Source organism: Bos grunniens, chromosome 8 (genome assembly GCF_055505025.1).
Source record: "Bos grunniens cultivar Pamir isolate PY7600 chromosome 8, Bosgru_T2T1.0, whole genome shotgun sequence".
NCBI classification, from domain to species: domain Eukaryota; kingdom Metazoa; phylum Chordata; class Mammalia; order Artiodactyla; family Bovidae; genus Bos; species Bos grunniens.
In genome coordinates this window covers 9,604,166-9,748,344 of record NC_141172.1, presented here as the reverse complement: position 1 = coordinate 9,748,344, position 144,179 = coordinate 9,604,166, and the positions used below count along the sequence as shown (strand labels likewise).

The 144,179-nt window shown below is 45.7% G+C and overlaps 2 protein-coding genes and 1 pseudogene across 5 annotated transcripts; 2 read left to right on the top strand and 1 right to left on the bottom strand.

The window, feature by feature from the left end:
- The first annotated feature begins 68,123 nt into the window (after positions 1–68,123).
- On the top strand, positions 68,124–70,651 carry LOC147366655 (pleckstrin homology domain-containing family B member 2 pseudogene; annotated as a pseudogene). The gene has a single exon (XR_015169439.1). The product of XR_015169439.1 is annotated as a pleckstrin homology domain-containing family B member 2 pseudogene (transcript).
- Positions 70,652–71,694: 1,043 nt separating this feature from the next.
- Positions 71,695–89,060, bottom strand: LOC147366654 (clusterin). 2 transcript variants are annotated; one of them, XM_086414879.1, is made up of 9 exons: positions 88,553–89,060; positions 84,833–84,949; positions 83,403–83,551; positions 80,935–81,105; positions 78,498–78,906; positions 76,765–76,866; positions 73,068–73,297; positions 72,183–72,352; positions 71,695–71,950 (listed from the first exon to the last, which is right to left on the bottom strand). In XM_086414879.1, the coding sequence occupies exons 2-9, from the start codon at positions 84,909–84,911 to the stop codon at positions 71,941–71,943; spliced, it is 1,320 nt and encodes a 439-aa protein (XP_086271005.1). In that variant the 5' UTR covers positions 84,912–84,949; positions 88,553–89,060; the 3' UTR covers positions 71,695–71,940. The 2 variants fall into 2 exon arrangements, with proteins under 2 accessions (XP_086271005.1, XP_086271004.1); XM_086414878.1 differs by having other exon boundaries at positions 89,020–89,060.
- Positions 89,061–106,886: 17,826 nt separating this feature from the next.
- On the top strand, positions 106,887–141,802 carry SCARA3 (scavenger receptor class A member 3). Of its 2 annotated transcripts, XM_086414875.1 has the most exons (6): positions 106,887–107,151; positions 122,913–123,011; positions 124,497–124,616; positions 129,596–129,694; positions 130,742–131,785; positions 140,110–141,802. In XM_086414875.1, the coding sequence occupies exons 1-6, from the start codon at positions 107,145–107,147 to the stop codon at positions 140,559–140,561; spliced, it is 1,821 nt and encodes a 606-aa protein (XP_086271001.1). In that variant the 5' UTR covers positions 106,887–107,144; the 3' UTR covers positions 140,562–141,802. The 2 variants fall into 2 exon arrangements, with proteins under 2 accessions (XP_086271001.1, XP_086271003.1); XM_086414877.1 differs by lacking the exon at positions 122,913–123,011.
- Positions 141,803–144,179: the final 2,377 nt, after the last annotated feature.

Below are 144,179 nucleotides of genomic sequence, written 5' to 3'. Positions count from 1 at the left end.
TAAATTAATTGGTAAATTAATTCTTATCAATTATACAAATTATCGTAAGCCCATATGCATGTGTAAATCCCAAAGTGATAGATGCTATGGCTCCACAGCTGTACCTACATGTGCTGCATATGAACATGCTTGCTTTCTCTTCATCATCATATATGTCACTTGGTCATGTTTTATGGCACCAGAATTCTGCAGGAATGCTGGGCTCCCAGCTTGAATTCTGCCCTCTCTCTTCTCTTTCCATGTCTTCTCTCGAGGAGGCTTCATCCCCATCTATGGCTACATTACAGCATAGACAGTGATGATCCCCAAATTCCTATTTCCCTGTAAGCCTGTTTCAGGTTCCTGATATATATTCCAGTTGCCTACTGGGTCATCTCTACCTGGAGGGTAAGTTTGGGAAAGCCAGAAAAATACCAAGAAGTTGTCACTTGAGGCAACAGCCTACTCTTGTTGATATATCTCTTTGCAAGACACAACATGAGCTGGTGCTTAACCAATGTGATGGCTCCAGGGTCAAGTTCCCTTTTCCTCCTCACCCCCACTTCCCTCTGCATACTCTGAGAGGCAAGGACAGAGATTCTTAGGCTTTTCCTTCCTCAAAAGGGATGCACAAGGAATGCCCCACAGAATGAGGCTTCTTTCTGTGGGAGGGGAGGAAAGAAAAGGAGAATAGTAAAAAGCAATTTGGTATTAAAAATTGTCAAAACAGAAGCATGAGGCCTTCCTTGGCAGTCCCGTGGTTAAGAATCCACCTGCCACGCAGGGCACATGCATCCAATCCCTGGTCCAGGAAGATTCCCACACACCTCGGGGCAATTCAGCTCGTGTACCGCAACGAAGAGTAGCATGCCACCCACCCCCCACTGCAACTAGAGAAAGCCCATGAGCAGCAATGAAGACGTAGCACAGCCAAAAACCAGAATCATGTGCCAAACACTCTAGAGCAAAACATAATTCAAAGTTACCCTTGTTTTCTAATTTACTTATTCAAATAATACTTACTCAAATAATATTTACTGAGCACCTACTATGTGCAAACCACATCTTAGGGTACTCATGACACAGGGGGGAGAGGGGGGCAGAGCAGACAAAGGTCCTGCCTGCAAGGAGCTTATAGTCCAGAGGTGGGACATGGCAATCCACCAAACCCAGAAAATCTGCTAGTTTGTGATAAGATGACAGAAGAGAATTTAGGAAAAGGAGTCTATATCAATGATGGACCATGGACTCTAAGGCAAGTATGGAGGAAAAGTAAATTGCAGTCAGGTCAATGGATTGGACATCCCAGCCTGATATATTGGTGGAGTCAGGAAACTAAAGGGAAGTTGCTAGAAAAATCGGAGGTGGACATCAAAGAGAGAGATATTGACATGGACACTGTGGAGGGGATACAGCATGGGGCAATAAAAATATCTCAGGTGTGATATAGAAGTGGGTAGTTGAGGCAGGGGGAGGACAACATCGCAGGAGGAGACAGAGGTCAGAAACTGACAGGTATTGGACACGTCTTCTTCATGGATGTTGAGGTCATGCAGAATTATAAAGGAAGTAGAACCGGAGTGAGAGAGAAAGAGGGCGCCCAGGGCTGACTTGGTGTCATCCCACCAAAGAACTGAATGGGAGTAAGGGAGAGAGCTGGAGCCTTGAACTGCTCTCTCAATCTCTCCAGGTCTCAGCTGTCACAGCTGAAAACAAAATGGCACAAATATTCTATAAGGTAACTTTTACCTAATAGCTCTAGTTTGGGATGCCCCCAAAGGGACAAGCCAAGATGACTGATTCAACCCCTCAGCCTCCCTCTGACAGGTAAAAAGGGGTCAAGTTAGCAGGTACATCAATTTATCTGTTAGCATTTGGAATTATACTGTGCGTTAGGCATGCCTTTATGAGGTCCACTCTACAGCCCTTACTAAGTACTTTAACCACGAAGGAGAGGAAATTCAGTTCTGCCACCAATACCTGTCTCTCTCTCCTTTCCACGAAGCCATTCCCACCATTTAAGCACTGTCAGTCTCCTTTCTGATCAAGCACGACCTTCTCAATCTGGCATTTAAGGATCTCCACCCATTGGCCCCTCGCAGACACCCAGTCATTCCAGTGCTCTGACACCACTGCTCAGGCCCTTTCCTCCCCACTGCCCCCCAAAACCCACACCCTCTGTCTCCCCACCACACACACTCACCCCACTCCTACAGAGGACAGTGATGTCAGCCTAGCCTGCAATTGACAAGATCCATATATGGTTACTGCTCACTACAGAAATGACCTTGCTCATCTGCACTTGTCTGAGAAAGTCTATTTTCAGATACACGACAAATGGTAACTAATATAAGCCAATCCCCACAGAGAGTGTGAGTTCGTTGTTTTGGTTCATTTTAGTCCCTGTGGGATTACACTTAAACCGTGTAGTTGCTGTTGAAAATTAATTTGCTTAATTATATATTAAAGCTGCTGCTGCTAAGTCGCTTCAGTCGTGTCCGACTCTGTGCGACCCCATGTCTATGTAGCCATGTAGCCCACCAGGCTCCCCCATCCCTGGGATTCTCCAGGCAAGAACACTGGAGTGGGTTGCCATTTCCCTCTCCATAACCAGCTAATAGGGCAATAACTAGATAATCAGGAGAAATAGGAATAGTGTATGAACCCAAATAATAGTATAGTTATTAGTATAAAGTAAATTCTCTACTACCATCAATATTTCATGATTCCTTTGCTCTGAATGTCGAGGTAGATTTTCTCATCATATACTATCATCTCTCCTTCTATTCTTCTTTGTGTTTATTTAAAAGTACCAAGATTAGTACTTGTAACATCTCTTGATTTACCTGTTAAATGGCATTCAGGAGCACACAAAACTGTTGGCCAATACACACAGCTCCCAAGGGTATTACATTTAAAATAAAGTTATTATTTCAAAGAACCATGCCCCACCCTCACCAGCCTATTTCTCTTACAGACAATGTCTTTATGACAGTTTTGGTCTCTGCTAAAACTGTGTGATTTTTGTGATTTGTTGGAATTTATAAACCTAGAGGGAAATTGCCTAAAATAAGTAAACAAAACCTAAGGGTAAGAAGAATTTATTTAAGGATCCACATCCTGGGGAACAAAATCCACACTCAACCTCTTCATGATTGGAATGTGGTCAAACAAAACAAATCCCAAAGGATCTCGGCATTCCAGATGCAGGGAGAGTATTTTTAGTCCTGCTCTCCTTTAAGTCAATATGTCTACATTTGGATGGGGTACTCATTCAAATACCCTGAAGACTTTACAATATGGGATTTCTTTTTCAGTGCTTTTTCAAACCAAAAGTATATGTTATTCAAATATAGATAAATAGAGAAACAGAGAGAGAGATGCTGCTGCTGCTGCTGCTAAGTCACTTCAGCTGTGTCTGACTCTGTGCAACCTCATAGACAGCAACCTAACCAGGCTCCCCCGTCCCTGGGATACTCCAGGCAAGAACTCTGGGGTGGTTTGCCATTTCCCTCTCCAATGCATGAAAGTGAAAAGTGAAAGTGAAATCGCTCAGTAGTGTCTGACTCTTCATGACCCCATGGACTGCAGCCTCCCAGGTTCCTCCGCCCATGGGATTTTCCAGGCAAGAGTACTGAAGTGGGGTGCCATTGCCTTCTCCGGAGAGATAGATGATATACATCTTATTCTCTCCCAAGGATATGTGATCAAATCAGACAGGACACTATTCTCCATTAGGGTAGGATACACTGTTCATTGCTTAGCAATGGAGACATGAGACTCTCTGATGGCTGACTTGAAAATATGTCCAGTATGGTAGCTCAGACGGTAAAGCGTCTGCCTGCAATGCAGGAGACCCGGGTTGGATTCCTGAGTTGGGAAGATCCCTTGGAGAAGGAAATGGCAATCCACTCCAGTACTCTTGCCTGGAAAATCCCATGGATGGAGGAGCCTGATAGGCTACAGTCCATGGGGTCACAAGAGTCGGACACAACTGAGCGACTTTACTTTCAACTTTCAATACCCTTATCAAGTCTAGGTCTGTTCATGTGATAGTCTCCAACAAAATGATGGCAAAGCTGCCTAAAGATACACAGGTTATTCTGATGTGAAATCTTTCATCCAGAGCAAATAAAGATCCACACAGTCTTCCTCCATGAAATGTTGAGCCACTGTTTATGGGGAAAGTGGAGACATTGCTTCAGGTAAGTGTAGCTATACCCACATTTGTGGATGCTGTGAGCTCATAATTACCCAGAAAAAAAAATATTTTGTCCAAATAAATCTGACTTATCTATATTTTTATTTCATAACAGTCAATTTAGATGTTCATAATCTTATCTCTAATTACAGACCAGCAGTTACGTGTCATGCTACTTACATTGCTGATACTTGTTAGTCTATGAATATCAACCTGAACTCTTTTGTTAGTTATACTTGTTAAGAGATCATGTTAGAAATACTTTTCCCAGATGCTCACATTCCGGTTACATTTTCACTGTGGAGTTATATAATCATATCTGAGTGTTTCCTTTTGGAGCTTCTAAAAATTTCATTTTTCATATTGAAAATGTAAAGCTGTCCCCAAATTAATTTTGGTTAAAGGTGTGGACTAGGAATCTCATGTTATTTTTTGCCAAATTATCAGTTATCCTGAATCCTTTATTCACAAATCTCTCCTTTCCTCACTTACTTGAAATTCCATTTTTATCCAATATTAAATTATCCCATCCACTTTGGCCCATTTCAGAACTATCTGCTTACTTTTCTGTCTCATTTCTCACCACTCCTAGCTCCCTCTCCACCCTCAACTCTAAACTCTGGTCATGCTTAATTGATTTACCATCCCAGACTGGACCATCTCTTCTGTATCTTCCTCACATTGTCCCCTCTATCTGGAATGACCTCTCTTCATCCCTTCTCCTGGCAAATGTCCACTCTGCCTCAGCTCACCTCCCCTGGGGAACCTCCCATGGCCATTCCCTAAGCCAGGCCTACCTAGATGCTTCCCCCAAGCAGCTGACACTCCTCTAAGACTCCCGTCAGCACTTCTGTAACTCTGCTTATTTGTCTTTCTCACCAAGCCAAGACGTTCTTGAAGGCAGGGAATATTTCTTATTTTTGTAACCTTCACTGTTCAGCACAGTGTTTGTTATATAAATTTATTCAAGCTAGCAAGTACCTACTACTTGTCTGTGGTTCTATTCTTTAGATACTAAACAGGATTTTCTGTCAGCATCTCCAGTCAGATCTCCCCTGGGCACCAGTGGGTAAGCCTGGTTCAAAATCCTGTTCCCTCTAGGCAGTCTTGTCTAGACCATCATTCCCATTCATACCCCCAGATATAACACAAATCTTCTTCCCAGATACTGCATTCAAATGTGAATAGATCTTCGGGAACAACGATGGAAAGAGGGCTTGGTTGTGGGATTTCACTAATTGTGTCTCCCACCACTCAAATGCCTGGCTCTTACCAGAAACCCCAGTTGAGAGGAATGTCACCACTGAGCAGGACATCCATCGAGCCACCCCTGGGGCAGTATTCTGTCACAATAACCACATCTGTCACTTCAACCCGGACTCCAGTGAAACCTGCAAATGTTTGTCTCTAGTGATCTAATTCTCTGGGAAAATCAATAATACAGACCAGAAAGGATCTTTCTGGAACATGATCTCCTAATTTCCACTTTTAAATTTGACCTAGCTTTTCTGACTCATAAAAGAACAAATGTCCTCCTGGACTTAATGTTGGGCACAGATAAAGCTTACAAATCCACCCATTGTGATGCAGAATAAAGTATTTAAAAAAAAAACATACATCATCACAATTTATTCTGGGTCAAGCACTTTATTTCTTTTTTTGTACACCCTTCTCCTCACAATACATCTAGATATAACTTTCCCCAATGTCTGTTCTTTTTTAACTTATTTTATATTAATGTATAGCCGATTAACAATGTTGTGATAGTTTCAGTACGGAAAAGGGACTCAGCCATACACATACACATATCCATTCTCCCCCAGACTCCTCTCCCAACCAGGCTGGGGTGAGACACTTTACATCCCAATATCTCTAATCTGCACAAAATCCCTGCCTGGTAGCCATGAATTTCTTCACTCTGAATGAGGAAAGTGAGGCTCAGAAAGGCAAATTAACTTGGTCAAGGTCCCCCATAGGTAACAGAGCCAGATCCTAAGCTTGATTTTGCCTAATTCCAAAATTCATTCATGGTTTTTAATGTTGCCACATTGTATTCCAATGTAAAATACAAATACAAAAAGAAAAGATTTCACATTGAGAAAAGTTTCCTTTTCCTCAAAAATGTTGCTTTGGAAACAAAAAGCAATTTTCACAAGCCAAGGAGTCACAGATTTTGGAGAGTCTTTCCACACCAGCCTCTCAGATGTCTGTTTCTCTTTAAGTTGGAGTTCCCCCACTGCTGGAGAGGAAGAGGGTTCTCCCCTGATCCCACGCGTGCAGCTGGCTTTTCTGCATGGCTAATTACTGCATCTGCACCATCAGCACAGAGGCACAGGTGCTGTTTTACATAAACCAAAGACTGACTTGCAGATGATCCATGGGGAGTTTCTAGGTATAACATTTGTCTCCAATCAAAATTCCACCATCTTTCCAGCCTCAAGCTTGTTTCCCCAGTCATCAATCCTTGGATTAGATCACAAGCAAGACATCCTCCGAGGCATCCCGCAGAGCACTACTCTTCAAAACTGACGCTGGTGAGGGGAGAAATGTTGATGCTTGCTGATGAAGGACCTTCTGCCCCCTCTCCCTGCTGGTAGGAGGGCTGGGCAAATGCTCTGGTCTCTCCTACCTGTGATCCACCTTGCACTGAAAAGGTGGACCATGGGATGGGTAAGAGTTCACGCTCCCTGTGCTACAATTAATGGTGGACATCATTACTATATTAAAGTCATGATTATATTATAATTATTACTATATTAAAGACGGCCCCTTCTTTTTCTGCTCCACATGGTAGGCACCCCTGGGCTGTCTTTCCTAAGTGGGGCAGACCTGCCATTCTTGTTTGATCAGTGAGTAGGTGGGTATGGCAGGCCTGTAGTCCTGCCATGTGGATGGTTAGGGAAGTGACTCTGCAGGCCCAGTTCCTCACTTGCTCACTCTGTCATGGGCTGAGCATGTGAATCCAATACATTAGACTCGGACTGGGTGGTGGAAGCATGCACGTCAACTTCATGACAGACTCGGGTTCTTTGATTCAGCTTTTACCAAAGTTTACTCTGAGTATCGGGAGCTTGTCTATTCATGAAAAAAGTGATACTTTCCTAACTGACTACTATCCCTTTAGTGAGTTTCCCCATGGTCAGAATCCAAAAGAGAAAGTGAGGTGAATAGCACCCTGAACATTTAACAACTAACAGTCCTTGGAAACCAGATTCTGAAAATACTCTCTATCAACATTAGAGTGGCACCAAGCCGAGGGACATAAGGAAAACCCTCCTGACAGAAGATGAGACATTCAAATACCTGAGGTATGGCATGTTAAAAGAATCATCATTTCTTCCCTATTTCATATCCCATGATATGCTTTTTCTATAAATGTCAAGTCAATGATGCCTTGGTTTGCTGACCCTGGCAAGCCACGGAGCCCCTTGCAAAGGTGAAGAACTGGAAGCTGTGCAGCAAGTGGCTGCCAGGTACTGCAGGCTACCTTGTACCTGAAAGATTCGTTTCAGTATCAGGATTGTTTTGCATATCTTCAAACTTTAACCCAATCCAGAGTCTGCTAACCAATATAAACTGCTGCCAGCCCAGTGGCTCCCCCTTCATTCCCTGCTTTTTTTTATTTGAAGAAGGAAATGAATGCTGACATATTGCCCCCCTTAGTTTCGGGAGTAAGGAAAGAGGGGGAAATGCAGTGTGCATATTCCTCACTCCCCTTTTTCTCCTGAGTCTCAAGTCAACCAAGCAGGGCAGGGAGGAGTGGTGGGAAGTAGAAAGTGGTTGAATCACCGAAGGGAAATGCAATTATGATTTCTGCAAATATTAAGTTTCTAGCATAATCTAAAAGAAGGCCTTAAATGTGTTTTTTTAATGAAGTCTTTTTTAATCATAAAAAACTATTGTGCCTTTGCTGCAAACAACATTCAAGTTCTCTAAACATTTGTGATATTAATTCTATCCAGCTCTATTATACTGGTCATCACCCTAGTCTTCTAGCCCTTAATATACCCTGATTTAGCCTTTGCTATGATGGGTTGAATGTAAAATAAAATATAATATGAGTCAATGAAAAGCGAGAAGGGTCATTAGGATTGTATTCATGTGCCAACTCTGAGAGATGATTGATAATGACTAACTGAAGCACAGTGTTGGGAAGGATTCTGAGGCCTATCTGGGCCCTGTGGGAAAGGTTCTAATAAGAAGTATTGCATGTGAGCAAAGTCTATGGGCATGGGTCTTGCACACATTTCCCATCCTTAATTGAGACAGAATCTCACCCTTGAGTCCAAAAGGCCAATTTGTAAGGACATAGGTAGGAAGGTCTAATGCCACAATAATATATATTATGAAGGTATGGAGTTTGAACTCCCTACGAGCTTAATATGAGCTAGCAACATGAAAGCAGTGACAAGAGGCTGATGCTATCTAGCGTAGCGTGGGTGAAGGCATGCTGCCCAAAGTTAGGGAGGTGTGTTCTGCTCTATTCTTGAAAGATCATGGTGGCAGTGGTGGGTCTCACTCCAGTTGCCAGGAATGTTAGTCAACAGGTTGAAGATCAGTGTACTCCCAGACAACCACGATGGTGTGATCACTCACCTAGAGCCAGACATCCTGGAATGTGAAGTCCAGTGGGCCTTAGGAAGGACCTCTACAAACAAAGCTAGTGGAAGTGATGGAATTCCAGTTGAGCTATTTCAAATCCTAAAAGATGATGCTGTGAAAATGCTGCACTCAATATGCCAGCAAATTTGGAAAACTCAGCAGTGGCCACAGGACTGGAAAAGGTCAGTTTTCATTCCAATCCCAATGAAAGGCAATGCCAAAGAATGTTCAAACTACTGTACAATTGCATTCATCTAACATGCTAAGTCTCCAAGCCACACTTCAACAGTACATAAACTGTGAACTTCCAGATGTTCAAGCTAGATTTAGAAAAGCCAGAATAACCAGATATCAAATTGCCAACATCCATTGGATTATCAAAATTACAGAAAAACTCCTACTTCTGCTTTATTGATTACACCAAAGCCTTTGACTGTATAGATCACAATAAACTGTGGGAAATTCTGAAAGAGATGGGAATACCAGACCACCTTACCTGCCTCCTGAGAAATGTGTATGCAGGTCAAGAAGCAACAGTTAGAACTGGACATGGAACAACAGACTGGTTCCAAATTGGGAAAGGAGTATGTCAAGGCTGTATATTGTCACCCTGCTTATTTAACTTTTATGCAGAGAGCATCATGCAAAATGCCAGGCTGATGAAGCAGCAGCTGGAATCAAGATTGCCGGGAGAAATATCAATAACCTCAGATATGCAGATGACACCACCCTTATGGCAGAAAGTGAAGAGGAACTCAAAAGCCTCTTGATGAAAGTGAAAGAGAAGAGTGAAAAGGCTGGCTTAAAACTCAGCATTCAAAAAATGAAGATCATGGCATCCAGTCCCATCACTTCATGGCAAATAGATGGGGAAACAATGAAAACAGTGACAGACTTGCTTTTTGGGGGCTACAAAATCACTGCAGATAGTGACTGCAGTCATGAAATTGAAAGACGCTTGCTCCTTGGAAGAAAAGCTATGACCAACCTAGACAGCATATTAAAAAGAAGGACATTATTTGTCAACAAAGGTCCATCTAGTCAAAGCTATGGTTTTTCCAGTAGTCATTTATGGATGTGAGAGTTGGACTATAAAGAAAGCTGAGCGCTGAAGAATTGATGCTTTTGAACTGTGGTGTTGGAGAAGACTCTTGAGAATCCCTTGGACTGCAAGGAGGTCCAGCCAGTCCATCCTTAAAGAAATCAGTCCTGAATATTCATTGGAAGGACTGATGCTGAAGCTGAAACTTCAATACTTTTGGCCACCTGATTCAAAAAACTGACTCATCTGAAAAGACCCTGACGCTGGGAAAGATTGAAGGTGGGAGGAGAAGGGGACGACAGAGGATGAGATGGTTGGATGGCATCACCAACTCAATGGACGTGAGTTTGAGTAAGCTCCAGGAGTTAGTGATGGACAGGGAGGCCTGGCATGCTGCAGTCCATGGGGTCACAAAGAGTTGGATACAACTGAGCAAATGAACTGAACTGAACTGCACTCAACAAAAGGCTCTAGAACTTGTGCTTTATGAAGGAAAACAAGAACGCTCCTCTTGGAGCTTCACTGCTGGCTCAGTGGTAACACGTCTGCCTGCCAATGCAGGTAACATGGGTTCGATCCCTGGTCTGTGAAGATCCCACATGTCACTGAGCACCTAAGCCTGTGTGCCACAACTATTGAGTCTGTGCTTTAGAGCCTGGAAGCCACAATTACTGAGCCCATGTGCCGCAGCTACTGAAGCTCGGGGGCCCTAGAGCCCGTGCTCACCAACTAGAGAAGCCATGGCAGTGAGAAGATTGCACAACGCGACTAGAGAGTAGCCCCTGCTTGCTGCAACTAGAGAAAAGCCCAAGCAACAGTGAAGACCCAGTATAGCCAAAAATTTTTTAAAATTCATTATAAATCATTTAATTAAATAATAAAAATAAAATTTAAAAAAATTTTAAATAGAGTGTTCAGACTGGTGAAGAGAAAACTTAAGGAAGCCCTGATACCCATCCTTCCCATAAAACTAGCATGCTGCTGACCCCAAAGTGGACTACCCGAGGTCTTTAGCACCACTAATTTATCTAATTAGGTAATCCATATGAGCTCTCCAGTGTATGTACCTGCCTGCCTCTACCATGGCATGCCTGCTACACCCAGATGTTCAGCTAGTGGGCTGGAATCAATTAGCAATTATAATTAAAGCTGAACATAAGAGTGAGATGTTCTTGTTTAATTTCCTGAAGTTGGAAGACTATGATGTTCCTGACAGAAGATAATAAATAGAAATAAAATTTCCAAGTTCAGATAAGTATTTGAGTCAGCGCTGAATAATTGTTCAGCAAGCCATTGTCCCCAAGAAGGAATTCACTGGCCCACACAAACGTAGATTAATTATCTTAATTAAGGATCTTGTGGCCCCCTACCGATAGACTTGGATATCCCTCCTGCCTTTAAAAACTAGATAGCTGATAATTGCACAACAATTTGAATGTACTTAGTGCTGCTGAACTGCACACTTCAGAAAATTTAAAATGGGGAGTTCCCTGGTGGTCCAGTGGTTGAGACACTGCGCTTCCACGGCGGGCACACAGGTTTGATCCCTGGTCAAGGAATTGGGATCCTGCATGTGGCACAGCCAAAAAAAAGGGGTTAAAATGGTAAATTGTATGCTTTGTATATTTTATCACAATAAAGAAAAAGACTGGTTTTTAAAAATAGCATAATATAAAAGTATAGACTGTTGAGTCAATCAGAGAAGAGCATAAATCCTGACTGGGCCACTTACTGGCTCTGGGACCTTGAGCAAGTTGATAAACCTCTCTGAATCCCCATTTCTTCCTCTGCAAAATCTAGGAATAATGCCTACCCATGGCTGCTGAGGACAGATTAGATTCAGCCTAAGGACCAGCCTAAAGATCCATTGGCTTTCAGGATAAGGAAGATTTGCAGACCTAGAGTTGTCTGACAATACAAGAGGTAACCTCCACAGAAAATCTGCAGCTCTGCAAAACTCCAGCCCTGAAAACCACAGCAGTGGAGAAATGATAACCTAAGAAGCAGAGATTCTAAAACAATGGTTCATTCTCCGAGGTTAAGGCTCCCAATCCATTCCAGAGTATGAAGGGCCACTTGTTAACAGCAGACAGCCACTGTGCAGCTCAGGCTTCCCAACAGGGGTCATTCCTCCAGGTCACCAGCCCCGTGTTTCCGCTTATCTTCCTTACTCTACTTCCCTATGGATCACTTTGGAGAGAGTGAATTTCTTCTTGATCCTTCTATGGCCACAGCCCTACCACCACTATATTAAAAAATGCCACTTAATGAGGCCCTGGCACCTCCATCAAAAAGAAAAAGAAAAAAGGAAAGAAAGGGAGAAATGCCACTTAGACTCTTATTTGTGTGAGGTCAGAACCATATTCCTTCCTCATCCATGGGTAAAGCTGAAGTAGTGTCCTCCCAAGACACACTGGGGAAGATTTGATGGGTGCATCAATTTGCTCAAGAATGTAGAAGACACATTCTTTGATGGGGGCAAGGGGAGGGGTGTTAAGAATTTGGAGCAGCACCAACAACATTAACATGCTGTAGTCTTTCTCGATGAACACCTTACTTTGGGTTTTCATTGTTACTTTCAAGCCTCTAAGAGGAATAAGAGGTGCGGAGGTAGAGGTGAGGATTACCACTTTAGTACAAAATTCTGATAACATTTCCTAAATTGTTTTCCCAGCTTCTTCAAGCACTACCTTCTCAGAGCTCCCAAAGAATTGTATAAGCCTCTCTTAATGCCTTATTTGGGCTTCCCTGGTGGCTCAGTGGTAAAGAATCCACCTGCCAATGCAGGTGACACAGGCTTGATCCCTAGGCTGGAAAGATCCCCTGGAGAAGGAAATGGCAACCCACTCCAGTATTCTTACCTGGGGAATTCCATGGACAGAGGAGCCTGGCAGGGCTATAGTCCATGGGGTCACAAAAGAATCTGACATGACTTAGCAACTAAACAACAACAATAATAATGCCTTATTTTGGTACATAGTTCTTATATCCAGGTCTCCAGATACTGTGAGAAAATGAACCACCTTGACTTTTTCTTGTTTGTAATCCCTGTACCTTCCAGAAGGCAAGTACTGTCCAGAGAAAGCTTTCAGTATAAGGTTGTTGAATAAGAAAATTAGGCTAGGGAGTTAGGGCTGAATGGCTAAAAAATAGTCCAAGAAAGAAAGGCAAGAAAAGAGAAGGGAACTATCACAGGATACTTTATCCACTTCCTTGTGGGTAATAGAAAATCCTAATAACAACCCAACCAGGCTAGGCACAGTTAGTATTTTCTTTGAACAGAACAGAAGTAACTGTCTCAGAGATGTCCATTAGCGACTGAGAAGTCAAGATTCAGCCCAGATTTGCCTATTCCAAGGCCGTGCCATTTTTCCCAAGGAAAACACAATTTACCCCAGTCCTTTTCCCTGGTCCTATGACTCTTCTCTGTCTCCACTTCGAATGACTCCATCCATAACCTTAAAACTTCTCCAAAAACCCAGAGACAGGGACTTCCCAAGTGGTCCAGTGGTTAAGATTCTGCACTTCCAGTGCAATCAGCATGGGTTTGATCCCTCATCCGGAATCTAAGATCACACCTGCTGTGTGATCAAAGGAAAAACAAACCAACCAACCAACCTGGAGACCCTTTAGTTTTACTACTATTCCAAGTCCTGAGAATCTATGCCAAAGCATTTCTGTGTTCCTCAAGTAGCAAATATTTTAAATACTAGATTGGTAGCTCAGTGGTAAAGAATCTGCCTCCCAATGCAAGAGTTCTATTCCTGAATTGGGAAGATCCCCTGGAGAAGGACATGGCAGCTTACTCCAGTATTCTTCCCTGGGAAATCCCATGGATGGAGGAGCCTGGCAGGCTACAGTCCATGGGGTCGCAAAAGAATCAGACCCCACTTAGCAACTGAACAACAAAAACCAGTGACTCCAAGTATTTTTAAATTATCCCACTTTGCAAAGCAAAGCATTTTTAATACTTATTAATCTACCTGGATATTCCTAGAAGTCAAATGAGTAAGATATATTTTCACCTTTTAATGCAGACATATCTATCAATATTTTCAAGTTTATCCACTGCTTTTTTCATTTATACAAGGTTTTCTAAAATTTTCTAAAAATTTATTTCACTTTCATTTTTTAAAATGAATTATTTAAACCATTAGGAAATAGAGTGAATTAAGGATAAAATTTGATTTTTTCCATATACCTAACCTATTGTTCTGGCACTATTTATTAAATAATCTTTCCCTCTCTTGCGGAGGAAGAAATTTTCCTCTATGCTCCTAAATCCTTTTAGCTGGTCTAAGAATTAAATTGACATGAGGCAGATTAACAGGAGAAAATCAAACAAAAGTTTAATAATGTGTATACATGGGAGAGACCAAGGAGAACTGAGTAACTCACCAAAATGGCCCAAACCCTCACCTGAAATACCGTTTTCAGCTAAAGACGAAGGATGTTGAGGATGTGGTTTGGGACTTCAAAGAGAAGGAAAGCACTTTACACAGAGATAGAAGAGCAAATCTTTGGTAAATGAATACTTTCTGGGCCATGTGGAGACAATGGAACACAGAAAAGAATTTCAACAAATGGATTTTGCTAGGCTCTTCCATGTCCACACCCCAATACCTATATAGTCATCAAAATGGTGACAGCTCCCTTCCTGGACAGGTCCTCTATCTACATTCTTTCAGGCAGTTTGGGGGGAAGTTAAAGGTTCTTTCTGAGTCCTTTAGACCTTGATTGTTTTCATCTAAAAATAATCCTCATGCCAAAGTGATATTCTGGGGTGGCAGATTTGCTCCCCTATACTTGCTTCACCAGTATTTTTCTGTCATGTATTTATTTCATATATATCCTTTTGTCCATTTCAAACTACCCATTCTATTCCAAATCTATTTGCCAAATCTTTTTTTTTAGCAACACTCTTTTATATTTAATTTCTTATTATTTTCTAATATCAAAGAGTGAAAATACTCCCCTTTGTTACTATTTTTTTAAGTTCATGAATGTTCTCATTTGTCGATTTTTCCAGTGAAATTGAGAATCATTTTGTTAGCATGGTCCTGAGGCTTCTGAGGTAGGGAAACAGCAAAAGGTCTTCTCCCCTTGTCCCTTCTCCTTCTTAGGCAAGCAGCCCTGAGCTTTTATAGGAGTTGAAGCAAAGGCAGTCCACAAATGGTTTTTGTCAACCCAACTTCCCTGTTCCTACAATTTTTGGAAATCCACACTTTCAGAAGCTGCTTCATGTCAAGCAGGATTTAGCAAAGCCTGTTCTAGCTAAACCCATACTAGACCTGTTAGAACGGACTGGATGGTCCGTTTACGCATGGTAAATACCTGAAGAGTTCATTCCCAGCTAACTCAACAGACAGCACTCATCTACACCAAGCAGTGTAGAAGTGACCAACGGTATATACGGCAATTTTTACTTTTTTTTTTTCAGAAAGAACATCATGAGATGGTTAGAATTTTACCTCCACTACTTGTAAGTTCCCGACCACGTGACAGCTTCTCTGACTCTCAGTTTCTTCATTCTACAAGGGGACAATGATAATCCACAATACCCATCTGACCGGACTGTGCTCTGGGTTGAAACATGTACAGAAAGCCTCTAGCACAGCATCGGGCACAAAGTAACCACCTAAGGAGTGTAGGTTCCCTTTCTTTCCCAGGAGAGTAGCAAGTGAAATAACCTGGGAGAGCTGAATGGCTTTATTTGGTAAGACTTTGTCTGGTTTATTTCCTAGAGCCACTCCAATCACTCACTAATTTGCAGTGAATTGGGGCCAGAAGCCTAGAAGGCTGCAGTCCACGGGGTCGCTGAGGGTCGGACACGACTGAGCGAATTCACTTTCACTTTTCACTTTTCACTTTCATGCACTGGAAAAGGAAATGGCAACCCACTCCAGTGTTCTTGCCTGGAGAATCTCAGGGACGGCAGAGCCTGGTGGGCTGCCGTCTATGGGGTCGCACAGAGTCGAACACGACTGAAATGACTTAGCATAGCATAGCATAGCATTTTTCTTCAAACTTGGCTGCAAGCCTGCTTATCTTTCCAAACCATAACTAGGGGACATGATCATTCTGAAGATCGAGATGGAATTTGTTTTTTGAAGCTTTTATTCATTTATTTGGCTGCATGAGGTCTTAGCTGTAGCACATGGGATCTTTGCTGTGGAATCTTTCGTTACGGCTTCTCTCTAGTTGTGGCACATGGGCTCAGTACTTGCGGCACTCATGCTTAGCTGCTCCACAGCATGTGGAATCTTAGTTCCCCAACCAGGGGTCAAACCTGCGTCCCCTGCGTTAGACAGCAGACCACCGGACCACCAGGCAAGTCCCAAGGCAAGGTTTCTGACTGAAAAAGCAGAGCCATCACTGTTAGTTTTCTAAGTACAGCAGGCTTCTGGGATTCCCAAGGGCTAAGGTAGTCTGCCTTCTGGGGGCCCAGAGGAGGGCAGGTTGGGCTTTAACCTGGGGGACCCCAGGATGCTTGGATGCTTAAGTGGACAGAATTTCAGCAGAAAAGTATCAACCATCACCATCACTGTCAAAAGCACTGGGACCTTTGAACTCAGGCTCCATACTAGAAGAAACAGTAGGAAAAGTTGAGCTGGAAAGCACACAGTCCTAATGAGGTGGACTGGTGGGCAAAGCTTTATTTGCATTCATTTCACTCATTATTATGCGGCATTAAGGAGATTTTCTGCTGAGCAGAGTGACCTTGACATGTGATTTTCTGTGTTCTCTGGGTATATGCAGAGCATTATAAGAAGTAATGATTCCCAAAGAGCCCATCTAATCTGACAATTTTCATCAGCCTCCAAAGGGAGATTTTAACTTTTGTCCATTTCTCCCATTTTTTTTTTTTTAGAGTGTTACTATTTAAAAAAGAGACAGACACTGAGAGAGAACAATATCTATAACCTTCAGCCTTGTCCTTCTGAAAGTCAGAAGTGTGACATAAGAGCTCTCTTTCATGCATCTTTACCACCAGTCAGCATTTCTCAGCAGGTGTATTAAGTATACTCTTATCTTTCTCTAAATCTTTGTTGTACTCTCCAGAAGCCTCCTGTGAGTGTGGCCTAAAACCGCAGGCACCAGACTGTCAGGACCAAATAGCATGAACCTAAGCTGTCAGATCCTGATTCGTTTCAAATGATTTTAACCATGTTAGGAAATATGGGTTGTGAAGGGCTTGGGAATAAAATTCTGATTCTGGTCATTTACAAACCTTTTTTGGTATGAGTGAAATCTACTGTCCAACTTTCATTGTTAAACACCTTTTGTATCTGCTACTGAAACCACTAAAGAAAATAGGAAGAAAGGAAAGAAAACAAAAAATAGAAATAGGATTTAAATATTTTATAGTAAAAAATTAATCAAAACAGTAGCCTTCAGCACAAAATCAATACTTAACTATTCATCACTAGCAACAGTGAGACTACCAATAAGATGGCAGTGCTCATTCTTGTTTATTGTCCCTGGATGTGTTCCAATGTCTCCTAGTTTATAGTCTATGGGAACCTGAACAGGATTTGTATCACTGTGTCACTGTTGTGATAATTGTATACATCTTCAGTTCAGTTCAGTTCAGTCAGTCACTCAGTTGTGTCCAATTGTTTGCGACCCCATGAATCACAGAACACCAGGCCTCCTTGTCCATCACCAACTCCCAGAGTTCACCCAAACTCAAGTCCATCAAATCAGTGGTGCCATCCAGCCATCTCATCCTCTGTCGTCCCCTTCTCCTCCTGCCCCCAATTCCTCCCAGCATCAGGGTCTTTTCCAATGAGTCAACTCTTCGCATGAGGTGGCCAAAGTACTGGAGTTTCAGCCTCAGCATCAGTGCTTCCAATGAACACCCAGGACTGGTCTCCTTTAGGATGGACTGGTTGGATCTCCTTGCAGTCCAAGGGACTCTCAAGAGTCTTCTCCAGCACCACAGTTCAAAAGCATCAATTCTTCAGCACTCAGCTTTCTTCACAGTTCAACTCTCACATCCAATTATGTTAAATTGGTTCATGGTGCTTTTCAGATCTATTACATCTTTTTACTTCTCTGTATATTCATCCTATTATTTTTGAGAGCTTGATACTGAAACTCCAATTAAAAAAATCTTAATTTATCTAGATAAAAAATAATTGTAATATATAGTGGAGCTATATGTAACCTTGTTCTTTATTTTCCAGTCAGCCAGTTCAGTCGCTCAGTCGTGTCCAACTCTTTGCGATCCCATGAATCGCAGCACACCAGGCCTCCCTGTCCATCACCAACTCCCGGAGTTCACTCAAACTCACATCCATCGAGTCGGTGATGCCATCCAGCCATCTCATCCTCTGTTGTCCCCTTCTCCTCCTGCCCCCAATCCCTCCCAGCATCAGAGTCTTTTCCAATGAGTCAACTCTTCGCATGAGGTGGCCAAAGTACTGGAGTTTCAGCTTTAGCATCATTCCTTCCAAAGAAACCCAGGGCTGATCTCCTTTAGAATAGACTGGTTGGATCTCCTTATTTTCCAAGTCTTCTGTAAATGTGTTTTCATACTTTCATAATTTAAAAAAAAGGAAAAAAAATTTTTTTAAAGATGATGGTGCTCATTAGCAAAGTCAACTACAATGGGTTTAATAAGGATTTCAATTAAAAAGATATAAAGGTCATTATAGGACATTGAGAAGAGTTCCCTAACTTAACATTTTAAATCAACTATACACTAATAAAAATTTTAAAAAATAAAAACAAGAAAAATATAAATGAAAGGCCAAAGATTTGAGAATTAAATACAAATTTTAGACTTGTCAAAATCCTGAATTTTGATACACTGAACATTTCACCTTCAAAATAAAAACATACTTAGTTTTCTAGCCCTCCAAAAGCTATTGGTACTTTTCCTCTCCACCCTGTCCCTGCTTCTCTAGAATCATTCTTTAGCAATCTTGTGACCGTCTTTCATTCTCTTACTAAAGATTCCAATGAACTATTTCTCTCTTACACACACACACACCCCACCCACACTTTCCCCCAAAACCACAGTCAATGAGCTGTATTATCTACCCCAGGGAGGAAAACATTAGCATCAACAATCCAAGACAATAGAAAATGCCAACCACTGGCTTTTTATTTCAGAATATACTATATATATTTTGGATATAACTGGGCCTTTATTAATATAGTTTTTAGAATAATGTTTAGATGTTCTTTTTCAATTTTTCTAGATACACATCAAGTGACAGGAGAGGAACCCATATATTAGAGCATAAGGTGGTAAAAATTTGAGATTTTAAATTTAACACAATGGATACACTTAAAGTTGATTTGACAGGGGACCAAAACATGCATGAGTAGCCAAGGTCTTCCCCAGATCACTCCCATCCCTATATAAAGAGGAAGTTAGCTTCCAGATCAGCTCCTAGATCTTTCTGTATTGTGTGGAACCGAGATAATGGGAGAGAAGGAAAATTAAAATCACCAAAACGGCTATCAGTTCAGTTCAGTTCAGTCACTCAGTCGTGTCCGACTCTTTGTGACCCCATGAATCACAGCACGCCAGGCCTCCCCGTCCATCACCAACTCCTGGAGTTCATTGAGTGACCCACATAATGAAGAACTGAGCAAAGAAGAGAGAGTGAAGAGATAACTGAGTACATGTGAGTTCAGTTGAGTAAAGATTTGGGAAGCAGCTTTTATGGGAGAGAAGAAAGACTTTGGAGCACCTACTGTGTTAGGGAGATACTTGGAGATAGAAAAAGATAGAATTTTTAAGATGCTCTGCTATGGCATTTTCAGAAGAGATAGCGAGAATGCTTTAATTTGTTTATAATTGTTATTTGCTCATCTGTTATTCATTGAATGGGACTCCATGGTGGACTGGACGACAAGATGATTATCCCCTCAACTTTTATGATATCAAGTGTCAATAAAAATCCAAGTCACCAGGTTAGCTGTCAATTGTTGATATGCTTGTGTGTGTATGTGTGTGTGTGTGTGTGTGTGTGTGTTGTTCTTTTAACACAGCTCTCCTCTCTCTGTTAGACATTAAGCTGGTTGACATCACAACTCTGTCTTTTGTTAAATAAGAATAAAAAGTGCAGAGTTCTTTACATAGTGTGGGAGGATATGCTTATTAAAGTTTACTGCTTAGCTATAAAAATGGGCTGTTAATGCTGGTCTCAGAGACATATTGTTAGAACTAAACAGAACCTGCTAAAATACATTAAATGTAAAATAATATAAATAGCATATAGTTCATAGAACTATCTGATTGGTTCTATGGAATGGAAAGACATTCTATAATAAATATCATAGAAGTTGAATTGCTGCTGCTAAGTCACTTCAGTCATGTCTGACTCTGTGCAACCCCATGGACTGCAGCCCACCAGGCTCCTCCGTCCATGGGATTTTCCAGGCAAGAGTACTGGAGTGGGGTGCCATTGCCTTCTCTGAGAAGTTGAATTACTTCATATTATTTGTGGAACATGGTGGTGTATAACTTCGTAAGTAAATAAATACTGTTTAAATATAACAAAAAGTTTACTGCTTGATGCAGAGATAGGATTGAGGCCAGTTAGCTCCAATGGCCTCCATGCAGAATGAGCTGTACGCCCTATTCCTGTCAATGAGTTCTGGGAGAGGTCCCAGCTGAAATTCCCAGGTGCACCAGCCCCAGGTTACTTTACCATAAAATCCTGGCACATGAAAACTCATTTCCCCACACAGTACATCTTAATAGCATGGCTGAGAACCACAGATATAAACTATTTGTTTGACAACCAAAGGATCCATTTGAAAATCACAAATATCTATAGAGACAGACTCCACTGATCAAAAAAAAAAAAAAAAATCCCCTAAAAGCAGGGCCAGACAGTGGTGGTCAAGCTCAGTGTGGACCTTTCCAAACTCTGGGATGAGTCTTGCACACCTCTCCTGCCCAAGGGAGCTGGGCCCCAAGACTGTCTTTAAAGTGTAGTGGGAAGAGCACTAGTCTCAGAGCCCAGAGAACTGGATCCAATCAGAGCTCTGTCACCATCTGAAGAGGCAGCCCTGGGTGGAAGGTTGTGGAAAGAAAGAGACTTTGGACCTAGACAGACTGGATTCAAGTCCCAGTTCGTTCACTTAACTCTTCTTGTGACCCTGGGGAAAGCACTTCACGTTTTGATGCCTCATTTCCTCAACTGTAAAAAGGGATAATATTTAGTAATCAAGATTTGTAGTAAGAACAATAAGGACATATGTAGGGGCTCAATAAAGATCATTTGCTGCTGTGTGGCCTTGGGCAAGTAACTTAAGAGCTCTGGACCTCAGTTTCCTTATTTGTAAAGCAATAGAGATGGATAATACATTTCAAGGACTTTTGACAACAGAGAATTCAAGAAAGATGACAGATCTTGACACAGCATAGTAAACATAAGGAACAAACAGCACATCATGAGACAGCATGAGATGTTGATTCAATTTTCCTAGAAGGGTCAAGGTGGAGGAGGCAGTAGAGACCAAGCTGATTGGAAAAGCAGTCATAACCCAGGCATCTAAGCAGACCTTTCCCAGTCAACTGGGCCCGTGCAGCAGCTCTCACTCTCCTCACAAAGGTGAGCCCCACAAACTGAACCAATGAAGAGGAAGAAAAAGAATGCTAAGAACAAAAGAAGTCTTAATCTAGAAGAATGGTACTAACGGACCTATCTGCAGGCCAGTACTAGAGACACGACGTTAAGAACAGACTTGGGGGCGTGGCGGGGGAAGGACAGCATGGAACGAACTGAGATGGCAGCACTGACCTATAACACCAGCGTGTGTAAAATAGCTAGCTAGCAGGAAGCTGCTATACAGCACAGGGAGCTCAGCTCGGTGCTCTGTGACGACTAGAGGACTGGGATGGGATGGGGCAGGGGAGGGAAGCTCACGAGGGAGGGGATACATGTATACTTATACTGAGTCATGTGTTGTATAGCAGAAACCAATACAGCATTGAAGAAATTATCCTTCAATTAAAAATAAAATTTAAGACCAAAAAACTTCAATTTCAATAAAAAGAAATTTTAAAATGGAACAAAAAGCAAACTGACCTAAGACTAGGTTCTGACACTGGTTCTATCACTAGCCCGGTTTCCACTTTTGCTTTGGATGGTCAGGAAGCTCACAGCCAAAGTTATTGTTCATTTTTAATTGACCCTATAAAAGTTATATACTGTCACTGTAACTCCACTCCCCCTTTTACTTGGCCATTATACTTTAACTCATTCCCCATCATACCCTCACTTTTATTTGAGATTTCCCTATTCCATTGTACCTATCCTTACAATCCACTTGAAATCCTTCATGAAGTAAGACAAAGTATAAATAAATAGAAATCATTTTTCCAGTCAATTACATTGCACATCATTTCTCTATGTATAAAATAAGAGCTTAGGACTCAAGGTCCAATCTCTTTCAGCTCTAAATCTGTTCTTCTAATCCTTTATTTCTAAAACTCCAAGTCCATCTTAGGTTGTCTTTTAGAGCTTTGACTCTATGTATATCTACTAGGCATTCCACTAATATCCTAGAATAGGATGACTCTAACAGTTGAATGGGGATTAACATTTGTATAGAACTTATCGTCTTGAGTTTGAAATGATCTCACTCTGGTCTTCAGTAATCCTGTGTGATAAGGGAAGCAGGGACATGTCTCCATTTTATAGATGTGGAAACAGAAATATAAAAATTAAGTGACTAGCTCCCAGTCTCATAAGTAACGACTGACCCTGGGACTCAAGCTCTGATTTTCTGACTCTGAACTCTCTCCAATCTCCCAGCCTCATGAAAGATCCCTCCAGCTCCCACTGGATGCTTCCAGTCATACATCTTCCAGGACAGCCTCTTTGATATGACATTCTGGAGAATTTTCCACTCCAGGACAGTGGCATACCACAGAATTGGTCTTTTTCCTCTTTGACATGACAGACTTTTAATGTTTGAAACAGTAATCCTATAATCTTTAAATCTTTATTCCGGCCAAACATCAGAGTCAAATCATGCAGGGCTGTTTGACCCGTTAGACCCAAAAAGCCCAGTGCTTGAGGCCCACAAGCTTTCCAGGGGGCAATGGGAGAAAAAAATAATTGGCTCCAAGCTACACAAAAGCAAACTGAAATTAACAAACATTTAGTTAACTGCCTGCAAAATGTGACATTATGTCAACTTCATTAATTACTCAATTTATTATTCATAAAAAATTTCATTACATATAAGAATAATTAATGAATTAGATTCTTTTATAAGAATTCTTGAGTAGGCACATGATAAGAAGACAAAAGCAACTGTAAATGCAACACAGTATTCATAAGCAAATCATTTTAAAAGCAAAATTACAAAAATACTTTCAGTGCTTTTACAGAAAATTTTACATTTAATTGATATGTGGGTGCACCGTAGTATGTGTGGTCTAAGTGATGAAGCCTCTGAAAGAATTTGTGGAAAATCTTAAATGGCCCTGAAGTCTCCCCTTCCTAAATTTCTGCGTGCAAATCAGCGCGATATGCCTTCTAGTCACATGGCTCCCTCAGTTTATGCACTTTCTTCCAGTTGCTGGATTTGCCCAGTAAACTGAACCTCACTGGTCTGAAAGGAAATGACGGTGCTGGGGAGCACCTGGGGCCCTGCCACATCACCACCAACACAGCTTCTGGTGTGCCAGAGACAGTAGGTAACCAAGAATTCTGAAGTACCCCGGGACTCCCCTGGGGTCCAGCGTCTAAGACTCCAAGCTCCCAACGCAGGGGGCCTGGGTTTGATCTCTGGCCAGGAAACTAGATCCCACATACCACAGCTATAGATCCCACATGCCAGAGCAAAGATCCTGAACACAGCTGTAGCCAAAAACAAAAGGCCCTCCCCCACCATAGGAAGCTTCTTCTCTGTGCACCCAGTCAAACCTATTCCAAATGTGATGAAACGTTGCACTGAGAGAAATGCAAACTCTGACAAAACAGCATGCGTGTTGCCAAGGGCATGGTTTTAATTGCCTCAAGGAACTTTGGGGTATACTGGCAGGATCCTAAAAACGTAGGTTAAAAATCATCTTGTATCTAAAGATACTGCTGTTAAACTTCTTGCATTCAAGCAGTAAGCTCACACCAAAAATGGGCAGTTCTTTAAAGGCTCAGAAGTTCATGTGCTGCCTTCACAGAGCTTAGGTGAGACCATCTGGCATGAAGTCTTTACTTTCAGGGCCTCCAGAAGCCACCAAGGGGGGAAGCTAAGGGGACCAGCTTGTGAATCCCAAGGGCTGGTAATGATGCCAAACCTGCTTCCTGGAAGGTTGAACCTGTGACCGTTGGCTTTAGTCCCAGGCCCCTGGACGTCCTGAGGAGCTGAATTACTGAAACAACATTTGGAGAGCAACTGCCGAAGTCACAGCCAATTCTAGAACTTGCTACTCTGCCTGGAAAAGAAAAGCTGAAACTTTATTTGGATTCTACAGGCACTTCCTGGGTCCTTCCTGAGGCAGGAAATAAAGCAAGTTCCTGAGAGAGGAAGAAGAGTGGAGAGGGGACCCTGCATCAAGAAGATGTGTAGAAACAGCTTCCACTCAGAGGTACGCTATGTTCTCAGAAGCAGTATTCTGAGGTCTGACCCAGGAGGGTATAACCTTTCTTATTCTCTGTATCAGGATGTATCAGTGTCCTTGTTGTTTAGTCACTCAGTTGTCTCAAATTCTTTGTGACCCCATGGACTGCAGCACGCCAGGCTTCCCTGTCCATCACCAACTTGCAGAGCTGACTCAAACTCATGTCCATCGAGTCGGTGATGCCATCCAATCATCTCATCCTCTGCCACCCCCTTCTCCTCCTGCCTTCAATCTTTCCCAGCATTAGGGTCTTTTTCAATGAGTAAGTTCTTTGCATCAGGTGGCTGAAGTTTTGGAGTTTCAGCTTCAGCATCAGTCTTCCCAATGAATATTCAGGACTGATTTCCTTTAGGATTGACTGGTTGGATCTCCTTGCAGTCCAAGGGACTCTCAAGAGTCTTCTCCAACACCACAGTTCAAAACCATCAATTCTTCAGCGCTCAGCTTTCTTTACAGTCCAACTCTCATATCCAGACATGACTACTGGAAAAACCATAGCCTTGACTAGACAGACCTTTGTTATCAAAGCAATGTCTTTGCTTTTTAATATGCTGTCTAGGTTGGTCATAACTTTCCTTCCAAGTAGGAAGCGTCCCTTTTAATTTCATGGCTGCAGTCACTATCTGCAGTGATTTTGGAGTCCCCCCAAAAATAAAGTCAGCCACTGTTTCCACTATTCCCCCATCTATTTGCCATGAAGTGATGGGACTGGATGCCATGATCTTAGTTTTCTGAATGTTGAGCTTTAAGCCAACTTTTTCATTCTCCTCTTTCACTTTCATCAAGAGGCTCTTTAGTTCTTCTTCACTTTCTGCCATAAGTATGGTGTCATCTGCATATCTGAGATTTTTTATATTTCTCCCTGCAATCCTGATTCCAGCTTGTGCTTCTTCCAGCCCAGCGTTTCTCATGATGTACTCTGCACATAAGGTAAATAAGCAGGGTGATAATATACAGCCTTGACATACTCCTTTTCTTATTTGGAACCAGTCTGTTGTTCCATGTCCAGTTCTAACTGTTGCTTCCTGACCTGCATACAGGTTTCTCAAGAGGCAGGTCAGGTGGTCTGGTATTCCCATCTCTTGAAGAATTTTCCACAGTTTCTTGTGATCCACACAGTCAAAGGCTTTGGCATAGTCAATAAAGTAGAAATAGATGTTATTCTGGAACTCTCTTGCTTTTTCGATGATCCAGCGAATGTTGGCAATTTGATCTCTGGTTCCTCTGCCTTTTCTAAAATTAGCTTGAACATCTGGAAGTTCATGGTTCGTGTATTGGTGGAGCCTGGCTTGGAGAATTTTGAGCATTATTTTACTAGCATGTGAGATGAGTGCAATTGTGTGGTAGTTTGAGCATTTTTTGGCATTGCCTTTCTTTGGGATTGGAATGAAAACTGACCTTTTCCAGTCCTGTGGCCACTGCTGAGTTTTCCAAATTTGCTGGCATATTGAGTGCAGCACTTTCACAGCATCATCTTTTAGGATTTGAAATAGTTCAACTGGAATTCCATCACCTCCACTAGTTTTGTTCATTGTGATGCTTCCTAAGGCCGACTTGACTTCACATTCCAGGATGTCTGGCTCTCGGTGAGTGATCACACCATCGTGATTATCTGGGTCATGAAGATCGTTTTTGTATAGTTCTTCTCTGTATTCTTGCCACCTCTTCTTAATATCTTCTGCTTCTGTTAGGTCCATACCATTTCTGTCCTTTATTGAGCCCATCTTTGCATGAAATGTTCCCTTGGTATCTCTAATTTTCTTGAAGAGATCTCTAGTCTTTTCCATTCTGTTGTTTTCCTCTATTTCGTTACATTGATCGCTGAGGAAGGCTTTCTTATCTCTCCTTGCTATTCTTTGGAACTTTGCATTCAAATGGGTATATCTTTCCTTTTCTCCTTTTGCTCCTCTTCTTTTCTCAGCTATTTGTAAGGCCTCCTCAGACAAACATTTTGCCTTTTTGCATTTGTTTTCCTTGGGGATGGTCTTGATCACTGCCTCCTGTACAATGTCATGAACCTCCTCCCATAGTTCTTCAGGCACTGTCTATCAAATCTAATCTCTTGAATCTCTTTATCACTTCCACTGTATTACTCTAAGGAATTTTATTTAGATCATCCCTGAATGGTAGGAATGATGCTAAAGCTGAAACTCCAGTACTTTGGCCACCTCATGTGAAGAGTTGACTCATTGGAAAAGACTCTGATGCTGAGAGGGATTGGGGGCAGGAGGAATAGGGGACAACAGAGGATGAGATGGCTGGATGGCATCACTGACTCAATGGACGTGAGTTTGAGTGAACTCCGGGAGTTGGTGATGGACAGGGAGGCCTGGTGTGCTGCGATTCATGGGGTCGCAGAGAGTCAGACATGACTGAGCGACTGAACTGAACTGAACTGAACTGAATGGTCTAGTGGTCTTCCATACTTTATTCAATTTAAGTCTGAATTTGGCAATAAGGAGCTCATGTTCTGAGCCACAGTCAGCTTCCAGTCTGGTTTTTGCTGACTGTAAAGAGCTTCTCCATCTTAGGCTGCCAGGAATATAATCAATCTGATTTCGGTATCAACCATCTGGTGATGTCCATGTGTAGAGTCTTCTCTTGTGTTGTTAAAAGAGGGTGTTTGCTATGACCAGTGTGTTCTCTTGGCAAAACTCTATTAGCTTTTGCCCTGCTTCATTTTGTACTCCAAGGTCAAATTTGCCTGTTATTCCATGTATCTCTTGACTTCCTACTTTTTCATTCCCGTCCCCTCTGATGAAAAGAATATCTTTTTTCGGTGTTAGTTCTAGAAGGTCTTGTAGGTCTTCATAAAACCACTCAACTTCAGTTTCTTCAGCATTATTGTTTGGGGCATAGACTTGGATTACTGTGATCTTGAATGGTTTGCCTTGGAAATGAACAGAGATCATTCTGTCATTTTTGAAATTGCACCCAAGAACTGCTGTTGTAACCCTCTTATACTGTTGGTGGGAATGCAAACTAGTACAACCATTATGGAGAACAGTGCAGAGATTCCTTTAAAAACTGGAAATAGAATTGCTGTACAACCCAGCAATCCCACTGAGGGGCATACACACAGAGGAAACCAGAATTGAAAGAAACACATGTACCCCAATGTTCATTGCAGCACTGTTTAGAATAGCTAGGACATGGAAGCAACCTAGATGTCCATCAGCAGATGAATGGATTAGGAAGTTGTGGTACATATACACAATGGAATATTACTCAGCTATAAAAAAGAGAACACATTTGAATCCATTCTCATGAGGTAAATGAAACTGGAGCCTATTATTCAGAGTGAAGTCAGTCAGAAAGAGAAACACAATACAGTATATTAACACATATATGTAGAATTTAGAAAGAAGGTAACGATAACCCTACATGCAAGACAGCAAAAGAGACACAGATGTAAAGAACAGATTTTTAGACTCTGTGGGAGGTGAGGGTGGGGTGATTTGAGAGAATAGCGCTGAAACATGTATATTACTATATGTAAAATAGATGATAATGTAAGTTCAATCCATGAAGCAGGGCACTCAAAGCTGGTGCTCTGGGACAACCTAGAGGAATGGGGTGGGGAGGAATGTGGGAGGGGGCTTCACCCCTGGCTGATTCACGTTGATGTATGGCAAAAACCACCACAGTATTGTAAAGTAATTAGCCTCCAATTAAAATAAATAAATTTTAAAAAAAGAAAGGTTTTACCCTCATGGACCGACACCACCTGGAACAGCAGTAAGCAAGGAATCAGTACAGCCGGTGTTCCTGTCTCCCCGTCTACCTGACTCCCATTCGAGTTCACGCACTGTTGCCCTGGGCTATCTCTTCTTGGGTATCTCGGACATACATTCAACAGTCACATCAAATTGCAGTTCTGCTGCAAAGAAGGAAAATATGATAGACAATAAACACCCTATGGCTATTCATGTAGTGAGTGCTGAGTCTGACCTTTCCACTGGAATTAAGTTGAAGTAATTTAGCTCATTGGGGCATACATGACAGGAAGAAAAATGCAGCTTATGAAACCATATTTATTTTCTACTCATCTGACAACAATATCCCTCATCCAGGTTAAAATACTCAAAACCAAGACTCACAGTCACCTGCAGGCCTATGACTGATTGGAAAGAGGCATTCCTGTTTCATGACATTGATTCTTTAAAGGGTAGACAGGGCTTCCCTTGTAGCTCAGTTGGTGAAAGAATCCAGCTATAATGCAAGGCTGGGAAGATCCCCTGGAGAAGGAAATGGCAACCCACTCCAGTATTCTTGCCTGGAGAATCCCATGGACTGAAGCCTGCCAAGCTCCTCTGTCCACAGGGTTGCAAGAGTTGGTCACGACTTAGCAACTAAACCACCACCACACCAGAAGACAGATTGCCTGCTCTCTTATTAACAGATCTCAGAGTTAGGCTTCTCTTGTCTATGACCACAGACTGGTTTCTCTGAATTTTGCAAAACTGCTAAGGTCTAACTGAAATCCCTCCAAAACATCATCTCATCCTTACTCTTTTATGCTACCTTCAGTGATATTAAATTTTAGAAGTAAAATATACATCATTTAGATAAGACACCATAACAACCAAGATTTTTAGCATTGATTTAGCATTTAACAATGATTTAGCATTTTTAAATTATAAAGTTATTTTTAAAGTGGCTATTTCATGTTCTTCTCTATATTCACTGCAAGATGTATCTCACTTTGTGAAGAAGGTTCACTTTTAGAGTGAATCTTTCCCCTCTGATATTCATATAAAACCGGTTCCAAGACAGAAGAAGATTGCCTTTAATGAGGCAGAAATCTTTTTTAGATTACACATTTAAAAGAGAATTTTTTAAATAAAATAATAAAAATACACATACGAAGTCTAAAGTTTCTTTTGTTTGGCAGAATCACTTCTAGAGTTAAAAAGAAAACAACAATTATAGCTTAAGAACAGAACATCCTAGACTAAAAATTCATTCAGCTTTTATCAAGTCTCCTTGTCATCGTTTTACAAGAGAACAACAGGAAACTCTCCTTGGATGCTCAGACCTTGTTTCCTAGCAATTGACGGGGGCTGTGGGCTCTTAGGAATAAGCTGTTGAGCTTAACCTGAGGAGAGTGGAAACTGAGGTTCCAAATGCGAAAGGGACAGATTGATAGAAAGTTATGAAAAAGTGGTACTCCCTCTTTGTGTTCATAGTATTACCTGTTACACAATTTAAAGTTAGGCTTTAGACACTGTATAATAATTTCTTTAATCAACCAGAATACATACATACATATATATATGTATGTATATAAAGGTTGAGAAGGGGGATGACTCAAAGGATGAGGAAAAAGTAAGTTTAGTAAAAGGAGCCCAAAATGTAGAGTGTTGTAAATCAGGCTGTGGAGTGGCCAGGAGTTCAGTACCTTAGCCAAAGACACTAGTAACAGTGTGTGTATGTAGTTACACCGTGCTGTGCTGAGTTGCTTCAGTCGTGTCTGACCCTGTGCGACCCCATGGACTGTAGCCCACCAGGCTCCTCTGTCCACGGGATTCTCCAGGCAAGAATCCTGGAGGGTTGCCATGCCCTTCTCCAGGGGATCTCCCCAACCCAGGGATCAAACCCACGTCTCTTTTGTCTCTGGCATTGGCAGGCGGGTTCTTTACCACTAGCGCCCCTGGGAAGCCCACTCACACAGACACACATGTAAATAACAACGCAGTGACAGCATCATGACTTTGCTAAGGGTTGGGATGAGAATAGAAAGAATACAGACCTGCATATGCTGCTTATTTGAATCAGGTGAAAACAAAGCAAATTCACCAAACTTTGCCTGTGGTTCTTTCGAGGGTGGTGGATGACAGTGGGTGGTTTGTCTTCACAGTTTTTTGTATTTTTCTAATTTCTATAGTGAGTATACATCTCTGATTTCCACATATGATAAGAGAAAACATTTCGCTTAAAGAAAGAAAAAGTTTGAGATCAAGCAACAGCAGACAAAGGGCAATTTCCCTGAGAAGAGAAAACTACTAAAAGGCATACTCATCCCCATGAACCTGGGGGTGGAGGTAGTGAAGAAGACATGAACACCCGCCTGAGAGGCTGTACCCTGAAGTGAGGTCCAGGTTGGGCTTAAAGGCCACTCTCAGGACAACACAAAGCAGGGGCTATAAAGGCGATGGGCTAGTTAGTGAAGCTCGGTAGTTCTGATGAATACTGGTGCCTCTGAATGTAATAAAATGTGATAAAAAAAAAAAAAAAAAAGGCCTCACAATGTAATAAAATAGACTTTGGACCTAAATTACCAACTGAATGTGCCAACTCAAGACCCATTCCAGAAGAGGGCATCAGAGGAGTGGAAAAGAAAGATAGCCATCCCCAAAGTGCCATCTAGAGGGGACATCCCCTAATGGCAGTGGGAAAGGCCATGGCAAAGGCACCTAGGGAGCTGATTGGTAGGCACCCAGAGCCGGTTACTAGAACATGTGGCCCAGATCAACAGCTTCCAACCCACAATTACACAGCAGGAGCAATAGAATCCCAAAGGCAGACCCAGGTGAGGAGTGGAAGAGACCCTGTAGAGGGCTCAATGTGAAAGCTGCCATCCATTCCTTCTTTTCCCAGTCACTGCAAAAAAACCCAAGACTCAACATCTGAGAGTGAATCTCTAAGGGGTGTACGGGAAGATAAGAGGGATAGGAGGGATGGACTGATAAGAGGGATCTAGTTCATGTATGTTGGTTCCCAGACTTTTTCTTCCTTCTGACACTTAAGAGAATTCCATCTTGATCCTCCTCACTCTATCTCCCTGCTGGGGATGGCCCTGCTTTGCTAAATAAACTCTTTTGAGGCCTTGCAATTCAGAGGAAAGGAGCTGGTGAGGATGAAAAGGGGCATGGGGGCAAGAGCTGGTGGGGTGGTCTGGGGATCTTGTTGGAGGGAAGCTGGCGAGGGAGATGGCAGAGCTGCTTCAGTGTAAGGGAAATAGATGGAAGAGAAAAGGAGATGTTAAAGATACATGACTGTGGTCTCCTTATCCCCCCTTGCAGAGTTCAAGAAAGGCAAGTTAAGGGCTGAGACCTTTAGAAACTACTTTTAAATGCTGGACTGTATTATTTTAACCACAATAGTGCTCTGAGATGGCCCCTTGAGAGCACAGGCTTTAAAAAGATTTCATGTCAATGAGACCTTGCTCCTATAAGGACCTTGGGACTCACGTGTACAGCTAATAAGATCTAATAAAACCACAGCAACCTTTACTTCCTCATGTTCTTGTGTGTATTGGCTAAAATAAGGGTCTTTAGCCCTTACTGTTTCCCCCTGGGTTTTTTTTTTTTTTCCTAACAGAATTGTCCCTGAAGCTCCTGACTCTGAAAGCTGCTCAAATTTCTCTGACAGTACAGCAGGTATAAAAGCACATCGTGTTGGAAATGACAGGGGGAAAAAATGATAATATCTTCCCTAAGCTTGAACTGTACAGAAATGTCTACTCCAGACATGTTTTAAAGGATGAATGACCAAATGTGAAATATTCTTTGCATCTAGAGCTTGATGCTTGACAATTTCATAACCTGGTGCTCTCTAATGAAAATAAGACTCCATTTAAGGCAATCAATTGTATTTAGCATAAGCGGTAGGAGAAAGGAGCCATTTGATTGTATGTACAGCAAGATAGTGCTACTAACCTTATATGCCAGTCATTCATAGGCACATACATAAAAATGCATGCTGGTGTCATGAGAACCCATAGTAAAGAGTCAAAGGCGAAAGAGTGATAAACGACTTTCCTGATGCGGTACAGAAATGTCTCTGCCACAGCACAATCTAGGACAAAGAAATCTATTTGCATTTGGCATTCTTTTTCTGTGGGAGGGTTATGGCGAAAGTGTCAATGCGGGGGGTTGTGCGCAAAGATCCCACCTCGGGGGCACACGGTATTGGAGTTGATGGTACAGAGATAACCAAACAGCAGAGCTGGGCTTTTGCAAAGGGTGAAGACAAAGCACTTACAGGTGGCATGTGGGAGAAAAGGACTCCCTGCTCTAATCTCTCTCAACCTCCAAACCTCTCCTGTTCTTCCCTCCTGGTTTTAGGTACTGAGGGCTGCTCCTCAAGCAATGGTCTTTTGAAGAAAGAATAACCTTCTGAATTATATGGTCTTTTAGAAGCACCTCGGCTCAAATTAATTTTTCACATCAACAAATCAGACACTAGGAAAGAGAAGGATTAAGGTTCAAACTGGATCAGGTTTGAAGAGGTAAATGATCAGGAATTCATCAAAGAAGATGCAAAGAACTGGGTCCAGAACACCCCTTCGCACCCACAGCTCTCAGGAGGATTGGCCCGAAACAATAAATGAGTATCAGAGCCTCAAATAGGGAACAAAATCCTACAGTAAACAGCTTGAGAACATTAGATTAGGGCTTTATCTTGAATAAATGAAATTAAAATTTTAAAAGATATATTTGCTCTTACTTTTTAATTTAGATTCTAATTGGCATGATTACATACTACATTTTTCAACAACTCAAATATTTATATTAGGGGACATATATTTTAAACAAAGAGTATAATCGGTTCAGTTCAGTTGCTCAGTACCGTCCAACTCTTTGCAACCCCATGGACTGCAGCACGCCAGGCTTCCCTGTCCATCACCAGCTCCCGGAGCTTGCTCAAACTCATGTCCATCAAGTCGGTGATGCCATCCAACCATCTCATCCTCTGTTGTCCCCTTCTCCTCCCGCCTTCAATCTTTCCCAGCATCAGGGTCTTTTCCAATGAGTAAGCTCTTCAAATCACGTGGCCTAAGTATTGGAGTTTCAGCGTCAACATCAGTCCTTCCAATGAATATTCAGGACTGATTTCCTTTAGGATTGACTGCTTGGGTCTCCTTGCAATCTAAGGGACTCTCAAGAGTCTTCCCCAACACCACAGTTCAAAAGCATCAGTTCTTCAGTGCTCAGCTTTCTTTACAGTCCAACTCTCACATCCATACATCAGATCAGATCAGTCACTCAGTCCTGTCCGACTCCTTGCGACCCCATGAATCGCAGCACGCCAGGCCTCCCTGTCCATCACCAACTCCCGGAGTTCACCGAGACTCACGTCCATCGAGTCGGTGATGCAATCCAGCCATCTCATCCTCTGTTGTCCCCTTCTCCTCTTGCCCCCAATCCCTCCCAGCATCAGAGTCTTTTCCAATAAGTAAGCTCTTCAAATCAGGTGGCCTAAGTATTGGAGTTTCAGCATCAACATCAGTCCTTGCAATGAATATTCAGGACTGATCTCCTTCAGAATGGACTGGTTGGATCTCCTTGCAGTCCAAGGGACTCTCAAGAGTCTTCCCCAACACCACAGTTCAAAAGCATCAGTTCTTCAGTGCTCAGCTTTCTTTACAGTCCAACTCTCACATCCATACATCAGATCAGATCAGTCACTCAGTCCTGTCCGACTCTTTGCGACCCCATGAATCGCAGCACGCCAGGCCTCCCTGTCCATCACCAACTCCCGGAGTTCACCGAGACTCACGTCCATCGAGTCGGTGATGCAATCCAGCCATCTCATCCTCTGTTGTCCCCTTCTCCTCTTGCCCCCAATCCCTCCCAGCATCAGAGTCTTTTCCAATAAGTAAGCTCTTCAAATCAGGTGGCCTAAGTATTGGAGTTTCAGCGTCAACATCAGTCCTTGCAATGAATATTCAGGACTGATCTCCTTCAGAATGGACTGGTTGGATCTCCTTGCAGTCCAAGGGACTCTCAAGAGTCTTCTCCAACACCACAGTTCAAAAGCATCAATTCTTCGGCACCCAGCCTTCTTCACAGTCCAACTCTCACATCCATACATGACCACAGGAAAAACCATAGCCTTGACTAGATGAACTTTGTTGGCAAAGTAATGTCTCTGCTTTTCAATATGCTATCTAGGTTGGTCATAACTTTCCTTCCAAGGAGTAAGCATCTGTTAATTTCATGGCTGCAGTCACCATCTGCAGTGAGGAGTCCTTACAAATAGCTGTGAAAAGAAGAGAAGTGAAAAGCAAAGGAGAAAAGGAAAGATATAAACATCTGAATGCAGAGTTCCAAAGAATAGCAAGAAGAGATAAGAAAGCCTTCTTCAGCAATCAATGCAAAGAAATAGAGGAAAACAACAGAATGGGAAAGACTAGAGATCTCTTCAAGAAAATTAGAGACACCAAGGGAACATTTCATGCAAAGATGGGCTCGATAAAGGACAGAAATGGTATGGACCTAACAGAAGCAGAAGATATTAAGAAGAGATGGCAAGAATACACAGAAGAACTGTACAAAAAAGAGCTTCACGACCCAGATAATCACAATGGTGTGATCACTCACCTAGAGCCAGACATCCTGGAATGGGAGGTCAAGTGGGCCTTAGAAAGCATCACTACAAACAAAGCTAGTGGAGGTGATAGAATTCCAGTTGAGCTATTCCAAATCCTGAAAGATGATGCTGTGAAAGTGCTGTACTCAATATGCCAGCAAATTTGGAAAACTCAGTAGTGGCCACAAGACTGGAAAAGGTCCATTTTCATTCCAATCCCAAAGAAAGGCAATGCCAAAGAATGCTCAAACTACTGCACAATTGCATTCATCTCACACGCTAGTAAAGTAATGCTCAAAATTCTCCAAGCCAGGCTTCAGCAGTATGTGAACCATGAACTTCCTGATGTTCAAGCTGGTTTTAGAAAAGGCAAAGGAACCAGAGATCAAATTGCCAACATCTGCTGGATCATGGAAAAAGCAAGAGAGTTCCAGAAAAACATCTATTTCTGCTTTATTGACTATGCCAAAGCCTTTGACTGTGTGCATCACAATAAACTGTGGAAAATTCTGAAAGAGATGGAAATACTAGAGCACCTGACCTGCCTCTTGAGAAATTTGTATGCAGGTCAGGAAGCAACAGTTAGAACTGGACATGGAACAACAGACTGGTTCCAAATAGGAAACAGAGTATGTCAAGGCTGTATATTATCACCCTGCTTATTTAACTTTGATGCAGAGTACATCATGAGAAATGCTGGGCTGGATGCAGCACAAGCTGGAATCAAGATTGCCAGGAGAAATATCAATAACCTCAGATATGCAGATGACACCACCCTTATGGCAGAAAGTGAGAAGAACTAAAGAGCCTCTTGATGAAAGTGAAAGAGGAGAGTAAAAAAATTGGCTTAAAGCTCAACATTCAGAAAACTAAGATCATGGCATCTGATCCCATCACTTCATGGCAAATAGATGGGGGAACAGTGGAAACAGTGGCTGACTTTATTTTGGGGGGCTCCAAAATCACTACAGATGATGAATGCAGCCATGAGATTAAAAGAGACTCTTACTCCTTGGAAGGAAAGTTATGACCAACCTAAACAGCATATTAAAAAGCAGAGACATTGCTTTGATAACAGAGGTCTGTCTAGTCAAGGCTATGGTTTTTCCAGTAGTCATGTATGGATGTGAGAGTTGGACTGTAAAGAAAGCTGAGCGCTGAAGAATTGATGGTTTTGAACTGTGGTGTTGGAGAAGACTCTTGAGAGTCCCTTGGACTGCAAGGAGACCCAAGCAGTCAATCCTAAAGGAAATCAGTCCTGAGTGTTCATTGGAGGTTCCTGACGCTGGGAAAGATTGAAGGCAGGAGAAGGGGGTGACAGAGAATGAGATGGTTGGATGGCATCACTGACTCAATGCACATGAGTTTGGGTAAACTCTAGGAGTTGGTGATGGACAGGGAGGCCTGGTGTGCTGCAGTCCATGGGGTCACAAAAAGTTGGACATGACTGAGCGACTGAAATGAACTGAACTGAACTGGAATTCCATCACCTCTACCTGCTTTTTTCATAGTGATGCTTCTTAAGGCCCACTTGACTTCACATTCCTAGATGTCTGGCTCTGGGTGAGTGATCATACCATCGTGATTATCTGGGCCGTGAAGATTGTTTTTGTATAGTTCTCTGTGTTCTTGCCACCTCTTCTTAGTATCTCTGCTTCTGTTACCATTTTGTAAAAGGTCCATACCATTTCTGTCCTTCATTGAGCCCATCTTTGCATGAAATGTTCCCTTGGTATCTCTAATTTTCTTGAAGAGATCTCTAGTCTTTTCCATTCTGTTGTTTTCCTCTCTTTCTTTGCATTGATCACTGAGGAAGGCTTTCTTATGCCTCCTTGCTATTTTTTGGAACTCTGCATTCAAATGGGTACATCTTTCCTTTTCTCCTTTGCTTTTTGCTTCTCTGATTTTCTCAGCTATTTGTAAGGCCTCCTCAGACAACCATTTTGCCTTTTTGCATTTCTTTTTCTTGGGGATGGTCTTGGTCACTGCCTCCTGTACAATGTCATGAACCTCCGCCCACAGTTTTTCAGGCACTGTCTATCAGATCTAATCCCTTGAATCTATTTGTCACTTCCACTGTATAACTCTAAGGGATTTGATTTAGGTCATACCTGAATGGTCTAGTGGTCTTCCCTACTTTCTTCAATTTAAGTCTGAATTTGGCAATAAGGAACACACGATCTGAGCCACAGTCAGCTCCCAGTCTTGTTTTTGGTGACTGTATAGAGCTTCTCCATCTTAGGCTGCAAGGAATATAATCAATCCGATTTCAGTGTTGACCATCTGGTGATGTCCTTGTGTAGGGTTGTTGGAAGAGGGTGTTTTGTATGACCAGTGTGTTCTCTTGACAAAACTCTGTTAGCCTTTGCCCTGCTTCATTTTGTATTCCAAGGCCTAATTTGCCTGTTATTCCAGGTATCTCTTGACTTCCTACTTTTGTATTCCAGTCCCCTATGATGAAAAGGACATCTTTTTTTGGTGTTAGTTCTAGAAGTTCTTGTAGGTCTTCATAGAACCATTCAACTTCAGTTTCTTCAGCATTGTTGTTTGGGGCATAGACTTGGATTACTGTGATCTCATATGGTTTGCCTTGGAAACGAACAAAGATCATTCTGTTGTTTTTGAGATTGCACCCAAGTACTGCATTTCAGACTGTTTTGATGATTATGAGAGCTACGCAGTTTCTTCTAAGGGATTCTTGCCCATAGTAGTAGATATAATGGTCATCTGAATTAAATTCACCCATTCCAGTCCATTTTATTTCACTATTACTAAAATGTCAATGTTCACTCTTGCTATCTCCTGTTTGACCACTTCTTTTTTTTTCTTTTTAATTTAAATTTATTTATTTTAATTGGAAGCTAATTACTTTACAATATTGTATTGGTTTTGCCATACATCAACATGAATCCGCCACGGGTGTACATGTGTTCCCCATCCTGAACCCCCCTCCCTCCTCCTTCCCCTACCATACCTCTGGGTTATCCCAGTGCACCAGCCCCAAGCATGCTCAACATCACTCATTATCAGAGAAATGCAAATCAAAACCACAATGAGGTACCATTTCACACCAGTCAGAATGGCTGCGATCCAAAAGTCTACAAGCAATAAATGCTGGAGAGGGTGTGGAGAAAAGGGAACCCTCTTACACTGTTGGTGGGAATGCACACTACTACAGCTACTATGGAGAACAGTGTGGAGATTCCTTAAAAAACTGGAAATAGAACTGCCTTATGATCCAGCAATCCCACTGCTGGGCATACACACCAAGGAAACCTTAATTGAAAGAGACATGTGTACCCCAATGTTCATTGCAACAGTGTTTGACCACTTCTAACTTACCTTGATTTATGGACCTAACATTCCAGGTTCCTGTGCAATATTGTTCTTTATAGCATCACACTTTACTTCCATCACCAGTCACCTCCACACTTGGGCGTTGTTTTCGCTTTGGCTCCATCTCTTCATTCTTTCTGGAGTTATTTCTCCACTCTTCTCCAGTAGCATATTGGGCACCTACTGACCTGGGGAGTCCCTCTTTCAGTGTCCTATCTTTTTGCCTTTTTGTACTGTTCATGGGGTTCTCAAGGCAATAACACTGAAGTGGTTTGCCATTCCCTTCTCCAATGGACCACATTTTGTCAAGACTGTCCACCATGACCCCTATGCACCACGGCTCATGGTTTTGTTGCGTTAGACAAGGCTGGGGTCCACGTGATCAGTTTGATTAGTTTTCTGTGATTGTGGTTTTCCATCTCTCTGCCTTCTGATGAAAAGGATAAGAGGCTTATGGAAGCTTCCTGATGGGAGAAACTGACTGAGGGGGAAACTGGGTCTTGTTCTGATGGGCAGGCCTATGCTCAGTAAATCCTTAATCCAATTTTCTGTTGATGGGCAGGGCTGTGTTCCCTCCCTGTTGTTTGAGCTGAGGCCAAACTATGGTGGAGGTAATGAAGACAATGGCGACCTTCTTCAAAAGTTCCCACGCAGGCACTGCCACACTCAGTGCCCCCGACCCTGCAGCAGGCCACCGCCGACCCTCGCCTCCACTGGAGACTCCTGGACACTCATGGGCAAGTCTGGGTCAGTCTCTTGTGGGGTCATTGCTCCCATCTTCTGGGTTCTCGTGCACACAAGGTTTTGTTTGTATCCTCCAAGAGTCTGTTTCTGAGTCCTGTGTAAGTTCTGTAGTCAAATCCCACTGGCCTCCAAAGTCAAATTCCCTGGGGCTTCTCAATCCCTTTGCCAGATCCCCAGGTTGGGAAATCTGTTGAGGGTCCTAGAACTTTCTTAACAGTGTGAGAATTTTGGCATAACTGTTCCGCAGTTTGTGGGTCGTCTGCTTGGTGGCTCTATAGTGGGGTTAATGGTGACCTCCTCCAATAGGGCTTATGCCACAGGCGATGTGACCAGGTCTCCTGTACCCAGAGCCCCTGCCCCTGAGGCAGGCCACTGCTGACCTGACTCCACAGGAGATACTCAAACACTCAAACATAGGTCTGGCTCAGTCTCTGTGGGGTCTCTGGGTCCTCGTGTTCACAAGGTTTTGTTTGAGCCCTCTGAGCATCTCTGGCAGGTATGGGGTTTGATTCTAAATGTGATTTCGCCCTTCCTACCATCTTGCTGGGGCTTCTCCTTTGCCCTTAGAGGTGGGGTATCTTTTTATGCTGGGATCCAACATTCTTCTGTCAATGGTTGTTCAGCAGTGAGTTGTAATTTTGGATTTCTCGCAGAAGATGAGCGCACAAGTATAATAGCATTATATAATAACCTTCACTTCATGCCACTTTTTGTAGTGAGATCATAAACAGGCTCATTTCCCCCCTCATGTCTCGTTTGCTGCAGCTGAGGGGATGGAGTAGGGCTAGAGCCTAATTGCCTGGACCCTCACCCCTGCACTCCCTCTTGCAAAAGGCTATTTTTCACCAGAGAGATCCCCCTCTTTGCTCCAGTACACACAGCACATTTCCCAACCAATATATCTCATCCTCTAAATCTCATCACATCTGCTTCCCAGGATTCTGGTGGCTGCATGCCCCATGCCGCTCACATCACTCTCCCTTTGTAGTTTGGTGGTTTTACGCACCCACCCCCTCTTGAGCAGGACCGCTGGCTGCTATTCTGTAAACAAAGTCTAGTGTTGTTTGGATTGTCAGCATTGAATGACACGGCGGGGGTGAGGGGCCGGTCTAAGATGCATTGAGGTATGTGAACACAAGTTGTGGGGTTGTGTTTTGCTATCACAAAAGCTTTTAAAATACAAAAGTGGGATTTACTTGCAAAATAAACAGGGTCATTTCTGCAAAGAAAATACTCCAGGACATATTAACTTACCAGTGTCAATATTATAATCAAGTCTTTTGCTTTGAAAAACTATTTCGTCATAACCCTTATTGGTTTTTTCTTCAATTGTTACCTTATCTAACTTCCCCAAACTTCATTTGTGGGTGATTTGAGCGATACTTAAACATCATTTTCTTCAATTTTATGAAATCCTAAAATGTTTCCAGGAATGACAATTGCACTGCACAACCTATTTACAATGAGTTTGCATGTATAATATCAGAGTTTACAATATTCATCACTGAAGTGGGAAAAATGTATTGAGTGGAGAGGAAGGTACCAGCATGAAGCAGGAGAGATACTTGAGAGGAGGCAAATTTACAAGTAGAAGAATATTTTCACGTGGTGATAAATGTTATTTCACCATGAAATCATGTAATTGTTGTGACTGGAATCAGAACCACTCAGATATTGGGGATATTATGCCACCCTCCTTCCTGGGCCACAGATGACGGATCAGAGATGAAAAACTGCCCCAACTAAAGCAATTATCTTCTCTTTCTTGGGATTCTGGGATTGAGACTCTTGTTATACGTATAAAACAATCATCTCAACTTTTTGATGGTACATCCTTTTTAGTAAAAAGGTTTAACTACACTTTAAATACAGGCATACCTCGGAGATAGTATGGGCTCAGTTCCAGACCACTGCAATAAAGCAAGTATTACAATAAAGCAAGCCACATGAATTTTCTGGTTTTCTTGTTCATATAAAAATTATGTAAAACAATACTACAGTCTATTAAGAGTGTAATATCATTATGTCTTAAAAAAAAAACAGTGTACATATCCTTCAAAGATGACACAAACAGATGAAGAGATACACCATGTTCTTGGATTGGAAGAATCAATATTGTGAAAATGACTATACTACCCAAAGTAATCTACAGATGCAATGCAATCCCTATCTAACTACCAATGGGATTTCTCATAGAACTAGAACAAAAAATTTCACAATTTGTATGGAAACACAAAAGATGCCAAATAGCCAAAGCAATCTTCACAAAGAAAAACCAAGCTGGAGGAATCAAGCTTCCTGACTTCAGACTACATTATGAAGCTAAAGTCATCAAGACAGTATGGTACTGGCACCAAACAGAAACATAGACCAATGGAACAAGGTAGAAAGCCAAGAGATAAACCCATGCACCCATGGGCACCTTTTATTTCACAAAGGAGGCAAGAATATACCATGGAGAAAAGACAGCCTCTTCAACAAGTGGTCCTGGGAAAACTGGACAGCTACATGTAAAAGAATGAAACTAGAACACTTCCTAACACCCTAACAACACAACAAAAATAAACTCAAAATGAATTAAAGACCTAAATATAAGGCCAGAAACTATAAAGCTCTTAGAGGAAAACATAGGCAGTACACTCTTTGACATACATCACAGCAACATGCTCTTTGACCCACCTCCTAGAGAAATGGAAATAAAAGTAAACAAATAGGACCTACTTAAACTTAAAAGCTTTTACAGAGCGAAGGAAACAATAAACAAGATTAAAAGACAACCCTTAGAGTGGGAGAAAATAATTGCAAACAAAACAATTGACAAAGGGTTAATCTCCACAATATATAAGCAGCTTATATAGTTCAATATCAGGAAAACAAATAGCCCAATCAAAAAATGGGCAGAAGACCTAAACAGACATTTCTCCAGAGAAGACATACAGATGACCAACAAACACATGAAAAGATGCTCAACATCAGTACTTATTAGAGAAATGCAAATCAAAACTGCAGTGAGGTATCACCTCATACCAGTCAGGATGGCCATCATCAAAAAATCTACAGACAACAAATACTGGAGAAGATGTGGAGAAAGGGGAACCCTCCTACACTGTTAGTGGAAATGTAAGCTGATACAGCCATTATGGAGAACAATATGGAGATTTCTTCTAAAAACTAGGAATAAATATAAGACCCAGAAAGCCCACTACTGGGCACATATCCTGAGAAAACCACAATTCTAAAGGACTGTACCCCAGGGTTCATTGCAGCACTATTTACAATAGCCAGGATGTGGAAGCAACCTAGATGTCCATCAGCAGATGAACGGATAAAGATGTGGTACATATACACAAGGGAGTATTACTCAGCCATAAAAAGAATGACTTTGAGTCAGTTCTAGTGAGGTGGATGAAACTACAGCCTGTTATACAGAGTGAAGTAAGTCATAAAGAGAAAAACAAATGTAGTATATTAGCACATATATATATGAAATCTAGAAAATGGTATTGATGTACCTCTTTGCAGGGGAGGAATGGAGACACAGATGTAGAGAATGGACGTGTGGCCACAGTGGGTGAGGGAATAAGTGGGATGACATGCACACACTATCATGTGTAAAATGGATAGTTGGTGAGAAGTTGCTGTATATCACAGGGAGTCCAGTCTGGTGCTCTGTGATGACCTAGAGGGCTGGGATGAGGGTAAGAGAGGGAGGCTAAGGAGGAAGTGGATATATGTATAATTATGGCTGATTCACATTGCTGTATGGCATAAATCAACACAACATTGTACACATTTTAAAAATAAAAAGCAATGTACATATCTTAATTTTAAAATATTTTATTGCTGCTGCTGCTGCTAAGTCGCTTCAGTCATGTCCAACTCTGTGCGACCCCATAGACGGCAGACCACCAGGCTCCCTCGTCCCTGGGATTCTCCAGGCAAGAACACTGGAGTGGGTTGCCATTTCCTTCTCCAAATTTTATTGCCAAAAATTGCTGATCATCATCTGAGCCTTCACTGGGTCGTGTCTTTCTCCTGGTGGAGGGTCTTGCCTTGATGTTGATGACTGCTGACTGATCAGGGTGCGCATGTGTGCACTAAGTCGCTTCAGTTGTGCCTGACTTTTTGCAACCCTATGGACTGTAGCCACCAGCCTCCTCTGTCCGTGGGGTTCTCCAGGCAAGAATACTGGAGTGGGTTGCCATGCCCTCCTTTAGGAGGTCTTCCCAACCCAGGGACCGAACCCACATTGCTTATGTCTCCTGCATTGGCAGGTAGGTTCTTTACCACTAGCGCCATCTGGGAAGACTGATTGGTTAGGGTGGTAGTTGTTAATGGTTAGGGTGGCTTTGGCAATTTCTTAAAATAAAATAACAATGAAGCTTGTGGCATTGCTTGACTCTTCCTTTCATAAACGATTTCTCTATAGCATGAATGTTGTTTGATAGCATTTTACCCACAGTAGAACTTCTTTCAAAATTGGAGTCAATCCTCTCGAACCCTGATGCTGCTTTATCACCTACGTTTATGTAATATCCTAAATTCTGTGTTGTCTTTTCAACAATCTTCATAACATCTTCACCAGAAGTAGATTCTATCTCAAGAACCACTCTCTTTGCTCATCCATGGGAAGCAATCTTCATCTGTTGAAGTTTATAGTCATATCTTCAGGCTCCACTTTTTTATATTGTAGTTCTTTTGCTATTTCTACCTCATATGCAAGTACTTCCTGCATTGCAGTCTCAAAGTCATCCATGAGAGTCGGAAACTTTTTTCAAGTTCCTGTTAATGTTGGTATTTTGACCTCTTCCCATGAATCACAATTGTTTTTAATGGCATCTAGAATGATGAATCCTTTCCAGGAAGCTTTCAGTTTACTTTGCCCAGATCCATCAGAGGAATCACTATCTATGGCAGCTAGAGTCTTATGGAATGTTCAGTTCAGTTCAGTCAGTTTAGTCACTCAGTCATGTCCGACTCTTTGCGACCCCATGAATCGCAGCACCCCAGGCCTCCCTGTCCATCACCAACTCCCGGAGTTCACTCAGACTCACGTCCATCGAGTCAGTGATGCCATCCAGCCATCTCATCCTCTGTCGTCCCCTTTTCCTCCTGCCCCAAATCCCTCACAGCATCAGAGTCTTTTCCAATGAGTCAACTCTTTGCATGAGGTGGCCAAAGTACTGGAGTTTCAGCCTCAGCATCATTCCTTCCAAAGAAATCCCAGGGCTGATCTCCTTCAGAATGGACTGGTTGGATCTCCTTGCAGTCCAAGGGACTCTCAAGAGTCTTCTCCAACACCACAGTTCAAAAGCATCAATTCTTCGGCACTCAGCATTCTTCACAGTCCAACTCTCACATCCATACATGACCACAGGAAAAACCATAGCCTTGACTAGACGGACCTTTGTTGGCAAAGTAATGTCTCTGCTTTTGAATATGCTATCCAGGTTGGTCATAACTTTGTACTTCTTAACTAATAAAACTTGACAATCAAAATTACTCCTGATCCATGGGATGATTAATAGATGTTGTGTTAGCAAGCATGAAAACAACATGAATCTCATTGTATTGATACATCTCCATCAGAGCTCTTGGGTCACCAGGTACATTATATGAGCAGTAATATTTTGAAAGAAATCTTTTTTCTGAGTAGTAACAGAACTACTGTTAATTAACAGTAGTATTGAACCCACATCGCTTATAGTACTTAACAGTAGGCCTAAAATATTCAGTCAACCATGTTGTAAACAGATTGCTGGCACCTAGGCTTTGTTTCTTTATTTACAGGGCACCTGCAGAGTAGATTGAGAATAATTCTTAAGGGCCCTAGGATTTGGCGAATAGTAATGAGCACTGGCTTCAATTTAAAGTCATCAGCTGCATTAGCCCGTAACAAGAGAGTCAGCCTGTCCTTGGAAGTTTTGAAGCCAGGCATTGATTTCTCTCTAGCTATGAAAGTCCTAGATGGCATCTTTCCTTCTTCAGGTAGAAGGCTATTTCCTCTACACTGTTCACGAAAGTGTGTTTCTGTTTAGTGTAGCCACCTTCATTAATTATCTTTTCTGTATCTTCTGGATAACTTGCTGCAACTTCTACATCAATACCCGATCCTTCTCCTTATACATTCATATTATGGAGGCAGCTTCTCTCCTTAAATCTCATGAACCAACCTCTGCTAGTTTCCAACACTCTCTCACCTCTTTCAGCTTTAATAGAGCTGAAGAGAGTTAGGACCTTGCTCTGGATTTAACTCTGGCTTCAGAAACTTGTGGCTGGTTGGATCTTCTGTCTAGACCATCAAAACCCTTTCTCCGTATCAGCAAATAAGCTGCTTTACTTTATCTGTTAGGTGTTCACTGGAATAGCACTTTTAATTTCCTTCAGGAATTTTTCCTTTGCCTCTATAACTTGGCTAACCATTTGGTGCAAGAGGCTTAGCTTTCAGTCTACCTTGGCTCTTGGCAACCTTGTTTAGTAAGCATAATCATTTCTAGCTTTTAAAAAAATGTATGATTTATTTATTTTTGGCTGTGCTGTCTCTTCGTTGCTGCATGTGAGCTTTCTCTGGTTTCAGTGAGCAGGGCTACGCTCTAGTTTCAATGCATAGGCTTCTTTTTGTGGTGGCTTCTCTTGTTCTGGAGCACAGGCTCTGGGGCACTTGGCCTCAGTAGTCGTGGTCTCAGACCAGGGATCAGACCAGTGTCCCTGCATTGGCAGGCAGATTCTTAACCATTGGACCACCAGGGAAGCCTTCCTTTCTAGCTTTTGATTAAAGCAAGAGACTTGATTTGAAGTGTGACTTCCTTTCACGTCAACACTTAGATGCCATTGTAGGGTTTTAAATGGCTTAATTTTAATACTGTTTCAGGGAATAGGGAGACGGGAGGAAAAGGAGAGAGACAGAAATGGCCAGTGAGGGGAGCAGTCAGAACATACATGTTTATCGATTAGCTTCATCATCTTACAAGGGTGCAGTGTGTGACATCCCAAAACAACTGCAATAGTAACATCAAAGATCACTGATCATAGATTTCCATAACAATTAATTAAATAATAATAATCATGAAAGGGTTTGAATATTGCGAGAATTACCAAAATGTGACCCAAGAGACACAAAGTGAGCAAATGCTGTTAGAAAAATGGTGCTGATAGACTTGCTCGATGCAAGGTTGCCACTAACTTTCAATCTATAAGAAATACAGTATCTGTGAAGCACAATAAAGCAAAGCACAATGAAATGAGCTATGCTATAGGTATGTCCTTATTTACAAATTGTATTCATAGCCATATTCATAATGTTTATAGTTGTATATAAATTATATAAACATAATTTTTTACTTTTTCAAATATTTAAATGAATTCAGATATTTAAAATATTTTTACATTATAATTAATATAACCTTTGTATTCTCCATAACAAAATTATTAATAAAATATTTGTATTTATTATTATTATTATTCATTGTTTTAATAGATTTCATTCAACTCTATGACACAGAAACTTGGACACCACTTGGGCAAACTCCAGGAGATAGCAAGGGACAGGGAGGCCTGACATGCTGTGGTCCGTGGGGTCACAAAGAGTTGGACATGACTTACTGATTGAACAACAAATGACACAGAAAATCATGTCAGATGATACGTTCATACATAATAGCTGGTTTTAATTTTCCTGCATAGCTGAAAGCCTAAGTTATAATGACAGTAGGTCCAAGTGGGAAAGAAAAAGCCATATCATTGGCAGGATTTTCAACATTATGAATTTTTAATCCCAATTACCATTTATGCAAAGACTTTTGTTGAAATTAGGCTCATAAATTCCTGTGTTCTCTGATATCAAACAGTTCTTACAAAACCAATCAAACCCCCTGAATTTCTCTTCTGGAAATTTCAACTGAAGCACAGTTGATTTACAATGTTATACCAGTTTCAGGTACACAGCACAGAGATTTAGTATTTTCACAGATTGCACGCATGCATGATCAGTCACGCAGTTGTGTCCAGCTCTTTGCGATTCCATGGACTAGAGCCCTCCAGGCTCCTCTGTCCATGTAATTTTTCCAGGCAAGAATACTGGACAGGTTACCATTTCCTACTCCTGGGGATCTCCCTGACCCAGGGGTCAAACCTGAGTCTCCTGCTTTGACAAGGGGATTCTTTACCACTGAGCCACTTGAAAAGCCCATTTTTATAGATTATACTCCATTAAAAGTTGCTGCAAAATAATGCTGATGATTTACTGTGTTGTACCATGTATCCTTGCTGTTCATCTATTTTATACATTATAGTATGTAGCTCTTAAACCCATACCCCTAATCTTGCCCCTCCCCCCTTTCCTTTTCTCACCAGTAACCACTAACTTGTTTTCTATATCTGCGAGTCTGTTTCTGCTTAGTAATATACATTTGTTAATTTTTTAGATTCTACATATAAGTGATATCACATAGTATTTGTCCTTCTCTGACTTACCTCACTAAGCATAATATTCTCTAGGTCTATCCACATTGCTGAAAATGGTAGAATTTCATTCTGTTTATGGCTGAGTAATATATTCCATTAAATGTATATAATAATATTCAATTTTATATATATATATATATCACATCTTGCTTATTCTTTCATTTGCTGATGGATTTTTGGGTTGCTTCCGAATCTTGGTAATTATAAATAGTGCTGTTATGAACACTGGGGTGTATTATCTTTTTGAATTAATGTTTTCTATTTTTCTGGATATATAACCAGGAGTGGAATTGCTGGATCATATGTACTCCTGAATTTATTTTTTTGAGGAATCTCTATACTGCTTTCTATGGTGGCTGCACCGATTTACATCTCAACAGTGTACAACAATGTCCTTTTCTCCACGTTCTTGACAGTATTTGTTATTTATAGAATTTTTGATGATAACCATGTGACAGGTATGAGGTGATACCTCACTGCTGTTTGGATTAGCTTTTCTCTAATAATTAGCAATGTTGAGCATCTTTATCATGCGCCTGTTTGCTATCTGTATGTCTTCTTTAGAAACATGCCTATTCAGGTCTTCAGCCCATTTTTGATTGGGTTGTTTAGAGTTTTGGGGTTTTTTGTTTTTGTTTTTTTTTCCAGACATTGAGTTGTATGAGCTGTTTGTGTAGTTTGGGTATTAACCTCTTGACAGTCATATCATTTGCAAATATTTCCTTCCACTCCAAAAGTTGTCTTTGCATTTTGTCAATGATTGCCTTTCCTGTACAAAAGCTTTTGAATTTAATTAGATACCATTTGTTTGCTTCTGCTTTTTATTTTTTTTGTTTTAGAAGACAGATCCAAAAACCACTGCTAGGATTTATGTATAAGAGTGTTCTGCCTGTGTTCTCTACTAGGAGTTTATAGTTTCAGGTCTTACATTTAGATTTTTAATCCATTTTGAGTGTTTTGTGGGTTTTTTGTATATGGTGTTAGAGAATGTTCTAATTTCATCAGTTTACATGTAACTGTCCAGTGTTTCCAGAACCACTTATCAAAAAGACTCTCTTCTCTCCATTGTATATTCTTGTCTTCTTTGTCATAGATCAGTTGACCATGTGTGCACGGGCTTATTCCTGAGCTCTCTATCCTGCTGATTTATGTGACTGTTTTTATGCCAATGCCATGCTATTTTGATTACTGTAGCTTTGTAGTATAGTATGAAGTCTTGGAAGGTAATATCTCCAGCTTTGTTCTTTTTTCTCAAGCTTGCTTTGGCAATTCAGGGTCTTCTATGGTTTCAAATAAATTTTAAGATTACTTGCTCCAGTTCTGTGAAAAATGTCACAGGTATTTTGATAGGAGTTATATTAAATCTATAGATTGCTTTGGGTGGTATGGCCATGTTAACAATATTGATTCTTCCAGTTTAGAAGCATAGGTAGTCTTTCCATTTCTTTGTATCACCTTCAATTTCCTTCAAAAATGTCTTATAGTTTTCAGAGTATAGGTCTTCCACCTCCCCGGTTAAGTTTATTCCTAGGTATTTTATTCTTTCCAATGTGTTGGAAAGTTTTATGCCAGTTAGAATATCCTGTTCTCTGAAGTACAAAAGTATGAAATTTTTGAGGTTGAGGCACATCATTTTCCACAACAAAATCATATAATGTTTGAAACATTTCCAAACATCCATTTTCAAGATGTTCTCGCCACAGGAAGAATTCTTTTGAAAAGCAGGTATTTTCTCTCATTGATAAAATGTCACCTTTGCTTTGAAGAATAATAAATTTAAAACAAGAGCTGCCAGTGTCACAGAAAAGGTTAGTGAATTTAGAACACTTGTTAAAAAAGAAAAATGTGTAACTCAATTTTAGCCATTTTAAACAAAAGAATATACAAAGGTAGAGATGTCATATATTCAGATGTGCTGAGAAAATGTAGCTCTGCAGCTTTGTCTGTAACTAGCATAGTTTTACTCATAACCCCAACTACTTTGTGGATAAAAACTAACTCAAATTTCAATCTAATTACATATTTAATAAAATTTGGTAATTACTCATCTTTAAAATGGACCATTCTTTGCCTCAAGATGACCAGAAAACTTCTTGTGATATAAAAGATTTTCATGGTCCCTCTCTTTTTCACAAAGTTTGAGACGATTCTACTGTTAAAGTCCATGATTTGTCACAGTAACCACATCAGTGACCTCCTGTGGCACTTTACAACCTGCTGACTTCAATTCTCTCCTATGCTGGGCTGACAGTGAATGAATTTCACATGTGCAGCTAACATTCTAGTCTCACCCCAGAATTATTTTCTCTTCCAATCACAGCAACTGCCCCATCAGTGGTTAGTTATAGGCATAAAATATCGTTCTTAAAGAATGCATTTCCCACGTGACTACAGCTGACAGTCACACGTCCCGCTGTGTGTTCCATAACCTGTTCCATATGCATCACAGAGGCCTCGTAGCTTCAATGTCCAGTTTCACTGGACATTTTGCCAGTGGCAGACGACTTCGCTTTTGTGAGTGAATATTTGTCCATTGTCGGGAATTCAGGGACCACATGCCCCACCTTTCCCCTTCACCAAAAGAAAAAATGCTGTTTTGTTTTTTAAAAAAAATAAATAGAGACGAGAAAGCATCAGTTATAATGATAAGAAAGTACAGAACAAAAAGCAAAAGAGGAAAAAAAATGATCACGAGTAGGGTTATTTAAACCCTTTCTCCTGACCAGGGCTACTCTGCAGCAAATGTAGAGCCTAATCTCTCTGAAGAGCTCTGAAAATGGGTTATTTTAGTTCCCTAGTCAGAATCTAATGCAACTGAATGCAATTCACCTTTTAAAAAAATTTTCTTTTCTGTGTCTTTTGTTCTCAAGGACCCACAGTAATGAACTGGATACCCAAAGTAGAGCTATTATGTTTAAAATGCTCAAATGACTAGGCCTACATATGGTCTTAAAATATTTGAGTCTTTGGAGGAAATTAAAACATACTGGAAGGTTAGAAGGGGTTTCCAAAAGAATGACATTTTCACCCTAAATCAAAGATTCTTGGCCTGCCATAACCACAAACTTTGGGTCTTATTCTCACCATATGTGAAATATTTTGACTGTTTCTCACTATGACAAAAATTGAAATTTAATTTCAAACAATGAAGTAGAAATGACATTTACCAAATTATAAGAAAACACAATCTTCATATACTCTTCATACAGCACTTTTCAATCTTAAAATTGAAGATCCTCTGACTGCAAGTAGAGTTCAAACCAAAACCTAGTGTGACACCTCTGGCAGGTGGGACTTTTTTGACATCACTGAGAACAGTCTTCAGTAAAGTTGATCAATCTATGTATTTACTAGCATGACTGTTTTCTGTCATACGGTAGAGTTTCCATACATCTTTATTTCTCAAGCCTGTTTAAAGGTGAGAATATTCAGTTTAACAGACTTGTGCTGAGCTCCTGCTTTGTGCAAAGACTTGGTTTCAGTTTTGTTAGAGTTTCAAAAATGAAGCGGTCCCTACCTTTAAGAGTTTCTTAGGGGAAGAAGAGATAAATTCATTTTTTTTAATGCTGAAAAAGTCAACGATTTAAGAGATACTAAGTATTTAAAGAACTGTTCCAAAATTCTAAATTATTAAATTGTAACATTTAGTTAGCAGAATAATCCAGGTTGAAAGTTATATCCACTTTTCTCCTTCGGTCAAAATTAAAGTTTCTATAGGTTGAAAATACAGAAGTAAGGTGTATAAGGAAGTAAAAAAGACAAATGGGGTAAGAATACTTAACTGTTAACTAGGCTTGTAACCCATGAATAAATACAGTCTACCTCTTGCCATTTTAAAAGGACAAAAGGGGGAGGAGGGTAGAGCCTAAGAGGGAAAGAATCTTTTTATTTACTGACTCAAATGCATTCTTTTTTATAGCTGAGTAATATTCCATTGTATATATGAACCACAATTTCTGTATCCATTCATCTGGGGTTTTTTTAGTATATATTTATTTTTAATTGATTGATGATTGGTTTAAAATATAGGTTTGATTTCTGTCCTGCATCAGCATGAATTAACCATAGGTGTACATATCTCTTCTACTCTTGAATCTCCCCCCTACCTCCCGCCTATTCTCACCCCTCTAGGTTATTACAGAGCCCCAGTTTGAGTTCCCTGAGCCATACAGCTAATTCCCATCGGCTGTCTGTTTGTTAGTGTATATGCATCCATGCTACTCTCTCCATTCATCCCGCTCTCTCCCTCTTTTCCTCCACCCTTGTCCATAAGTCTGTTCTCTATGTCTGCTTCTCCACTGCTGCTCTGTGAACAGATTCGGCAATACCATCCTTCTAGATTCCATATATGTGTGTTAAAATACGATATTGTTTTTCTTTTTCTGACTTACTTCACTCTGTAAAATAGGCTGTAGGTTCATCAACCTCATTAGAACTGATTCAAATGTGTTCCTCTTTATGGCTGAGTAATATTTCCATTGTATTTATGTACCACATCTTCTTTATGCATTCATCTGTCGATGGACATCTAGGTTGCTTCCATGCCTTGGCTATATTTACAATGAATATTAGGGTACATGTGTCTTTTTCAGTTTTGGTTTCTTCAGGGTATATGCCTACAAGTGGTATTGTTCCCTGGTGGCTCAGACGGTAAATCGTCTGTCTACAATGCGGTAGACCCGGGTTCGATCCCTGGGTTGGGAAGATCCCCTGGAGAAGGAAATGCCAATCCACTCCAGGACTATTGCCTGGAAAATCCCATGGACAGAGGAGCCTGGTAGGCTACAGTCCATGGGGTTGCAAAGAGTCAGACACGACTGAGCAACTTCATTTCACATAATGGTTTTATTCCTAGTTTTTTAAGGAATCCTCATACTGTCTTCCATAGTGGCTGGATCAATTTACATTCCCACCTAGGGGCTGAATTTTTAATGACAGGACCTCAGGACAGCGCTGAGGTTGAACCATCAGGAGCCACTATCTGACTGCGGATCAGTCAGATCCAGACACTGGACCCAAGATGCACAATCTCTCAGTGCCAAGTTCACACTATAGAACCAGACCAATCCCTAAACCAGAAAGCCAATCTCTCCTTCTGCATTCAAACCATGACTCATTCCAAAACAAAGTTAAGGCTACCTAGAAATATGCAAACACTTAATAAGAGAAAATACATCCAAAATAAAAAGATGAGGCAAAGAGCAAATAAAATTAAGAAAGCAAGATGGCTTTGGGAGTAAAGTCAGCCCACAAAGCAGAGCAGGGGGTCCTGTGTTCTTTCTTGAGTAGCCTCCTCGCAGCCAGAATAGAGGCAAACACAGTGAGGTACATGGTGCGCGGCCACCATCCTGGTGTCGAGATACCAAAGAAGCCGAGCAACAGTCAGATGTTTCAGAAAAGTATCAGGCTGGGGAGACACATTCCCCTAACTCTAGGAAAACTTGATAGCTTGTTCCCCAGACAAGACCCAAGACCCAGTGACATGGCTAGAGAGTCCCTTACACAATCTCCTGCTTCACAGTCTCTTGTGTCAACTCCCTGGTCGGTGCAACAGAGCTGCTCCTCTGTGCCCACTTTATGGTGCTCATACTACTCTTTCACTGACATATGAAGTGTTACTGATGATATGAGGTGTCTGAGAACACTTAAACCAACTCCTTGTGTGAGTCTTAGGCCCATTCTGTCCTGTCTCCTTTATTTACTTGTTCTTAAATCTCATCAGACTGGTAAAACTCAGTATGCAACATATTAGGCAAAATGCACCAGCTATGAACTAGGTAGATGATTCCCCAAAAGCAGCAGCAGAGCCTTCAAGCCATCGGGGATCTTAGCACAGGTTAAACGAAGAAGAGTGGCCCAAGATATAAATACTCTACAAGGAGTCTTACCACCAACAGCAAGACAGACTTGCAGCTTCTGCACAAAAAAAAGAGCACACCTCACCCAACAGTAATTCAGCAAATGGGAATGTGTTCTAAGGAAGAAATGTAAAACAAGAAAGAAATAGCAAGTACGTTCAAACATATCCGTTGTCAAAGATGTCTGTGTTGTTTATAGTTATTTATTTTTAAAGAACTTGAAACAGCCTAAATGTCCAAGAATTGGGAAACTGATAAGTAAACTATTGTGTCAACTCAATGCTATATTATATTATCACTCAAATGATGTTTAAGAAAATTTTGTTGCACCATACAAAGGCTCATGATGCAATTTACATCATATAGAAATTTGTGTATATATATATTAAAATCTCCACGTTTGGAGAAAAGTTCCTATGCATAGGATTAAAAGGTTGAAAGGAAAATCAATCGAATGCACACACAAAAAAAATGCCTTAGAATGATAAGACTATGGGTGACTTTTTTTCTTTTATCTATTTCCAAACTTTCTTTTATTGTGGTTATATCAGTCTCATCATAAAATATGTACAAATAAATTAAAACATCCAAGTTAACATAAAAATTATGAAACATATCAAACAACTTTTTCAATTGTTATCTATAGATAGGTAATTAGAGAGACAGTGATAGAGATCATGAGAGGTCTGTGCTCAAAAGGATATAAGAGAATCTTTCCCTGGAAATCAGTTGAAACAAAGAGGAGGAGTAAGAAGATGTAGCAGGGAAAAGGTCCTTCAATAGTGAACGGGGGCAAAAAAAAAACAAAAGCTACATAATGCGTGTCCTATTATTACAACAGTTCTCCCATGATGTTGATAAAAGCAAGGTGCAGCAATCAACTGTGCCACAGCCTAGACCAAACAATAATAGATAGTCATCATTTCTAAACCTCTCTCCAAAGTCATTTTTCAACACAATCTCTCCTAAATCCTTCATGGCATCAGAGTGGTTCGGAAGTCCCACATTCCACCAGAGACTTGCTTCTGGGAGAGTTGAAAGATGTTCAGATGTACAATAAAAGATAATGAAAAGATAATGCCTGATCCTGCCTGATTCAATTCCTAGCCTTTAAATGCCATACCTGCCAGTGAAAGGGAGGGGGGGGGGAAGTTCTGTCCATCTGTTGTATTTTTGCCTGCTCCATTAAATGCATCTATTTTACGTACGGTCTTGAGACTTGATACTATTCATAGAAATTTAAACAGACCTTGTATTTGTTTTCTAGGGCTGTCATAATAAATACTACTGACTAAGTGGCTTAAACAACAGAAATTTATTTCTTCACAGTTGTAGAGGCTAGAAGTTCAAGATCAAAGTGTCAACTGGGTTAGTTTATTTCAAAGTCTCTTTCCTTGGCTTACAGATGGCCGTCTTTTTCTGGTATTTTCACATGATCTTCCCCCGTGCATGTCCGAGTCCGAATCTCTTAAGGACGCTAGTCATATTTAGGTTAGGGCCCACCCACATAACTTCATTTTACCTTAAGTACATCTTTAGAAGGCTCTGTGTCCAAATGCAGTCACATTCTGAGGTACTGGGGGTTATGGTTTCAACATAGGAATTTGGGCGGGTTGTGGGGGAGGTTACAGTTCCATCCATACAGTCCTGAATCCTGCGTTCTGGAAGCTCTTCATCTAAAACATAAACTAACATGAATGAACAAAAACCAAATTAAGTAAGCACTGAGGAAGCCCTGGACTCTGCTGTTTGGGGTGGAATTAGCACTGGTATTATGTGGGGCTTTGTGTGCTGTGATCCATTTTCCCTTAGACCATCTGAATCATGTAACGAGCCATGTCACAGAGGAGTTCGAGTCTTGCTCTTCTGAATCTAACCTCATGACCTGACACCAGGAGCTCTCAGATCCTCCTTGTGGGGCCCTTAACCGGTCATGTAGCTGATCTTTGATTCTCCCAGAGCAGATCTTACAAACTGATAAAGGGAGCGTGATTTAAAGACTCTGTGAAGACCTCCAGCCATCAACTGCATGCACAGTCCTCCTCTCTGCTAGGGGCTAGAGGAAACCAAGGCAAGGCTGCCTGGAGGGTTTGTCCACGCTTGCAAACAGCCCTGAGACTGCTCAGAATCAGCAGAAGGGAGGAGGTTACTCTCACGATACACACATTAGGTGTCTGCTGAATTCACAGTTATTACAGGTGAGACAAAGTGAAAAGGAAAATACCCTCAGCTTCTAACAGGTTAGAGGACTTGACAGCCTGGCCACGAGCACTCCTCCAGAAGAAATTCGCATTGGGCTCATGCTTTTCCCCTCCAGGGAACAAGCCGCAATACATTTTCCCCAAGTCTCATGGCCCTAGCTTTTTATCTTGACTGCAACAGTCTTTCACTGATAGATAGCTATCACATTTAAAGAAAATATTTAAATTATGATTTTAAACAAAAGATATTTTGCCTGCAAACTACTCATTTTCCAAAGCCTCATCAAAAAGACATCTGAATTTGTGACTGTTAGGAGGATCCACATTACGAATTTTCTCAAGGCAAGTTTTCTCCCCCTTCTGCCAATCCAGTATCATGTCTCCCTCCCTATCCTCAAAAAATCAATTTTCAGAAATAAATTTAGGTGTAAATCAAAAGGTATGCCTGTAGCTTGTCATTTCAATCAATAAAGCGACAAGCATTTGTTAAATGCTTCCTATGTGCCTAGCCATGTTCTAAGTGCTTGGAGACACAAAAGCAGCACAACGAATCTCTCCGGATCTTTTTAAAACTATCTGTCACACTGAAAATGTCTCAAAGGTGCCAAAGGAAAAAGAGACACAGAACTTCAGGAAGCTTTTTTCCTTTGTGAGCCTTTGAAACTCATGTAAAATACTACAGAAGAGCTTTTGAAACTTAGATTCTTAAACAGGGGAAAAAACAGTTTGGCCTGAGGTTTGAAAGAGAGGTTGTTACAGCTACTATGAGGCATTCTTCAGGGAAAATAGTTCTTTCGGTGTTTATGAGTTCTTCACTTGAAAGGTAGCATCTAGCTGGCTGACACTGTGGGTGTTTGGGCAACACTTCCATATGTTTCTGGAAGGCAGTTTTAAATCACAAGAACATAGAGAAACACAGAGAGGACAGCAGACATCAGAGACAGAGAAGACCTTGCTGGCTTATACACAGAATAAAACTATGTATGTCAGAGGCAGAGCTGCTCTAAGCCCTCATTAGTGGAGGCAGGAGGCCAGGGTAGCCCTCATTTCGAGATGATAATCCCAGAAACCGTCTTCTCTACCATAATTTTTAAATCCAAAGGTCAGAATGGTACCACCTCAAGAGTCTGACACAAATAAAGCAGTTAGTTCAAAACCCAAGACTATCAAGTAGATGAGGTTTAAAGATGGGTGATTCATTGAAATCGAATTCAGGCATCCCTTGTTTTGTACAGACCCAAGATGGACAAACTGCAGTTACTATGGTTTAGTTAAACAACATCAGTCATTCAATACAACAATTCAAATTTCAGTGACCACCATTTAGTAACTCAAGTCATCACATAAGATACAAACTTTGCTGCTAAACTTCCCTCCACAAATCGCAACGAAACAGATGGCCGTCACACTCAGCCACCACTCACATCACTTCTTTCCAAGTCTGCCAGTGACTGGCCACTGCACATTCGTTGCTTATTTATTTCACAGACAGTAAACAGTAGAGTTGTATGGGCTCCTTGTCTCCCAGAGATAAATTAATGAAGCAGTTTACAAAAAAAGATTAACTGCAGGAAAGAAACAAAAAGTGGTAACACTGAAAGTGAAATTGGCTGCAAGTAGAAGATCTGAAAAATGGCAAAAGAAAGGAGATCCAGGCTTCCATGAGGCTCTGGTCTAAACTATAGTGACAAGATTCAGTGAATATAAAAAACCAAGGTAAAGTTGCTCCCACATATTTTAGTTTAAACTGTATCAGTAGAAGTAACAGAAAGCCAATTATGGTTGAAATGGAGCACTTACTTCTACTATGGATTGAGACTGCAAGAAAAAATCATTCAAATCAGGTCAGCCAGCATTCAGACCAAACGGTAAAGTTAGCTGCCATATGAAAAGAAAACAGTAATTAAAGGGAGACCAGAAAAGAATCTCTCACTGCCAGTAAAAGTTTCCATCATTTCATATGTTGGCATGAACTGACTAATGTTACACTATCTGATGAAGTGTTAACACAAATAAAGATGCTGCTGTGAAATTCGAATCCAGATTGCAAGGGTTAGTTAAAGCAGGTAGTTATGACGCTTTCAGATATGAAAGTGGCTGTGACAAAAGCGTATCAGTAAAAAAAAAAAAAAAAAAAAAAAAACCTAAGGTTAAGAGAACTCTCAGACCTTTCATGACATTAAAAGCACAAAGGATAAAATGTTGAAAGCTGATTCAAACTTAAAAAAAGATTATGACAATTTGCCAAGGCATAAAAAAGTTCCCTGGTAGCTCAGCTGGTAAAGAATCCGCCTGCAATACAGGAGACCTGGGTTCGATCCCTGGGTTGGGAGGATCCCCCGGAGAAGGGAAAGGCTACCCACTCCAGTATTCTGGCCTGGAGAATTCCATGGACTGTATAGTCCCGTGGGGTCACAAAGAGTCGGACATGACTGAGCGACTTTTACTCACTTCAGAGTACTGATAGATGTTACAACGTGGAGGAGCCTTGAGATATCATGCTAATTGAAAGAAGCCAGTCACAGAAGACTACATACTCTATAATTCCACCAACATGAAATGTCCAGAAGGGGTAGCTCTATAAATACATAAAGTAGATTGCTGTTTGCTTAGGGATGGGGGAAGGTGGAATGGGAGGGTGGTAGCTACAGGGTATGGGGCCATCTGTTTAATCATGTCAGAGGCTTTATGGGGGGAGGGTGGGAGGGCCAGAGGGAGAGTGAGAGGCAAGGCAATCTACAAATAAATGAATTTATCAAATTTACTAGTAAGTTTTTTCGGTGTGACTGAAGCAATGAAATTAAAAGATGCTTGCTCCTTGGAAGAAAAGCTATTACAAAGCTCAACAAGCATATTAAAAAGAAGAGACATCACTTTGCCAACAAAGGTCCTATATAGTCAAAGCTATGGTTTTTCCAGTAGTCATGTACGGATGAGAGCTGAACCATAAAGAAGGCTGAGGGCTGAAGAACTGATGCTTTCGAATTGTGGTGCTGGATAAGAATCTTGAGAGTCTCTTGGACAGCAGGGAAATCAACCCTAAATATTCATTGGAAGGACTGATGCTGAAACTGAAGCTCCAATATTTTGACCACCTGATATGAAGAGTCAACTTATTAGAAAAGACCCTGATGCTGGGAAAGACTGAGGGCAGGAGGAGAAGGGGATGAGAGAGGGTGAAATGGTTGGATGGTATCACTGACTTAATGGACATGAGTTTGAGCAAACTCAGGGAGATACTGAAGGACAGGGAAGTCTGGCATGCTGCAATTCATGGGATGGCAAAGAGTTGGACAGGACTTGGCAACTCAACAACAACAACCAGTAAACAAGGTTAATAGACAACAAAAATAAACTATAAGGGAATGAGATCTGAAAAACGATACAATAGTAACTCTCATCTCCCTCCTCCCCTGCTGCTGCTGCTGCTGCTGCTAAGTCACGTTAGTCGTGTCCAACTCTGTGTGACCCCATAGACAGCAGCCCACCAGGCTCCACCATCCCTGGGATTCTCCAGGCAAGAACACTGGAGTGGGTTGCCATTTCCTTCTCCAATGCATGAAAGTGAAAAGTGAAAGGGAAGTCGCTCAGTCGTGTCCGACTCTAGCGACCCCATGGACTGCAGCCTGCCAGACTCCTCCATCCATGGGATTCTCCAGGCAAGAGTACTGGAGTGGGGTGCCATTGCCTTCTCCAGGGGAACTTCCCAACCCAGGAATTAAACCTAGGTCTCCCACATTGTGGGCAGATGCTTTACCAACTGAGCTACGCAGGAAACTCCTCTCCCCAATGCAGCTCAGATTTGGTTTCTTTACGTAGTCATCTGATGATGAATTTAACACCCTGAAGGAAGTCACATGGCCTATATTTAAATAACTGAACTCCTGTTTATCCAACAAACAAGAGTACATGCAGGTATTCCTTTTAGACGGGCCTTCGGAACAGCTGTTCGGGCATTTAGCTGTGAGGAAACCCAACACCCCAGATGCCACAATAGTTTCAGGCACATCTTCCTGAGTTCTGGGAGAGAAGAAAGGAAGCTAAATCATACAGCAGATACAATCCACAAGCTCACATTCAGTCACCTTTATTTTCAAGGGCCACTGATTCTGTAAGGAGACCTTCTTGGGCCTGGCGGAGAGGCTCTCAGAAGTGTAAACAAAAGGTTAAGAGCTAGAGGTCAAGAAGCCTGGTTGGTGAGCCTCAGAACTTGATGGAGAGACTGCTCTAAAGACTGTTGGCACTTCTCTTCCACTGCTGCGTCAATGACTGTTTGGAAAAATGATTATTAACAAAGGGTTATTAATGCCGTTAATAGATAATGAACATAGAAGTATCAATCCAAAAGACCTCTAAGACCCAAAATACAAGTGGAGAACAACACCAAACAGACTTTACAGAAAAACATAGTAATACAAATGTTTCATAACCATCTGAAAACAACAACAACCATCCATTGCCTGGGGTAGAAATCAAAATTAAAATTAAAATGAGTTATCTGCTTTGCCAAACACATTAGCAGAATTTTTTTAAATAATAATTTTCACACACAGAAAGAGAGATGGGCACCCTTGTATCTACTGGGGAGTGTGTTAATATATCCTCAAAAGCTGTGGAAGACTAAGAGTAAAAAAGAAATTCAAACAAGGCTAATTCTAGTCTAAGTGCCATCAGGGGACACGTGCTGTGGGGATGGGGGTTAATATATCCTAGGCCACCTCATGTCTAAGTAAGTTGAAATAGCTCTTACTTGAAATAAGTACAGCCCTCCAGCTACAACGAATAGGAAGACTACTATCTTCCTTTGTGCTGTTGACCTGGCTTTTCAGTCAGGAACCAGGAACGACCTTAAAAGAGAGCTAAATCTACTGGCAAACTGTTAGAAAGAAGAGTTTGGTAGAACACATTTCAGAATTCAGACTGAAAACATACTCTCTATACAGCCCTCCAGCACACCCGCCTGCCATACCCACACCCACACATACACACATTCACTCTTTTTCTGTTTCTTTCCTTTACTTTCAAAACATACCTCCTCCTAATCCTCTTTTTTTTTTTTTTGTGGGATTTCAGTTCCCCGACCAGGGAGTGAACTCAGGCCACCGCAGTGAAAGCATGGAGAGCCCTAACCACTGGACCACCTGGGAATTCCCTCAATCCTCTAACTTCTTTGCAGCTACTTTCCCCTCTCTGCCAGCTAATCTTCCTCTGTCTGCCCCTTAAATACCCACAAAGGTTGGTATCCCTGCCTTTCTCCTCTTTAAGCTTTACACATTCTTGTTGAGTGGTCTCAGATTCTTCTGTTGCTTCAAGAACTATCTCTACGCTGCTGCTGCTGCTGCTGCTAAGTCGCTTCAGTCTCGTCTGACTCTGTGCGACCCCATAGACGGCAGCCCACCAGGCTCCGCCATCCCTGGGATTCTCCAGGCAAGAACACTGGAGTGGGCTGCCATTTCCTTCTCCAACGCATGAAAGTGAAAAGTGCTATGCTAACAACTTCCAAATCCAAACCTCCAAACCTTCATGAACTTTCCTCAAAAACTACTGCATCTATAGTTTTTGTATTGCCTTCAAATGTACACATCTAAAATGGAATTTTCCTTTCTTACCTCATCTCACCTACTTTTTATCTTATATTTATTCATTCATTCATTCATCCAACAAACAGTTACCAAATTGGCAGCTATTTTGAGCATTCATTCTTCCGAACTAGGCTGTTGAGAACCAACCTTCGTTATTCTCAGCCCTTCTCCTGTTCAGGTCAAGGAACACACAGTGCAATGGCTTAAGTCCAAAACCTTGAGATTCAGTTAAACTTGAATTCCTGGAATGCTGAGGCCAAAGAATATTCTGGAAATAGACTTTCTAATTACCAGAGAACCCGAGGCCCCTTTCTAGATCAGGCTTTTAATGAATTCCAATTTACTCTTCCTTTGATTTGAGACCTTTTAAAGTCTGAAGGTCATCTTATCCCCCCAAATTCTCATTGCAGAGTCCTTTTGAGATCAAGTGTATACTGAGGCCGTAAATTGGGCTCCTGAACCCACTGCTAATGCCAATCACTTTTTCTCTCCTCCCTCGCCTCATCCTGGCCATTGTTGGTCCAGATTCCCACTGGCTGTCTTCCCGTATCTCCCAGTGCTGTCCTCAGGCAAACACTCTCCTCATCTCGGGGGACTCGGAAAATCATGGCAGTTGAGATTCAGAACCTGTGCTCCTAACAGTGAACAGTGATCATCGGCAGCATCTTTGAAGGATGAGGAAAGGGGTCCCTCGGGCCAGTGTGAAGCTCAATCGTAGTCCAGCATCATGGCTGTTGGGCCCTGAGCAGTTCTCAAAATTGAATTTGGAGTGAGTAATCACCGGCTGAAAAGCAACGTGTAATTTTCACCAAGTGGAGTGAGTGGACTGTGGGCAGCTTCTCCCCTCGGGCGGCCGCCCAGCCCCGGCACCCTGCAAGTGCACAGCCGAGAAAGGAAGGGTTCCAGATAGGGCTCCGGGTGACCTCTGAGGGTCCCAGAAGGATGCACTACTGCTCAGAAAGCCTCCTGGAATGCCAAGATGTGGGACATTTAAAAGCCAAGATGATCCCCCCTCACTTCACTTGCAGGTGTCTCTGCATGGGGATAACCCCAAACTGACCAAGTCAACCTGGCCACCTGGAAGACAGACGAGGGAATGGATGGGTCAGCTGACGGGAGTGGGCAGCGCAGCAAAGCCCAGCATCTGTGGAGCACAGCACAGCTCTGGTCCTTCTCTCAAGGTCAGCATCCACTGTCAGACCCGAAACAGAGACTCATGGCGCCCCCTGGTGGCAGCTGTCGGGATCCTGCGAGGTGCGAGCTCAAGAGGAACGAAGCCTCCCTCTCTGACCCTAAAGGGCTTCCCAGGTGGCTCAGTGGTAAAGAATCTGCCTGCAGTGCAGGAGACACAGGTTTGATCCCTGGGTTGGGAAGATCCCCTGGAGAAGCAAAAGGCAACCCACTCCAGTATTCTTGCCTGGAGAATCCCATGGTCAGAGGAGCCTGGTGGGCTGCAGTACACGGGGTCACGAAGGGTCAGACACACTGAGCTCACAAGAAAGCAAGCAAGGCTGACTCTACAGGCGTGAAGCTGGCTAGTCTCAAATGCCGATGCCACCAGACGGCCTCAGGAAAGGGAGCAAATCCTGGAGGGCGGGGTGGGGGGCAAGAGGGAACAGATTTCTCCCGACAGAAGTAGGCTTCAAATTGAGAAGGGGCGGAGGACTTCCCCTCCCTGCTCCCAATGCAGGGAGGCCCAGGTTCTACGCCTGGTCAAGGAAATAGATCCTGCCTGATGCAGTGAAATCCTTTGCAGCCAAATAAAATATTAAAAGTAGAAAAATGAAAACAGATTTAGAAGGGGTGTCGCTGGGTCCCCTACGAGGAAGATCTGACCCATAGGTCCCCGTGTGTGCTCAGTCGTGTACAGCTCTTTGCAACCCCATGGACTGTAGCCTGCCAGGGTCCTCTGTTCATGGGATTCTCCAGGCAAGAATACTGAAGTGGGATGCCATTTCCTACTCCAGGGGGTTTTCCCGACCCAGGGATCGAGCCTGTGTCTCTTATGTCTTCTGCATTGGCAGGCGGGTTCTTTACCACTTGCGCCACACAAAAAATGAGGCCAAAGGCAGGAGCTATTCCAAGAATGGGGCGATGGAAGCTGGATAAATAAATATGAAAAATGGTTCCTTGAGGAACCCGTGAACTCAAGGGGAAAAATCCAAGGCAGTGCCTGAGTAAAGCGGCACTAAATACCCAAGCCTGGCTTATCTTCATTTTCACCCTGGGTTTCTCCTCCATGTGACAGGGTCAAGAGAGGCCCAGACATTTCCAGAAACTTCCCAGAGAGAATTATCAAACTGTTGGCTAGCTTTAATTTTTGCCACCCACAAATGGATGCTTTTACGCACACACCAAGTAAGAGAATGATTTGCCGGGCTCCAGAAAACCACAGGATATTGTTTTAAAGAATGATATCTCATTCACTCCAGGCAGGTGATAAGGGGCGCAGGCTTGAATTTGGGGGATGAATACCTTCCTTTGATGCTGTCAGGGCATCTCTGTGATGTAGTCCATGTACACAAAGTCCTTCACAAAGAGGGCAAAAGTCTCTTCGTGGACATGAGGCTGGAGTAAGTAATTCACCTGTCACCTCCACCACTGTGATGCGCCTGCTTGGCGGTCAGACTGGGTCGAGTGCTCTTTTTTATTGAATTGGGCACCGAAGGGTCTGGAGATCAAGAGGAGATTATAGAACATCTGGTACCAGTGGAAGATGACTGTCTTTATTCCTTTGATGTTGGAGGCAACATGCATGCTAAGTCACTTCAGTCGTGTCTGACCCTTTGCGACCCTATGGACTGTACCCCACCAGGTGCCTCTGTCTATGGGATTCTCCAGGCAAGAACACTGGAGTGGGTTGCCATGCCCTCCTCCAGGGGATCTTCCTGACCCAGGGATCGAACACACATCTCTTAAGTCTCCTGCACTGGCAGATGGATTCTTTACCACCAGCGCCACCTGGGAAGCCCTGAGGCAAGAGGTGAGGGCAAGAAATATGCTGACCTGTCTTCCTCCCCTTTCTGTGGCCTGAATACCTCTCCCCACCTTTGCAATGGACTTGACCTGGCTGAAGGCAAGCGTTGACCATTAGAGAGCAAGAGTGGTGGGGGTGGGGCAGGAGGCACCATCATGGCCCACCCCCACCCAACTCTGATCAATGTCACCCTCTGGGAGGATTGTGCACGAGGGGTTGAGGTATCTCAGAGGCAAACAAAGAGTTCATTATTAACCTGGTACATTTGTTCCACAGGGCCCAGTGTTTACTTGCTATCTTATTGATGGATTTGGTAATCGTCAGTTCTGTTAATAAGTTCTGCAGACCTGAGTCCTCGAGTTGTCTTTAGAGCTATTTAACATTGCTATTTCCTGGGTTTGCCAACCCATCCTGTCACAGAGAGAAAACACCGGGCAAATGCTCATTGTGAGAAGGCACTGGGGCAGGGGCTTGGACCCCAGAGTCAGACTTGGGTTTGATCCCAATTCTGCATTTCTGCAAATAAGTGGTTCTTATTATGTCTATGCTCCCCAGGTGGCACTAGTGGTAAAGAACTCAGCTGCCAATGCAGGAGACAGAAGAGACACACGTTTAGTCCCTGAGTGGGGAAGATCCCCTGGAGGAGGAGGGCATGGTGACCCACTCCAGTATTCTTGCCTGAAGAGTCCCATGGGCAGAGGAGTCTGGCGGGCCACAGTCCATGGGGCTGCAAGGGGTGGGATACCACTGAGCAACCAGGCACACACTTTACGTCTACACCCACACTCGCAATTACCTCTCCTCGGTCCACTTCCTGTCTGAACCTCTTGCTCAGCTGTGGATGCGACTCTGGGAATCTGTTTGTTGTGGAGTTTCCATTCCTTTGGAGGCACACACAAAAAGCAATTTTATTCATTCTGACCACTGTTCTGTCCCTTGATAATAGCTCCAGCAGATTGTTCTACTTCTTGAAAATCTCACAGGTAATAAAAGGATCCGAATACTTTGGAACGTCACTCTCCTGTCCAAAACCAAGCTCTGTCTCTCCCCCATCAGAGGAGGAGGTTGGGGGGCACAAATCCAAGCAGAGTTGGGAGGGGCAGACTCCGTGACCCTGTAACCTCAGGAGAGACGATGCCAGGAGCCTGGGGAGGCCTGAGCCGAGTGACTGTCTGTCATCCCCATCTCCACCAGTTGGTGGCGCACTCTCTCTGCACGCTCCGGGTGGGGGCGGGGGGGTGCTTCTTGGCTCCCACCGCTCCCCTATTCCCTGCTACTTTTCAGGCCAGTGCTGCAACCCGGGGTCCCCTCCTGTAGTCTCTGTGGGCTACAAGGAACTAGGATGTGGTCTTCTCCCCTCTAGGCCTTCTTGGTCACAGGGCACTTCTCTGATGAAAGCTACCCCTGGCAGATTTCCTGCTGTGGGGGAAATAACCCCTGCCCTCCAGGTAACTGTGGAGGCCTCCTGGGATTACACAGAACAATTGGCCCAGGGGGTAGAGAACTGTGGCTGGCCCCGGGTTCCTGGTTACAGTTGCCCAGACTGCACACTGCACACATCTGGTGTCACTTCACCTCACGGTCATCAGAGATGATATCACAAGTTTCTGGCAGAAGGCAGTCAAGGGTCGACATAAAGTGTCATTCGCACCACCACCACGCCCTCACCAGGCAGAGGTCAAGCCCTCTCTTCTCAGAACATCAAGTCCTGCTCCCTGTCTGCCACAAAGATCCTAGAAGCCAGAAACCAAGAGCCCATTATCCACAGACCTCCAGCCGGAAGATCCCCAGTGGGTCTCATCCAGCACCTTGGTGACCTCATCTCCTGCCTCAGGCTTGCCAGGGCCTCAGGCTGAGATTTCTATCGGGGATGGAGGGACGTCCAAGGACCCTCAAACCAAGCCACCATGCAAAGAGGGAAACAGGAGGGGGAAAGGGGCATCCAGTGAAACTCAGAGTCAGATTCAGTTTCTGTCTTTATTTATTTTTTTTGGCTTTTATTGTTCCATCGCTCAGTTATGTCCAATTCCTTGTGACCCCATGGACAGCAGCACGCCAAGCTTCCCTGTCCATTACCAACTTCCAGAGCTTGCTCAAACTTATGTTCATGGAGTCAATGATGCCATCCAACCATCTCATCCGCCATGGTCCTCTTCTCCTGCCCTCAGTCTTCCCCAGGTGGTATTTTTGGCTGCGCTGGGTCTTCATTGCTGCATGTGGGCTCTCTCTAGTAGCAACAAGCGGGGTCTACTCTAGTTGTGGTGCCTGGGTTTTTCGTTGTGGTGGCTCCTCTTGTTGCGGAGCATGGGCTCTAAGCACATGTGCTCAGTATCTGTGGTGCACAGGCTTAGCTGCCCTGTGGCATGTGGGATCTCCTGGGCCAGGTATCAACCCATGTTCCCCGTGTTAGCAGGTGAACTCTTAACCACTGGAACACCAAGGACGTCCTAGGCTCTGTCTTTTAAGGGCCAAGTCTAGAATTTAAAGGAGGTTGCATAAAAAGAAGCAACAATTGGGTATAGTGACTTCCAACATCCAGCAGCATCATGGAAAATAAAATAATTTGTGAAATGTAATAAGTGACATTAATATCATATATAATATACAGTTACAGTCATTTTAGCAAATGCCTTCTGAACCATAACCCTAATTAATGTGTATCTGTAAGTGAATCACACACACCTTCCTCTGAATTTCCCTGATAGCAATACTAAAGTACTAGCTTCTGTGGACATAAGCTTGCTGTCTGTGTGGTGAGGGTGCTTGTAACTTAAGAGAGACAAGAAAAAGTAAACTAAGAATATTTTAAGCTTTTAATTTACATGTGGATTTTGTTATAGACCTGAGGTGCACCCAGATGGTTTTTATTTTCCTTTGATGTATGTTTGAACAGGATTCTTTAGGTTCATAAATGGAAAGGCTTCTTACTGTGAAGAGAAGTATCTCAGTTAGTCAGTGCCACCTGCTGGCAATCTGTGGGTGCTGCAGGCCAGCTATATTTCCGAATGAGGGAAGAAATGTTTAGTTGCCAAGTTGGATCTGATTCTTTTGCCACCCCATGGGCTGTTACCCTCCAGGCTCCTCTGTCCATGAGATTCTCCAGGCAAGAATACTGGAGTGGGTTACCATTTGCTTCTCCAGGGGATCTTCCTGACCCAGCAATCGAACCTGCATCTGCTGCATTGGTGGTGGATTCTCTATCACTGAGACACCTGAGAAGCCCCGAGGGGTGAATAGTTATCAGGAAAAATCCAGGCAGAAGATAAATTTTTAAGGTCGATGGAAGGATATAAAGGTTGTGTAGAACAGACAGTAACCAAACAGTGCCACAGTCAAGAAGGTTTCGCAGGGATTCTAAGCTCTCACAATTAAAAGAAAATAACCTCATTTTGCTTTTTGGGGGGAGTACATTATCCAGAAGGAAAATATCAATTATGTATTAAAATAACTGGTATGCCTTATTTTTACCCCATATGCACCCTAATTTTCAATGTATTCCTTCAGGAGATCACCATAACCTCAAATCAGAGTACACATCTGCTTTATAATAAAATGGAAAAGGTTCGTTTTTCAGAAATGTGTTTTAGTTGGCACATCTCTTCCTAAAAGCAGAAAATCCTTAACTGAGCCAACTTCATCATCCCACTCCTTTTTTCTCAATTATATGAGACTATACCATCTTAGTATTCATTGGAAAAGACTCTGATGCTGGGAGGGATTGGGCGCAGGATGAGATGGCTGGATGGCATCACCGACTCGATGGACGTGAGTTTGAATGAACTCCGGGAGTTGGTGATGGACAGGGAGGCCTGGCGTGCTGCAGTTCATGGGGTCGCAAAGAGTCGGACACGACTGAGCGACTGAACCTAACTGAACTGAACTGATACCATCTTAGATATTGGTTTTTCTTTTCTCTTTTTTTTTTTCCATATCCAAATGAAGACATGTGGGGGTTAAAACAAACAAACAAACAAAACAACCTGCGTAAGGAGGACACACCAGGACCTCCCTGGTGGTCCAGTGGTCCAGACTCCACACTTCCAATACAGGGGGCGAGGGTTTGATCCCTCATTAGTGAACTAAAAGGGGCTTCTCTGGGGCTCAGCAGGAAAGAATCTGCCTGCCAATGCAGGAGATGTGGGTTTGATCCCTGGGTCAGGCAGATCCCCTGGACAAGAGAATGGTAACTCACTCCAGTATTCTTGCCCTGGACAATTCCATGGACAGAAGAACCTGGTGGGAGTAACCCGGCAGTGTCCTTTCGCTTCGGACCTGTTTCCGTGCACGGTGGTGGCCGGAGGCTTTCCAGGTGAGGAAATGGCATTTGTGAAGAGTGGATGGTTGCTGCGACAGAGTACTATTTTGAAGCGCTGGAAGAAGAATTGGTTTGACCTGTGGTCAGATGGTCACCTGATCTATTATGATGACCAGACTCGGCAGAGTGTAGAAGATAAGGTCCACATGCCAGTGGACTGCATCAACATTCGCATGGGGCATGAGTGTCGGGATATTCAACCACCAGATGGGAAGCCAAAAGACCGTATGCTGCAGATTGTTTGCCGAGATGGAAAAACCATCAGTCTTTGTGCAGAAAGCACAGGTGATTGTTTGGCCTGGAAGTTTCCACTCCAGGATTCCAGGACAAACACAGCTTATGTTGGCTCAGAAGTCATGTATGATGAGACAGCTGTGGCTTCCTCCCCACCTCCTTACACAGCGTATGCGGCACCGACCCCTGAGGCATATGGCTATGGTCCATACAGTGGTGCATACCCACCAGGAACTCAAGTTGTCTATGCTGCAAATGGACAGGCTTATGCTGTACCCTATCAGTACCCATATGCAGGGCTTTATGGACAGCAGCCTGCCAACCAAGTCATCATTCGTGAGCGGTACCGAGACAACAACAGCGACCTGGCGCTGGGCATGCTGGCCGGAGCAGCCACAGGCATGGCCCTGGCGTCTCTGTTCTGGGTCTTCTAGAGTCCGTGGAACCTCGGCGTGCATAGCTTCTGATACCCCGGGTGCAATAATATGATTTGCAGGGCATTTCTGTTTGTTATAAATGTTTTTAGTAATAGGTTTAATAGTTCTTTTGAAAGTAGTGACAAAATGCTTATAAGTACATAGAAGTACTGCAGAGAACGCTTCGGACTGCTGTTTAGCTAAAATGTGGACTCTGTGGCGGCACTGGCTCATTCGAGGGGTTTCCTTATAAAACTCTCGCAATACTTTATTTAAACACACCTGTTTTGAAAGGCCATTTTGTTTTTAGAGTTAGGCCTTACTTCTTAAGGGATAATTTTAGTGTTTTGCTGGTAACATGGTGATATATGAGTGAGTGAATGGCCGTGGCAAGAAAAACTGCAGTTTTTTTCGTTTAATGTCAGACTTTGAAACCTCAGACCAGAACTGGCTGCATGTTACTTCAGGAGTTATAGGCTGGAACCTTCCTTAGGCAGCGGTGTGATATCCCACAGCCTCTGGGGCTCCAGCAAAGCTGACTGCTCAGGACGATGGATGGGATGACAGTTTCCCCCCTTGAAAATGATGCTTTTTCATTTTATTCTTATTTGTTTTTGGTAGTGATACTTGGAAAGCATCCCAAATTAGGAGTAGACTTGAGTGTCAACATTTTAGGGCTTTATCATTTAAAACTTGAAGAAGGCACAACAACTACAAAAAGGTGTGTGGAGGTAGATTTATCGTTTTCAGAGGCATCAGGGTTTTAGTGTTTGCTTTGGGCATTTTTTATTGCCACTTCAGCCTACTTATAGCTTATTTTTCTACTTGTTGAGAAAGTATTATTAAAAGAATGGTGAGGAAAGTGAAATGAGAGCCATAGTTGCAGTGTTCCTGTTCCAGGGGATTGGGCTGCACGAAGGATGTGTTTCACGTCCTTCTGAAGGCTGTTGATGAGCCCATCTCCTGTCTTGTGTAGGACTGGGCACTGTTGCTGCCCCTGAGCTCTGTGCTGCATGGTGGGGGAAACTCAGGTTATAGATGGGAATTTCGGCCCAGAGACATGAATGACCTGCTCAAGATACCTTTCCACCTGACCAGGACACCGGCCTTGCTTTTATTTCTGACTTTAGTGTCACAGAGAAGCTTGAACCATTTAATTTTGAGCCCCAATTTATATGTGAAGCTCTGAAAAACCAAGGGTCCTGCATTTCTGTAATTTTCTTATTTCTTTAGCTATGTAAATTTTAAAACTTCAGTTGTTCCAGTTTTCTGTCCCGCATGTTTTAAAAAAAATGTACATTTACAAAGGCACATTGAAGGTCTCTGCACCTATACTCCATGTGGCCATGTTTCCATAAAATACACTCCTGGTAGCACAAATTCTGTTTTTATTTTATGTGGCCAGTTACAGACACAGTCTTTTGTTTCACTTATCAGTCCACTCCACCTCTAAGGCAGACTTAAATAGATCTATCTCCGTATGAAAACCAGATGCCAAATGAACGTTGTGGTGACCACAGGTCTGTTTCCCTCGCCAATTCTACTGTACTTGGTGACACTGGAGAGTCTGTTTCCAGCTGAAAAGAAATACACTTGGCTGTCGTGTCTTTGGATGTGTCATGTGGTGGAAAGTTGCCACATGTGATGTATGACAATACTGCTTTTGATGGTTAAAAATGTTACTTATTTTACATCATATGTAATCAGAATAGCTTTGTTCAGATGGTAATCATTATTCAAGCTGTATCCTTTACAAGCAAAATACTAAACTCAGTTTTTAATGTTGCACTGGAATGTTAATTTTGAAATAGGAATTACTGGAACCACAGATACTGAGTTATGTCACTGAAATGCCCTTGAAGGAGGTGGTCTCCCTGTGTTCTGCCCCCTGACAGAGTGGGGGGACCTGTGGACTGAAGTCCTGTCATACATGTGCTCCCCCATCTCCAGTCCCTGTCCCTAGCTGGGCAAGCCACACTGGGCAACTGTAGTTGAGTCTGGAAGTTCACTGTCCCTAGTGACTTCATCCTGAGAGGAAATGCGTGCTCAGCATAAAAACGGGCTGAGATGCTTCATTTCCCTGGCTCCAGTTCTCATAGATGCCAATCTTTTGGTCACCTCGCTTAGGTAGTCCTAAATCAAGAAGTTAGGTGAGTTGGAAGGAACTTGTTCACTTTAACTGAAGTAAAATGTTTAGTCAGCATTTTATTTCCATGTGCACTTTTAAATAGTTGGCCGTTGATGTTGCACACATGCCAGTCTGCTTGTTTCTTAGCTGTGTGCATTTAATTTCTTAAGTTAACTTCAAGGTTAGATTTAAAGAGAAGGGAGAGATGAGCGACTGTGTTTCAGATCAACATTGATGAAGTGGGCCGGACCGGGATGCAAGATCTGGATCATGGGAGAAGTTCCTGCCATTGATACAGAATGACCCACGTTTGTTTTCTACATTAATTGTGATTCTGTGTGATCTTTTTCTCCTTCCCAAGTTTATAGACACCGGCATGGAATGCAGTTCCATTTTTTTTCCCCTCAGGTTGGTATTTTCTTTTCTCTTCTGATTGCTTGCCTGTCTCCAGTATTCTGTTGTGTCCTCTGAACCAGTTTTTCCCTGTATATGCAAATTGTATGTTTATAAGTGAAAATGTTAATACATTAAATGATTGTTAACCTTAAAGCATAAAAAAAAAAAAAAAAAGAAGAACCTGGTGGGCTACCAGGTTCTGTAATAGAGATCAATAGAGGCTGAGCAAATAAACAACAGTGAACTAAGATCCCATATGTCTCAGGACGCAGTCAAAAAAAAAAAAAGAGGACACAGCAGAGCATTCAGATTACAAGGTGGTTTATTGAGTTAGTGGCATGCGAGCAAGTTCTTCCCGTGATCAGCAAACGCAGGCATTAGTGCGTTTCAGAGGAGTTCAGAGGAAGGAGAGGCTGGAGGGGTCAGGAGGACCTCGAGGTCAGGGCCTGGTCATCTGGCGACGTGCAGAGCTCTCTAAAGGGGCCTGAAGCTCATCTCAGGGGCAAGTGGGTGCAGACGCCCCGATACTTGCAAAAGCAACTTTCACGCCTCACTCCTCCCTGAAAAAGAAGCGGGGGAGGGGAAGGTAAGCTGACACTCCTTGAGAAGCAGCAATCAACACTTTGATTCTCACCAACCCTGAAAGAACATCCTCCAAAGAAAGAAAAAACTTCCTAGTAGCTTCCCAACTTCCTGCCTGGGCTCTGGCTGCAGCTCCAGTGATACCCAGGCTGCCCCCCACTTTTTTGGACCCCCAGACGGACCACAGTGGGGCAGGGGGCGCACACTCACTGGCTCTTCCGGCGGTATTGCTGCAGTGCTTTCTCTGCCACATTCTCCATGAAGTTAGGACTGGAGACTTCCTGCGGGACCGTCACTGTGATGGGGAAGGAGTTGAAGAGTTTCACAATCACCTTGGTGAGGCCAGACGGGATGCTGGGGTCGGAGTTGTGGGAATTCACCTGGAAGGAGAAAAGAAAAGTCACGACGGGGTGGGGATGACAGTCAACACGGACTCGGCTGGCAACTAAAGTCGGGCTTCATTCGGATCCACGGACCCCTTTGCTTTTCACTCACCTCCACTTTCTATACAACTCGGGGAACAGAAATGCCCTAACCCCACAGACACAGTAGTCTGGTGAGGGGGTAAACGCCTTCCACGAAGGGCCAGTCCAGGGGGGGCCCCACCAAGTAAAATATGGTTTCGAGCCGCCTGCTTCCTTTGGGCAGCCACTGGCCAGGTGGTGGTAGAAATAGCAGCAGGGAGAGAAAAAGAAACGTTTCCTGGTACTAGAGAGAAGCTTCTTATCACTGGAGGAGAACAATGGGCCAGTTCATGGGGCCTCCTATGTGAGACAGGGCAGCTCTCCAGAAAGAGCTCTCACCCTGCAGCTGGACGGGTGATCACCCCTCAGGTGGGAGATGCGGGGTAAGCTGTTGAACCACGCCCTTTCCTCACCCATAAGATGGGACTGTGACACTCTGCCTCACTGGGCAACAGCGCCTCCGTGCACCGCTGTGCCTGAGGGTTCGCTTCCTGGGGTAGGACAAGTGCTCCATCGAAAGCAGACATGGCCCCATGAACATCTTGATCCTGTTTCACCCCCAGGGGAGGACCACACGACCTCCAGGCCGCACCGAGGGCGTAGCGGCAGTGCACGGCCAGCAGGGACTCACCGTGAAGACCTGCAGGTAGTGTTGGTCGTCGCTCTGCGTGAGGTTGGCCAGCTGGGACACCCAGGTGAACTGCTCGTTCAGCTGCTTGAGCAGGGCCGACGTGTTGAGCATCTTCTGCTGGTAGGACTGGAGCAGCTGGTCGTACAGCCTGCTGAACTTCTCCGCCAGCTGCAGGGATGCGTTCAGCTGCTGGCGCAGCAGCGTCTGAGTCGGGTTGCTGGCCGAACAGTCTGCCCAGAGAGGCAAAGAACACAGACAGATGACAGAAAGGTGAAGGGAGAGCTCAACAGGGATGCAGACAAATGGCAACCAGGTCACGCAGCCAGGACCTGAGCCAGAGCTACTCAGAATGCCATCTTTCCACCAAGCATCTGCGGTCAGCCCAAGACAAAGCAGAGAGCTGGCCCTGAGTGTGACTCAGCATGTGCTGTCTTCATCAAGAAAGTCTTGCTCTGGAAGATGGTGTCAGCTGAAGTAAACTGTCTTGGTGACATCACTGATTTCTCTTTGGGTGCAAGACCCTGTCTCCCTGGAGACGGGCAAGGAGGGGCACTGCCCCACACCTCATGAAGCATGGCCTCGGGGCTCCGTGTGCTCAGACTAGGAGATCCTCTCACTGCCCTGTCCCCTCAGGAACCATTTCCAGAAGTGGTGGATGTTATCTGTAGCTGCTATTTGTCCAGTACTGCTATGCTTATGCTCAGGCATTACCAAGCGCTCTGGATAGCAGTGATCATTAATAGTCTGATGTATTCTGACGTCCAGCAATGAAACTGAGGACCACAGAGCTAAACCATCTGCCTAAAGTCATAGGATGAACGATTTGGGAGGTCAGGATGGTGAACCCAGAGCTGTAACTCCTAAACTTGGGCTCTTGCTACTCAGTCTATGGCTCTGGAAACTTCTCCAAGCTAGCTTGTATCTATAGAGTTGGAAATTCTGGCCCCAAGAAGCTAAGTAGCAGAAGAGCCAGCCAGGATCCTCGGACCACAAGCACACAGGGACTGAGGGCTGTGGGCCCAGGTTTGCCCGCCTGCCCATCACGGCTGGCTACCAACCTCACCAGAGAGTAGGCAAGTTCATTGCTTTTGGCCCCCACCCCTACCCCACCCACCGCAGATGGTGAGATAGACAAGAGCTAGAAACAACACTCTCTCTTTAAACACTCTCTCTCTGTTTTTCTCTCCCTTAATTGTTGAAAAATGCCCCAAAGAGCACACGAAACTCAAGCAAGTCAGGGAAAAAGGAGGAGTTCTTTGCATGCTTCATCATGCTGGTTGTAATCATTTCTGTTAATGGAGGAGCAAGCAATCAGGTGGAGCAAGACATAGGATTATGAACAATAAGCTGAGTTGAGAAATACGCACAATGACTACACTCTCTGTGCCAGGGAGTCATTGAAAGTAAGGACAGCCACTGGGAACCAGGATGCAGCCTAGGGCAGTGGCCCTCACCTGGGGCAGCGCTGTCCCCAGGGATATTTGACAAGGTCTGAAAACACTTTTGGTTGTCACAACTGGTCGGGGGGGCGGTGGGAGGTTACTGGCATCCAGGGGCTAGAGGCCAGAGATGCTGCTAACTGCCTTACAGTGCACAGGGCAGCCCCGTCACAAACAGAGATCCGGCCCAGGGACTTCCCCAGTGGTTCAGTGGTTGAGAATCCGCCTTGCAATGCAGGGGTCACGGGGTTGATCCCTGGTTAGGGAACTAGGATCCCACGTTGCATGCCGCAACTACTGAGCCCACCCACTGCGATGCATGACGCAGTGAAGATCCTGCATGCCACAGCTAGGACCCAATGCAGCCAGATAAAAATATTTTTTAATAGTTATTTAAAAAATGATGAAGCCTATCATTTAAAAAAAAAAAAAAAAGAATGATCTGGTTCAAAATGCCAGGAGAATGGAGATTGCAAAAGTCCCGTCTGGAGGTCCCAGGCAGCACACACATGCTCCCACGGCTGCAAGCACCTTAGATAAGAGGTCCTAAGTCCTCCTCAATGTAGAAAAGAAAACCAGCGTTTCAGGAAGTTGTGATCAGTGACGGTTAAGATCGGTATCAGGGGCACCAATCTGAGCTTGGGCGTCAGGAGGTCTCTTCTTCTGGCCCTAAGGTGACTTTCTCACTGTGAGGCACTATGTGATTTATGGCTTTCTAACTGTGATATGTTATGGGCTAAACCCAAGAGGCGGGCGTGTGGGCTCACCTCACTCCTTCATGGATCAGCCTCACATAGCACTCGTACTTTTGCAGTGGCTTCTAAAATCACAGCACTGAGACTAGGAATATTTAACTAGACTCTGAAGGGCTGCCCAGGCACCCAAAAGAATTAAGTAAGAGCAAAGCAAACACCCCCCAGGATCAACTCACTCAGTACAGAGAAATAATTAACTCCTTCCTTCCAAGCATAGACTTTTGTGAGCCAGGAAGTGTGTCACTGCTTTTATAGCTGTTTACCTCCAAGTAGGAAGAATTCCGGGGAAGGCAATGGCACCCCACTCCAGTACTCTTGCCTGGAAAATCCCATGGACAGAGGAGCCTGGTAGGCTGCAGTCCATGGGGTCGCTAGGAGTCGGACACGACTGAGTGACTTCATTTTCACTTTTCACTTTCAAGCTTTGGAGAAGGAAATGGCAATCTACTCCAGTACTCCTGCCTGGAGAATCCCAGGGACGGCGGAGCCTGGTGGGCTGCCATCTATGGGGTCGCACAGAGTCGGACACGACTGAAGCGACTTAGCAGCAGCAGCAGCAGGAAGAATTCAGTCCCCTTGATAAAACAGAGAGCAACAGCGGAAGAGAGCTATTTCCTCCAACTCAGGGATCAACCAACCACAGGGAAGGTGGCCAGAAAGCGAAGGTACCCCGAGGAGAGACCATATGTTCAGGGCAGAGAACACAGCAGCAATGGTGGGGAACACCTCCCAAACACCCCCCAGGAGGGGCGTCCAGTAATCTTGGCAGGTCACCAAACCTTCTCTGACTCAGTCTCCTCCTCTGTAAGAAAAGCAGCCACCCCAGTTATTCTAGGGAAAGAGCAAATGTTTGTAAAGTGTTGAGAAGAAGGGTGTTTGGTAACAAACACACGGCAAGAGTTTGTTTAATAGAGTCCGTACTGCTGAAGCACTTCCTCGATGGCTCAGTGGTAAAGAATCTGCCTGTCCATACAGGAGACTTGAGTTCAATCTCTGGGTTGGGAAAATCCCTTGAAGTAGGAAATGGCAACCCACTCCAGTATTCTTGCCTTGGAAATCCCATGGACAGAGGAGCCTGGGCTACAGTCCATGGGTTGCAAAGAGTCAGACACGACTTAGCGACAACAACATACTGTCTAAATTTTCATCGTCTGCAGCCAAAAATGAAGTATACTAGGTTTAGCCCCTGGGAACAGACTGACTGGAGGAAGTCACAGGATGACAGCTTTTTAGAAAGCACCCCTCCCACAGTCAGCTGTTAACCATGAGCTGATGTGATAAGTATTCTGTCTCCTGACCTCAGGGACAACTCTGCATCTTAACCCTCAACCCCAGATGGGGGATCCAGGGAGAGCCAAGCAAAGGCCAGTCCCCCCTACCAAGAGCCACAGCTGAAGGCAGCAGAGCTGGCATTAAACTCCCACCCACCTGACCCGCTAAAGGCAAGCCCAGTGAGGTGCTGGGGACCTGAAGACACAGGAGACCAGGGGGCCCCTGACTCACCCACTTCCAGGATCTCCTGGCACTTCTCGCACTGGTCCTTCATCCGCAGGCATCCCGTGGAGTTGTGGCGGATCTCCTTACACACAGTACGGTCGTTGTTTTCTGGGAACACACGGGACAAGTCACGCAGAGCAACACGGGCTGCCCCCGTCTCTCTGAGCCCTTCCACACCACTGACAAGCCTTTTGAGATGATTCTGCGGGCAGAGCAGGTTGGCATCTGGCTGTCTGCCTGAAGACTGCTGGTCCTCCAGGCTTGGACCAGCAGTGGGACTCCCTGCAGTGGGACCAGGAGGTGGCGCCCAGGCCTCCCTGAGCTGGGCATGGCCACGCTCTCACCACCTTCGCCTGCTGACACCTCTCCCACCTCCATACTCCCTTAGCTGTGTGTACTTCTCTTTGGTATCATAACCCGTTTTGCTCTGCAATCTGTCTTGTCTCGTTTCTCTCCCCCTGGCCAGGCAGCAAGCTCCTTGAAGGCAGGAGTAAGATTTACCTTGGAACCTCCTTATAACACAGGGCGACTCCCCACCCCCCGCAACCTTATGGATATGCAGGAAATGCTTGTTCAGGTCAATTTGTTGTTTAGCCGCTAAGCCGTGTCAGATTCTTTTGCGACCCCATGGGCTGTAGCCTGCCAGGGTCCTCGGTCCATGAGCTTCTCCAGGCAAGAATACTGGAGCGGGTTGCCATTTCTTTTTCCAAGGAATCTTCCCAACTCAGGGTTCTAACCCATGTCTGCTGCATTGGCAGGTGAGTTCTTTAACACTGAGCCACCGGGAAACCTGTTTAAGTCAGTACCCTCCTGTATTTCCAATCCATTACAAGCCAAAACCCAGTGCTGGTCCAACTGTAGCATTTAGCCGATGGGGTTGGCCAACCAGTGTCTATTGGTTCAATGAAAGAAATCACTTCGAAAAGTTTCGGCTTTTCATGTCCATGTTAGAGTTCATTCATTCAAAAGATACTCGTTATGTGCCCATTCTCTACCAGACTCTAAGGTTATAGCCACAAACAGCTTTCTTAACTGTACAGTGAGCTGATTATATAATTCATTGCCAGTATATGCATGGCATCCATATAAAGCACCTGAGTTCTCAAGACAAAGAGGTCTAGCCCTCAGGACCAGTGGTCCACAACCTTTTTGGTTCAAGGGATCAGTTTTGTGGAAGACAAATTTTTCCATGGACCACGGAGGGGGAGGGTGGGGGAAGGTTTCAGGATGATTCAAGAGCATCACATTTATTGTGCACTTTATGTCTATTACTATTACACCAACTCCACCTCAGTCAACAAGCATTAAATCCCAGAGGCCGGGAATCCCGACCCTAGAGGAAATTGTTGGAAGGAGCCTGGAAAACTCAAAAGAATACCAGAGTTACAAGTCCTGTAGGACTAGATTTGACCAGCCCAGGGGATTTCCCAAACCAGGGATCAAACCCACGTCTCCTGCATTGCAGGCGGATTCTTTACAGCTGAGCCAATAGGGATGTCTGTGAACCTTTGGGCATGTTCCTACACTCCCTGTCAGAGATGGTAGCCCCCTCCCCAGGTTGCTCCTTGGGGGATTCAGATGATACAGGCCAAGTCCTGGGCACAGATCTGAGCATCTAAGGCTCCCTGCCTCTATACTTCCTTAGCTCCTTAGCTATTCATACGTCTCTTCAGCATCACAGCCTGTTTGACTGGGTTAAGCATCTCAAAGAACTGAGTTTTTGTCCCCCTCCTTCTCACCTGTGAATTCCATCGTGGGGAAGTGGTAGGGAGTCCTCTGCAGGTGGGCGTCCATGGCCTGCTGGGCCTGGTGGATCATGTCGTAGAAGGGCTGAAACACATCGTGGAAGTTGAAGGGTTCCAACAAGGGGAAAGGCATCACGTTCCGGGCAAAGCGGGACTTGGGATTGAAGAAGAGTGACCCCCTCGGGAACGAGCTGAAGGGGGAGTAGTACTGAGTGTCCTGGGGCCTCCGGAGGAAGAACCGGTCCTGGAAGAGCTCGTCCATGATGCTGGACGCCCGGGTGAAGCTGTCCTCCATGACGTCCATCACGTGGCTCTGCTCCCGGTCATTCTCCATCAGGGAATCGATGCGGTCACCGTTGATCCAGAAGTAGAAGGGGGAGCTCTGGTTTAGGAACTCCTCAAGCTGTGACAGGAGGTGGGGGATAGTCAGGGATGCCTCCCCCTTGTCAAGAGGGGCCAGGCCCATCCCAGCACCTGGGACATCTCAGAGTCACAGCATGGGGCGGAGGCCCGGCTGGGAATGGCTCCCATCTCTGAAATGTCCAGGCCAGCCCCCTTCCATTCTGCTGACCCCAGCGGGCAGGAGTAAGAAGACCTGTGAGGCTAAGGAAGTCACAAGACCCGTCAGGTGAGACTAGTCTTCTGTCCTCTTTGACCCCCAATCAGCCAAGCGCCAACCAATAGGACTCTGGGGAAGGGCAAAATTCATGAGTCCTAATTGAGCAAGGCCTGCAGGGGAGGGTAGATAAATATTAGCATACTAAAAATTCTTAATTCCTTTTGCTAAAGAGGACACAGGGCTCTGCTCTACCATGGAGCCATTTGTTAACTTATGCAGCTAAGAATAGCTGGATGAGAGTCTTTTAAGATGGCAAATACCTGGCACAGGTGTTTTTCACATTCCCACATTACTGCATTCATAGCAGACATTACCAATCAATCACACACTGCAGCCAGAACTAATCAATTGCAACTGGCACACGAAATGAAGCTGTGATACTGTGATTTATCCACCTTGCAGTGCAGGGTACATGAGTTCAAACCCTGGTTGGGGAACTAGGATCCCACTTGCCACGGGGTAAATTTCATGTAGGTAAAATCATTTTTAAAAAAGCCACCAGTGGGTGACCAGCCCATTGGTCACCCATTAAAAAAATAATTAAAATAAAAGGATTTGAGTCAGTCATATATATATATATATATATGGTCTGGTTCCTGACAAGAAGGTCCTAAAGATCTTGGAATTCCTGTGATAAGAGCAATTAAGATGTCTTGTTATGTTAGGGAGGTGACTTTTGGAAAGCAACTAAGGATGGGGGCTGACTGTCAGGGAGCGAACTACATGATTAAAGGGCTAGTGCTTTCGGCCCCAGCCCCTGATCTCTACAGAGGGGAGAGGGACTGGAGACTGAATCAGTGACCAATGGTCAATGATTTAATCAACCATGCTGGTGTAATGAAGCCTCTATTAAATCCAAAAGGATGGGCTTGTAAAGCTTCTGGGTTGATAGACACGTGCACCAAAGAGATGCAAGAGACTGCTGCACTTGGAGAGGCCATGAAGGCCCCCCACCGCTCCCCATCCCTAGCTCTGGGTATCTCTTCCATCTTGCTGCTCCTGACTCATATCCTTTTATTTTTATTATTTTTTAATGGGTGACCAATGGGCTGGTCACCCATTGGTAGCATTTTTAAAAAAGATTTTACCTACGTGAAATTTACCCCGTGGCAAGTGGGATCCTAGTTCCCCAACCAGGGTTTGAACTCATGTACCCTGCACCGCAAGGTAGATACTTAACTACTGGACCACTGGGGAAATCCCCTGAGTTCTATCCTTCTATAACAAATTGATTATCTACTATGTAAAATGTTTTTCTGGGTTCTGTGAGCTTCTCGAGCAAATTAATGCTCGAGATTGCCTACAGGGGCAATCCACCTGTAGGAGACTTGGGTTCGATGCCTGGGTCAAGAAGATCCCTGGGAGAAGGAAATGGCAACTCACTCCAGTACTTTTGCCTGGGAAATCCCATGGACAGAGGAGCCTGTCAGGCTACAGTCCATAGGGTTGCAAAGAGTAGGACACGACTTAGCGAATCAACAGCAACAAAAGGAAGCAGTCATGGAACTCTCTGATCTACAGCCAGTCAGTCAGAAGCACCTGGACTTCTGACTGGCTGTTGAAGTTGGGGGGTGGGCATGATGGGGCAGTCTTGTGGGACTGAGCCCTGAACTTGTGGGGTCTAACGCTGTCTCCGGGTAGATGGGGTCCAACTTGAGCTGAACTGCAGGGCACCCAGCTGGTGTGGGAGAATCCCTTGGTGGGGAAATACCCCTATACTTGGAACTCGGTGCAGAATCAAAGAAGCATCTTCAGCTCTCCTCACTCCCCACCCCAAGCCATGCTGCGCTGAAGGAGCGGAGCCCTCATCACCTGGTGGCCAACCAGTCCCGATCCGCTTCTGCACACCCGCGCGTAGAACTTCATGCAGGTCTGCTTGAGGCAGGGCTTACATTCCTCCCAAAGGGCTGTCATGGTCTCATTGCACACCCCCTGGGACGCCTTCAGCTTGTTTTCAGAATCCCTGGTGTCATTCAGGGCGTCCTAGGGGATAACAAAAGCTGGCTTAGCCACAGAAACCACAGGCTTCCCCTGCCCGAGGTAGGCATGGGTGGGCCTGCCCACCTCTGCCAAACCTGGGCACATGGGGTGCTTGTTTCCATCCCTGCTCTCGTTCATGTTTGCCACCTGGATGTTCCTTCTCATCTGGTTTTAAACATCCTCCCATCTTCATCCTGCTCCTTAGTCCCTTCTGGCCCCTAGAGCTCATCTGGACTTCTTTCTCTGACGCTGCACCTACAGTCTTTACCCCAAGACTTCCCCCCTCTCAACAAATAACCCACTTTCTACTCTCAACTTCAGGAATTTCAATGTCATCTTCCAAAGCTTCCCTGAATCTTATTTTTCTATGGCAACCACAGCCCCTGGCATACCACGGTAATAGGTAAGCTTCCAAAATCAAGGTCACATCTACTACCAAAACTCTCTAACATGACCATGACATTTGATCCAGTAAATCTGCAAGACTCTATCCCAAGGATTTCCTGCAATAAAGGAGAAGTTCATATGCCTGAAGATATTTGTTTCAATATTCATGAATGGCAAAAAAAAAAAATACTGGCGTCAACTCAGGTGCTCAAAACTAGGGGACCAGTTAGGGAAACTGTGGTACCTACAAATGGTAAACAGGATAGCATTACCAAGGATGTTTATAATAATTGTTAAATATTATAATAAGCATTTCTCACATTAAAAAATTCATGAGTTTGAGTATAGCCACTGTCCAAAAAGTATAGAAGAGAAAAAGTAGTAAGAAATAGATCAAATGCAGGTATCCTTAGATACCTAAGGAACTGTCCTAAGGTAAAAGGATTATGGAAAAACTTTTTCTCTTCTGCTTTTCTGTATTAAAATCTTGATAAATGTGGGTATTACTCTTCAAAGAATTAAGTAAACCATCCATACCCCCAAATGAAGCTCCAGTAGGAATGTGTGACCAGGAAGAGCTGTGTGAGATCTTCCCCTACTTCGTGTTCCCCGTCCCCCTGGGCCATGTCCACTGCCTTTCCCACATGGGGAAGGCCACCATGCCTTCTACTAGGCCAATTCACAGGCAATTCCTTTCTTTCCCGTTCCCATATTCCTCACCTGAGAAGTCATGGAGTCTTTTTCCAAACATGATGTGCTTTATCATAGATTGTCAACTATCAAATCCCAGTGAGTAGCACAACATTCAAGAAAAAGACTTGCCACTTCTCCGTGGACTCTAGGAGCCTTCTCATAGCATGGTGGGAATTTCTATTCATGCCAAGAAAGATAATTAAGTTTCAAAGAAAGGGCTGCACCCAGGCCAACATTTCTGTAAGTGGCTTCCATGAAATTGTGCTACAAGTTATCGGGAAAAAAATAAATGGATTCCTTGGTCAAATGGATTTGAAAAGCACTTGGGTTGAATGAAGTCACACATGTTCCTTTACTGCAGAACTTCTCTGAGTCTTTATAATGATTTCACTCCATGCATTAGGGACCATAGGCCCCATTTCAGCATCTCTGTCATTAGGGTTAGGGGAGCAACAAGAGTAGAATTTGAGGATATCGTCAAGGAGACTATTTTTTAAATAAGCTGGGCTTCCCAGGTGGCACTTGTAAAGAACCCACCTGCCAATGCAGAAGACATTTAAGAGAAGCAGGTTCGATCCCTGGGTCAGAAAGATTCCCCTGGAGGAGGAAATGGCAACCCACTCCAGTATTCTTGCCTGGAGAATCCCATGAACAGAGGAGCCTGGTGGGCTACAGTACATGGGGTCTCAAAGAGTTGGACACAACTGAAGCGACTTAGCACAGTGTAAATAAGCTGTTTATTGAACAATAGTAGTTTAGTTTTGTGTGTTCACCAGTGGACCTAGATGTCTGTTTACAAAGTAGTCCAGAACTCAGATGTGAGCAATAGTGTGTGCCTGCTGTACCCCAAAGGTATTACTCACACTAGATAAGCTTCCTGAAGGTAGGGTGACATCCACCTCCTAACCTGTGACAATGACAGACCCTACCCAAAGCCGACCTTGGAGCTTGCACACAATCGGGGTTTAGAAAAATCTATTGAAATAAATCTGGGCAGCAGGCCCTAGGCCAGGCTTGAAATGAAACCAGATCCGAAATCTCACCCCTTGAAGCTTTCAAAAGCAAATAAACCTTTCCTATTTGTTAACCACAGCCCTGGGTATCAGCTGACACAGCCTGGAAGGAAAGACAGAGGGTCACCATGGCAACCTGGCAGGGCTTCCCCATGCCCTGCCTCCAGCACAGAGGATCAAGGTAGGGGCAGCTCGGCTCTTCCTTACCTCTTTCTTCTTCTTGGCTTCCTCTAGGGAGCTGAGCAGTAATTTGCGCTCTTCATTGGTTTGTTCTATTTGGGTCTTTATCTGTTTCACCTCCTTGAGGGCATTTTTAATTTCTTTATTCACGTACTTACTCCCCTCGGTGGACATTTCTGCAGGAAAAGGGCAGGCAGGTGGATGATGTGAGAGGAAGGGATGGTGCTGGGAATACAACCCTGGAACCAGTATAAAGGGTCAGAAAGGCCAGGGGGTCTAGGGGCTGCTAAGGCTGGGGTCTCCCTGGCAGGCAGCCTTCAGGGTCCCAGCTTCACCCTGACCCGGGTTCCATTCCCAGTGTTCCATCTCCAGGGCACACTGAAGACCCAGGGCCTGAGAATCAATTACAGCCAGCTTCTCAGAAAAGCAAACACTGGAGCGGACACACCCCAGAGGAGGAATAACCCAGTGTGCTCCTGGGGCGCTGGAGGAGCAGCCTAACCAGCTGCAGAAGAAAATTTTCAAGGAAAAAAAAAATCCTGGAAGCGTAATTGTTTAAGCATCAAAATATCAAATTGTATCCTTCTGGATATAATTTCTTCTGGAATGCAGTTTAAGCAAACATCTGAATTTCATCTTTGTTCTGACGAATGGTATCAGGTGACAAGGGACATGGAGGTGAGACTGTGATCAGACACCACATCGTGTGACAAATACAATGAGATAATGTCACCGAAGTACTGAAAGTAACAGCCCACGCTTCTCTGGTGCTTATCCTGGGTCAAGCACCACACTGGACACTTCACATGCATTTTATTTAAGACTCTCAACATCGCCTTCACCCCACTGCACAAGTGAGGATGGAGAATCATAGTGAGGTCAAGATACTCACCCAGGGTTATAACAGCTGGGGAGGGCAGAGACAGACTCCCACCCACCTCTGATCTCAATATTAGGGTTTCTAACTACTACCCCGGAGATTTGGTCAGCTCGCGGGATGAGAGTGAAGCAGAGGGAAGACAGGTGTCAAGAAGGACCTAGCAGAAGAGGGGAAGCAAAAGCCGGGCTTTGAAGGATGACAAGCCCTCCTAATAAATGATATTTCCTCTTTCCTGAATCCAGAGCATTGGTTTTCTAGGTGGCAAGGTGGCAGATACAGGTAGTGAGCTTTATGGAAACTCCAAGGGAAGTCCACAGAGGCCCCAGTGGTCCAGGCTTCAAGGAGCGTCATGGGGGAGGTGTGGGCGCTGGGCCAAGCGGACTGGGAAGGGAACAGCTGAAGGAGATGCAGCAGTCAGAAAGGGCTTGGGTTCCATCTGAAAGTGCCTGGAAGACAATTTGACCACAAAGAGCCTGGGCTGGCGACAGAGGGCTCAGAGAGGGGCCTGAGCAGAGCAAACCAGATCCAATGCACAGGGAAGAAAAGGTCTCTGACCCCTGGGGGCCTGGTCACTTACCCTGGAGCTCTTTGTCCGAGATTGCCCAGCCACTCTCCCAGCTGAGCAGCAGCCCCATCAACAGCAGTAGAGTCTTCATCTTGCCTCCTTCTCCACTTCTGGAATCCCAGCACGCCTCTGTTTGTAGAGAACAGGGGACTGTCATGGCAACAGCTAGACAGCCCGCTGGTCTCCAGCCCAGCCTGCCGCCTGCTTTCCTGGAGCCCTTCTGAGGCCTGGCCCTCCGCTATGCCCTTAGCTTGCATCACCGCCTTTTTATCCCAGGGACTGGACAAGAAAGGATCAGTCTTGCCAATGCGCACTTTAAAAAGAAAGTGGGAGGCAGCAGGTACCAGGAAGAACCCCAGGAAAGCAGCCTCATACAGAAGAAACGAGGATCTGGAGTCAGAACCACTGGACTCAGGTCCAAGCTACCCTCCTCCTGCTCCTCGTCCTCCCCTTCCTCCCCGTTCCTCCCCCTCCTCCTTCTCTTCTCATCATAGCTGACTGTGCCCGAAAAAGGCACAGGAACTGTCTGCATCCAGAGAGGACATCCATCTGACAATACCTGCTCACATCAAACTCAACTCTGAATACACCTCTCTTGGGTCACTCGTCCGGCCTATCCCATCCCCCTAACGTGGGGACTGCAGTCCAGAGCGCAGCCAGCCCCCTGCTGTTGACATCACCAAGCCTGCCCGCAGCAGGCAGCACCAATCAATCACAGCACTGTCCCCAGCCATGTCTCGACACCTCCTGAAAGTGCTTTTCGAGGGTCTGAAGCTGTTTTGAGGGCCTGAGGCACTGACAGCCTCAGACCCTCTGGGTTGGCACAGGAAAATAAATTCATTTGTCATCCCCAGTGTGAGACTTGAGGCAGGAGGCGTGGATGGGGGAGTAGAACAAGGCGAGGACAGTGGTCTCCAGGGAGCGTAGAGAGGGAGGGGCAAAGCCAAAGGATTGGGGAGGGGGATGTGGGGGGGCAAGGAGCCTCCCCAGAAGAAGTCCTGCTGGGAGGAGCGCCTCTCTGCTCTGCCAGGTCCCTTTCACTCAGCTGGTCTCTCTTAACCCACCGCAGAGCGTCTGCCAAGGTCCTTGCACCACACTCGGCTGGCTGCCTGAACACTGGACCAGCTGGCCTTACACAATGGATCCTTTCCCAAAAGCTGAAGTTGTTGCAAAACAGAAACCCCTCCCCCTGCATCCGTCCCCCTGCACCCCTCCCCACAACTTATCATCTGAACTCACCCGCTTCCCGTAACAAGAGTAGGAAGGGGCTCTCCCCTTCCTGGAATGACGCTCACCCCAAAGCTGCTCTCAGCTCCGTAGGCTGAGACCCTGGGAGAACATGAATAAGCCAAGTCTCTCCTGAGACACAATTAGTAAGGTAGCCAGGCTGTGGTGCCTGAGCAGCGTGGGAGAGGAGAGCGGGTCACTGACCTCCCCAGAGATGGTGGGTGGGCGGCTGAGCCAGGGCGCTATTTCAGTCTGCCAGGCACTGCCCCAGCTGCTCACTGAGGCCTGAAACGCCTCAAGCAGGGACAGAGGCTTTGTCACGCCAGAGAGACAAAGCCAGAGAGAAACACCCCTTCAGCAGAGCACCCCCCGTAAGTGAAGGCTTTTGAGAAATCCATATACCAGCCTTTGAAATAGGCTTGGACCGGAAGACGGGGCATTGGGTCCTGAGGAAAAGAGATGCAGGGAAGTCAGGAAAGTCACAGGCAAGAGCACTGGATGAGGAGTCCAGAAACCCAGGGGTCAGTATAGGATCTCCCATCAGAAGCCTGGAGACCATGGGAGCCATGGAGCTGAGAGCTGGGACAGGGACCTGTCTCTCATTCAGTCCTCCACCTCAGAGGGGAGGCAGAACCCAGAAACATGATGGGGCCCCCAAGGCCTACAAGCAGGTGGCAACCCCAGGATTGAGAACCCAGCCCTCCCAATCCCCTAGTCCAGTGTTCTTTCCTTGACATTGAGTCACTGAAATCTGAGCCTCAGTTTTTCCATCTGTAAAATGGACCTAATACAGACCTCAGAGATTTGAATTTGTTCTGTAAACACAAGGGTCTTATGTCATCACAGGAAATTCTGACTCCTTCAGAAATAGACGTAGGACCAATTGTGGGCACTGGCACGATATCTTTCAGGGAAGTGGGAGGACATGTAGAGACATGACCTACATGTAGAGACATGGACAGAGAAACTGAAACAGACACACAGAGGCCACTGCAGTCAGTCCTTCCCTGCTGCGGGCTTTGCCTTAATGAAGCAATTGGCTCCTTAAAAGTACATGGGAATTAGCCAGGAGTCTTGTTATTACACCAGATTCTGATTCTGAGACTGCTGTGCTAAAAAGCTTGCAGGTAATACTGATACTCGGAGACGGTATCAGTCTCCCCACTCCAGTGGGTTGCCTGGAAAATCCCATGGACAGAGGAGCCTGGTAGGCTGCAGTCCATGGGGTCGCAAAGAGTCAGACACGACTGAGCAACTTCACTTTCACTTTTCACTTTCCTGCATTGGAGAAGGAAATGGCAACCCACTCCAGTGTTCTTGCCTGGAGAATCCCAGGGACAGGGGAGCCTGGTGGGCTGCCATCTATGGGGTCGCACAGAGTCGGACACGACTGAAGCGACTTAGCAGCAGCAGCAGTAGCAATACTGATTCTAGCCGAAGGACAGTACGAGAACAGCGGCTGTGCAGCCAAATTACCCTCCCTTTGCACTAACTCCCCTCCCCTCCCATTTTCAGACCAGGGCACCTGGTTGCCAACTGTTCTGATTAAACCAGCCACTCAAAGGTCCTCCTTTCCCCAGAAGAAGCCACGGGCAGAGTAAGCCGCACAGTTCAAAGCCCAAGCTGCTCTCCTACACCCTCCCCAAATAAATAAACTCTACCTAAATGAAAAACAAAACAATTCACCTGTAATTCACACCCTCCGGAGGCAAACAATAGCACTGCTTATCTTTCCTCTTTTCTATGCATTTGCATACAATTGGGTCCTTTACATCCACTATCTTCAAATACACTGTAAAAGCATACTTTCGTGGCTGTGTAATAGTCCTTTTTCTGGTGTACCTTGTTTTGCCATTCCACAAAGCTGAGCATTTAAATTGTCTTTAATTTCTGACTATTATTATAACGAACACTCTTAAGAGCATCCTTTTATAGAATTTGCACATACTCTTAATTCTTAACCTCAGTCTTAAATAGTAATAATCAGCTTCTTTTTTTCAGTAAGTCCAGAAATTCTGGAAGGTCAAGACTTGGGCTCTAATCCCAATTCTGATACTTATTTTCTTTTTATCTTTGCAGATTTATCTTTCTGTTTATCGTTCCAGATTTTCATCTATAAAATGTGACAGTTTTGAATCAGATGTCTGAAATCTGATGGAGGTTGTGTGACACGTTTCTCTGATGTACTCTGATGCATTAGGAAGCAGAAAGAGTTTTCCAGGTGTCTCAGTGGTGAAGAATCTGCCTGCCAATGCAGGAGACTCAAGAGATGCGGGTTCCATCCCTGAGTTGGGAAGATCCCCTGAAGGAGGAAATGGCAACCCACTCCAGTATTCTTGCCTGGAGAATTCCATGGACAGAGGAGCCTGGCAGGCTACAGTCCATGGGGTACCAGAGTCAGACACGACAGAGCACGCACACAACATATACTTAAATCAAAAGATCATACTTATAAACACACTAGCCAGAAAACTAGAGAATTAAGGAACAAACAAGATGACTCACGCGCTCAAGCTGACCGCCACCCCTGGAGATATCAGCGCCTTTGCAAGGAAAATGCTGCAGGAAGGCTCTCAGGGCGGGCCAGCTCTGCCACTAACTAGCCTTGGCCTCCAGCGTCTGCGGCAGTCCCCCAAATGTCAATTTCCCCATCTTTACAAAAAGAGGTTCACTACACCTATCCTGTGTACCCCCAGAGAACTGTGATTGGAGTTCATGAACAAAAGGGTTCCCGAGTCCTTGCCTGTGCGCCGACCCCAGCAATTTTCGGACCCTGCCAGGCTCACAGGCGATGGGGTGGTCACCTGCCTTCCCTGATCTCCCGACTCCACCCAAAGCACCCCTCTGACAGCCCTCTAACTACCAGTGATCATCCTCTCCTAGCCTGGCGGCCACCTCCACCCCCATCCCCTTGCTCATCGTCCCTGCGGCGGGGCTCTGCGTAGGGAACTGGAAGGGTGGAGACGTCTCACCGGTCACCGCTGCCCGCGCGCTCCTCCTGGCCACGCCGCGTGCACAGCACCGTGAGGCGACCGTATTTATAGCGCTCCGCTGCGTATACACCCACTTTGGGGCTGGCTGCAAACCTGCATGACTCACGCCCAAAGAATGCCGTAGAAAGCACCGGGAGCTTTCTGGAAGCCGGCGCGGGAGGGGGTGCTGAGATGCGAGGGGCGGGCAGTTGGCTGGGTGGGAGGGGAGGTCCGGTGCAGCACTCGGCGGGGGGCGCAGGGGGGCGCTTTGGCACCGTGAAACGCTCCAGCGGAGACAGACGTTGGGGTGCGGGATCGCACCCTTGGGGCTCAGAGCTGGGGCACGGCGCCCCCAGGAGGGAAGAGCCTGAATTAACGTGCACGGCGAGCGCCCAGCTCCGCAGAAGTGGAGGGATGCTCCGCGCCCCAGGCTGGTGCCTACTCCCGAATCAAAACTCAGAATTCCGCTGCCCGATTGAACGTTAGTTTTTCACGTGCGTCACTCCTCCGGCTCCATTTAAAAGCATCAGAAATAACGGGGTGTAATGGAGAGGGATGTTGTGATAGAGAAGGAACACAGAAAGTGTGAAATAACCGCTTCCCAAACCACTACAGTCACCTGGTGACCCCATGGCAGACCTGCTAGGCTGCAGGAACAGAAACAGGTTCTTAGGAATGAACAGAGCATCCGTTTGGGAAATCATAAGGCCTCCCTGACTCTTTGATTCCTAGACCTTAACTAAATGTTGTCCCCATCCACTTGAGACTCAGCCAAATCAGGTGGGCTTCATGAACATGGGACCCTGCTACTGTCCAAGTCTTGAAATTCTCAATCGTTTTTGAACAAGGGGCCCTGCGTTTTCCTTGTGCCCAGGGCCTCACAAATTATGCTGCTGATCCTATTTGCAAAGGCCTTCGCTCATCTCCACCAGCCCCAAGTTCCTTCTGCTGGCAGGAGGAAGCTTGCCAACAGACTCCCTGTGGCAGGGGGCTTTGATGGGGCTGAGGGGTGGGAACCCTTATGCCACCCCTGGCAGGCAGGGGAGCGACCCAGAAGCCCCACAGGCATAGCGATTAATACTTTCTGGGGAAGAAACAGAGTCAGGCACTCTGATCCAGGATGTTTGAGCCCTAAGAGAAAGGTCTAGGGGCTTAAGGGTGGTTTTCGCCCTGGCTGGGGGAAGATGGGTGTGCAGGGCAGGCGGGGACAGTTTGGTTCACTTGCCAACTGAAAACCGGCAAGATCAGGGGCACAGAGGAGAGTCGTGTGGCGAGGGGCTGAGTTTTCCTGCTCACAGCTTTCAACATACACCTTCAGACCCAGTCCCTGGTTGCCCAAGGTCCGAGGCAACTAGGACCCCACCCTTTTCAGGAAGGAGCACAGAGGGAGCTTCTAGGCAAGCGGAAAAACAGGGAGAAAAGTGTATGCGGGGGCAGGAGGGGGGAGGAGTGTTGCCAAGAATTCTGATGGAGCTCTCAGCTCCATCCTGAGGATCTGGGTGACCTTGGCCAGCCCGAAGATTTTAACCCCCACACCCCATCCGGGCTCCTCAGTTCTCTAGTTTCTTCCTTTTGGACAATGAGGAATCTGGAATGTATCATCTCTGAGGTCCCCTTCAATCTCACCAGGAGCAACGCCAAGTGTGAGAAGATCACCAGCCCAGAAGGAAGAAAAAAAAAAAATTCAACCAGAATTTGCAACAGTATTTCTCCCCTGAGTCTTCACTTTATCTTCCTGAAAAAGTCTAATTATCAGTAACAGCTACATTTTCTATGGAGACTGCCACCTCTTTAGCATCCTATCAATGCCCCCAGGACAGATGGATTCTCTTTGAGTTCCCTCCTTGTAACTTTTCTGTTCTGTGACTCCCCAGCATCCGGAACATTAGGCACAAATCTGTAATAATTATATATTTTTTAAAATCAGACTTTGGAGGACAAGACAAGGATATCTGCCTTAGTCAGCTGAAGCAGGGGGAGGGAGGAGAAGAAGGGATTGGGAGAAAATAACATGATTCACAGCCTCAACTGTGGTCCTCTGGGAGCAATTACTTGATGACTCCAGCTCGCCACTAAGCACACAAGGCTCAGAAGATGAAACTTCAAGGGGAAAAGTGCACCGTAAATGCATCAACTAGATTTTAAACAGTCTAAATAGATCACGGAGACCTATCGGTGCAGCCCTCACCCAGTAGTTGACTCTTTCTTTTTAACTTTTATTGGCTCGTAGTAGATTTTTTACAATGTTGTGTTAGTTTCAGGTGTACAGCAAAGTGAATCAGTTATCAGTTCAGTTCAGTTGCTCAGTCGTGTCCAACTCTTTGCGACCCCATGAATTGCAGCACGCCAGGCCTCCCTGTCCATCACCAACTCCCAGAGTTCACTCAGACTCACATCCATCGAGTCAGTGATGCCATCCAGCCATCTCATCCTCTGTCGTCCCCTTCTCTTCTTGCCCCCAATCCCTCCCAGCATCAGAGTCTTTTCCAATGAGTCAACTCTTCACATGAGGTGGCCAAAGTACTGGAGTTTCAGCTTTAGCATCATTCCTTCCAAAGAAATCCCAGGGCTGATCTCCTTGAGAATGGGCTGGTTGATCTCCTTGCAGTCCAAGGGACTCTCAGGAGTCTTCTCCAACACCACAGTTCAAAAGCATCAATTCTTCCGCATTCAGCCTTCTTCACAGTCCAACTCTCACATCCATACATGACCACAGGAAAAACCATAGCCTTGACTAGACGAACCTTTGTTGGCAAAGTAATGTCTCTGCTTTTGATATGCTATCTAGGTTGGTCATAATTTTCCTTCCAAGGAGTAAACATCTTTTAATTTCATGGCTGCAGTCACCATCTGCAGTGATTTTGGAGCCCAGAAAAATAAAGTCTGACACTGTTTCCACTGTTTCCCCATCTATTTCCCATGAAGTGGTGGGACCGGATGCCATGATCTTCGTTTTCTGAATGTTGAGCTTGAAGCCAACTTTTTCACTGTCCTCTTTCATTTTCATCAAGAGGCTTTTGAGTTCCTCTTCACTTTTTGCCATAAGGGTGGTGTCATCTGCATATCTGAGGTTCTTGATATTTCTCCCGGCAATCTTGATTCCATCTTGTGCTTCTTCCAGTCCAGCGTTTCTGATAATGTACTCTGCATATAAGTTAAATAAACAGGGTGACAATATACAGCCTTGACGAGCTCCTTTTCCTATTGGAACCAGTCTGTTGTTCCATGTCCAGTTCTAACTGTTGCTTCCTGACCTGCATACAAATTTCTCAAGAGGCAGGTCAGGTGCTCTAGTATTCCCATCTCTTGAAGAATTTTCCACAGTTTCATGTGATCCACACAGTCAAAGGCTTTGGCATAGTCAAGAAAGCAGAAATAGATGTTTTTCTGGAACTCTCTTGCTTTTTCCATGATCCAGCGGATGTTGGCAATTTGATCTCTGGTTCCTCTGCCTTTTCTAAAACCAGCTTGAACATCAGGAAGTTCACGATTCACATATTGCTGAAGCCTGGCTTGGAGAATTTTGAGCATTACTTTACTAGCGTGTGAGATGAGTGCAATTGTGCGGTAGTTTGAGCATTCTTCGGCATTGCCTTTCTTTGGGATTGGAATGAAAACTGACCTTTTCCAGTCCTGTGACCACTGCTGAGTTTTCCAAATTTGCTGGCATATTGAGTGCAGCACTCTCACAGCATCATCTTTCAGGATTTGGAATAGCTCCACTGGAATTCCATCACCTCCGCTAGCTTTGTTCGTAACGATGCTTCCTAAGGCCCACCTGACTTCATCCATTCTTTTACATTCTTTACCCATGTAGGTCATTACTGACTATTGAACAGAGTCCCTTGTGCTGTACAGTAGGTCCTTGTTAGTTACCTAGTTTATATATAGTGCTGTGTATATGTCAATCCCAGTCTCCCAGTTTTGATCCCTCCCCTCCCCTTACCTCTTGGCAACCATAAGTTTGTTTTCTACATCTGTATTTCAGTTTCTGTTTTGTAAATGCATTCATTTATACTCTTTTTATATTTATTTTATAGTTTTTTTTTTAACTGAATGTGTTACCATATTGCTTTTATGTTTTGAGTTTTGCCCACAACTCATATGGGATCTTAGGTCCCCAACCAGGGATTAAACCCTTACCCCCTACATTGGAAGGCAAAGTCTTAACCACCAGACCTTCAGGGAAGTCCCCTTATACCTTTGTTTTTTTTTTAGATTCCACTACTTGATTCTCAACTGCCCCCAGCTACCACCACCACTGGCACATTCCCATCAGGTGGTCACCCTGGCCTCTGTTTGGATGCCCCCAATAACTGAGTGCTCATCACCTCCATGCATGAAATCATCTAGAAAACTGTCCACAGAGTTAGTTGTCTGTACAGCTTGTTGAAGTCAGAGTCTGGCTCCTGCAAGGGACAATCTCAGACCCAGGTGTGTCATCTGGAGCCACACAGAGAAAACCCAATCCATCTCCCCACTGCTAGTAGCCCTTCGGCTCTTTGAAGGGCTGTTTCAAGGGCTATTTCATTTCTCCCAGCATTTCCCAGGCTTGTCACTGCCTGCTCTGTCACAGTTTGCAAATTCTTCCCCAACCCTTTGGCCTTCTGCACCTTGCCTCTCTTGAGCTCTGGGCCTGCCAATACAGGTGAGGACTGACCACAGGCCAGAGCAGGACCACCTGCTCTCTTGCACAAACACTCAAGATAAGCTTTTATTCAGCTGCTGAGTCACTTGGCTGATTCATATAGAATTGATCTTTTTTTGGCAGACGCTGACGTTTAGTCATTTTCCTCCCATTACAGACAGGCGGTCGGGTTTGGGGTTTGGGGCTTGATTTTTTTCCTTGGAGTGGGGGAACCATTGGGGAGGGGACAGGGAGAAAGTAAAGAACTTTATGTTTAGCTGTTCATCTCTTTCTGCTTTACCTACCATTGTCCCCTGTTCGGTGGTATCTTTGTTATGCACCCACCCCACCACCACCGTCACGGTCCAGCTCTGTGCCAGCAGCTTAAGTACCACTGATGTAAGTGGGACGAGCTAGAAAAGGATGAAAGCAGTAAATACTCCATGGCCTATAATTAAGAGTCACCCTCCAGGCTCTAATTATAATTTGGGTGTATTCGGTCATAAAAAAAATAATGGGTAATAAAATCATAAGTGATAAAATCGGCCTAGAGCTGATGCAGAGGCATCCTACTGCTCTTTCAGGGCTTCCCTAAGTCTGGAAAATTCGGCTCCATCCACTGTGTTTCCCTTATTTTCCCAAATAGGATCTCTTTGGGAAAAGATCTATGCTAGTCTCTCTTGAGTTGCTTATCATAGACCTATAAGTAGGCAAATATTACTTAAACTATCTTCACTGTTAATCCTTTATTGGTATAAGAGATTCTGAAATTGGGATTGTAGGGTAAAAGAGAATGTGTCATCTTAATGTTAACATATACAGGCTGGTGGTAGCAGCAACTCTCACTGTCTCTGAGAAAACCCGACTCCCACGTGACCATCAGCCTGGATGTAGTCGTCCTTTTGAACGTTTGCCACTCTGGTGGGTGAAACTGACATTTTGCTCTCTTACTGTCTTTGTGTGTTCGTTGTTTTCAGCTCTTCCTTTTAAAATAAAGTTTCCTTTTCTGTGACTTGCTCATTCATATTATTTGTTTGTTCTGTTGGGTTAGGCATCCTTTTTTAAGTTGAAGTATAGTTGATTTACAGTGCACCCCTTTTTCTAACAATGTACAGGAGCTCTTTAAATAAATGATGTAATCCTCTGTGTATTGCAGATGTTTTTACCAAGCTCTCATGTCTTTTACCTTTCATAAGGGTGGTTCTTTACATTTTTTTGTAGTGAAATTTCCTTATCTTTTCCTTTATAGTTTCTAGGTCTCCTGTCTTGCTTAAGAATGTCTTCTGCTTACTAAAATATAGACAGTAAAAAATACTGTATCACCATGTTATATACCTGAAGCTAATATTATTGACTTAAATATAAAGTCAACTATACTTCAATAAAAATAAAAATCATTAGGTAGATGTCTATTATGTATTACATGCCCAAATACTGCATGGTATAGATTGGGTATAGTTAGATATAGATAGATGAATATCAGATAGATATTAATAGATAGATATAGAATTGGAGACAGGTAATATAGATGATAGATACAATAGATGATAAACAGAAAATAGATAAATAAATAGACATAGAGAGATGATGGACTTCAAGGTGGCGCTAAAGGTAAAGAAACTGCCTACCAATGCAGGAGACATAAGAGACACGGGTTTGATCCTTGGGTTGAGAAACCCCCTGGAGAAGGGAATGGTAATGAAAGGTTGTTGCTGAACCACGAAAAAACGCTGGGATTCTTGGCCTCTGGAGGAGAAGAATTCAATTCGGGGCCAGAGATGAGACTTGATCGCTCAGAGCTTTAGTGTAATAAGTTTTATTAAAGTATAAAGGAGATAGAGAAAGCTTCTGATATAGGCATCAGAAGGAGGCAGAAAGAGTACCTCCTGAGTTACAGCAGCTTTAAAGGTGGAGCCATTGTCACTCTTAAGGCTCCGTGGCAGCCCAAACCTGGGGATAATTTCATGGATTAAAATCTTTATAACCTCCTTAGCCTGTTCACTACGACAGGGAAAAGCCTCAATCCATCCAGAAAAAAGTATCCACCCAAACTTGTAAGCAAGAATACCCATTAGCTTTTGGCATATGAGTAAAATCAATTTCCCAGTCCTCTCCAGGATACTTTCCACTTAGTTGTAATCCAGATTTTGCTAGCTTTTCAGTCTTTGGGTTATTTTTCTGACAAACCTCACACCTTTTGATAATGTTCTTTAAAGTTTTCATTACATTTTTACCTTCAAACAAATGAGAAGCCATCTGGTAAGTACTCTCTGCACCCAAATGAAAACTCTGGTGTAAACCTTTAAGAATTTTCCACTGAGCATTTTCAGGGATTATTAGTCATCCATCCTCGGACTGTGACCACCCTTTGTCAGTAATCTTTGCTCCTCTTTTCTCATATTTTTCTAATTCTTCCTCAGTATACTGTAGTTTTCCCTGTTCCACAGGACCTGTCCAGATCAAAGGCGTCTGCAGTGAAGGGGTTTCATAAAGTGCCACTTTTCTGGCTTGACAGTCAGCCAACTGATTACCTTCGGCTACTTTACTTCCATCCCTGCTGTGCCCTTTGCAATGCATAACTGCTACTTCTTTAGGACAATATATAGCAGTTAAAAGTCTCTCGATCTCTCTGAAATGTTTAATAGGTTCTCCTGTTGTTGTTCTAAACTGTCTTTCTTTCCATATTGTAGCATGAGCATGTAAAGTCAAATAAACATACTTAAAATCTGTGTAGATACTTACCCACGACCCTTTTCTTAACTCTAGAGCTCGGGTCAGAGCCACAAGCTCTGCTAACTGAGCACTGGTTCCCTGGGGGAGAGATTTTGCTTCTAAAATCTGTTCAGCAGTCACCACGGCGTAACCTGCTTTATGCTTTCCATCCTGAACAAAAGCACTGCCATCTGTAAATATTTCCATGTCAGGATTGTCTAATGGGCTATCCATTAGAACTTCCCAAGCTGCATAGTTTAAAGTTAGAAATTGGGAACAATCGTGATCAGATGTTTCATTTTCCTTCTCAGGAAGGAAAGTGGCAGGATTTAAATTTCCACAAACTTTAAGCTTAGTTACTGGTCCTTCTAACAACAACAACTGATATTTAAGAAGCCTACTGTCTGTCATCCAAATATTAACCTTAGAATTTAAGACTCCGCTCACATCATAGGAAGTCAGTACAGTAAGGTTTTATCCATTAATCATTTTTAAAGCTTCAGGTGCTAATAAAGCCGCTGCCCCAATTACTCTTAAGCAGTAGGGCTACCCACGTGAAATTACAACTAATTCTCTGCTTAGATAAGCAATAGGTTGCTGGTGAGGCCCTCGGAGTTGTATCAAAACTCCCAAGGCCATACCTTTTCTTTCAGTGAGAAATTAAATTCTGACCCTGTGGGGAAGCTCAGAGTGGGAGCTTGCAGGAGAGCAGTCTGAAGAACCTTAAAAGCCTTTTGAGTATCTGGAGACCAAACCAGTTTGTCAGTTTGGGCCTGCTGAGTTTCAGCTGTAAGTTTATATAAAGGCTGGGAAAGTTTCCCATAACCCAGAATCCAAATGGGACAGTAGCCTGTAATTCCCCAAAATCCTCTCAATTGTTTTAAAGTCATAGGTATGGGATGATTTCAGTTCAGTCCCTCAGTCGTGTCCGACTCTTTGAGACCCCATGAATTGCAGCACGCCAGGCCTCCCTGTCCATCACCAACTCCCAGAGTTCACTCAGACTCACGTCCATCGAGTCAGTGATGCCATCCAGCCATCTCATCCTCTGTCGTCCCCTTCTCCTCTTGCCCCCAATCCCTCCCAGCATCAGAGTCTTTTCCAATGAGTCAACTCTTCACATGAGGTGGCCAAAGTACTGGAGTTTCAGCTTTAGCATCATTCCTTCCAAAGAAATCCCAGGGCTGATCTCCTTCAGAATGGGCTGGTTGATCTCCTTGCAGTCCAAGGGACTCTCAGGAGTCTTCTCCAACACCACAGTTCAAAAGCATCAATTCTTCCGCATTCAGCCTTCTTCACAGTCCAACTCTCACATCCATACATGACCACAAGAAAAACCATAGCCTTGACTAGACGAACCTTTGTTGGCAAAGTAATGTCTCTGCTTTTGAATATGCTATCTAGGTTAGTCATAACGTTCCTTCCAAGGAGTAAGCATCTTTTAATTTCATGGCTGCAGTCACCATCTGCAGTGATTTTGGAGCCCAGAAAAATAAAGTCTGACACTGTTTCCACTGTTTCCCCATCTACTTCCCATGAAGTGATGGGACGGGATGCCATGATCTTTGTTTTCTGAATGTTGAGCTTTAAGCCAACTTTTTCACTCTCCTCTTTTACTCTCATCAAGAGGCTTTTGAGTTCCTCTTCACTTTCTGCCATAAGGGTGGTGTCATCTGCATATCTGAGGTTCTTGATATTTCTCCCGGCAATCTTGATTCCAGCTTGTGTTTCTTCCAGTCCAGCGTTTCTCATGATGTACTCTGCATAGAAATTAAATAAGCAGGGTGATAATATACAGCCTTGACGAACTCCTTTTTCTATTTGGAACCAGTCTGTTGTTCCATGTCCAGTTCTAACTGTTGCTTCCTGATGTGCATATAATTTTCTCAAGAGGCAGGTCAGGTAGTCTGGTATTCCCATCTCTTGAAGAATTTTCCACTGTTTGTTGTGATCCGCACAGTCAAAGGCTTTGTCATAGTCAATAAAGCAGAAATAGATGCTTTTCTGGATCTCTTGCTTTTTTGATGATCCAGTGGATGTTGGCAATTTGATCTCTGGTTCCTCTGCCTTTTCTAAAACCAGCTTGAACATCAGGAAGTTCACAGTTTACATATTGCCGAAGCCTGGCTTGGAGGATTTTGAGCATCACTTTGCTAGCGTGTGAGATGAGTGCAATTGTGTGGTAGTTTGAGCATTCTTTGGCATTGCCTTTCTTTGGGATTGGAATGAAAACTGACCGTTTCCAGTCCTGTGGCCACTGCTGAGTTTTCCAAATTTGCTGGCATATTAAGTGCAGCACTTTCACAGCATCATCTTTCAGGATTTGAAATAGCTCAACTGGAATTCCATCACCTCCACTAGCTTTGTTCGTAGTGATGCTTTCTAAGGCCCACTTGACTTCACATTCCAGGATGTCTGGCTCTAGGTCAGTGATCACACCATTGTGATTATCTGGGTCATGAAGATCTTTTTTGTACTGTTCTTCTGTGTATTCTTGCCACCTCTTCTTAATATCTTCTGCTTCTGTTAGGTCCATACCATTTCTGTCCTTTATCAAGCCCATCTTTGCATGAAATGTTCCCTGGGTATCTCTAATTTTCTTGAAGAGATCTCTAGTCTTTCCCATTCTGTTGTTTTCCTCTATTTTTTTGCATTGATCGCTGAGGAAAGCTTTCTTATCTCTCCTTGCTATTCTTTGGAACTCTGCATTCAGATGCTTATATCTTTCCTTTTCTCCTTTGCTTTTCACTTCTCTTCTTTTTACAGCTATTTGTAAGGCCTCCTCAGACAGCCATTTTGCTTTTTTGCATTTCTTTTCCAGGGGGATGGTCTTGATCCCTGTCTCCTGTACAGTGTCACAAACCTCTGTCATGTAGAGGGAAAAAAGTTTGTCCTTTCTTCCTCCTTGAGAATTCCAGACCCCTCTCTCCTTGGGGACCCCTAGACCTCTTATCAACCTCCCTAGGAAATGACTCTCTCAGTAACTCACTCCAGTATTCTTGCCTGGAGAATCTCACAGACAAAGGATCCTGGTCGGTTATAGTCCATGGAGTCACAAAAGAGTCAGACAACACTTACCGAATTAGCACAGCACACGTAGCATAGAGAGGTGATAGATGACAGATATAATAGACAAAAGGGCTTCCCTGGTAGCTCAGCCGGTAAAGAATCTGCCTGCAATGCAGGAGAGCTGGGTTTGATCCCTGGGTTGGAAAGATTCCCTGGAGAAGGGAAAATCGACCCACTCCAGTATTCTGGCCTGGAAAACTCCATGGACTGTGTAGTTCATGGGGCACAAAGAGTCAGACAGAACTGAGCAACTTTCACTTTCACTTTCATATGATAGATAGATGATAAACAGAAATGGATAGATAGATTAGGCCTTATCCTCAATGGAATGGTAACGTGATAGAGTAATGCTTCTCTAGACAAGTCTTCACTCAAGAATGTTGATAGATTCCCATCCACCCCCTCCAGGAATTTTGTTTATTACTTTAAATGGAGGCCAGTAGGAAAATGGGTTTTACATTTTCCTTTATGACCAATGTTGCTTGAACCCTGTTCTGAAATTAACTGGATTAACCCTCTCATCTTTTCAAGAATATTTTGCTACTGTGCAGTGTGGGTGGTACCATTGCAAGGGAGTTTCTTGGCAAACAAACAGGAGCATGGAATCTCAGCCACTGGACCACTAGGGAAGGGTCCAGCCCACACTAGATTGTGATGTGAGAAATATATTTTTGTCCTGTTAAGACAGTAGGTTGTTGTTACATCAGGGAATGTTACTCACACCAACTAATATAAGGAGAGGGAATGTCTATATTCAGAAAACAGCCTTTCCTATTTGGTATATTGAAAAAGGAGTCAAAGAAGTTTAGAAGGAGAACTGGAAGTAAGTAAACTAGGGAAGAAGAGCATTTCAAGAAAGAGCTACTTTGTGATGATTTGTGATGGTTAATTTTCTGTGTCAACTTGGCCAGGCTGTGATACAAGATATTTAGTCAGTCATATTCTAGATGCTTCTAGATGTGAAAATGTATTTCAAATGAGATTAACATTTCAGTTAATCAAGCAGAATACCATCTATTGCATGGCAGTTAGTTCAGTTCAGTTCAGTCCCTCAGTCGTGTGCGACTCTTTGCGACCCCATGAATCCCAGCACACCAGGCCTCCCTGACCATCACCAACTCCCAGAGTTCACTCAGACTCATGTCCATCGAGTCAGTGATGCCATCCAGCCATCTCATCCTCTGTCGTCCCCTTCTCCTCCTGCCCTCAATCCCTCCCAGCATCAGAGTCTTTTCCAATGAGTCAACTCTTCACATGAGGTGGCCAAAGTACTGGAGTTTCAGCTTTAGATTTAGATTTAGATTCCTTCCAAAGAAATCCCAGGGCTGATCTCCTTTAGAATGGACTGGTTGGATCTCCTTGCAGTCCAAGGGACTCTCAAGACTCTTCTCCAACACCACAGTTCAAAAGCATCAATTCTTTGGTGCTCAGTCTTCTTCACAGTCCAACTCTCACATCCATACATGACCACTGGAAAAACCATAGCCTTGACTAGCCGGACCTTTGTTGGCAAAGTAATGTCTCTGCTTTTGATATGCTATCTAGGATGGACATAACTTCCCTTCCAAGGAGAAACATCTTTTAATTTCATGGCTGCAGTCACCATCTGCAGTGATTTTGGAGCCCAAAAAAATAAAGTCTGACACTGTTTCCACTGTTTCCCCATCTATTTCCCATGAAGTGGTGGGACCGGATGCCATGATCTTCGTTTTCTGAATGTTGAGCTTTAAGCCAACTTTTTCACTCTCCTCTTTTACTTTCATCAAGAGGCTTGTTAGTTCCTCTTCAATTTCTGCCATAAGGGTGGTGTCATCTGCATAACTGAGGTTCTTGATATTTCTCCTGGCAATCTTGATTCCAGCTTGTGTTTCTTCCAGTCCAGCATTTCTCATGATGTACTCTGCATAGAGGTTAAATAAGCAGGGTGACAATATACAGCCTTGACGTACTCCTTTTCCTATTTGGAAACTGTTGTTCCATGTCCAGTTCTAACTGTTGCTTCCTGACCTGCATACAGATTTCTTAAGAGGCAGATCAGGTGGTCTGGTATTCCCATCTCTTGAAGAATTTTCCACAGTTTCTTGTGATCCACACAGTCAAAGGCTTTGGCATAGTCAATAAAGCAGAAATAGATGTTTTTCTGGAACTCTCTTACTTTTTCCATGATCCAGTGGATGTTGGCAATTTGATTGCATGGCGGGTCTTGTCTAATCAGTTGAAGGCTTCAAGAGGAAAAAAGTCTGACCTTTCCCACAAATGAGGGAATTCTGCCAGCAGACTGCCTTTGGACTTGAGCTGCAACATCGACTCTTCCCTGGATCTCCAGCATGCCAGCTGTTGGTTCCATGTCCCTGAAGCACCCTGATTACTACTGTGTTATTCCACAAAATGGTGAAGAAGAAAAAGATTTTGAAAAGGCTATTCTATTTGGCAACCAGAAGGAGGGGAGCAATTTCAGTGAGCACTGAGGGCTGAAGCTCTATTTTAAGAAGGAGAAGTGGAAGCAAAATCCTAATGCTGAGAGGAGCGTGGGTGGGGGAGGAAGGGGTCAAAGGCATTAGTGGAGGAACTGAGTTTTAGGAGAAAGAATTTTTTTGGTTTGTTTGATTTTGTTCTTTTTTGATTTTTCTTGAAGCATAAAATAGAAAGGAAAGTGTTTGGGGAGCTCCCTGGAAGGCTTTATTCCAAGCAAATCACAACATTGCTCAAGAACTGAGGTGAAACAACCCAAGTTCCCATCAACAGACGACTGACTTAAGGAGATATTCAGCTCAGTCGCTCAGTTGTGTCTGATTCTTTTCAATCCTATGGACTGCAGCATGCCAGGCTTCCCTGTCCATCACCAACTCCCAGAGCTTACTCAAACTCATGTCCATCGAGTCGGTGATGCCATCCCACCATCTCATCCTCTGTCGTCCCCTTCTTCTCCTGCCTTCAATCTTTCCCAGCATCAGGGTCTTTTCTAATGAGTCAGTTTTTCAAATCAGGTGGCCAAAGTATTGGAGCTTCAGTTTCAGCCTCAGTCCTTCCAATGAACATACAGGACTGATTGCCTCTATGCTTGAAGGAGATGTTAAGCTGATCTTATAACTTAGACATAAAAAATGAAAGAACACCATTTGCAGCAACCAATGAATGGACCTAGAGAGTATTATCTTTACTTAAGTAAGTCAGATAGAGAAAGACAAACCTGATATGATATCATGTATGCTGCTGCTGCTCAGGCACATCTGACTCTCCAGGCTCATCTGTCCATGGGGATTCTCCAGGCAAGAATACTAGAGTAGGTTGCAATGCCCTCCTCCAGGGGATCTTCCCAGGGATTGAACCCAGGTCTCCTGCATGTATAACTGAATCACTTTGCTGTACACCTGAAACTAACACAATATTATAAATCAGCTATACTTCAGTGTGAAAAAAGGACTGGGGTGGGACTTCCTACCTTCATTAATCCATGGAAGTTTCCACGAGTAGTGATTACATTTTTTCCCTCCAAATGACCTCTGCTCTTTAGCGATTTCCTTTGACTTTCAACAGAACTATGGTATATGTACTACAAGAAACTGTTTCCACACTTTCCCTGCCCCAATGCAAGTTAAAAACAGCTTTAAGCAGTCTCCCTAGTCCATCCCACCCCACCCACCCTGTCTGGTGCCTCTGCACTCAAGTCCCAGCTGGGCCACATCCTAACAGTTCCAAAATCTGGTCTTTCAGGGGAAGTCATCCCAGTCAACCCTGGGTTCAGCACTCTGGTTGTTCATAGAAATTGCCTGAAGTTGCAGCTGAAAGCTCTCACCCGAAGGCCGGTGTAATTTCTAAGGAGTCTATCTTGCTTCTTGATCTGTGATCTGTGATCTGTGATCATGATCTATGATCATCCTTTACCCCGTCTTTCTCCCTCCTTCCCTCTCTGAACTACTCTGGTACTTTGGCCAGTGGGTCTCCAGCTCTTTCCTACTGCTCCACAGTGCTGGACTCCTCTTTCCAGAGTCCTTTTGGAGCAGGAGTTCATCCTCTGAACCTCTTCAGGGCTGGGTCCAGCTCTGCTCAGCCAGGCCCCATCTATAGTCACACACGGGCATGTTTCATTTCTCTGAGGCTGCTTCTGCATTACCATAGCAACACCACAGGACACATACACCCTCTGATCCCAAGGGCGCAAGGAAGTGTGGGAGAGGGCACTCTTGCATACAGAGTTAGGACCTTTTCTCACCAGACATCTTGGATCTAGCCAACTAAAGAAAGCACGGAGAAAGCCAAGGGCCATTTTTCTGTTCTTTCTTTTAACAAATATTTGGGTAGCTTCTGTGAGGGGCAGGATGGTGCACGCTGGGGTGAAGGACAAAGATGCTGGATTCAGCAGCTTCCCTGGGTTCAGATCCTGACATCTCCACTTAGAGCGACCTGATGCTAAATGCAATATCTATCCTCTGAGAAATGAGGACCATCATAGTACTTATCTCCTAGGACTGCTATGAGGATTAAACTCATTAATACACACTCAGCAGTGGCCACAGGACTAGAAAAGGTCAGTTTTCATTCCAGTCCCAAAGAAAGGCAATGCCAAACAATGCTCAAACTACTGCACAATTGCACTCATCTCACATGCTAGTAAAGTAATGCTCAAAATTCTCCAAGCCAGGCTTCAGCAATACGTGAACTGTGAACTTCCAGATGTTCAAGCTGATTTTAGAAAAGGCAGAGGAACCAGAGATCAAATTGCCAACATCCGCTGGATCATGGAAAAAGCAAGAGAGTTCCAGAAAAACATCTATTTCTGCTTTATTGACTATGCCAAAGCCTTTGACTGTGTGGATCACAAGAAACTGTGGAAAATTCTTCAAGAGATGGGAATACCAGACCACCTGACCTGCCTCTTGAGAATTCTGTATGCAGGTCAGGAAGCAACAGTTAGAACTGGACATGGAACAACAGACTGGTTCCAAACAGGAAAAGGAGTACGTCAAGGCTGTATATTGTCACCCTGCTTATTTAACTTCTATGCAGAGTACATTATGAGAAACGCTGGACTGGAAGAAGCACAAGCTGGAATCAAGATTGCTGGGAGAAATATCAAGAACCTCAGTTATGCAGATGACACCACCCTTATGGCAGAAAGTAAAGAGGAACTAAAAAGCCTCTTGATGAAAGTGAAAGAGGAGAGTGAAAAAGTTGGCTTAAAGCTCAACATTCAGAAAACGAAGATCATGGCATCCGGTCCCATCACTTCATGGGAAGTAGATGGGGAAACAGTGGAAACAGTGTCAGACTTTATTTTTGGGGGCTCCAAAATCACTGCAGATGGTGACTGCAGCCATGAGATTAAAAGACACTTACTCCTTGGAAGAAAAGTTATGACCAACCTAGATAGCATATTCAAAAGCAGAGACATTACTTTGCCAACAAAGGTCTGGCTAGTCAAGGCTATGGTTTTTCCAGTGGTCATGTATGGATGTGAGAGTTGGACTGTGAAGAAGGCTGAGCACCAAAGAATTGATGCTTTTGAACTGTGGTGTTGGAGAAGGCTCTTGAGAGTCCCTTGGACTGCAAGGAGATCCAACCAGTCCATTCTGAAGGAGATCAGCCCTGGGATTTCTTTGGAGGGAATGATGCTGAAGCTGAAACTCCAGTACTTTGGCCACCTCATGTGAAGAGTTGACTCATTGGAAAAGACTCTGATGCTGGGAGGGATTGGGGGCAGGAGGAGAAGGGGACGACAGAGGATGAGATGGCTGGATGGCATCACTGACTCGATGGATGTGAGTCTGAGTGAACTCTGGGAGTTGGTGATGGACAGGGAGGCCTGGTGTGCTGCGATTCATGGGGTCCAAAGAGTCGGACTCGACTGAGCGACTGAACTGAACTGAACTGAAACCACCTAAAGGACCCTTTGGGGTGCCTATCTCCCTGGTGTTTACATAGTGCTCTCCTGATCCATGCCGTAGTGTAGAAGACTGTGGTTCATGTGGCAGAGTTGGAATCCAGATTTAAAGCCCCAGAAGTACATCATGACTACTACTAGGTAGGCAAAACCCTCTCTGAACCTCGGTCGCTTCACCTGTAAAATGGGCAGCAGGTTCTTGGCTCCCTTTCTCAAGGTCATGGTGAAGTTCAGCTGAAATCATGGAGAGGATGCACTGTCTGAACTCAAACTTGCCTTTGGGAAGTGGAAGCGATTAGAGAGAGCTGAGCATCCCCCTTTCTGATTGGCTCAGATTTGTGAAGGGGGTTGTGGGGGGCACGGGTGGGGTGGGGGGAATGGACTGTCCTTGGCCCCTTCTCAGTTCCTAGGCTTAGGAGAAAGTTTCCCTGCGCCTTTGGCCTGACCTACTTTACTCTAACCTCTGGAGGAGGAAATGGCAACCCACTCCAGTATTCTTGCCTGGAGAATCCCATGGACAGAGGAGCCTGGGAGGCTATAGTCCATGGGGTCTCAAAGAGTCAGACACGACTGAGCATACACGCACTTTTTACTCCAAGGGCCAAATGGGGGTGGGCGTGGAGGTGTGAAGATGGAGACAATCGAAAGAGGGCAGGCCAGGTGGTCTGCACCCTATAGTGGGTCTCCCCCCGCCCCATCCAACCACCGTGCTTCTCCCACGTCCGCGTTCCTCACCTCAGCACCTTTACTTGTTAAACTGTCATCATTCCTCACACCACACAACCGCAGGGAGACCTGGACGGTGTGGAATGTTCCCCACACTCCGAGTCTGGGGCAGGACCTGGCCCATGGCTGGTACTCAGTAAGCGTCCCATCAGAGAGGATGACTTGTGAGGCTCCGGGCGGAGGGACTCTGGGGAGATCACCACTCCTTGCCCGAGGCCCATTGCCCTCAGACATCATCACTGTTCACACCAGAGGCCCCTCCAGGAACAAAATCACAGACGTTGGGAGGGCTCAAGACCCAGTATTCTCTTGCAGAAAACCACATGGAGTGGCCACCCAAAGTCACTCACCCAGAGTGGCAGAGCTGGCGTGACCAACCGTCCTGGTCTGCCCCCGCCGGGACTGAGGGGCTCTCCGGGATGCGGGACTTTCAGCGCTTAAAGGGGGACAGTCCCAGACAATGTGGGGTGTTAGGGCTGGCACCCGGGAATCCTAACTTCTGCAGTCCCTCTACCCCTCAGATGGGTGAGGGAAAAAAGGTCCAGGGCGAAAATCCAGAGCCCCCAGGCACCAGGCGGCCTTCCCTGGGCCTCCCCTCTCCCCCTCTCCAGTGCAGCTGTGGCCGGGCTGGGCTCGGGAACTTGCGCGCCGCGCTGGGGTTCTGGGGGGCCGGGCGGGGCGGAGGGACCCTCGGCCGCACAAAGAGGCCGGGCCGCGGCAGTTTTGAAAAGAGCAAGGAAGTTGATCTGGGCCGAGGCCCAAGCAGTGACGAGGAGGGAGGGCGCGAGGGCGGGCGGGCGGCGGGAGGGCGGGCGCGCGGGGCCGGGGGCGGCCGCAGTCCACGCCTCGCCTGCCTCCACGGGAAGCGCGCGGCGGGATGGGCGGCCGGGCGCTGCGCCCCCAGCCGGCTACCCCGCGGACCCTCCCCTCGGCGCGCCGCCTCCGCAGCCGGGGCTCCGGCGCGACTCCGGCACCGAGTCCCACTCCCGCGGGCGGCGCGTAGGGAGGCGATCGGTCGGTGCCCTCCGGGAACCCGCAGGCTTCACTCGGGGTCGCACGGCCGCCGATCCGCCTCCGGCCGGGCCCGCCTGAGGCCTCGGAGCGGGGACCATGAAAGGTAAGCCCGCGCGCGGGAGCTCCGAAGCGAGCCCCCTTGGGGCTCTCCACCCTGACCCGGTGCGGTGGGCATCTCTCGGCGGGCGGGCTGAGGACCGGAGGACTCCTCCGGGAAGGATGGCAGGGGCTTCCCTACTCCTTTCGTATCGTCTGGAGAAAAGTCTTAGGAGGACAGGATGGAGCCCTGAAGTCCAGAGGAAGGGGAGAGGAGAGGGAGAATGGAGAACGTTCTTATCTGTCATTGCTCTTGCCTGAAAAGCCATTGTAATTACCAGAGAAGTTTTTGATCCCTTTAACCAGTCAGCACGGAAAGGTGCTACAGCCCAAAGCTTCTAGGAATATGGACTTCATCTAGCACACCCATCTCACAGTCTGCTGCAGCCCCCATCTAGCCTTTTACCCCATGGGATCCTCCTCTGGGAGTTTCAATCCCAGGAGAGACCTGCTGTGACTGAGTTTCTTAGCCCAGGCCTGCCCTTCCCAACCTCTGAACCCTGCCTGACCTACCTCTGACCTCCTGGAGACAGAGCAGTGGTGGAAGATCAGTGGCCCAGGCCTGAGCTCTCTCTGGGCCAGTGAGCATCACCACAGTGGTCCTTGCAGCCGGTTCCTGGGATGGAAACAAGAAGCAGAGCTGGTCCCAGATGTTCATCCCTGGATCCTGGCTTTCTTGAGGCCAGGGAGAGTGGACATCTGGGCTTCATGCTCATTCTCAGGCTAAGGGAAAAGCCAGCTCTGGAGTCATACTGTAAGTCTGGAAACTTTGAGGATGGTTCCTCTCACCTACTTCATGCTAATCCTTCCATAGGAGCCAGGCAGATGCTTTTGCTCCTAACACCTCTTCCACTTACTGAATGTTAAAACAACCAAGGGCTTTTGGGTCATCCACAGGGCTTTCCTCTATGTTCTCGTGGGGTGTTGATGAAGCAGCCTTGTCTGCCATTGAAGGGTTCAGGGTTCCTGTGAAGAAAAGGCTTCATGGGTAAACCTCTGATTGATGACAGCCTCCATGCTGTGCGGTTGGGGAAACTGAGGCCCAAGCAGGTAGGATTGGCCTTATGGTTGGATCACCTGTGCAGTCCCCCAAGGTCCCAGGGCCATTCATGAGGTTCAATGGTCTGCTGTTGCTGTCTTAACATTATTATTATTTTAATATTTTTTTGGCATGTGGGATCTTAGTTCCCTGACCAGGGATCGAACCCATGCCCCCTGCATTGGCAGCATAGAGTCTTAACCACTGGAGCACCAGGGAAGTCTCCTGTCTTGAAATTATTAATAATTTTTTAAACAAGGGAGCTTAGCATTTTTACTTTGCACTGGAACGTGCAAATTACACTGCTGGGCGTGTGGATCAGAGAAGGGACTTGCTTAAGATTCACAGCTAGTCAGGGGGACCGGCCCAGAGCTCCTGCCCTCCAGGCCAGTGTGCTTGCTCATACCTACATCCCTCTTCCTCCCCTCTGGTCTCTGGTCCCTCTGTCTGTGCTCCCTGGCAGCCTCACCATGTCTTGAGCTTCCTGGGATGATGCGAGCAGGTTATCACCAACTCCAGGGAGTTCCCTCAGCAATAGAGAGGGGCCTTCCTCACCTGTCTCCTGTTATCGGCTCCCACATCTGTGGTGCAGTCCTGTGCCTGGTCAGCGACCCCAGGGAGGTCATTACCAGAAGCTTCCAGAAAGATCTGAGACCACCTCTCACCACAGGCTCGGGGCCCACGCTGCTCTGGATGTGGATGGTGGTGGTGAGGCGCCTCATGTTCTCAAAGAGGTTTGGCTCCACCAACATTCCAGAAGAACACTTGGGGAGAAAAGATGGTGAGGGAAAGACAGGCAGGGCTGAACGCCTCTGTCATAGAGGAGACACCCAATTCTTGTGCGGGTGGGAGGCTTCCCTGGTGGCTTAAATGGTAAAGAATCCGCCTGAAATGTTGGGAGAGCCAGGCTTGATCCCTGGGTCAGGAAGATCCCCTGGAAGAGAGCATGGCAACTCACTCCAGTATTTTTGCCTGGAGAATCCCATGGACAGAGAAGCCTGGTGGGCTACATACAGTCCATGGGGTCACAAAAAGTCAGACTGAAAGAGTAACACACAAACCCAGCTCCTGGGGAGGAAGTTGGGAACACACGACCCACCTTTCTGAAAGTCAGTGAGACAACAACATTCCTCTGAGTGGAGGAGGAAAAGGAAAGAGCTGGTATGAATGGGTGTTTAGAGGAGGTCTCTGAGGAGGACCAGCTTGTTGGCTGAGAGGCTGTGGGCTCCAAGTAAGAAGCCCAAGGCCTGCCCTTTTCTCTCAAGGAGCAGTCTCACCACCATGGGGGGCTGCATTCCTGTTTGCTGAGGCCTTCAGGGCAGCTCTTGTATATTTTCCCCCCAGTTTTGGGAAACCTTCCACGATCTCCCATGGCATCCCAGGGCCCAGGCCTCAGAGCTGCGGAGAAGGCCGGGTGTGTTCCCATCACGCCTCCCTGCAGGGTCTCCCCCTTTGTCTCCCTCATCCTCCCCGGGAGCCAGGAAGAGCTGCCACCTCTACCTGAGAGGGAAAAGCCAGGCCAGGCAGTCAATATTTGGCCTTGGGGAATCTGTGGACTGTGAAGAATCAGAATTTTTTTTTTTTTTTCCCCACATGGAAAAAAGAAAGTGCCAGAAAAACGGGCCTGGCCCCTTCCAGGACAGCCCTTCCCGGGGGAAGCTAGCTTCGAACTATCCCACCAATCTGCCATGGATCTGAGGATTACATGGGCTGGCAAAGGCTCACCAGCCCCACTCAAAGCTAAACACGGTGATGTTATGCTTTGTGGGGGTTGGTGGGGACGGTACTTAGACAAGAAAACAGGTCTGCTTAGGAGTGCCACCAGCGGCCAGGCGCCAGGCCCTCTCTGCCAGCCAAACTGTTTCCACCCTGAGGCGCCTCCCACCCTGAGGCGCCTCCCACCCGCCTGCCCACTGGCTGGCAGCCGGGCCTCCCAGGCAGCCGCATCTTTTGGTGCAAGCCAGCCCCAGGCCCCCAGTCCAGCCCCTCTCACACCTGAGGGCACACAGCTGCAACCACCCCTGGCGATGGGCCCACCTTGGAGCTGCCCACTGGCTTGTCTGAGCCTTTAACAGCCACCTGTGGAATTGTTCCCACATCTCCAGTGAGAGGGTCCAGTGGCAAGAACCCCTTCCAGCCACGTGAGGTGCCCACAGAGTAGTTCGGTTCACTGCAGAGATGACTGATTTGAGAGTCAAGACACAGGCTCTGATCCTGGCCACACGTGAGGCTCTGGTCAGTGTTCGCTTTTCCAGCCCACCTTCCTCCTCCTGGTGGTCCCGAGGCCCATCTTGCCCTGATGCCCTGGGACTCAGCCCAGGAGCTTTGGGCTGAGGGCCAAGCGGAAGTGACTTGGTAGAGAGATGGTTGGAGGCAGGCCTGCCACGTGGGTCACTGTGCCCAGGGAGACTTGGCCTCAGCTTCCATAGATGGGCAGACCCACATCCTGCTGTCCCCCAAGCCTGGGGGAAAAGCCCTTCCGCATGGAACTGGGGAGCAGTGCCCACACCCTGAAGGCAAAGGGCAGGCGGGAGGGCAGAGGGACTCAGAAAACAGCAGTGAGATCCCAGAAAATCTACCTCCCACTGCTTGGCAGGGGGAATGTATCCACTCATCGACGTGCAGACTGGTCCCTTTTGGAAGCCCAACCTTCATCCCCGGACCGCAGGGCACTGGAGGGGGGTTTGACATGGCAAAGGTGCACAGAGTCAATAAAATGGCCTGATGCGGGGGTGGGAGAGGTGGAGGGATAGAGGGGTGCACGCTGGCCACCTTGCCTTCCAGCTGGGGTGATTTTAAAAACTGAAGACTCCCCTCTCAAGCTTATTTGGAAGAGGAGATAAAGAATTCTGCTTCTCAGTGGATGTTGGTGAACGTTTTGACAGGTTTTGTGAAGGCCTTTGGGGACAGTTCTTGTGTATCTTTCCCCCAGTTTAGGGAAACCTTCCACAATCTCCTTTGACATCCCAGGGCCCCAGCTGCATAACAGAAATACACTACTATGTATAAAATAGATAACTAATGAAAACCTCCTATATAGCACAGGGAATTCTACTCAATGGTGACCTAAATGGGAAGGAAATCCAAAAATGGAGGGGATATATATATACACATTTAGCTGATTCACATTGTTTTACAGTAAACACTAAAGCAATATGGTAAAGCAACTATACTCCAATAAAAGGCAGAAAAAACAGAAGAGAACCAAGTAATCAAGGGGGGTGATGTGAAGGCACCAGTGAATGGTACAGACAGTAGATTCCATAGAAATCCGAGGAGAGAAAGAACCTTTCACATTGGGGCAGATGGGGAAGGCTTTAGGATGTAGTAGAAGGTGAGCAAGGTCTGGATGGGGTCATGCAGGAGACAGGCAGGAGGGGCAGGTGCTGTCGTCGGGTAAGTGTATTCAAGGGTGATGGGCAGAGAGGTTGGCTTGGAGGTTGAGGGTTTGGCAGAGAAATGCAGGGAGCCACAGAACCAGGAGGCCTTGAGCACCATGCCAAGGACTCCAACTGTGTCCTGTTGACTTTGGAGAGGCCCCGAACAGGTTTGTCAGAAGATGGCCTGCTTGCTAGTTCTCTAATGACATTCACCCACGTTGGGAAATCTCTACTTTTAGAGAAAGCCATGAGGGAAGAAGAAAATGAGCCTGTGATGGAGCCAAGAGGAGTGGTCAGGGACACAGGGGACAAAGGAGGATGTAATATCATGGAAACTGAGAGGAGAAAGTTCCAAGAAGGAGGAAATGGTCAACAGCATTGACTGTTGATGGACAGGCTTTGCTCAGGGTTATTTGATCTTGAAAAAAACAGGTGGCATAGACCGAGAGAAAAGTGGGTAGATTTGGAACAAAAACCCAGGGAGGCCTTGTGTTAGAGAAGTTTGAGACAAAGAGAGCTAAGAAGTTAAAGCAAGAAGCAGGCCAGGCATGAAGAAATTTTCAAGGTGGGACTGGCCAGCTCATTGGAAGGTCAGGGGAGAGAAGAAAAGGGGAGAGGGGGGCCTGGGGGGGCCTGGGGATGATGGAGACCTGAGTGGCTGAGCTTCGCCTGTAGAAAGAAGAAAGGCTGCCTTCATGGTACCCCAGGATGTAGACATAGGTTTTTTGCATCACTAGTTGCACTGAATCTTTTTACCATCCATGCCCAGTATAAAAATTTTGAAAAATGCGAAAAAGGAGAAAAAATAGTCCTCACATGAACTCCTACCCCTCAGAGAAAATTGATAAGATTTGGATGAGAATTTTTCCAGAAATTCTTCTGTTTATTTGCACACAGATTTTTTTTTCCACATAGGTAAGATTATACTATATATGTATTTTTATATGTATTTTTAAATTTCAACAATAGAACCTAGACATATTCCTTGGGCAGTAAGTATAGATCTGCATTCTTTTTTAACAGCTGCATGATATTCCATAGTATGGCTTTATAAGAATTTATTTAATCAGTCCTTTGTATTGTGCTTAGTTGCTCAGTCGTGTCTGACTCTTTGCAACCCCGTGGACTGTAGCCTGTCCATGGGGATTCTCCAGGCAAGATTACTGAAGTGGGTTGCCATGCCCTCCTCCAGGGGATCTTCCAACCCAGGGATCGAACCCAGGTCTCCCACGTTGCAGACGGATTCTTTACTGTCTGAGCCATCAGGGAAGCCCAGTCCTTTATCAATGGACACTTAAGGTATATACATTTTCCCTTGCATTTATCACAGCATGCAGTGATAATCTTTACATGTCCATCTTTGCCTAGTGGTATATTTATCCCTTTAAAAAGTAATTCCTAGAAAGGGGATTGCTGAGTGAAAAGGAAAAATTGGAGTTTTTGAAAGTTGAAAACCAGTCCTGAGTGTGACGGACCTTAGGGAAGGGAAATAAATGACGGCAGAGTTCAAGCAGGATAGAAAAATAATTCTAATAAAAATGGCTGATACTCCCGTTTATCAAGTATCTGGTACTTTTCACATGTTGTCTCATTTTTATAGCAGCTCAGGAAGTTGATGGTTTTCTCACTGTTTTGTACACAGAGCCCAGAGACAGAAGGGGAATCCCCGTGTGAGAGACAGCATGACCGGAAGTGGTGACAAGCAGAGAGAGTGAGGGGTTTGAAGGCCCAGACATGATGGTCAAGATCAAGAAACTAATGATTCCCACCCCTCCCATCCACTGGACTTGTGGAGTTCAAGGGCAGTGGAGGAAGTGCTAGCTCCACAGAGGAGACCAGTGTGTATGTGATGGGAGAGGGTTGAGCTCTGCTGTATTGAGTGAATAGTCAAGATGCTCTTCTCAAACACTGCCGCCCATATCTGTGGGGTTTTATTCCAAAACCCCCCAGATATACCAAAATCCAAGGATGCTCAAATCCTTTGTATAAAATGGCATCATATTAGCCTTTAACCTACCCACAGCTTCCAGTTTTGTTTTTTATTAATTTTTATTGGAGTATAGTTTCTTTTTTGGGCTTCCCTGGTGGCTCAGACAGTTAAAGAATCCACCTGCAATGCAGAAGACCTGGGTTCTATCTCTGGATTGGGAAGATTCCCCTGGAGGAGAGCATGGCAACCCACTCCAATATTCCTTCATGGAGAATACCATGAACAGAGAGAGGAGCCTGGCTATAATCCATGGGGTCTCAAAGAGTCGGACACAACTGAGCGACTAATCACATTTGGTTCTTTACAATGCTATGTTAGTTTCTGTGGTACAGCAGTGAATCAGCCATACAGGTACATATATTTCCTCTTTTTTGGATTTCCCTTCCCATATACTTTAAATTATCTCTAGATTACTTATGATATCTGCTGCTGCTGCTGCTGCTGCTAAGTCACTTCAGTCGTGTCTGACTCTGTGCGACCCCATAGACGGCAGCCTACCAGGGTCCCCCGTCCCTGGGATTCTCCAGGCAAGAACACTGGAGTGGGTTGCCATTTCCTTCTCCAATGCAGGAAAGTGAAAAGTGAAAGTGAAGTAGCAGTCGTGTTCAACTCTTAGCGACCCCATGGACTGCAGCCTACCAGGCTCCTCCGTCCATGGGATTTTCCAGGCAAGAGTACTGGAGTGGGGTGCCGTTGCAGTTTAAATGTAAATAGTTGTAAATAGAGTGTAAATGCTATGTAAGTAGTCACTGGTCACTCAGCAAGTTCAAGTGGTGCTTTTTTGAAACTTCCTGGAAAGTTTTTTTTTTATATATATATATTTTCTTACTGAGGTTGGTGGAATCTGTGGATGTGGAACCCATGAATATGGACTGGTGTTTGTTTTATAAACACACACACACACACACACACACACATATATGTATTACAGTGACAGTGTTAGTCACTCAGTCGTGCCCGACTCTTTGGGACTCCGTAGACTGCAGCCTGCCAGGCTCCTTTGTCCATGGGATTTCCCAGGCAAGAATACTGGAGTGGGTTGCCATTTCCTTCTCCAGGGGATCTTCCTGATCCAGGGATCCAACCCACGTCTCCTGCACTGCAGGCAGATTCTTTACCGACTGAGCTACGAGGAAAGCCCTATATGTATGTATAATAATTGTATTTATTTGGCTGTGCCGGATCTTAGTTGTGGCACTTAGAATCTTCGATCTTTGTTCATCGTGGCATGTGAACTCTTAATTGCAGCACATCTGGTCTTTAGCTGTGGCATGTGAATTCTTAGTTGTGGCATGTGAGATCTAGTTCCCAGACCAGGGATGGAACCCAGGCCCTCTGTGTCATTGTGAGTGCAGAGTCTTAGCCACTGGACCACTTAGGGAAGTCCCCCGGTTGGCATTTTGAGTTTATCACAAATAACCAGGGATTGCTTCTGGCACTCCGTGGGTCGCCACGCCAGATGTCTGCACAGTGTGGGTGAACCTTGTGTAGTAGAAATTTATGCCACCCAAATGCCAAGAGTGCCCCAGTGAGAACACTGAGGGCAAGAAAGGGGAGGTAATTTAGGATAGAGAGGGAATCTGCCCACAACCTCTGTGGTTATGGAAACTGTAAAAGGCAGCTGATGCTGGGAGCCATAGGCTGGCTCTGAGGATTCAGGCAGAAGTGGCGGGGAGGGGAGAGGGAGAGAAACAATGCCTGTCCCAGAGCATCAAATGTGGATTTTAGGAATGAAGGTGCAGAGAGGCAGCAACTGTCACAGGGAAACAGAGCATGATACCTCTTGAGCAGGAGAATCTGAAAGGGAAGGACCAGTTCATCAGAGCAGAGAGGAACAGACAGATTCCCACCCAAATATAGACGCATCTGCAGCGGAAGACTGTGGCGAGGGGGTCATGGCAGAAGGCTTCCAAGGAAAACAGTTTTTCAACCTTAATTACAGCATTCTCCCACCATAAACTACAATTTCTCTGCGACTTTAAATATAGCCTTGGTTCCTGAGAAGAGTCCGAAGTCTTTATTTTTACTGACCCAATTGGCTGTTTTGAAAACCCACTCTGTGAACTCCATAGAAGATAATCATCAAAATATGTTCCTTGAAGTTCCTGAAGAAAGCCCTTTTATTCAGTTCCTCGAATCTCTCCCCCTAACTGACTCTGATGGGAGATTGCAGTCCCAGAAAGGCCAAAGAGTGAATTAACTCCACATTTTCGGTCAACTAAAAGCAAGCCTGAGTCCACAGCCACTGTTGTGTTAGCAGGTTGGGGCTATTTTCTGCCTCCACAGGGTGAGGTGAACCTGGTCTAACCTCAGCGGAGCCAGGAGTCACACCCAGCCACGTGCCCAGTCGGGAACCTTCAAATCAAACTCTCTAGACGTGGCCCTGTGGGAGCCGAGGCTTGAAAAAACAAGGGCGTTCCCTTGTGGCTGTCCCTCTGATATTTGAGTTGGATGACACGACCGTAGGTACGGACGAAACAGAGGCTCTTTCAAATCTCCAGTGGTTGCCACTGCTTCATGAGACTGAGCTTGCAGCGCTGTCTTCGAAGGCTAATTTGTTTGTAAAATTCATTGCTTGGAATTTGGGTAGAGATCTCTAGGTGAAGTGTGGAGCCGGTTATGCCTTGGGTAGGTCATGCGGGATGCTCCCTCATGACAGCTCCCTCTAGAACAGGGGAGGCTGAAACGGACATACAAAGTCTTTGAAGTTCGGTACCCAGAACAGCAGGCTGTCCCCAGTTTGTCCCAAAAGAGAGGTTTTCCCAGATACTCGTGGGTTCAGGCATTACCCTATCCCAAGGGTATACTCCTTTCCCAAGCCCCACTCGCTCCCATCCCAGTAGCCTCTATCCTGGAGTCAGCAAAATGAAAGAAGGATGAAAAAGAGACAAAATACAACTAGAGCCTGTGTCTGCCTTCCTGGGAAGGTGACCTCGTTTCAGACACCAGTGGCGACCTCTCCAAGCATCCCAGGACCCGGCAGCCCATAATATATGACACGATGGGGCTCCTTCGTTTTCAGCATGTCAAGAAGCCCTCGATTTCACGGATGGTTTACATTTGATGCAGGAGAGAACTGCAGCCTGAGTTGAGAGGGCCGTAAAAATGCTGGTGGGATTCTAAAGTGATCAACTGGACACAGATGGAGAAAATTAAACCCCTCTCCAACAAAAAGGGAGTCTTTTTAGCCTATAGGAGTGAAAAATCATAACCCTTGCCTCAGCCCTGAGGAAAGAGAGGGGAAGCAGATCCCAAATTTTGCTGCACCACCTCCAAATCCCTCTTTCATTCCTTTTCAATCCAAACATTAGGCCCCTCCCTGCATATTCTTTCTGCTCCTTTAAGCCTTTGCATCCTGAATTCATCAGAACTCCCCAGCACTCCCTCGCCATGCAGAACTCTAAAAATAGATCATGTTTAAACCATATTTTAAGTCATTAAACTTTTTTTTTTTTTTTGTAAAACTGAGCTCTTAATCAAAAAGGGCAGAAGTTAGCAATACTCTAAGGATGCAGGCCTTCGCAAAGGGTCAGTAAACCCATCTTTTTTGAATATCCGCTTGAGGTCAGCCCTGTGTTGAAAGAGGCCCAGGAAAGACCTCCTGACCTCAAGGAGGTGACAAACTGCTGGCAGGCCAGACGTGCAAACAGATGCCGGGCCCAGATGGATAAGGCTTTTCTGAGCTCTGTGGCTTGTGTGTGTGTGTGTGTGTGTGTGTGTGTAGCTGTGCAAGAACTCCATAAGTGTATTTGCATCTTGCTTCAGATCACTTCCCTGGTGGTTTAGATGGTAAAGAGTCTCCCTGCAAAACAGGAAACCCGGGTTCAATCCCTGGATTGGGAAGATCCCTTGGAGAAGGGAATGGCAACCCACTCCAGTATTCTTGCCTGGAGAATCCTATAGACAGAGAAGGCTGGAAGGCTACAGTTCATGGGGTCATGAAGAATTGGACACAACTGAGCAACTAACACTTTGACTTTTCAGATTGCTGGGCATTTAGGAACCACTGACTAGCTAACAGATCACTTAACCTCTCTGAGCCTTTGTAACATGGTAAGTGGGCTCTGTGACTTAACAAGCTCCCTTCCCATTCCCCCTCTCTCTGAAAACTCTGGAAAGCCAGGGCACCCAACACTAAATGACATGCCCCAGAAGGCATGGGAACAGGCAGTGCGGAAGATGGACTGGGGAGGAGATTCTTTTCCTGCCTCCGCAGACTCCACTTGGTCCAGTGCAAGGGGAGAGTACAGATCCTGCCTCATCCACCATCATCTCGCCCGTCATCGCCTTTGTGTCCTCCAGCCAAGCTCTTCTCCATTCTTTAGGTCTGTCTCCTCTCCCATCCTCTCACTGGCTCAGTCGTGGTGTAATGTGAGTATAATGAGTCCATGCTTGTGAACAGTTTGGCTTCTAAAACCCTCACAAATGCTTTGGATTATGTTCTCATTCAGAGGAACAGGGCTGGGACAGTTGCTACAGCCTTCCAGACGTAGGTAAATGAGGGGTCCCCAGGGTCCATGGTTCAGCGCTAGTAAACAGGAAGTTTGAAGGATTAGAAAGAGAAGATCTCTTTGGGGACGCTGGGGAACAGTGCTGTGAGTTATGGAGCTGAGATGTCAGCAAAGGGAATGGGGCCAAACACTTGTGAAGTCTCTCGTCTAAAGAGAGCCGAGATCATGCCCACCAGTGGTTCCCTTCACGTGGGCTACCCCGCGAGGCATCACATGGGTCTCTGTGAATTCCCACTTGCTCACGACTGCCCATCTTGGAGCTCTCTACAGGAGAGCAGAATTATGACAGAGCTGTGTGCTTTCCGAGGGAGTGTTCGCTGAAGGTTAGTGTTAATCTTGCCTAATTTAAGCCTTCCCAGATTCCCTGCAAAGGCTATAAGCAGCAAAGTGATGAAATTGACCCTGGAAACAGAACAGGGAGGAGACCTCATCACGGGGGTGGGCAGAGAAGCCCCACCAGGGGAGGAGAGAAATGAGAAACGGCAGGAAGGCCTGGAAGGCGTCTCTGCTCTAAGAATGGAAGGAATACCTCCCCAAGGGACCCCAAAGGCTGCGGTATATCCAACAGCATCATTCTGGCTGAGATGTTGGGGGTGAGAGGGCCCCGCTAGTTAGGGTGAGGTTTTGGTGGTCAGGGCACAGAAGGCACTGCCTCTCCTGGGGCACTGCTTTATGGAAAACTGATGGCAGTGCTGGTAACCTCCCAGGCAGTTATCCTCTTAAACTCTTGGCAGATTGATGATGGGATAGCAGCCCAAGACACAAAGCAGGGCTGAAGAGGTTGATTTCTTAGGATACGTAGAAAGGGTTCCCATCCTTGTCAGCCTTCCTTCTGCCACTGTGCCCACTCTCCATCAAAGCATGCACACATACACAAACACACACACACACACACACACACACACACACACACACACACACATTCATGCACACAGCTGAAAACACACTAACTCCATCACATAGAGGGTACCTGGAGTCTGTTACTATGGAGAGGAAACTCAAGCAGGAAATTCAGGAGGTTATGATACTGTTACTGATCAGGGTCCTTGTATTAGAGGGTAGTTGCTTTTACAATGTTGTTTTACTTTCCGCTGTACAGCAAAGTGAATCAGCTATAAGTACAGACGTATCTCCTCTTTTTTGGATTTCCTTCCTGTTTACTTTTTCTGAAGCTCTCGAGGGTAATTTACATACATCATGGTTTTTTACTTCTGAACACTTCAGCGTGGATTTCCTAGGAACAGGAAGATGATCAGGGTACAGTCATGAACTCCTGCATTTGCTTCAATTCTGTATCTAATTTACCACAGGTATTCTGATATTCGTTGATCAAATAATCCCCTCAATAGATTTCCTTTTCCCTCTAGCACAGGATCCATTCTGACATTAAGGACTGTATTTGGCTGTCATGTCTCTTTCACCTTGTGTTGTCTTTTTAGACTCTAAAATTTTTGAAAATTCAGTCCCCCACCAACTTTTTAAATACAATTTTCATGCTGTGTTTTTCTCATATTACCTCATGATTCAATTGGGGTTCTGCATCCTTGGCCAATAATTTTGTAGATGATGGTGTGTCCTGCTCAGCCGTCACATCTAAAGGTATAACCTGTCCATCTGTCCCTCTCCTGGTCAGTGTTGCCTGGTTTCCTCAATGTATAATTACTGAGGCTTTTTTCCTCCTCTGCAATAATAAGTAGTCTAGTCTGGAAGGAGACACTTGAAGGTGGTGTGTAAAGGCTTATACATAAACAAACATACATGCTGTTCTTCATCAAAATTTTCCCAAGAGGTGGCACCCACTGATGGTTCTTGCCTGATCTGGTCTTGACCATGATGATTGCTGGTCCCCCAGCTCCAGAAGTAATAAGAGCCCTCCCTCCTCCCTGTCAGTTTGTCTGTGGTATGGATTCCTATTTTTTTTCAATGAACTCATAATTGCATAATTATACTTAAATATTTCAGCGCTCAAGTCGTTCAGGCTGGTTTCTATATATTTGTGACATGCCCCTATCATTTTTTTTTTGAGCAGTCCCTTAATTTCTGAAATAGCAAGATGTTCCAGATTCATCTTCTGTCTACCTTCTGCCCAACCATAGAATTAATCATTTCTTCAAGGTACCCTGGTTCTTTTTAGTGGGAAACGGTATGAGAGTCCAAGATCTGGATTGCTAGGCATGCTCAATGCTATTTTGATATCTTTGCTTCCTGGAAATTTCAACAAACTTATGTGTCTACACATAGCTACAAATATAGATACCTCTATACCTATATGTGCATGTAAACAAATATATTCATACATAAACACATTTTAGAAATTATGAATTCCCACTGATACCTTCAACTTCAGTCCATCCCCAGAGGGTTCTTTCTTATCTCTTCCATTCTATATTTCTGATCCCCTTTTCCATAGTGAGATCCCTGGGTCCAAACCAATCAATGCATTTACTCTATTTGCTCAGTCTTGAATTAATCTAAAATGACTTCTAAGTTGCTTTACCCATGCTACAGCAACAGAATAAGTTTCTTTGGAGGTTCAAGTTTGTTTGCACTTCTTCCCCAATCCTATCCTATCACACCCTAGACTGAGGTTACACAGTCCAAACTATGTCATAATAGATTAGTTTTTTCCTTGTTTCTCCATTTAGTATATTTATGGTATTCATTCCAGCAAGCAAGGCTTATCGGGTTCCAAGTATTTTTATTAATAAAATTTAATTTTTCAATATGTAAAAACAGCATAATTTTAGAAATCCAAACTATACACAAAATTAGAGTGAGAGGATGGTGACTTTTCTGTAGTCTTTTCCCCCAGTCCATCCCTTGTAGAAAACAGTGTTGCTGTTTTTTCGCTGTTTTTTCGCTGGGACTGTTCCTGCGTTTCTTCTTTTAGTGATAAGCATATATATGGATGCCTTCTTATTTTCCCTTCTTTCTTGTGACAAGGGTGGCACATCATAGGGCTCCTCTGCACTTTGTTGTTTTCTTGTAATACCTCCCGGAAGTGACTCCACATCAGTTACTAGAGATTCCCTGTTCACTGCATCGCTGTGCTGAGCCCCACGGCGTGTATGGATGCCACTGGATGTTAGTCAGTCTCCTGTGCTTGCATGCTTAGATAGTTCCCAGTTTTTGACATTACAAATAATCCTGTAATGAATAACCTTGCCACACGTATTTTCAGATTGTCGGAGGTATTTATCCTAGACAAATTCATAAAAGTGTGATTGCTGGGTCAAAGGGTAAATGCATATACTAAACCCCCTCTACAAGCCTTGGGCCATTTTTGCTTTCAGACCCCAACTCTCCACCACCTAGGCCAACAGAGTGTATTGTCAAGCCTCTGCTTTTTTGTCAATCTGATGGGTGAGAAATGTTATCACAGTGTAGTTTTAAACTGCTTTTATCTTATAAGTAAAGTTAAACATCTTTTTATTTATTTGGGTACCACTTTTATATCTCTTTTCATAATTGTTCTGGTCTTTTGTTCATTTTTCTATAGGATTTTGTCTCCTTTATTTCCTCTATTTTTAAAAGCTCATTATAAATTTGGTATATTAATTCTTCATCTGTGATGTATGTTGTGAATATTTTCTCCTTGTCATTTGCTTTTTTGGCCATGCAGAAGTGTTATTTTACTGTTTTACTTTAATGTAGTCACAAGTATTCATCTTTTCTTCTGTTGCCTCTGGATGTTCAGACATGGTTTATAAAATCCCCCACCAGATATCTCCCAAGCAGTTTGGTTGTCATCATCACCTTGAACCCCCACGTCCCATCACAAAAGCCCTGGTCAGCTCAGTGCAGACCACCTCATTTCTCAAACATTCACTGGGATGTTTGTGTTCACGCTGCCTATTTTGGGCATCTTTCTTCTGGTCATTCATAAAAAGACCAGATCTGGTAAGGAGGAAGGGGTATGCAGTGTCTAGGGGAAAGGGAATAATCTTCTGAATGAAGGAATGCATCACTTGGGTCTTATTTAGGGAGCACGAGTTCCCAGAGAACAAGCACTAGATCAGCCTTCCGACATGAGACCTGTTCCTGCCCCAGTCCCGTCTGCCCTCCCTCGGCAGGTCCTGCATGAGGCAGCGTGTGAGGCAGAGGCCATCATCCTGTATCCTCACACCGCCCCCTCCTCCTCTCTGCAGTGCCTCCCACCCCTCGGCTGGGCTGGACGCAGAGTCTTGATGGAGACTGTACTGGAGCCAGATTCATCCTTGTCCCTGCAGAAGCAGAATCCTGCTTTGTGTACCATGCGCCAGGGATGAAAGTGTGCTGAGTCACACCATGCAAGCTATATTTCTTCTTGGGTTTCCCTGGTGGCTCAGTGATAAAGAATCCGCCTGCCAATGCAGGAGACATGGGTTGGATCCCTGCGTTGGGAAGATCCCCTGGAGAAAGAAATGGCAAACCACTCCAGTATTCTTGCCTGGGAAATCCTATGGACAGAAGAACCTGGGGGGCTGCAGTCCACGGGGTCACAAAGAATCAGACACGACTTAGTGACTAAACACCAATATTTCTTCTTATTTCATGCCAGGGATCTGAGCAAGGTGTAGATAGAGTGGGCAGCTGGGCTGGCCTGTGTATTTTTGCAAGTTTGTCAGAGATCATGAACTCTCCTCTCTCGGATGTTGGGATGTCCTGGTCCCTTAGCCATTTGATCCTGCCCTCCATCCCCCTTTGCTCTGATTACCATCAGATCACCTGGAGCTCAGGTGGGCTGACTTGGACCCAGAGGTGAGGGTGAGCACAGGGGCTTGGGACTATAAATGAACGGGGCATCTGGAAAGGGGTGGGTGCAGCAGGGCCCCAGCCTGGGGTCTGACGGTGCTGGCTTCGTCTCAGTGAGGTCAGCCGCTGGTGACGGAGATGCGCTATGTGTCACAGAAGAGGAGCTGGCTGCTGACGACGAGGACATGCCGTCCTTCCCGTGCACACAGGAGGGTAAGGGCTCCGGAGCGTCCCTCTGATCCTCTCTCTAGGCTGAGAACCACCCCGCCCCTGCCCTCAGCCCCAGGCTGGGGAGAGACTTGCCTATCCGCATGGCTTCACCATCCAGGCTGTTCCTTCCCCACTGCTGCCTGGAGGCTTACAGGGTGGAGTTGCACAGGCCTGGGTTATGCAGTATTATGTCACACGTGACATCTGTCTCCAGGGCTACTCCTGAGACCTACAGGGGACCTCTGCCATCTCCCCCAGGGCCCATCTTCCAGAAGTGACCCTTCATCATGCCGCTTAAGTGGTCTGTCCTTCTCAAGCTCACGGGACACCAGCTTGGCATGAGAAACCAATGCCCCGTGAACTGTTATTTGGCATAGGGCTTCTTGGCGGGTTTCAGTCTAGATTCTCAGCCTTGGCTGTGCATTGTCATCACCCAGGGATGTCTGAGACCAACCCTCAGAAATTCTGATCTCTTGGTCTGGAGCGTGGATGGGCATTGGGGCTTTTAAACATTCTTGTTGCTCAAAATGTGCAGCTGAAGTTGGATCCGTCTTAGAAACTGCACAGCCGGGAGCGTCACAGCTTTCTCGCTGGGCAGTGACCACCTCCCAGCGTCTCCAGGAACACTGGCTTCCCTCCCGCTTCTGTACGAGGGACCGATGGACACACTGGAACCATCCGTTTGGATTCCAGGAGAACTTCAAGTGACCCCCAAAGTCTGGGGACTAGTGACCGACCTTCTGGTTGGCCTGGGACTGAGGGGTTTCCCAGGAGGTGTGACTTAGAGTTATTAAAACTGAGACAGTCTTGGCGAGCCATCCTGGTTTGCCCGATTCCGAGGAGTTCCCTTAACAAGAGACTTGCAGTGCTAAAATCCGGGAACATCCTAGGCAAACTGGGAGGAGTTGGTCACCCACTGGTGAGACAAGGCTGGCTGCCCTGTAGTACAAGATCACGACTAAGGCTGATGTTTTGGGTAGGGGTGATTCCCTACCATGTGGGCTGAATGACAATGCCATGGAGACAAATGATAACGTGATGCCAGTGTTCTTCCAAGTTCCTGACTCTGATCTCACCTATTCCTAAAAGCTGTGGGCTTCCCAGTTGGTGCTAGTGGTAAAGAACCCACCTACCAGTGCAGGAGACATAAGAAATGCAGGTTTAATCCCTGGATGGGGAAGACCCTGTGGGAGGGCACAACAACCCTCTCTAGTAATCTTGCCTGGAGAATCCGATGGACAGAGGAGTCTGGTGGACTACAGTCCATGGGCGCTCAGAGTCAGACCTGACTGAAGCGACTTAGCACACGTGCCCATTCCTAAAAGCTCCAGGACCTCGAGAAAAGGCAGTGAAGTGGGTGGAGATGGAGACCAGCGACAGCCCCCTTTCCGAGGATGGTTCAAAATGTGCCGAGACAGGCCAGACAGGGGAACTGGCAGCCTCCACCACCGGGCCGTTTTTGTCGCCACCCCTCCCCACCCCCAACAGGCCAGCCGGGACCCCGCTGCAGCCGCTGCCAGAAGAACCTGTCTTTGCACACGTCCGTGAGGATTCTTTACCTCTTCCTGGCCCTGCTCCTGGTGGCTGTGGCCGTGCTGGCCTCTCTGGGTGAGTGCAGGCTGCCAGCAGCATTGGCTAGTCCAGGGCTTTCTATCCCGGGCTGTGGGGGAATTTCTCATCAGGGGTCTGCTGGGCACCAGAACCCCAAAGACAAGCACAGATCTCTGCAGCTCAGGACCCACAATAGCATCTTCCTGGCTAGGGGCTCTGAATGCCGGCTTCAAGCTGTGAAGACTGGCTCCTAATTTCTGGTCAATAATGAGCTGTGTGGCCTTGGTCCCTCTCAGGACCTCTGTTTTCCTACTGGTAGATGACAAGATGGGCTTCCCAAGTGGCTCATTTGTTGAAGCATTCTCCTGCTAATGCAGGAGACGCAGGAGATGTAGTTTCGATCCCTTGGTCAGGAAGATCCCCTGGAGAAGGGAATGGCAACCCACTCCAGTGTTCTTGCCTGGGAAATCCCAGGGACAGAGGAGCCTGATGAACTTCAGTCCATGAAGTCACAGAGTCAGATACAGCTGAGCATCTGAGCATGCACATGCCCAAAGGACAGGATAGGACTCCGTTTCCGCAGTTCTCAGTTTCAGCTCCATGTTAGAATCGTCTGGGAGCTGTAAAAACTATGATGCCCGGGCCCCACCCTGGATGATGGAATTAATTCAGTATTTAAGCTCTTCAGATGATTCTGGTGTACTTCCAGGCTTAAGGTCACCAGATCAGATGACTTCTAAGCCCTTTCCGTGGTCCTTATGTTTCTCAAAGTGAGGTTGGATGCCTATCTGCATCAAGGTCACCCCCAGGATCTGTTAAAACGCAAATTCCTAGTCTCACCCAGACCTAGTAAATCAGAGTCCTGCCGGTGGGGCCCAGGGATCTGAACCTTGGTGGTTCTCATACACTCAACAGTTTTTATGACAGTCTGCATCCTGCCAGATTCAAGTAACCTCTGCCTTCTGTAGGCTTCCCTGGTAGCTCAGTGATAAAGAACCCACGCGCTAGTGCAGGAGTTGACAGCTTGATTCCTGGGTCAGGAAGATCCCCTGGAGGAGGAGGAAATGGCAACCTACTTCAGTATTCTTGCCTGGGAAATCCCACAGACAGAGACGCCTGGCAGACTGCAGTCTGTGAGGTCGCAAAGAGTCAGACACGACTTAGCAACTAAACACCACCACCAACAACTGCCTTCTGGATGCTAACCATTTATGTTTAAAAGTAAAAACAAATTTGAAAACTTCTTACTGCAATCCCATTCCATTCCTAGCTTCATTCTTTAAAACTCTTCTGTACAAAGGCAAGCCAGTAGGTTTGCTTGCTCCAGTGGACTAGACACTAGAGACAACTGGGCTGGGCCTCAGGTGAGGCAAGGGAGACACGGAGGACGGTCCCTGTGGGTGCCGACCCTGCACTTGTATGACCCCTAGGATGGGGTGCTTCGTCCTGACCCCTCTTAGAGATATACAGTAAGTGGCTTTCCCCACTTGAAGGCGAGAGGCCCGCACGTTAATGATTTGAACAAACAAATCCTTGTTGGAATCATCTTCCAATAATCCTGAAGGTGTTAATGAAATTCAGCACAAACCAGCACCTCCTATGTGTCACATATTGAGAACACTGAGATGAGTCCATTGTATTTCATCCTTAAAAGGAGTGGTTCTCAATCTTGTCTGCAGGTTAGAATTCTTTTGAGAGCATTTTAAAATGTATGTGCTGGAGCCCTTCTTGCCACGTGAATGAAATCATAGTCTCTGGGTAAGACCCAGGCTTTAATCATAGAGGAAAGCCCCCAGGCGATCCCAATGAAGTTGGAAGGTTGGGGAACCACTAATTAATCATAAAATATTATAATAACTATTATAATAGTTATATAGTAATAATAGTTATTAAAATAATTATAATAGTTATTAATTTATTAAAGTGCACTCTCCCTGTTTTCATTAAATTATTATAACTGCATAATAAGATTAATATATTATATTATTTATTTATTAATTATAACTTTAATTGTTAACTATTAACTTAATAATTATTAAGTTAAATATTATTATTAGCTTGTTATATTATTAATTATAGCATTAATATTAACTTTTCAATTGTATAATAAGATATTATTGATAAATAATAAATAACATATTAACATGTTCACAGGATTTACCTAGTGGTGCACTAGCTAAGACTCTGCAATCCAATGCAGGGGGCCCGGGTTCAATCCCTGGCCAGGGAACTAGATCCCACATCATTTCAACTAAGAGAGAGCCACAACTAAAGATCTTGCATGCTGCAACGAAGACTCAGCACAGCCAACTAAAGAAATAAATATTTTAAAAATAAAAATTTTTTTAAAGAAAAGAACTTCCCAAGCCCCTCACCCCCACTCAGCTCCACCTCTCTCTCTGCTAAATCACATCACAGAGTCTGGCCATCCAGAAAGTGGCTGAAATCCCTGGTCAGAGGAGGGTGAGGAACTGTAGCCCTGCCATTTAGAGCCAGCAACCTGGCCACTGGACCCTTAGCAGTTGCTGGTTGGCCCTCAGAGAGCCTCAGCTCGCAGCACCCATGGGGCCAGTAAGACAACTCCAGTAGCACACGGAGAAGAGCCTACATAGGCACGAGAGCCCTTCAGAAGGATGGGCAGTCACTGAGTGCCCTAGGCACGAGAGCCCTTCAGAAGGATGGACAGTTACTGAGTGCCCACTGGATGCCCCCTGGATGCCAGGCGCTCTCCCATACATGATGGTCATGAGTCCTCTGAACAAGGCTCTGAAACGGGAGGCTGGCTCCACTCCACATATGAGAGGGCAGAATGGGAGGTGAAATGATCTCCTCCAAGATCCAGGGTGAATAGGCTGAGGATTATAAAAACTGGGGGTGAGCAGTGTCTCTGAGAAATCAAAGGAGAACTTTAGATTTTCCTTTTTATTTTCACCTCCAGCCTGGGTGTCCCCACTCCTTAGGATGGTGCTAGCCTTGTTCATGGGGTTTATAATCTAGAGTACAGTTCGCAACCTTTTTTTTTGTCAAGGGCTAGGAAGTAAATTCAGACCATGTATTGACTTGGTCGAAACCAAACTCTGCCATTGCAGTGTTCCCAACAGAAGGGAATTTTTATATAATCGCTGAATTGTTTATATAGAGTATGAAACAGACATTAAAGTAATGATTTTAAAGTGACTTAAGGCTCAATAAGAAAATGTCCGTGACAGGATACCAATAAAGCAAAATAAAATAGATGAGATGTGCAGAACATCCCAATTTTGTACTGTTACCTTCTAAAAAATCCATGTATCTGTGTAGCTATAGGGGCTTGCCTGGTGGCTCAGTGGTAGAAGACCAGCCTGCCAATACAGGAGACACTTGCTCGATCCCTAGGTCAGGAAGATTCCCTAGGGAAGGAAACAGCACCCCACTCCCATTCTTGCCTGGGAAATCCCATGGACAGAGGAGCCTGGCATGCTGCAGTCCATGGGGTCGCAAAGAGTCGGAAACAGCTTAGCAACTAAACAACAACAGTGTAGCTATAAAATGGCTGAGATAAATAAGGTTTGAGATACACAAAAATGTTGATGGCAGCTGTATCTCGGTGATAGGATTAGGAATAATTTTTATTTTCTTTTTATATTTCTTTCTTATTTGTCTCTATTCTAGCCTATGGTCAGGTTATAGTTCTAAAGTCTGAGTGGATGGAAATTATACATGTATATGCATTCCTGTAGTCTTGCCTGGAGAATCCCATGGAGGGAGGAGCCTGGTAGGCTACAGTCCACGGGCTTGCATAGAGTCGGACATGACGGAGCTACTCACTTCACTTCATGCATGATTTATGTATTATATATTCTAATGCATACATACATGCCCCCATATGTATATATACATTTAAGGGAGATATGTAAAGAGATTATCTATGCCTATGAGTGAGTGAGTGAAGTGAGTGAAGTCGCTCAGTCGTGTCTGACTCTTTGCGACCCCGTGGACTGTAGCCCACCAGGCTCCTCCATCCATGAAATTTTCTAGGCAAGAGTACTCGAGTGGATTGCCATTTCCTTCTCCAGGGGATTTCCCCGATTTGGGGATCGAACCCGGGTCTCCCGCATTGCAGGCAGACGCTTTACCATCTGAGTCATCAGGGAATCCCTAATCTATGCCTATAGATATACACTAAGTCTCCTACATACAAATGAGTTCCATTTCAAGAGCATGTTTGTAAGTCTGGTTTGTTCGTAAGTCCAACAAAGTTGGCCTAAGTACCCAACTAACACAATTGGCTATATAGTATAGTATTGTCATAGGTTTATAATACTTTTCACACAAAGAATACATAAAAAACAACCAAACACAAAAAATAAATACAACATTTTTAACCTTACACTACAGTAACTTGGAAAGTACAGTAGTCCAGTACAAAAGCTGGCGTACAGGGGCTGGCATCAAGTGAACAGGCAAGAAGAGTTACTAACTGGAGGAGGGAGAGGAGGTGGGAGACGGTAGAGCTGGAGGGTCATTAGCAACAGGAGGCAGAAGGCAAGCTGCGATTTCACTCACGCCTGACACTGACGGCACAGGCTCTCTTGCTCCTTGCGGGATTCAATTCTATCTACCCTCTTGCTTCCAGACATCCTGGGTTTGAAATAAAGATATTATACTACCATGCTCTATACAGCACTCTACAGTAAGCTACACAAAAGTGCACCCACTTGTAGAGGATGCACGTGTGTGACAGTGTACGCCAGACACGTGAACTAGCTTACGTGATTGGGCGTGCAAACGCACGTTCGCATCTTTGACAGTTTGAAACCTGAAGGTTCACATGTAGGGGACTTCTGGATATAGATATATAGATACACAGATACGTTTTTGAGAGAAGTGTGATAGACTCTGGCCATTGAAACATCTTCCCTTACAGCCATTGGGAAGCCCCTTAGAAGAAGAGTGGGTGGTTTTGGCTAACGAGGGGCTGATAAAAACGCCTTCTCAACAAATGACTGCTGTTTCTCTGAGCTAAGCCCCTTTTTGCATCCCTGTTTCCCCTGAAGTCTTCAGGAAAGTGGACTCTCTCTCAGAAGACCTCTCCCTGGCCCAGGCCATGTATGACAAGAAACTCGTGTCTATGCAGAAAAATCTCCAAGGGCTGGGTAAGTGTCCAGGGTTCAGGTGTGCTAATGACCAGGAAGGAAGGCCAACATTACTTGGAGTGGGACCAGGAATCTCCCCAGGCCATGGTGCCCTGGAACAGGGAAGACTTCACCAAGCTTCTAGGCTCAAGGGAAGGACAGTCATGGCTCCCTACCTCCCTGTTCAAATGGAGAACCCACCCAACAAGGGCTGCTGCCTTGGGATATGCCCAGGAGTGGGGCTGAGAGTTCTGTATGTGGCACAGATCTGCCCAGAGCCTCCAGGTAGAGCAGAGAGCTGAAGACAAGCCACTTGCCTTTATGTATCTGAAGTTATTGGGTTGGCCAAAAAGGTCATTGACACGAACGAACTTTTGGCCAGTCCAGTATTTTTTAAGGCTTTTCTAACACTCTTGACAAGTCGGCCCTTTCCTCATCACTGCCTTAAAGTTTGCATGGTTTACAATCTCTTTATTTCTTGCTTTCACAAGACAATCTTGTTCTGAGAATGAGACAGAAAGAGCCATAATATAAGGGTTTAGAGGGAGGCTGCTAGGTGAAAAGAGAAAGTTTTATTCTGCCACTAAATTAGCTGAGTCATATTTGGCAAGTCACTTCTCTGAGCTTCATTTCTCAGAAGTCTTAGGGGAAAAACGTTCCTGCACCCTTTTCTCCACAAGCTTATGAGAGGTTCAAATAAAAACAAATATTTATTAAAAAAATTTTTTTTCAGAACCAAATATTAAAATATGGGGAGAAATTTAAAAAATAAAATGGGAGGTTCTTGGCAACCTTAGAAAAGTTACAAAGATATATTTTCTCAAGACTTTGGTGAGGAGGTGTCCTAAAGCCTACATTTCCTGCAAGAATAAAGACTTGGGGTAGAAATAAGATGGCACAGAGGATAGCGAGGTTTTTCCAAAAAGTATTTCATAGCAGGTCTTAGGGAAGGAAGAGGGATAGGACAGCCACATGCCAATTCACGATGCTCTGAAATACTAAATTGAAAGAAGCAACTTTGCCCTGTGAGCCTTCAGCAACTCAAAATGTTGCCCCTTTCTCCTGAAGATCTGAAAGCCCGGAACAACTGCTCTTTCTGCCACGAGGCTGGGCTGCTGGGGCAAGAGATCAGAAAACTGCAAGCGGAGCTGGAGGGAATTCAGAAGATGCTTCTAGCTCAGGAGGTCCAGCTACACCAGACCTCCCAGACCCACGACCTGCTCTCCACCACCAGCGGTCAAATCTCTCAGGAAATGGGCAGTTGCTCCTTCTCCGTCCACCAGATCAACCAATCTCTGGGGCTCTTCTTGGCCCAGGTGAGAGGCTGGCAGGCCACCACTGCTGGCCTGGACCTGTCTCTGAAGGATCTCACCCAGGAGTGCTACGATGTCAAGGCGGCAGTACACCAGATCAACTTCACGGTGGGGCAGACCTCCGAGTGGATCCATGGGATCCGGCGGAAGACGGACGAGGAGACCCTGACCCTCCAGAAGATGGTCACCGACTGGCAGAACTATACGCGGCTCTTCGGCAGCCTGCGCACCACCTCGGCCAAGACCGGAGAAGCGGTGAGGAGCCTCCAGGCCACCCTGGGGGCCTCGTCCCAGCGCATCAGCCAAAATTCCGAGAGCCTGCATGACCTGGTGCTGCAGGCCATGGGCTTGCAGCTGCAGCTGGACAACATCTCGTCCTTCCTGGATGACCACGAGGAGAACATGCACGACCTGCAATACCACACGCGCTATGCCCAGAACCGCACGGTGGAGAGGTTCGAGACGCTGGAGGGACGCATGGCCTCCCACGAGATCGAGATTGGCACCATCTTCACCAACATCAACGCCACCGACAGCCACGTGTACAGCATGCTCAAGTACCTGGATGACGTCCGGCTCTCCTGCACCCTGGGCTTCCACACCCAGGCCGAGGAGCTCTACTACCTGAACAAGACCGTCTCCCTCATGCTAGCCGCCACCGACCTGCTCCGGGAGCGCTTCGGCCTGCTCAGCGCCCGCCTAGACCTCAACGTCCGCAACCTGTCCATGATCGTGGAGGAAATGAGGGCCGTGGACACACGGCACGGGGAGATCCTCCGGAACGTCACCATCCTACGAGGTGAGAGGCGGGTGGGAGGGGGAGCCTGCCAGGGAGCTCCCAGAGGGGAACGCAGAAGGACCTAGTTTAGGGCGCGGTATCCTGGTGGGCTGATACAGCCCTGCAGCAAATGCCTGGGGCGACTGGCAGCTTTCACATCCTTGTCAACCTCTTTTGGAAAAGTGTATGGCAGTGATGAAGAATCCTCCTGCCAACGCAGGAGACGTGGGTTACATCCCTGGTCCGGGGAGATCCCCTGGAGAAGGAAATGGCAACCTGCTCCAGTGTTCTTGCCTGGAAAATCCCTTGGACAGAGGAACCTGGCGGGTTATAGTCTGTGGGGCCCCAAAGAGTCAGACACAATTGAGCGATTGAGGACGCACACAAGTCTCCTCACTTGCCTGACATACAAATTTGGATTTTTATACGTGGATCTATGTACGAATCTACAGAGAGATAAGGGCAGAGCTATCTTTTGGAAACTCTGTCTTCTCTTGTTTTTTCCCTTCCCTCCCCCTCACTGGTGCTCTCCACCATCTGCCCCTCAGAGGCCCGCCACTCTGATGCCCTCTGCTCCTCCCATCTCACCCTTGCATTTAGGGAGTGTTCTCCAGAGAAATATGAAAGAGAGAGAGAGATTAAAAGGAATTGGCTCATGAGATTGTGGAGACTGGCAAACCCAAAATCTGCGCAGCTGATGTCCTGGTTCAAGTGCAAAGGCTGAAAGCTGCTATAGAACCAGGGATAGATAGTGTCCATTGAAGGCTTATCGGGCAGGAAATGCTCTGTTACTCAGGGGAGGGTCTGCCCTTGGTTCTATACAGGCTTCAACTGATTCAGTGAGGCCCACCCACATTGGGGAGGACAATCCGCTTTACTTGGTACTGATTTAAATGTTAATTTCGTCCACAAACACCCTGTGCACACACCCAGAATAATGTTTGGCTAAATATCTGGGTATCCCATGGCCAAGGTAGCTTGACACCTAAAATGAACCATCACAAGTGCATCCCTCATCACCTTGGCACCCATGCCTATTTCTTTGCTGTTGTTGTTCAGTCAATAAGTCATGTCTGACTCTTTGTGACCCCGTGGATTGTAGCCCGCCAGGCTCCTCTGTCCATTGGATTCTCCAGGCAAGAATACTGGAGTGGGTTGCCATTTCCTTCTCAAGGGGATCTCCCCAGATCAGGGATTGAACCCGCGTCTCCTTCATTGGCAGGTGGATTCTTCACCACTGAGCCACCTGGGAAGCCCAGTCACATTTGGCAGGTGGGCAGGGATCATTCAGGGAGCTCCAGGAGACAGGAGGGAAGTACCCACTATCCCAGACAGCATTGTTGTCTCCATGGAGCTCAGACTGGAGTCAAGCTCTCTGATTCTCTGGTTCTCTTTAGCCATTTAGTTTCAAATCTGTGTTGCCTTCAATTTTATGTCAGTAAGCATTTTTGCCAATATTTTCTTTACTCTAGATTGGTGGTGTTGCAGGGGGCGAGGTAAGATCTTGTGTGCCTGGTGTCATATTTTTTGCAACAAAGCCAGGTACTGAGTATTTCCTTAGTAACTGAGACAGTCTCACAGTGTTTCATTTAAAATATGTATCTGCATGACCTCTAGGATGCAGTGTTCCAGTGAAGGTGTTAGCAGATAGTTCTCATGATTCATCCTCTAGTACTCTTGTTTTCTTAGGTTGCGTTCAATCTAAGAATAACTGAAACATAAAGCTTTCCTCATGACAACGCCTATTCGTTTGGCCTCACAATTTTTTTTTTTTTTACTTTTATTTTAAATTGGAGTATAGTTGACAATGTTGTGTTACTTTCAGGTGTACAGCAAAGTGATTCAGTCATGCACATACTTGTATATATTCCTTTTTAAGTTATTTTCCAGTTAAGGTTATTACAGGATGTTGACCAGTGTTCCCTGTTATACAGTAGGTCTTTGTCGCTTATTCATTTTAAATATAGCAGTGTGTACATGTCCATCCCAAACTCCCTAACTAGCCCTCCCCTCCACCCTTCCCCACTAGCCTCACAACGTTTGTGGACAAGACATGTGTCACAGATGGCGTGTCTTTATTTTACAGAAAGGTGACCTGAGACGAGGAAAAGTTAAGGGATAGTTCAAGGTCACACTGTGATTAAGATCCTGACCCACCATGGCTCTGAGGTGCAAATGTCTAGTGATCAGCCAGGAGACACTGAGAGTGTGAGCTTGCAGATACCAAAAAATGCATTTCCACTGAGGTCCTGCTTAGGTGTCATGTGTGGGACAGACTGGAAAAGAAGGAAATGGTATTGAAAATACCAGAAGTGAACCGTTTGAGACCTTCATCCAAGTATAACCCAACAATAGTCATGAAAATTTATATTTGCTCCTGTCCTAATGATAGCAGAGTTCTCATCAAAGAACTTCATCTTAACTGGAGACCAAGGTGAGACATCACTTTGAGCCGCATTTGACTCTCAGTCCAACCTCTGTATATTTATTTAAATGCTATCTTTTGGCTAACATTCTTCTTGGTTGTTAAATCACCACATATAAAGTCTCTCACATCTGAAAGAAGATTTCAGGGACAAAATGTCCATCACTTCCTACAGGAAGTATCATTTATTCACTCAGTCATCTACAGACAGGTGCTGCCAGGCTCTCACGCTGGGGCTGGCAATGAGGCCTCCCTCTGTTTGGAGCCAAGCTGCTATCTAGGAAAAAGGAAGAGGGACAGCCATGGCCAAGTGCTGACTGAAGGGCTGGGACTCACAAACTGTCCAGGAAGAGCCTGGATTCTAATTTGCTCTGGGTCTTTAGGCAGAATCCCTTCATCTTTCCGGGCCTCTGGTTTTTGGAGGCCGGGAGGTGGGGGGGAGGCCTCCCCTGGGAGGGGCGGGGTGGGGGGTTGTTTTCTTTTGTTTCATATGTAAATCAGTGGATAAGACCAGTTGTTCTCTGAGATCTCTTCCAGCTTTGTGATGAATTCGGAGTCTCCATTTGCCAACCAGAAAGCCTTTGGTACCTGCATATGTTTTGTGCCTCTCATAGAATGTTTCCTCTTAATCTGTATTTCCTCCCTTTCCTCCTCCAGGGGATCTTCCCAAACCAGGGATCAAACCCTTGTCTCTTGCATTGGCAGGCAGATTCTTTACCACTGAGCCCCCTGGGTAGGGAGGAAAATGCCTGCCTGGAGGATTAGCAGGTTTACTTGGTATCGAGCAACAAGGGCAGTCAGCGAAAAGGAGAATGATGCCATCTTCTGCTGGTGCCTGCAAGGGAGCTTACCATAACGCCTGGCGTATTTCTGGTACGTTCTTTCTTACCGGGCACCATCCTTGAGGAGTGTTTATAGGGCTTACCACCTATGGTTTAGCCACCTGTGGCTGAAGGGATGAAGCCTAAGTCTCTGCTCAGTGTTTCCATCCCTTGGCCCTTACCACAAATGCCCACACAGTTTCCTTTCCTCCTGAATCCCAGCCCTGGGCCTTGGCAGCCCTGAGCCCCAGCCCCAGTGAAACTGCTGGAAACCCTTTTCAGCCTCTCTGCCCAAACCACTTACTAGTCAACAAATGGCTTGAGAGGAAAAGAGGCAAAGAAAGTCAGGCTTCCTTCAACAAGTTCCCTTTTCCTGGGGATTCTGGCGTTTGATCTCTCTCCAAAACTTTCAGAAGGATGTCTTGGCATTGTGCCTAATGGTTCTAATTGTTCTCAGTGGGAGGTTTAGTCAATACAAATTAATCCGTCATAAGCCGAGGTGGAAACCCACTGGCATTTTTTCAGTGCTCCTCAGGTAACAAGAACCAGGATTGAGTCTCCCTGACCCAGGCTGATATTGAACAAAGGGAAGCCTGCAGACAGAATTCAGTCCAATGAGGACCAAATGATGTCCCCAGTCACCCAGTTTGTTAATATGGGAGCTGTGCTTTCCATGGCACCAGGCCAATCTCCCGAGAGGCCCCCCTTCTGTTTCTGTCTCCTTCCACCTGTTTTGGACTGGGGGATGGGCTGTGCCCCCCTCCCCGCCCATGTACCCCCCTACCCGTGGGTGGGCAGTGCTTGTATGCTGATGACTTGGTGCATCTGCTCAGCCCCCCAGCCCCTCCCCACTCCCAGTGCGGACCCCGAGCAGACCACCTACTTGTCCCAGACATGCAGTCAGTGCGGCTCTGCCCTAATGTGCCGGGATGGCCTAATTACAGCCCAGGGCTTCCTGAGTAATTATGGGCCTCTCCTCGGGTCTCCAGGATGCCCGGTTCCTCTCCCATCTCTGCATCTTGGCCACTGCTGCTCTCATTTTCTCTTTTGTCCTAAATGTGCCCCCGCTGCTCAGAGCAGCTCTTAGCCACTCCCCACCCTTCATCCCTGAGACACCCAGATCTTATTACAGGCTAGGTGAGGGGCCCCTGTTGCAGAGAGCCGATGGTCAGCCCGTTTCTGCATCCCTCCCCGCCATGCTAACTGCTGAACTCTGCTTGTTGATTTCCTCCCCGCCAGCTCTCCCTCTCTGACCGCATGACTCATGGCTGGCCCTGGAGGGACAGGCGGAGGCTTGGCTCACCCGAGGGAGACAATCCTTAAGGTGACCCTTTCCTGGCTCAGTGGGCCCCCTCCTCCGGGCAGCGACAGAGTGGGAAGTCCTGGCTGTGGGAGGGGGTCTGGGGAACAGGCCCCAAGCCTCTTGGGCCTGGGTTTGCATCCTGTCTCCACCCTCCCTGGTTGGTGATGGTTTGCAAGTTGTCACTCTCTGCACCTCAGTTTCTCATCTGTAAAATGGGGTGATGAGCTTAATGTATGATGCCAGGGACATAGGAGGGACTCGGATTCCCTTGCCCTTTCCTTCCCTGATAAAATGGATCTCAGAGAAGTTAGGATGAGTCGGGGCCAAAGTGGGCACACGGACACCAGACATGATGGGGAGAGACCAATGCCTGTAACACAGGCCCTGCCCCCAGTGGAGCCTCCCCGACGGGTGTCCTCATCAGGCCACCACATAGGAGCCCTCCATGGGGTCTCAGAGACGGGTCAGCAGCGGCAGGCATGGAGAGACTGTGGAGAGGGAGGTGACCCTTTCCTGGCAGGCCTCCTTCCACGAGCACTGGGGGCTGCAGTCCTGGGGCACTGGGGAGGGGACAAAGACTCAGGCTTCTGCTCCAACCTTCACCCTAGGCATGGGGCCCCCAGCCTTTCCCACCAGGGGAAAGCCACCCAGGAGCTTCCCCAGAAAGAGGCGCCTGAGGAGGCTGGAGGCGAGGAGCAAACAGAAGCTTTTGTTCTCCGCTCTTTCTCCCCTGCTTGGCACAGAACCCTGAGAAATCCTTCCGCTGGCTGCTGTGCCCTCAGGGGCCAGGGAGCAGAGGGCGTGCACTAGAAATGGTGGTGCAGGAGGGTGGGGGTGTCCCAGGGAGGGGCAGGGGGCTCCTGGTGGATCTGTGAGCATCCTTGTCCAGATAAGACTTCACAGGCATTTCCTGAGTCCAAGCTGGGGTTGGGAACCATCCACCCAGGGAACAAGAGTGGAAGTCAGAGGAGAGATCCTACGATGAGAGAGAGAGGGACCAGGGAGCTGGGGCAAGCCCTGGGCAGCGTGTTCCTAGAGCAGGAGGGACAGAAGCGGAAGTAGGGCTGCTGGTGGAGCCGCCGTGCCCTGGGGGACTGTCAGATGCAATCTCAGGGAGATAGATGATGTGAGCACGGATGGGCAGCTCCTTGCCCAGAGTCGCTTCATGCCCTCAGACTCCCTTCCATGTGAACAACCAGCAGGAGCCTCTTCACCTCTGAATGGCTGTGCTATCCCAGCCCCCACCCCCGCCCCGGCTGCCTCAGGTGCCCAGGGCAGAGCTGGGAGTGAGGACAGGCTGGTTCCCAGCCATTCCTGCCAGACTCGGGGCGGAGGTCCCTGCCAGCCGTCTCCCTGTGCCCTTGTTGTGCCCTGTTGTTCTGGCCACTGTGCTGCAGACATTCGTTGCAGACAGAAGGTCAGGTCAAGCTGTTCCCTGGTCACTGCCACCACTGCCAGCCCGTCCCACGCCCACTCCAGCCAGCCGATGACGGCATGCCAGCCGGTACTGCTGGCGGGCCACGTGAGCTGAGCCCACACAGGCCACAGCCCCGCTCTCTGTGGGAGGTGGGCATGGGCAGGAGGTGGCCTGGAACAGGTTTTTATTGGCCCCAGTGGGGCTGAGTATGTCTGGGCTCCGGTTTCCAGTTTAGATCGTAATTGGAGGATGGTGTTCAATGACTCTCTGCTCCACTTAGAAACCCTCCAAGAGGGAGATGAGCAGGGGTGGAAGTGTGGGGGGAGGCCAGGACAGAAGAGACAGTGTCTGCATTAGCAGGGAGAGGGCCCCAGGGCTGCAGAACTGGGTCGAGCCCCCTGGAAGGGTTCCCAGCTCCTGCAGAGAGGATCCCTTCTCTTCAAGGGGCCCACCCAGCTTCTGGTTTCTGCTTGGTGACCCCTGGGCTACCATGTCACTTCTCTAGTTGCCTCCTCTGTGAAATGTAGGAGTTGGACTAGCCCCCACCGAGCTAAAAAACTCCAGGATTCTTTGCAAAGGCAATGGTGTAACAGCTGAGTTCTTGAGGACAGCGGAACATGGGCATGAGAATTCACCTCCCAGCCCTGGGGTCATTGTCCCCACCCCCCATCCCATGAGCTTGTGCCCAGACCACTGAAGAAAGCCAGGGCTTTGCTGTGCCTTAACCCCAAGGGAGCTAAAGCCATTCTCTGCAATTCATGTCCTCACCAGGCCAGAGGGTGCGCTCTCCTCTAGCTCTGGGGCATCCTACCTGCTTATGCCAGATTGACGGCCACACTCTGACCTGTGTCCTGAGGGTGGGTACAGCTCTGAGAGGTGGTGACTCTGATCTGTGCAGCAGGCAGATAGGCGGTTAAGGTCATCTGACCCCTGCTTTGGGCACTAGGCTGGGCTGTTTAAGGAAGGGCATGTAGGTGGAGAAATTGGGAGACTGGGATTGACACATATATAGTATTGATACTGTGCATAAAACAGATAACTAATGAGAATCTACTGTATAGAACAGGGAACTCTACTCAATACACTGTGGTGGGTGACCTGAATGGGAAGGAAGTCCAACAAAGAAGGGAGATGTGTACATGTTTTCTGGTGGCTCAGACGGTAAAGAATCTGCCTGCAATTCAGGAGACCTGGGTTTGATCTCTGGGTCAGGAAGATCCTCTGGAGGCGGAAATGGCAACCCACTCCAGTATTCTTGCCTGGAGAATCCCTTGGACAGAGGAGCTTGGCGAGCTACAGTCCATAGGGTCGCAAAGAGTCAGACACGACCAAAGCGACTTAGCACTAGCACTATAGCCAATTCACTTTGCTATACAGCAGAAACTAACACAACTTTGTAAAGCAACTATACTCCAAAAAAAATGAATTAAAAGAGAAGGAATTCATCCTGGCATCTCCCCCAGGCCCTACGCTGGGTGGGAGCTAGGGGTCCAGAATGTTTGGTGCGTCCCCGTTTTCAAGCATATACTGAGCATTCCCTGCTGTGTACCTAAGCTCCATGCCCAGGGCGGGTGATGGGAGGCATGGTCCTCACTATCTTCTTGGGGCCCCACAGTTCAGTGGGGTCCACTAGAGAGAAACCAAGGATTTGCTTTCACTAAACTGTGACTTCTCTTCCTACATGTCAAATAAAAGATTCAGAAAGTAGCAGCTCCAAGAGCTCAGAGGAGAGGCTGGAGTGGTCAGGGAGGGCTTCCTGGAGGAGCTGCCCTTTCTCTGGTTTGTTGTTATTCCCACTCACACCAGAAGGCATCTACTTCTCACACCTCACTTCACACATCACTTTCTTGGCTTTCTCCTCCATGTCACCTGACTCCACTCCTGATCCTAGGTGCCCAAAGGTCACAGGTGAAGCCTGGGGTTGGGGCAGGAGGTAAGGACCGCAGCAGTTGAAGTCCATAATGAGTATTAGCATCCAGGCTGGTCTCCAGAGCAAAATAGATGATCCTGGATGGCCATGGCCTTTGCCCGGAGCCATCCAGCTCTCTCAGCCTCCCACCTGAGTGCCCACATGGAACTCGAGCCCAGTCCTGAAGTTAGAACTATGAGTGCCTGCCTGGTGCAGACCTTGTGCCAAACACCTATGCATGTGAGCTCGGGATGGGCTCCCAGCCTCACTTAAGATTCTCAGCCCCCCTTCTCAGCTGGCCAGGCCGACTTAGAGGGTCATGTCAGCAGCCTGAACCCCCAGAGCCAGTAGTCGGCAGACCTGGGACTTCAGACCCTTGGGTGTCAGAGCGCCTGGCGCCCACTTCATGGGACAGTCTCAGGAGACCTGTCCTTGTAGACTGACTTCTGCCCTCTTCTCTCTGACCCTAGGTGCCCCCGGCCCTCCAGGACCCAGAGGACTCAAGGGAGATGCGGGCGTGAAAGGGCCTGCTGGCGGCAAAGGACCAAAAGGAGACCCCGGCAGCTTGGGGCCCCCAGGACCCCAGGGTCCCCAGGGGCAGCCCGGGGAGCCTGGGCCTGTGGGAGAAAGGGGCCCAGTTGGCCCCAGGGGTTTCCCAGGCCTCAAAGGGTCAAAGGGCAGCTTCGGAACTGTGGGCGCAAGAGGACAGCCGGGCCCCAAGGGGGATGTGGGGCCCCCAGGGCCAGAGGGCCCCCCGGGGGCTCCAGGGCCAGAGGGGCCTCAGGGAGAACCAGGGATCGCTGGGAAGACAGGGTCCCCAGGCCAGCGGGGGCCCATGGGGCCGAAGGGTGAGCCAGGGATCCAGGGTCCCCCTGGCTTCCCTGGGCCCCCGGGCCCACCAGGAAGCCAGAGCAGCTACTGAGGAGAAGTCCAGTCCCGGAAACTGCCACACAAAAGGCAGGGAGTGGGCTTTGGCACAGGGAGGCCCCTATAAAGCCACACCTACAGACGTGTGGTCCTTTGACCCCAAAGGGGGTTCCCCCAGGCCTGTCCCTGCACCTCTGGGCTCCCCAGTAGTGACTTAGCATAGAAAGCAGCCCCTTACACAAACACACACACACACACACACACACGGGCATGTCCCTGCTGGCCAGGGCGGCTGACTGGGTTTCCCTGGCTGGGCAGGAGGAGAGGTTAAGAGAAGTTCCCTCTCCTGTGATGAGCCTGCCAGGGAGGTGGCTACCTCGGGGGGACAGTCTGGACTCTGGCTCTGAATGGGTGGCCAACTCCAGTCTTTCTAGCATCTTCACCCCGTCCTAGCTGGCCAGCAGTTCCCTGAGGCTCCCAGGGGTTGAAAAGACCCAGGAGAACATTTGAGGAGGGATGAAGGGTGCAGGGAGGTGGGGAATTATGGTTCAAACTCTAGGGACAGGGTGGGCTTGGCAACCACAAGACCCTCTCCCATAACCTTGGGAACAGGGTCCCGGGCCCACCCCTGCCCTGCGCATGACAGAGCATCTCCACCTGGACCCTGAGGACTACATCCCTGGGAGTTCAGCCTTTTTTTTCCCCGCACCAGAAAACTTCCTGGCTTCATCCTTGTGTCTGCCTTCAGGAGCATCCCAGGAAGAAACCAAACAGGAATTCCATCTGCACCAGGGCTCTCTCCTAGCCCTGGAACTTTCTGTCAAAGGAGGAGGCCCCACTGCAATCCTGGGGTGACCTTTTTGTGGTGACAGGGGGAGGGCTGCCCCCCAACTGGCTCTCCTTCTGCCCCCCTGACCTCACCCCACAGTGACCCAGACTGGCCCAAGGCCTCTCTGCAGGGACAGCAACCCCAGATGAGGAAATGGGTCACATCCCTCTGACGTCACCCCTCACCCCACTTCCTGCATAGCCAGCAGCAAGGAGCACTGGGCCTTCCCTTTCTATCCTAACAGATAACGACCCCTCCTCCAGGCTGGGTGCTTGCAGCTGTCCCTCCCCGACCTCATCCAGAGACCGGCCTCTCCCCCATCCAGAAGCCTTATCGATGACCACCTTCTTGTAACAGGTGTGCAACTGGCTTGCACTCCCGCCACCCCAACTGTGTGTAGTTCTCCTGTCTACATATGATATCATGCCACCTAGTATCACCCACTCAGTAAAGACCTGTTTCCAGGAGGGAGGTGTCTTCTGGTCCTTTCTGCCTGATGGAGGCCATGATGCCTTCAGAGTCTCCACCTCACCTGGCCTTTGAAGGGGAACCAGGGGTTGAAATGTCCCTGAGATATTCAGTCCCACTGTGGAGTCCGGGTCTGAACCCTTAGCCCTCACTCCGGAAACACTGAGCTCCGCTGGGCCTTCCCAGTGGTCCTCAAGGGGCCAAGATGGCTGAGGGATTACCCAGAGCAAGCAGGAGCCTAGTGGAAGCCATGTGAATTTACTCATCTCGCAGCAGAGTCCTGGAGCGCTTGTGCTAAAACAAGACTGGAAAAGAAGACCCCACACCCAACAGTTAGCTGCTTCTTCCTCCTCTTGTCCCTAAGATGAGGAGATGAAGCAGAAAAGGAGGAGGAAAGCAGACCAGACCTGCCGCAGAGGGCCTGGCCCTCCAGCATCCACAGGAGACAAAGGATACCTGGGTCCTTGTGAGTCAGCCGGCCTGATCCAGGAAGTGAGATCCGGGACAAGTTCCAATGAGCCAGGGGCTGGAATGAGAGACTAGCCAGCAGGGATCAAACACTGAGGTGCTCTCAGAACATAAACAGAAATACAGAAGAAAAACCCCTGGGTCCTGGACAGTTGCCACCGACACGTCCCTGGCTGTGCGGTTTGGGGGGGATCAGCTTGGTTCACCAGCACAGGGTGGAGGCAGGCACCTGGAGCCCATCCCTGGGGCCACCCGCATGGACTCAGTTCATGCCGCCACCCCGGGTCGCAGAAGTCCTCTCGAGCTCTAGCAAGGAAATAGGGAGGGGACACTCATGACAATGGACATGAATTTGAGCAAACTGCAGGAGGCAGTGGAAGACAGAGGAGCCTGGCTCTGTCAGACACGACTTAGAGACCAAACAACAGCAATTTATGCCCAGGAGGATGCAGCAGGTAAAATCAAGCCTATGGAAACTTGATGCAGAGCTCGGTCTTGGGCTGACTAGATGTGGAGAACTGCCAGCGTCTCAAGCCCCCATCTTCACTTCCAGAGAACACACCAGTCTCCTCTCTCTTCTCTCAGTGGTCCCCTCCCTTTGCTCTTCGCTGTCCCCTTCCTGCTGATCCGCATTTTCTGTTTGCATGAGGCCCAGTGTATCAGTGTCACTGCTCACCACCAAAGGGCCCAGGCCTACAATTTCTAGTTCCCAGCCTTAGGAGGGCAAAATCTGATCGCTTACCCCATGGGTTCAGGGGGCTTACCACAGAGGGAGAGGGTTCAGTCTGTAAAAAAATTAGAAGTACAAGAACAAGAGTTACCATGAACAAAACTGGCCACAAAATCTGTGTTTGGCAACAGAGGAATAGAATAACCTGAACAGTAACAATATAGCAAACGCTGATGGAAGAGTTACCATGCAGCAGAATACCATTCTAAGCACTTTACGTATTAATTCACTTAACCCTCACTACAATGTGTAATGTAGCTATATATCTGTAGTCTCTATGTATACTGTGCGTAAAATCATTATGAGCAATGTTAGAAAATCCAGCATTTTGATGGAGTATGCGCATGCATTCAGTCATTCAGTCATGTCCAATTCTTTGCAACCCTATGGACTGCAGCTGGCCAGGCTCTTCTGTCTGTGGGATTTTCCAGGCAAGAATACTGGAGTGGGTTGCCATTTCCTCCTCCAGGGGATCTTCCTAAGCCAGGGATCAAACTTGCATCTCTTGTATCTCCTTCATTGGCAGGCAGATTCTTTACCACTACGGCACCTGGGAAGCCCCTCTATGTTTACTGTATCTATATTATTATTATTCCCATTTTACAGATGGGGAAACTGAGGCTTGGAGAGATTAATTAGCTTCCTAAACTCACATAGTTAATGAGTTTTTAGATGTATCTCTATTGAAACTCAGTCTTGGGTAATTTAACTTCTCTTCTGTTTCCTCCCCTGTAAAGTAGGGGTTAAAATTGTACCTACCCCAAAAGGCTGCTGAGGGGATTAAATAAAATGATGCTCTTGGCCAGTTTCCCAGCAAATTAGTCAGCCCAGGCCACCATAACAAAATATCACAGATTGGGTGGCTCAAACAACAGAAATTTATTTTCTTGGAGTTCTAGAGGCTGGAAGTCTAGGATCAAGGTGCCCACTTTTCCTGGCTTCTTGCTGTGCCTTCATGTGGTGGTGGGGAGAGAGATGCATGGGGGAAGGGGAGAGAGACACACACACTCAGAGGGATAGAAAGGCAGAGGGAGAGCTGTCTTTCTCGTCTTGGAAGGCTGCAGTCCTATCGGATTAGGGCCTCACTCTTATGACCTCATTTAACCTTCACTGGGCTTCCCAGGGGGCTTCCCTGGTGGCTCAGACGGTAAAGAATCTGCTGCAATGTGGGAGACCCC

Coding starts and splice junctions, on each gene's coding strand:
- SCARA3 (XM_086414875.1), top strand. Junction 123,012..124,496: donor CTTCCCGTGCACACAGGAGG/GTAAGGGCTCCG, acceptor CACCCCCAACAG/GCCAGCCGGGACCCCGCTGC. Junction 124,617..129,595: donor GGCCGTGCTGGCCTCTCTGG/GTGAGTGCAGGC, acceptor TTTCCCCTGAAG/TCTTCAGGAAAGTGGACTCT.
- LOC147366654 (XM_086414879.1), bottom strand. CDS start 84,911: ATGAAGACTCTACTGCTGTTGATGGGGCTGCTGCTCAGCTGGGAGAGT. Junction 78,907..80,934: donor CGGGACTGGTTGGCCACCAG/GTGATGAGGGCT, acceptor CTCCTGTCACAG/CTTGAGGAGTTCCTAAACCA. Junction 73,298..76,764: donor CCAGGAGATCCTGGAAGTGG/GTGAGTCAGGGG, acceptor CTCTCTGGGCAG/ACTGTTCGGCCAGCAACCCG.